Raw genomic sequence first — 124,150 nt, 5'->3', positions numbered from 1 at the left:
TTTTTCTTTGCTTTCGTTCATTAATTTCAAAAATTAAGATCAAATAAAATTATTGAGGATTGTTGATTTGAGTGTTGATATGCTCAAATTGTAATACCCTAATGGTATTAACAGTCTTGCAGTTGTAATACTCTACGGGTCGAATCCACAGAGACTCTAGTTCACACAATATATTTATTACTCTTTTAATTATGCTAAATCAAAATATTAAATTAAAAAAAATGCAAAACATAATTTAAAAGTATTGTAAATTCTCAGAAATTCTCAGAAATTTATGGAATATTAAATCAATCAAATAATTAGGATTCAAGCAATTAGAAATCAGATCTAAAACTCTAAACACACTTGTAAAATAAATCATTTCTCACTGCAAATATTATCTAAATTTAAAATCAGAAAATCCAAACCTCTTTGCAAAATTCAAAGTTAAAAAACACACTTATACCATGGTTAAAAATCACAAAACCATGATATATCAAGTTGTCCTCTTTAAATTATGATTAAACAATTTTAGTGGGGATTTTTTTTTGAAGTGCACAAATTACATAGTTATTTGTGTGATTAATCACATGAAAAAAATTAATGTTATTAATTTAATAAAACGACAAATGTAAGCAGTTTAATGCTATTAATTCAAACCAAAACAATAAACAATAAATAAATACTAGAATGTAATTTTGTAACATTTTCTACAAAATAATAAATTACAAATGAAAAACAATCAATGCTATTAAGTTTTTAAAAATTCAAGCAAAATTACTTTCTATAATATATATATTTTGGACAAACCAGTTTCTATATAAGATTTAGTTTACTCATTTGATATCGTTGATATCTAAATAGAAGTTATTTGTATGATTGGATGATACAATGAAAAAAAAAATCTAAATAGAAGTTATATTTCTGTAAATCGAAAGACTTACTACTGTATATAATTGTGTACTACTTCATAAATTCCTGACACCAATTTATGCAATATATATGAAAATATTAAGGTATCAACTACATATGGTGAATTGTGGATGACACCAATTTATGAGTCATTTTCTAATGTGTGCGGGAGCAGTACATCATCTCTGGTTTAACCACAAAATCTAAATTCATCTCTACTACATCATCATCCATCACCATATCCAAATTCAATTTTCAATACACTATCTGAACTATAATTTCCAATTCATTAATCCCATGGTTGACTTTCTTTAAAAGAGCAATCACGTTACGAAGATCTTTCTCCCGGTTCTTTTCAGAATTGATGCCAAAAAGCCATCCACTATTATATACACCATGGTTTGCTCCTCATGAGCCAGTTGTTCATGATGCTAACAACAATACCAATTTCCCCCCGATACCAAATTGTTGCATGCGTAGAGTGAACACGATTCATCCATCCTCGAGGTGTACTGAGCGGGGCGATAAGGATGTGCGTTTCTTGCTGGATCTTCAGGCGGACCGTCCAGAAACGTAGACGTTGACGTCATCTTCGACGGCGATGGAGGAGTTTTTCTCGTCGGAGTTCGCAAACTAAAAAAATTCAAATTTTGATTTCGATTTGGAAGTTTTCACAAATTAGGTTTACAGTGATTATTATTTATATATATATATATATTATACTAATTATATATTACCAGTGCATTACCAGAAAAAAAAAAAAAAAAAAACAAAATTACGGAATCTTCAATTAAATTCCATGTTTTTCAGTAATTTATTTCGTTTCATTAAAAGTAAAAAAAATAAACAATTTTTTTTTTTTAATTCATTATAATATAATGGAGTAAACTGTATTTTTCAATACACTATCGGGACTATATGGGGAAAATATAGTTGGGTAAATAATTTTCAATTTTCAATACACTTTATGAACTATAATTTCCAATTCATTATAACGGGGTAAACTATATTTTCAATATAATTGGGTAAACTGTATTTTTCTACACTATCTAAACTTTTTTGAATTAATACAATTTTTTTTTTATTGAGAAAATATTAATACAATAGTCCATTTTGATAGATATATTTTTTTTTTTGAAAAAAATATCTATGCAAAAAAAAAAAAGATCTTTGTGATATACTCAACTATATGCATGTTTCAAACACTAAAATATTTAACCAAGCTTTTCAAAGAAAAAAAGCGTTTAACACCAAATCTCTCTGACAAGATTATACAAAATAACCCAACTTGTCATGTTTTCGAACGCTTAAAATTAAACACCTATCTATAGATGTTAATTAAGGGCAGGCATGATTTATGCAAGTTATATATTAATTCTATGATCGATATATTAACTCACATGCATGATTTCATGAAGATGTGTGGGGATGTCAACTCTAGGTCTCTTTATCAAAGGGAAATGTCAACTTTAGGTGAGATTCCAACAACGGGGTCACTCCAATTGTATTATATGACAGTCGTTCACTACGAGCTGCGTTTTGAACCTAACAAACCAAGCAAAACGTAACACAATTAATTATTTTCATAACCTATATCATATATAGAGCACAAATAACTTGGTCAATCGTAATATGTGGCAAGCTTTTTTCAAAAAAATAAATTATAAAAAAACCGCAAATCTAATGGTAAAGGGTATTAGACTTTTATTCCCGTCTAGGTATTTAATTTCTAAACTTCAGAAATAAGTTAGTATAAAGTAAAAAAAAAATACATGGTTTTAAATTAAATTTAGGAGATTTTTAATAACAAATCATAATAAATTTCTGAAATTCACCCAAAAATAATCGAAAGATCTAAAAACTTCAACCTATGGAGATAACGTTTCCCTTAAGAACTAGCTTGTTGGGTGAGAGAGCTGACATATCTCTGAGACATCGATCAGTCTAGTATGTAATAGCAGCAACGCTGTAAGAGTAAGACCAACTTGCTCACTAATTTTATGATCCAAAAATAAATAAATAAAGCCTATTTATCGGGAGCAACTCATACGTGTCAAGTTTTAAATGGGTAATGAGAAAATAGAAAAGACAATTTTTTTTTTTTTTCCCACTTTCCTTCTCCTCTCTCTTTGCGACTCCCTCTCTCTCGACGGAACTGCGATTCACACACCTCAAATCCATAGTTTTCAATCGATTCATCCATAAGAAACTCGTTTTTAATCTCTGATTACTACTCTCTGTCGATGTAATTTGGATTCTCAGCTTCTGGGTTCCTCAAAAATCGAATTTTAGGGTTTTTTGAAGAACAATGTCGTCTTCTTCGGTGATTAAACCAGAAGACGTTCTGTGTTACATTCTTAGAGCATTCAACGATATCTGATTTTGTCATAGTTGTATATTACATTCTTGTAGCTAATTGAATAATATAGGAAATTCATGATAGGTAATATGAGTAAATAAGATAAGGATATCGATTTTGTATAACTCTGCTTCATACTCAGCTATATCCCCCACCTAATATTTGAGTTGATTGGATTAGTAGAAGCTGGTAATGATTTATATTACATTGAGGTTGAGAAGGCATCAAAATCAACTTGGGATCCGATTCTTGAGAAAGATGGGTTGGGGATAGAAATAAACGAAACAGTCGAACGTGTGTCTTCTGTCATCCAGTTTCTTAAGCTTTTGTTCTTATTTGTATCTGAGTATATAAGTTTAGGTTCTTAAGCTTTTTGTTTTCTCTATAATTGTTGTTGATCTCTTCTTATAAACATGACAACTAATATTTAAATCCATTTTTACATTTCTTTGTTGATAGGAACCTGTGAAGAGACATTTCATTTTTACTACATTCGCCTGAGGTGGTTGAGGCGAATGTGAAGCTTGTTTGCAAAAGCCCTGAAAAGCTCATGAGATCTCTTACATCAGTCAAGCAACTCTCTTTATGTTTATATGGTTCAATGGTAAACAGAAACACATGTTTTTTTGTGATGTGAATATTAACATGCTCTTAGATCGGATCGAATCTGTTGATTTTACTTCGACGGATGAAGATACCAAGTGATCATCTGATAATACATGAATGAATCCTTGACTTACAGTCCGACAGGTAACTTTTGCTGTTAAACTCTCGGAGTTTACCTCAAGTTTTAATGGTCTTTATCAGTCTAAACCATCTTTTCTCGTGTTTCTATAACAGGTAGCTGCAGGAGGTACTCACTCTGTTGTTCTAACCCGTGAAGGCTATGTGTGGACTTGTGGCCTCCCGGTGACATAATTTGGCACTGAAGAAGATGGGACTTTGTGGGCTTGGGGTAATAATGAATATGGACAACTTGGAAATGGAAATACCCAGCCGAGATCTCATCCTATTCCAGTACAAGGCCTTGATGATCTCACTTTGGTATGTGGTCTGAAATTTCTGGTTTAAGCACTCATATTGAAACCGATGCGTTCTGCTGTTTAAATTGTAAAGGCCTATGTTAAAGCTGCCGAGTGTCTACTATAGAAAATGCATGTGTTAGGTTGATATCGCTGTGGGCGAATAATGGCATTCGACAGCATTAACCAATGAAGGAGAGGTATTAGAACTTGTATCTAAAGTCTCACTTTTATATCATCTGGTTTCTTGATCGAGCCATGGCTGGGTTGTTTTTAAGCTTGAGATAGATCTTAACTGTAAAAATGATGTGACTTGGCTATATACAATCTTAGGTCTATGGTTGGGGAAGAGGAGAACATGGAAGGCTCGGGTTAGGTGAAAATGGCAGAGGTGACAGTAGCCAACCTAGTAGGCCGATTTGACTGGAGGGTAGAGGCTGGTCCAAAAGGGGGTTGAATCTGATCTTGCTGAAGCCATTGGTATCCATGTTTGCCGCAAGTTCCCTCTCATTGCGTTTCCATCTTCTGTTATGTAAAATGCTTTCTCTTCCACCTCGTTTTGTAACACTAATAAGAATAGTTGTAAGAATTGACGATGTTAACTATTCTTTTCCTTTTTATAATGTTTTACAATGATGTGTGTATTTTTAAGTTTGGTTTTTTCCTTACTCAATATATTTCAAAATTTTGTTTCTATATTATCATAATTAAATCTGAATGTGTCATAGTTTCTGTTTAACCTTTTTAGATCATGCAACAAGTCTACTAAATTTCAAACGTAGTGGTGTGTTACGACGATATGAAACAATATTTTTGTTTGTTTGACCGGTTGAAGTAAGCAACTGCATTTTGAATAGAAATAATAGAATCTAAATGAATGAGAATTAGAGGAATAAGCTACAGTTTTTTAAGGAACGAACATAAAAAGATTTTCAAACCGTTTCTTTAATTCGGACATTTTTTTTTTGTCAACGCAAATGGACAATATCTTTTTCAACATTTTAATAGAATTGAACAGAATTTTTGTAGGACTAAAAATACCAATTTTTCAAATTTAATAAACACATTTTGTTATATATGCTTTGCTTTCGTTCATTAAATTCAAAAATTAAGATCAAATAAAATTATTGAGGATTGTTGAATTTAGTGTCCTCTTTTAATTATGTTTAAACAAGTTTAGTGGGGTCTGATTTTTAATTTGAAGTGCACAAATGACATAGCTATTTGTGTGATTAGTCACATGAAAATATTTAAGGGCAATTGTCATGAAAATATTTAATGCTATTAATTTAATAAAACGTCAAATGTAAGCAGTTTTAATTCAAACCCAAACAATAAACAATAAATAAATAGAATGTAATTTTGTAACATTTTCTACAAAATAATACTGTAAATTTCAAGTGAAAAACAATCAATGCTATTAAGTTTTAAAATGTTTAAGCAAAATTATTAATATATATATATATATATATATATATATATATATTTGGAAAAATCAGTTTCTATATAAGATTTAGTTTCCTCATTTGATATTGTTGATTTCTAAATAAAAAATTATATTTCTTCTACTAGAAATACTTAGTACTGTATATAATTGTGTACTACTTCAGAAATTCTTTTTATAAAAACAGACTTTTATAATATTTTGTTTTTTCAAATGAAAATCTATATGATTTTTAGTTTATAATATCAACGATCATGTGTAAGAAAAATTGTTGCAATCTATGTGAAAATATTAAGGTATCAACTACATGGTGAATTGTGGATTTTTTACACCAATTTATGAGTCAATTTCTCATGTGTGCAGGAGGAGTACATCATCTTTGATTCAACCACAAAGTTGCAATCAAAGAGGGAACAACATTTTTGAGTACTCTGGAAGTATATTGTCCATACTATAGAAGCATATTGTCAATTATGATGTATGCCTTTGCGCCTCATGAGCGAGTTCTTCATGGTGGAAGCAACAGTACCAATCTCTGTCGGATACAAAGTTGTTGCATGCATAGAGTGAACATAAGTATTGTTGTCCTTCGTAAGCAGTTTGAGTTGGAGAGTTATTGTCTTGCTTTTGAATTAGACATCAATCTATTCTCTTCAAGACAAACCTTTCTTAAGCTAATCGATGATGTTGGTATGTAATTCCTCTCTTTAAACTGACTGATGTGTATAATTGGTAGTTTGAGTAGTATAAACACTGATGTGTATAATTGGTAGTTTGAGTAGGTATTGTGGCATAGATAGTATAAACACTGCAACTAGAGCATAGTATTAACTGTTGTAATATAAACATTGATGTGTATAATTGTAGTTTGAGTAGGTATTGTAGCATAGATAGTATAAACATTGTAAGTGGAGCATAGTAGTAATTGTTGTAGCATAACTACTGTTCCCAGGTGATGATGTCCTATGTGAAATTGCTGCTTCATTGGATGCTCGTATGAAGGACGCACAAGAGGAAGCATCGAGGAGGAAAGAAGAAAAGAAGAAGACATAGAGATGAGAGAAGAGTCTGTATTTGACTGTGTAGGGAGCAGGAGACTTTGTATTGTGTAGAGCCTAGTAGTGTATGTGTTTTTGTTTTCTTTTAAAACTGATTAGGAGACTCTGTGCCTAGTGTATGTGTTTTTTTTTTCCAAACTGATTACGGCCAATGTAGTAAACTCAGGGATTTGGTATTTTCAAACTGATAAAATACAATGTTTTCACATTCGTTCTCAGATGTCGAATGGTTAGTAGGACAATAAAGCAGAAGACACTTAAACATGTACTCAAACTAATGTCCTTTTCAGGAACTTGTTTGTAATTTGTGTGAATCTGTCAACAGGGAAGGTTTGATCCTTCATATATTCTTTCAGGCAGGTTTGCCTTGCCTGAGAACAGTGTCTATTAATAATTGCACATCCAGGGTAAGACCTCATGCAGTCAAAAGTTATTGGTCTCTTTCCTTCAATCCAATTGCTTACTGAGTTATTTTGGTTTTCAGATGCTTGGTAAAAAACGAGTCCTGGAAGAAAGCTAATGGCTCCTCTACAACAACTTCAGGTTTTGTTTACTCAAACATGATGTGGCAGGTTAGAGTAGTTGTGATGTTCCCCATTATAAAATTATTTTGATAGCTAGTTGCAGATGAGATGGATTACTTGATAGAGTATTTGTGATGTTCTCTCAACTGTAGGAATTTCTCCATCATTGTGTACCGTTTGAAGCATTATTCTGTTTAAGCTTTGATGAAGAATTTTGTAAGTTGAGTTTAGTCCTTTTAACTTATTATTTCCATTAATGCAGGCAACGCTTTGATTTTTACTTTCTATCCCTATATCTAAGGAGCACTTCCTTAGGATCCTGCAGGTGAGGCTTTGTGCTTTGTGGTAAGTCGACCTCAACTTTGTCATATATAAGATACCTTTGATTAGAGAGAGGAAATGGCTGATTAAAGTGATTAATAAACCTAGTTTAAATATGATGCAAGTACATAAGGATGAAGCTAAGTATATAAAGGAACCTATCGCCAATGTCCTTTCTTTGGTTTTTTTTTCTGTGGAGTTTGATCATGTATTGCATAAGATGAATGAGACAGAAATGTGCATTATATATTGACTCACATTGACTTGATTTCCAGGAGCGTCTAGAATCATTAGGTCCAGTTCCAGAGCATTAAGTGGTTAGTATTCTACTTTCTCCTTCACTCAGTCATCTCTATTTTTACACTTTTATGCAGTTAAAAAAAAGTAATACCACTAATCGGTTTAGCAACAAATTAAATAAAAAGAGGAAACGAGAAGGTCAGAAAAAATGGATCTGACAGTTTGATGAAACTCTTGGAAGCTTCCTAAGAGCATCGGTGATCCTCATGTACTTATTGTCGGCATCGTTTTCTTTCCGGCGACTCACCTTAACACCAACCTTGACAGTTTCAAGACATTTCAAATTTGCCAAGAAATGCCTCATCTGTTTCAACTCTCTGCAAGTACCTCGATACCCTGAAATATTTAGCACCTTCACTTGACATGTCGATAAACAGCATACACCCTCATCCATCTTCATCTTCTTCTTCGTCCTCCTCCTAGGGATGCAAGCGCAGGCATCTCCGCACATATCTGTAACTTGGTGGACAAGACCCTGAAAGCAAAAACCGAATACTCATGTAGCATACAATACAATATTAAAAAGTAAGCACAAGCCAATTCATCATGTGCAGTAAAGTAATAAATCTAGCAAAGAAACAGAAATAATTTTGGTGTGTGAAGATGATTGATACCTTGATGACTAAAGTCTCTAGGTTTGGAGAGTGGTTGAGGAGGAGTGGCACCACTTGCCAGCCTATATATTTGTCACTCTCAAAAGATAGAGTAAGGAGGTTGCGAAACACCGGCATTGTATCACAGCACAAGTGAAACACCTGGATTATAATGAGATATCGTGACAACCAAAACAAACATATGATCGAATAACACAAAATAAGACTTTAGAACTTTTCAAACTGAAACAATGAATAGAAGCTAGGAAGAAAACAAACTGACCTCAAGAGTATCAGAAGATAAGTGAAGGGTTTTAACATTGCTGATCCCTGCAACCAGATGGTTAACATCACCAAAAATATCCTCCTCTGTATCACCATCCTCATCACTGTCATCCACCTCTGTAAGTTGCTCCCAGGATCGAAGATCGAGTCTAGCTTCTTCAAGGGAACGCAAATCAACCACATCATAATTGAATAATTCGACGAAGCTTTGTTATAGACTAATATAATAATTTGCATCTTATCTTGTGAATACAAATTAAAAGAAGAACAACTGAATAATTAGACAAAGCTTCGTTAAAATTTTATAATTAATAAGTAACTCTTCCATATCTTATGTATCCACCATATATTTTATTTTTATTAAAGGGTTTTCTTACGTATCCACCATTTCTATGTGGATCTTTAAAGTATATCCATTTTTGTATGGCCAATTATTATCTTTACTAGATTAAGACCCGTGCTAGAGTACGGGGTTGAAGTTTTTTAATTTATATTGTAATTTCTATATAAATTATAATTTATATTGTAATTTTATTGTGAAACCATAGTCATTTTTTTTTAGGTATATGAATATGAGCGAATATGAGCGAGGTATTTTTTGTGAAAGGTGATTTGTATTATTTATATTGGCAGTTTTGAAGATTCTTCCGTGATTACAGTAACTTTCGTAGATTAAGATATTAGGAATCACGATTAATAAGGAAATATTCTGTTTATTGTTTTTGGAAATCAGTTCTGTTTATTGTTTTTGGAAATATATTCCGAAAATGAACAGTTTACATGGATTACACCTAACATATATCTTGTAGCAAATTAATATCAAATTTTTTATAATCCATTTGTAATCTACTATTAAAATTATATAATCTACAAATTTGAAGTTGTGTACTTTCCTTTTATTAAATAGGGGATTAGTTATTTTTGGAAAATATAACTTTTACAAAATCGAACTGATAGTTGGAAGATGAGTGAGGCGGCAGAGTGCTAGAGTCCAAGTCCACGGATTAGCACGAAACTCTCTGATGTAATTCAGATTGCTTCTTGTTGTTTCTTACAGAATCTAACAGTTACACAAACACAGACTTATATTTATTTCCCGACAAAAACAGAAACTCATCTCTTTCACTCACTCAACTAAACTTTAAGCAAAAAAAAACAAACCCTCAGGTACTTTTTATTTCCCACCTCTTCAACAACACAGAAGAGACTTTAATAAAAATTTACTGAACTCAGTCAAACATTGCTTCTTGTCTCCCCCCCCACCGTTTCCAAAGATTTTAATTTTTTTTTTTTTTTGTAAGTAAGTAAGAAAAAATAGAAACAAAAGAGCAAATACCGAGAACCGAATCTTCCATGTCATCTCAAAGGCATTTAATGATGTGCATCGAGTCTCACATGCTTATTTTTCTCCGAGGTGCTCAAAGATGTCTGTTCTCTTTTCTCTTCTTTCTTTTAGTTTGTTCTCATTTTAATTTTTAATTAAAGTAATTTAGAGAAAAATTATTAAGTTCTTCTTTCTTATGAATGAATCTATAATACGTTAGCAAGACGAACCACTTCCCAATGTGACAGTTCTAATTCTAAAATATATCTCTCCATTAGCACCTAGCTAAACTATTTATTCCTCCTCTAGAGTGGTCCTGTTAGCTTAGTCCTTTTTATTTTCTATATTTTCCTTTTTAGCAATAATGCAGAAAATACCCTTCCAGTAAATATATGTACCGATGTATGTACGTATAGATTTTATGATCGTACGTAAGCTCTCCACTCGGACTTTGAATAGTTTCAAATTGTTGTGGGTTAAATAAGTAGAAATACAAAGTTAGGTATTTTAATTTTAGATTTTAGTTTTCCAAAAATAAGAAATTTTATATGTCTTTACTATCTCTAAATAAAAAGCAAAATCATATACTGTATGAGTTATGACACTTCGAAAGTTACCGTGAAAACTTAGACAAAAGGGAAAAAAAAAATATAAAGTTATAAACACTGAAAATTCAGTTAAACAAATTCATCCATTGATGATGTTGGCAAGGATATTGAAATTTTGTCACAAAGCAATCATTCATTAGAAAATATCTGTTGATCATAAGTGTAGTATTCTTTTATATAATCATTCATTTTACTGATTAAGAATTTGACATTTAAACAGCTAAAAATAAATTAGTTGACTGTTGGTCTTGTAGCCTTATTAAGGGGTTGATTGTTATTTGGGCACTTAGTTTGAACCACTTTTAGATTAGTTCAAATATGTTGGCAAATCTTGAGATGCATACTATTTTTTAATAAAAGTTGATATCAATTTGGAGCGGCTAGAAGACAATTCTAGAGAAATCTGATGCATCATACATTAATTGTGGGGGCCTAACACATCCAAGTTGATAACTTTTTGTGAATAAACTTACTCATTAATTAATATATACAAAATTATGATATCAAGCGAATATGTTTGTAGAGATTATTGTGGGCGATGGTCACAAACTAGTCAAATGGTTTTTTCATGCATGTCCCCGCTATTTTGGGGTTAAAAACATTCCTTAGATGCACCACATGAATTTGATATATTATTAAGAATCATAACCACTTTCTAACACTATAGTTTCTAGGGTTATGGAGTATGTTTTTCTTGGTAGATGATATTTTCTATTTTAACTAAAAAGGTTTAGATTCTTGAATTAAGATAGTGATCAATTTAGGTTGGAGATCAAATTTTGTTGGACGTATATATTCTAGCCATCGCAAAGTTTATATATATAAGGGACAACTACAATATTTTGATATTAGTATATATTTTCTTCTAATCAAAAATGTAAAAAGTAAATTGATTAGTGAAAGATAAATAAGCTATGAGAGTAAAAGAGAGGAGTTTTACTTGGGAAACAGTGGTTAGAAAGCTTGGACTCATGTGGAATTCATTTAATGTGATGGTTGAAACTTTTCTTGAGGCTTTTATCAAAACCCCATTTATTTTAAGAATCTCTTCAGACATTAAGTAGGGTTTTCTAATTAGCCTTGTGTCGGATCTCGTTTTGTGGGTCTTGCATTAATTTCCTCTGGATTTATGTTGTTATTTTAATTATACTCACACAATGGACTCTCACTTAATCCCTCTCAAGATCAATAGTTAGAAAGTGATGCATGTATCTTCGATCTCCTTCATTAAGTATGAGTAATATTGTTGATGATTTATACTCGTCTTTCTTATAATTAACATTTTTGAAATATATTTTGTATTATGTCCTTTTAGTTTTGTTTATTTGAAAAGTTATTTACAACATTAACCTTTAAAAAATTTCTAAAACTAACATTACTACAGATTTTGTTTCCTAAATATTTTACATTTCATTCTAACTAAATAAATAACATCAATCAATATGGAAATAAAAATTATCATATATTTACCTACACATTCTGTTGTGTTTTGAAGATATTATATATCTGAATCTTTTGCAAACAAAGAAAACAACAATTTGATTCCTTTTTTTTTTCAAAACCTGTAAGTTTTGATTCTTAACGTAAGAAAAACTTCGATTGACATTTACTTAAATATTATAATTAACATATATAAACTTAATAAAATTTTTAATTTTTACAAATATGTAAAATTAAAAAAGTTTAAAATACTATATACAGTAAAACCTCTATAAATTAATACTCTATAAATTAATAAACACTATAAATTAATAAATTTTGCTTGTCCCAAGTTGGACCAGTGTAAAAAAATATCAAAATTTAATAAGATAATAAGATAATATTTTTTTTGAAAATTCTCATGTAAAATATGGTCTCAATAATATCATAAATTAATAATCATGTTAATATATATCTATACTAGTATTTTTGTAGCAGTTTTTGCTCAAAAATACTTTTTGGAAAGTTTTTACATTTAATGCATTGAATTTATTAGTTACCAAAATTTTTAAAATTAATTATTAGTAAGATTTAAAAAAATAAGGAAATCTTTCTACCTCATTCAAACATAAATATATGATTCCCTTTCATTTTTATTTGAATTTATATTTAAATTAGCTTGAATTATTCTATAATGCATTTAGTTAATAAAAATTGTGATTATTTACTGCATATGATGTAATACAAATTTTTAAAAACGGACATATATTACTCAATAGATAAATAAAAAAATACAAGTGCAATATCCCACATCGTCTAAGAAAATTTGGATAATAGTTCAGAGTCATACTATAAAAGAAACCAAAATGATTCATAATACAATTGAGTAGAAAGCTTGATTTATCAAGCATTCAAACTTAAAAAACTTTTATTTTGTTTATTCCGGTTCTTTATTTTAAAGATTTTTAAAAAGTTAAATATTATAAATATTTAAAACTTTTAAAAAGTTAAATACTATAAATATATATATATTTTAAAAAGTTAAACTTTATAAAATGTTAAAATATTAGTAATATTTAAATGTTTATGAAGTTTCAAATAAGTTTAAATATTATAAATATTTCAACTTTAAGAAAAAGTTAGAAAACCTTTAAAATATTAATAATATATTTAAACTTTTACGAAACTTCAAATATGAGAAATACTCAACCATTTTAAGAATTTCAAGTATTATAAATATTTAAACTTTATAAGAAACACCAATCTTATAAAATGTAAATGATTATAACCTTAATAAATAACATATCAACTCATTCTAATATTTATAATATAAAACAATAAATATTAAAAATAAGACTATATAGTGCGAGTTAAAATATCTCGGGACGGAGTTATATAGCGGAACAGGTTTTGTCGATATTTATATAAATTTAAAATATCATTAATTTGGTGTTAAATGGGTAAAAAATTATTTCATTATTTTGTAATCACTATCGGTATCCGAGAATAGACATATCTAATTAAATTGATTAATAAATATATATGTAAAAAATAAATTATATTGCAGTATTATATAGTTTAAACTTTAAACCATCAAACTAACAATTATTATATAATTATAACATATTTAATCAACAAATATAATTTATAATTTAAATGTTTTAGTTATAAATAGTTTGTCCCGCGGTATACCGCGGGTCCTAATCTAGTATATATATATATATATGTTGATATACATATGCTTTAAAATTTTTAATTTTCTTCTAAAACCCATATCTATAAATAATTATTATGTTGTAATTTCAAACTATAATGATAGAGAATATTTTATAACATGTCATAAATATAGCTAAGTTTTTTTAAAGTTTTCAATTTCTACATATGCACAATTTTCATTTTGATAGTTTTATAGATTATATGTAATTTATTATCAATAATTTTTTCTAAATATTACAAATTCAATTCTAAACTGATAACATCCTAAAGGCTAATCTTATTTTGCTAAAATTATCTCAATTAATAATTTTTAAAATTTAAACAATAAATTATATATATATATAAATTTATAATTATTAATTTATACTATAAAATAATTATTATTAATTAATAGATAAATTAATATCATTATAAATTAATAAAATATCATGATCCCAATATTATTAATTTATAGAGGTTTTACTGTAATGTAGTTATATAGTAGATGAGTTATATAGAGGACATGTTGGAATTAATAAAATATTACTAAATTTATGTTAATACGGGTTAAATCCTCATTTATTTATTTATCAACACTACTAATATTAGAATATTTGACATAAAATCAAGTTAATTTAACTAAGATTGTGTAAAATAATTAAGTCATTAGGAAAAATGTGACTTAATCACAACATATAAATTACTTATTATGTATTTAGATCCCTTATCTTTTGTTATAATAACTAAAAATCAAAATAGAATCTCAAACACTAAACAAAACAAACTAAATATGACAAACAAATGGTCATGAAGTGTATTGCAAGTTAAAAAAATAATATAAACATTTATCCGCACAATAATTGGAAAATTTAGTTATTACTCTATTTACAAGATATCTAATATTTAACAAATAGATATAACATAAATATAAATTATAATAAAAATTATCGCGGGTTAAAATCTAGTATAAATACAAAACTATATCAATATGGTAAACATATATGTTTGAGAACTACAGAATATGTGAACCAACCATGATAGTTTAGTGATCGACAAATCGTCATGTTAGTTAAGTCTACATATCAATTCTCATATTATAGTGTTGCATTGGCTATTGTACACGTGTTACGTATACTTTGATTAACATGTATTTTTGAAAAAAATCCTTATAACATAATCACGTAAGAGGTTAAAAAAAAAAAAAAAAAAAACATAATCACGTAAGTTTTTTTTTTTAACTCTATTGTAAAATAAAAATATATTGCTATTATAAGAAAATGTTTAGTTTGTATTTGCTCTAATCAAAATTGAATTTCCTTTTGTTGATGAAAATGAATAACATCAGTCGAATATTTTGTGTTTTAACTCAAATTTAAAGTTTTAGTTTATCAATTTAGATTAAACGTTGAAACTATTATTTGATGCCTATATTTCTATGTATCGTTTTATATACCTCAGAAAATAAAAGATAAGTGAACATGTATATTTAAAAGGATTCTATTAAAGAGCATCTAACCACAACGTTAAAATGCCGTTTCAAACAACAACAAGATTTATATATTAACCAACACAGTCTAATTTGTTTTTTTTTTTCATGACAAAAGTCTTAATGTTTTTGGTACGTAGATAGACAGAAGTCATATGGGGCTTGGCTAGAAAGTCGAAGAAAAAGTGCACAAATACTTGTTCTTCTTGGATTCAAAAAGGTTAGGTCTTTGAATACTGTGTAAAAGAAACTACATCTACAAGACTACAACTTTTGGACGTTAATTAGGTTATTTAGGTTGTTCACAACGATGTTCAACGTCTGTCTTATTGTGGATTTTAATGGATTAATTATTAGTCCATCATCTCCCTTAATATTTTATCACACCTCTAAACTTAACATCCATATTATTAACTATGTCATTCATTGTATGTTTTAACAAATTTCAAATTTGTAGTTACTCACACTTTTCACAACTTTTATTATCCATCACTTATATATTCTGAAAATTTATTCTCTCTATAAAATCTTACTTTCTACATGTATATCAATCTAAATTGATAAATCTAGCTACAATTAACCTTATAAATAAAGACTTCTCTACTTGGTGTATTTATCTGGAGACATTTAATCTTGTTTTCAAGCCAATGGTAAAAGCAAGACAACTTTTTGACTGCTATTGTGCAACAAAACCTATGTTTTACTAGAAATGTGTGAAGCCACACTCATTCGTTAATGCTAGATAAACATTAATGTGATTTTGTGGTGCCAAGAAAAAACCATTAGTCTGATATCTTCTTTAAGTTAAAGAATTGAGGCGTTTACCATGGTTTTTGTCTTACTTTGGTTTTAGTTAAATAAAACAAGGTTTATCAGCAAAGATAAGAGTTTGTGAATTTTTAAGTTTTGGCTCTCCGTAATCCGATAAAAACAAATGTTGCTTTTTACGCATCGAAGTCGCTGACCTAAGATGCTTCGCAGAGATTCTGTCCCGATTTTTAATATTTTTCTTTAAAATCGGGGGAGAAAATAATGATAACTATCCCAAAGTTCTTAATTCAGTCCCTCCTCTTGTTTAATTAATCAATGTCTTCCCATAAAAACTCGGGCCTAGCTCCCAACATTATTATTCTCATAATCACTTTACAAAAGATTAAAATAGTGTGAGAGTATGTATTAATTAATAAGGAAGTGTGTGTGAAGGAGAGATTGGTTGAAGTTTTGATGTGAATGTCTTTCAAGGCAACAAACATTCACGTTGGAGGCAATTTCTAAAGGAGTCTCGGTCCTAATTAGGGTTTCATGTCATTCTCACTTCCATAGTGTATTATCCTAACATTACCCACTCTCTCTCTCTTCTAAGTTTATTTCTTTTTCTTTTCATTTTTTTATTTTATTAAGTAATTGCCTAGCCAACTTTTTTGTTTCGTTTTTCTTTTTGTGTTAGGAAAAGTCAAATATAGGCCGCCATTTGAATGTTTGTTTTCAAAGCATGTAATATGACCAATTATGATTTTTAATAGTGTTAACTGGTAATTAGTGGATTGACGCATATCGTATACATACTTTAGTTGTTCTTCTCATTTCCGGCCTAAATATGATATCAAGTCAGCATAATTTAGTGATAAAATTAAAACTAAACCTATTATGTATGGTATTAGCGGTTTTTAATTTTACTTTGTTGTTAGTGTTGTAAATTCGAAAAAAATTGGATAAATTCTTAAAGCGTGAATAAGAAAAAGAGATATATATTTGAGGTGATTTTTTTAGTCTCTATGAATTATTTTTTATTGTGCAAATACAGTAACTTTAAACCCTAGCTAAGACTTTTTTTCAAAGCCGAATATAAAATATAGAATCTTTGTCATGATAACTCCAAAACTACGAAAGTTATTGTGGATGTTGGTTGAGATGATCTCAATCAGATGTGGTTAAGAAGGTGCTATAATCAAACTCTCAAGCATGAGCTAGTTCAGTGGTGATCTTAGTCAAGTAGAACCACGATTTGAAACCAACTGGTTTGGAGGTTGTTCACTATACAGTTAAGCTTGATCCAAGTTGTTAGAAAGTTGGAAAAAATTCTGTTGTTATGCTCTCTCTCTCTCACTTCCTTAAGCAAGCGATTCTCGAATTTGTAAGATCATCAAGTGAGTTCTTGTGTAAACCTACCTCTAAACATACACGATCATTTTGAATTTGTAAAATCATTTGCGTTAATTTTTTCGTGTTGCCCAAAGTTTCTAATTACACAACCTAATAAATATGTTTCTTTGTGACCACCCATCTCATTCTCCTCGACTTTTGTAATTTAAAAAAGAGAGAAGATTAAGATATCGAGAGACTAGAATACAAATAAATAAAGAAAGATAAGAGAGGTTAGTAATGGTACGACTGTCGTGTGTGTTAAAGAAAGAAGAGAAGAGTCAAAGGACAACGTGGGGAAACTTCTAATTATGCATCGGACGCCAACCTATCACGCGCCTTTGCGGTGCTCACTTCTACATCTTCTTCTTTTTTTTTCTCTCATAATTTAGTTTTACCATGTTAAAATGAGAGTTAAAATCTTCATTCTTAAGGTCAGAAACGTCATTGCCAACGTCTTTTCTGAGCCGTTAATGTGTGTACACACGTCCATATTATAGTCTGAATTCAGGATCTATACACTGTTATGACGCTGTACAAAAAAATTCGTGATTAGTTTCTCGACAGTATGCTGCCAAAAAAAAAAAAAAAAACTGTCGACGGTAGTGAACTAATAATCAATTAATTACTGAGGTTTTTGAGTTTTTAGACACCAAATTAGGTTAGATATACTCTTTCACCTTTATTTTATATGATGTTTAAAGTTGCGGAACATATATTAAAACTTCATTTAATTTTCTGTTTTCTCTATTTTAAAATATAACTTGTTAGTTATCATTAAAAAAATTTAACCAATTAGAAAAACAAACTGCAGAATTCTAAATGTTATAAACAATAGAATAACAATAAATTTTATATAAAGAATGAAAACATCATATAAATAGGTCCTATAAAATGAAACAAAACATTCTTTTTATTTAAACATCACTTATTATGAAACATACGGATCGAAGTAGTAAAGAAATAAATATTATAGAAGTAGATGAATTAGGGATTTATATAATGAAAACCTTAGATTAATTAACAATAAAGTAACAAGTTAATGTAATTGTAACGAGAAAAGCATTAATATGAGATAGTTACAGAGCATATTAGAGGAATTTTATGGCTAAAAGGAAATACAATATAACTTGTCGTAAGAAGAATATGAAAACTACATGGATTTATATATAGGTAGTGTTTTCATATTCAAGTTAAATAAAAATATATATACCATTTAAGTTAAGACGTTAAAAGAAAAAAAAAACATTTAAAGTTAGAATTAAATGAACACATGTGAACACCAACCTCGCTCTCTCTAGAAGAAAGCCTTCAAAAACCTATTATAAATACACACCTCTCACAACTCTCTCCCTTTAACTCTAAGCTTTTCTTTCTTCCTTCTCTATTCTCAAAGGACAAGAGAACTCCATACTTAGTAACTTGTAAGAATTCCAACTCCTGTTATTGGTGTGATCCTGATCATAGTAGAATATGGCCGGTCCGGGATCATCGCCATGTGCTTCGTGTAAGCTTCTTCGACGACGCTGTGCAAAAGATTGCATCTTTGCTCCTTATTTTCCTCCTGACGATCCTCACAAATTTGCCATTGTTCATAAGGTCTTCGGAGCAAGTAACGTTAGCAAAATGTTGCAGGTTCATCTCTTTCCCATTTCCCCATAACTATATTCTATTTTGGTTATCTTGTTTCGTTGAAAGCTTTAAACATTTTGCATATGCTTCTTTAGTTGTCCCCTCTCTCTTCCAAAACATTCAGTGTGTGTTTGGTCAAATACCAAACTTCTTTAATACATATAAATATATTTTACTCCAACAACCCTTATTAACTTAATTTGATATTATTCTGAATTGGTTGGTTAATTAATTATGCTTGAAAAAAACTATATAAACATATATGAATTTATATATGCTACCTAGAATCTTATATATATAAAAAATGGTTACATGGTTTATGTAAATTTTCACAGGAGCTACCGGTTCATCAAAGAGCTGACGCGGTGAATAGCCTGGTTTTCGAAGCAAACGCACGAGTTAGAGATCCGGTATACGGATGCGTAGGAGCAATCTCCTACTTACAAAACCAAGTCTCGCAGCTTCAGATGCAACTAGCAGTGGCTCAAGCCGAGATTCTTTGCATTCAGATGCAAAATGAGCCAACCTTACAGTCTCATCATCATGTTCTTGAACTAGACCAAGACCACAAGGCTCTCTTGCTACAAAACAACAACAACAACATCAATAACTGCAGCAACAACAACAACAACAACAATAACAACTTAGGTTATGCCATGTCTTCTGGGCAGTTCAACTCTAACTTTGCATCTCCAAGCAGCATAATGCAAATGCAGATGCAAATGCAAATCCAAGACCCTCTTAAGCAAGAATCTCTTTGGACTTAGTTTATTAATTTCCTTTGGTTAAAAAACTCAGTGAAGTTTCGACAAGTTTACTTCTTGGCTATGTTGAAAAAGAGAATATGGGAACAGGTTTCGTGTAAGGAAAGTAGTATAAGTCAAAAGGTTAAATGCATGCATGTGATGGTGATGAGATGTAGTTAGAGAAGCTTTAGGATTAGAGATCTGTTTTTTTTTTTTTTCTTCCTTTTTTTCTCTTAATTTGGTTTCTCACTTCCAAAATTTTCTTTCCCCCATCGTTTGAACAGTGAAAATTAGATCTAATTCCAATCCAAATTTTAATTTATTTTAAGTCTCCAAGAAATTGCTCTACCAAGTACCGACTACACTTTTTTCTCAAGCAAACCGACTCAAAACTTTGTCGCGTTCAAATTAAGAGGAATTTACAATATGGTTTTTAAGGATTAGTTTAAGAATAGACTAAAGTCTCAGATATGAAATATCTTTATTAAACTTATGTTAATTAAAGTCCTACACATGCAAAAGCAACACTATACTTTTTCGAGAATCAACTTTACTAATACTAAAAATGTTGATTTTGTTTCTACTTGCGATAAACTGAAGTTGAAATCGAAGTAATAATAAAAACCTCAAGTTGCAATCTACATTTTATTCAAAAAGGGAAATCTACATGATTCAACCTTTACGATTTGACTCTCAATAGATTTATTCGACCGACTTGATTTGATTAATCATAAGCTACACGTTAGAACATAAAGTCGCCTCTACTGTTGCTTTTGTACTAATCCATATATATATATATATATATATATATTTTAATTAATCAAAATTAAATTAGAAAAAAGAGGAGGTGGTGGTGTTGAATTTGATTATGTTATCTATTGCTAGTGTTCATGTGATCAGTAGTCGAAATAAAATTATCAAAATCCTCCCTGTCGTCGCTGTCGACATGGGAAAGAATCTAATGGCTAAAAATAATCGATCATGTTCTTTCAAATTGCAATTATATAAAATTTTCAAATACCTTTAACTTGTTTTTGACGATCGTACCAAGCCAGTGAACTTATAACTGTCATAATCATATAATGTATATGATATAATTATTGAGATAATACTCTATCTTTAACTTTACGCGTAACAACTTTTTAGTTAGTTTGTTGAAAAGCTCTCTCTTAAGGTTTATAGTATACTAGAAACTAGTAAGTTAGACGCATGTATACATCTAACTAGTTACACGTAGACGTGCATGTGCTCCATCCACGTGCGCAAATTTATTTTCTTGGCCATGTGTGAACTAATTTTTCTTTATGCCGAACATAAGTTAATTTTAACAAGAAGCTGAGAGGGTGATCAGACAAAATTATATGATTACAATGGCAGAAAAATTAAGGTTTTACAAAGAAATCCAAATTGTTGCCTTTACTTAATTTATGCACAACACTCAACGAACTTTCCCGTTGGTGCGCTAACGCATTCTGGCTCTGAAGTAATAAGTAAAGAAACAAAATTATATTTTCACATAAGCGATTTTTAAATTGTTTACATGACAGAAGCATGTTAATTAATAATTAACTTAAGTTTGTGATTATATTAGAGAACCTAAAATCTTAATGTAAAAAACCTGCTGGACAGAATGTGGTACCTACCTAGAGATCCTAGACCATTAAAAAATACAAATCGCCTATGGAAAACATATACTATCAGCTATAAAAATCGCCTGACGTAGTCTTTTTCAAAAAAATAGACAGTAAACTCTTTCTTATTTAGTAAATACTAAATTTAATTTAATTCATCTTCTCATCTGAACATGCATGAATGCAAATACAACATGCCGGGGACGAGTACTTACGGGGAGGACATACCACAACATCATTGAAGAAATTATATCTGAGTGTCGTCGACCATGGTCCCCTTCCCAAATTAGAGTTTAAAAGAGAAAAAGGAAAAAAGATAATGCAGCAAACCCATCGATGGGACGAGATATATATAGAGGCCCATTACTATATAGTGTTTGCCTTTGTTTAGTCTGAGAAAGAACAATTTAACAATTATGGCTTCGGATTTGGTAATTGGTGACTTTCACATTTTAAACAATGTTTGGACAAGTGGACCACCTCCATTGTTTTGACATGATGAGTTTAATATACCCGGACTAAAACAAGGACGAGCCCAATTTCATTTTGGGGTCTGAGTGTCTGACACTTATCTTCGTTAAACCAAAGTTTTAAAAAACGGATCAAACCGGTAGGTTGATCAGTTTGACCAAGAACCATCTCTTTTTCATAGTCCGGGTTGAGTCAAAATCTTAAAAGTGATAAATCTTGGGTTTACAAAATTTAAGTTTAACTAGTTAGAGTTTGTTTTTTCTAGTTTACTGGTATTTTCTCATTTTAATAGAATCTCTTTATATGTTGTTCACCTTGACGCTATCCCTAAGCATTACAGTCCGAGTGTCCGACTCCACTTGTTGATAATCGAGTAAAAGATCCCGTGTGCTCTATCGACAAAAAAAGAAGAAGAAAACCTTTCTTTGTTTATCTACACATAATTAAAGGTTTACAAAAAATGATTCAATCATTAGTTTAAATATTTAAATATTATAAAAATGACCATAATATACCAAAACAAACGATTATAGTGAAGAATTAAAATCAATGCAATTATAAAATATGTATGTTTTCATTTGTGTAACAATAGTGTTTTTTTTTTTTTTTTTTGAAAAACTCGGTCCGACCAGTTATATACGACTCCAACCAGTCATCACTAAACTATACTACAATACCAAATCGGTGTTCGGTAGCCAAATCTTCCCCGACACACAAAACAAAAATTGTCTGCCTTTTGTAGGATAGAAAAATCGAATTTTAATTTGTAACCACTTATGCCTTTAAAAAAAGTTGCATGCCGTATACGGCAGACCAAATGACCAAACATTTGACCACCTTTTTTTGTATTATGTTACATCACGACTCGTCCCACCGTAGATATAGTAGAGCGAGTCTTCACTTCCTCAGACACACCCACACGAACCAGAATCATACACTTCTCACCCTATGGATCCAACTGAATCATCACCAAACCAATTCCGCCATGTGGTGGCCATGCCTTATCCTGGTCGAGGCCACATCAACCCAATGATGAACCTCTGCAAACGCCTCGTCCGTCGATACCCTGACCTCCACGTTACTTTCGTCGTCACTGAAGAATGGCTCGGGTTCATCGGATCCGACCAGAAACCCGACCGGATCCACTTCGCAACTCTCCCGAATCTCATCCCCTCCGAGCTCGTCCGTGCCAATGACTTCATAAGCTTCATAGATGCCGTCTACACAATATTAGAGGAGCCGTTCGAGAAGCTTCTTGACCGACTCAATTCGCCGCCTCCGAGTGCAATCATCGCCGACACTTACTGTATTTGGGCAGTACGTGTCGGAAAGAAAAGGAATATTCCGGTGGTTTCTCTCTGGACCATGTCGGCCACGATTCTCTCCTTCTTTCTTCACTTTGATCTACTCATAAGTCACGGCCATGCTCTGACCGAACCATCAGGTAAACATCACTGAATTAGCTATCTAACTTTAACAGTTCCATTTTCTAGACTTAGTATTTACTGCTATTATATATGGACTCTTGTTGAATCTTGGTTTGTGCTATAACTTAAAGGGGATGAAGTTCTTGATTATGTCCCCGGTTTATCTCCGACAAAACTCCGGGATTTGCCGCCGATATTTGAGGGTTACAGCCACGTACTCTTCAAGAAAGCTAAGTTGTGTTTTGATGAGCTCCCTGGAGCTAAGTGTCTTCTCTTCACTACTGCTTGTGAACTTGAACCTAAAGCCATTGAGGCTTTCACCTCCAAGCTCGATATCCCGGTTTATGCTATCGGTCCTTCAATACCATTTGAAGAACTATGCGTTGGGAATGAAGGTAGTGATCCTGATTATATCCGGTGGCTTGATGAGCAACCAGAAGGTTCTGTGATTTATATATCTCAAGGGAGTTTTCTTTCGGTCTCTGAAGTTCAGATGGATGAGATAGTTGAAGGAGTGAGAGAGAGTGGAGTTCGGTTTCTATGGGTGGCTCGTGGGGGAGAGTCGAAGCTGAAGGAGGCTTTTGAAGGTAGCTCAGGTGTAGTGGTGAGCTGGTGCGATCAGCTGCGTGTGCTGTGTCACAAAGCTGTTGGTGGGTTTTGGACGCATTGCGGGTTTAACTCAACATTGGAAGGGATATATTCGGGTACACCGATGCTGGCGTTTCCGCTGTTTTGGGATCAGCTTCTGAACGCAAAGATGATTGTTGAGGACTGGAGAGTCGGAATGAGGATCGAGAGGAAGGAGGAGAAGTTGTTGATAGGGAGAGAGGAGATCAAGGAAGTAGTGAAGAGGTTTATGGATAGAGAGAGTGAAGAAGGGAAGGAGATGAGAAGAAGGGTTTGTGACCTCAGTGACATCAGTCGAGGAGCTGTTGCGGAAAGCGGTTCGTCTGTTTCTAACATCGACGCTTTCGTTAGGAATATTACCAATACAAATTAAGGCTCAATGAGCTTTTTGTTGTTCGGCACATTGTTGTTACAATTAATAGTTATAAATCTTGTTATGTCTTATTGAAGTTAGGATTCGAGACTTCGAGTAATAAAGAGATACACACTAAAAACTAGGACGGTTGAATAAGATTCCACATGTTTTTTTTATCAGTAACAAACTTTTGTGATGTCGAAACAAGAGCAGAATGGTCAAGTTTTGTTGATTATTTGTAGGTATGACATGAAAAACTGCAGTATTGACATTTAACAAAGACCAAATAAAAAAAGTGCAATATTGACGATAATTTCTCATACTTGTTGTCTCGTGATTCACTGCAAAGAATGAACGAAGCCTTTGCCATTGTACTGTGCGATATAACTTTGAAGACCACAACGCAAAAGAAAGAGCAACCCTTTGAAATTGCTACTTTTGCGATACAAACTTATAAATTACTAGAAGTAGACTCGCGTGATGCGCGAGATAACTTTATATTAATTTTAACATATTTTAGATTTAATAAAATATTTAAAGTTTTATATTTTGTGTTTTGATAAATTATTATGTTTGTTATTTGTTTTGTTTTTAAATAAATATTCTTAGTCACTTAAATGAATTACTATTGATTAGTTAAGCATTAAACTGAATTTTTTTAGTTAATATGAAATGTTACTTTAAAATATTTAGTTTGTATCCCATAATTTATAGAGCTCTTCCTGTTTTGATGCACAATCAAGACGTACAAATATTTTTTATGTTGGGAAAAATAACATTGATTACATATAAAATAAAATACGGCTTAGCATGGACATTATGTGTTAGTTTGTCCGCTTTTAATATAATGTATAAAACATCAATATCTTCTAAAACCAGACACCTCCAAGAAGAGCGAGGCAGTAGCTTGAATTTATCGAATAACCTCTTCTTGAGCCGAAACTCATGCTCTTCCTTCATTCTCTGTGTAATTAATTTTATTAATTAGATAACTAATGCAATTGAGATTAGCTTAGGGTGATCTTTGGATCTTTCGACTTGCACACATGATCAAATCCATTGCCTTGCTCTGTTTGCGGGTAAAACTGAATTTGAAAGAATTGCATGGCTTTGGAAACCCATATAATGAGATATATATCACTTAGACGTCCAAATCTTCCTCGACCCTAAACCCTAAACTATCGCAAAACCTTTCTCATCCGAAGTCATAACCTATAAATAAAATAAAAAACTATGGAAATGGTTATCAGAAAGAAAGTTAATAAATACATACAAACACAATTGTAATATTAAGGAACAAATTTAAAGTGTAATAGTATTTGAAACAGTTTAAGAACATAAATTTACACATTATGTTTGGGTTTATTAGGTTCCAGTTTTTTTTAGGGTATAGTTTATGTTATGAAGTATGTGTTTTATGAAAAAAAACTCTGAAATATTTCATTTTTAAAAATGGCAAAAATAGCAAAACTGAAAATTATTGAGACAAATGGCAAAAACAAAAGATTTGGCTCAATAAATGGCATTTTATGTAAGAATCCCTTTATCAAATGGATCAAAAGAAAACCAAATTACAATATTGATATACAAAATAGGCATTAGAAACAACATTTACCAACATTTACAAGTGAGAATGTGTTATGTGCCTAAGACCTTCTTCATCTAATTCTTTCTAATAAATAACCATGTTCACTTCTATATATGCTCCAAAATTTTGACTCAACTTATTTATTTTTATTTTTTTGGTCAACCAAACATTAAATTAGAAAATTTTGACTAAACTTATTTATTTTAAAACCTACAAATGTCACATAAAGAAAAGGTTAAATATTACAAAATGTAGAAAATTATGAGAGGTAGAATATGATGTTTGATGAAGATTTTGTCTAGCTATTTATAGATAAATTTGTAGTAGTATGAGAGGTTTTCCAGTTTTTTTTGGGTCAAACATCATGCGAGTTATGGTTACATTTCAAAGAATAAATATAACAAAGGTTTTGTCTGTTTTTTTTTTTTTTTTGGTAAAACACAAATTGTATTGCAGTTAATACATTAAAGTGTATTCATATGATGAAAGATTTGTTTTTAAATTTTTTCAAACATCATGGGAGTTACATTTTAAAAAACTAATATGCAATAAATTGTGTTAATGATTACTATTAAAGAAAAATAAAATATCAGATTGTTTTATATCTTTAAATTATTTTAGAACAAATTGATTTGATCTTTTGGCACAAAAACTGTGAAACAAATATTATGATTTTTTGTCAACAAATAATTAATATAATATTATAATATTTGTATAGCTTGAAATTAGTAAAGAATTTAATAACCATCACATTATATTGATCCATAATTATGATATTATTATTTAATTCTTTAATTATTGGAAATATATATTGTCCAAAATTGTATTATTAATTTTAAATTTTTCTTATTTGCAAAATTATAATGTTATGGTAATTATATAAAATATTACCAAAAGGACATTATTTGCACATGATTAATATTTATATATAATTACTAAAAGGACATTGCATATATAAATGTCATTATATTTTTTTAGTACAGAAATATCATTTAAACTTAGTGAATATGAAAAATAATGTATGTAATTTGAGAAAAATAAATTAAAAAAAAATAATAATTGAGAAGTAAAGACATGTGTCGAAAATATAATCTGCCAAATGTCGTCGTGTTATGCAAAGTTAGGAGAAAACCTTCTCATATTATATAAGACTAGGCGGAAACCTTGGACGCAGTGATGAATAAACTTTTGGAAAACTACATAAGATGGTACAAATTCTTGGGTCTAAAGCACGAAAGATGGTAAGGCTCCTCCTCCTTGTAATTACAGATCCCTTGTGCCTAGCTATTCCATCAAGTCATATTCTCTTGTTGCCACTTGTAGGTCACCGCATGTTGAAGAAGAGATGAACCCAAGACGGAAACTGAACTACATTGGACTGTATCTTTTATTATGGGGAGAAGCTGCAAACCTAAGATTCATCCCGGAATGTATGTGCTACATATTTCACCATGTATAGCTTCGGTTTAATTTTTTTCTAAAATAAAATCTATGTTGATTTAATGTTATGGTATTTGTATAAAATATTACCAAAAGGACATTATTTGCACATGATTAGTATTTATATCTAATTACTAAAAGGACATTGCATATATAAATGTCAATATATTTTTTAGTACAGAAATATCATTTAAACTTAGTGAATATGAAAAATAATGTATGTAATTTGAGAAAAATGAATTAAAAGAATTTAATAATTGAGAAGTGAAGACAGGTTTAGAGTATATACTCTGCCAAATGTCGTCGTGTTATGCAAAGTTAGGAGAAAACCTTCTCATATTATATAAGATTTGTCTACACGCTGCACCAAATAAATTGTTACGAGACTAGAAAAAAACAATTTTACTTATCAGTTTTTTTCGTTTTAGTAATCCTCTATATATTAATAGAGAAGCACATTCTTGAAAAAGTTGATTTGTCGCCGCCAGAGAGCTCGAGACACATTTAGCTATTTAGCATTATTTAGATTTATTATTTACAACTATATGCCATTGTGTTTTTGAAAAAAAAAAATAAATATGTTATTTTTGAAAACTTTATCACATAACTTTATTAATGTTAATTAAGTTTAAGCTTTAAATATATTTTATATACTAGAGAAAATGATTTATTGAAATGCATTTGTAACCCACACGGATCTCACAAATTTAAGCGGGATGGATGCAAAGACATTTTGCGGCTCAAAATATTAAACCTGTTGCGGGATGGCTTAGCGGACGGATTTGACCGGGTTAACAAATTTATTTAAATTATCTGGTTCATGTAATTTTAGTTTTTTACGATTTTTATCTGATTTGATAGTTCGAGCTTATGATAAAAATCTAATGATCACTAATTCGGTTCACATTCTATCCAGATCTGTCATCATGTCAATTCAAAATTTATGGCGAAATAATTATTATTTTAAAATTTCATAAATTTGATGAATTCAAATTAATATAAGTTTAAATATTATACTAAATAAATATATTCATAAATATAATAACTCAAACAAATATTTCACTACGTGCAACAGCACGGGTTATTACTTAGTTATATTATATTGGTGAACGTAGTCGCCCATGAAGAAAGAACATGATCGTAAACCAAATGTTGCTCACACGATCGACATTATCACAAAGCACAATTCTCCGTCAATTTTGATGATTTTATCTATCAGATTTGTTTTTGTTTATCAAACCGTAGATTCCATGAATGTAATAATCGATCCGAACTTATTTTTTTTTTTTTTTTTTTTTTTTTTTTTTTTTTTTTAAAGGGGATATCGGTATATTGAAAATTGTAAGAGAGTACAATAGTAGGCTCAATGACAGCTCAAGCACGATCTAAACAGTTGACCAGAAACAAAGGAGGGTTAAAAAGACTGGAAATTTGCGAACCAGAGGTAGAGAAAGTGTTCTTCAGAGGGAGTGTTTGATCTTGCAGATTTGTCGAGGGCAATCAATTTTCTCCTAAGAAGTAGCTGGATTTCTTTTTTCATCCTATCCGTGGAGCGAAAGTCAGTAGAATGAATTCTTGCGTTCCTCTCTGACCAGATGAAATAAACTAGGGCATGGAACAGAAGCTTGCAAATCACATTGAGTCTCCCATTTGTTGTAGGTCTCTTTATCCAGGAGAGGAATCCATTGTAAGAGCTTGGCAGTTGAGGGAGAAGATGCGCAAAGAAATCAAACCATAAGACCTTGGAGTAAGAGCATTGGAAGTATAGGTGATCCCTTGACTCTGTCCCAGCAAGACAGAGGAGACAAGAATCAGGAACTTGCAGATTCCAGCTTCTCATTCTGTCTCTTGTTGTAAGTCTGTTTAGAGTTGTTAACCAGACCATGAAAGCCATTTTTGGTATGCGCTCCTTGAACCAAACCTGAGTGTGCCACTGAACTTGAGAACCAACAGGGTGGAGATGATTCCATGTTCTCCTTGATGAAAAATTACCATGAGTTTGATCCGATGTTAGTTTCCAAGCAAAAACATCGTCTCCAAGAGTTGAGTTAGGAGTTGTTTTGTCCTGTAAACAGGATCTGAGCAATTGTAGTTGAGCATTCCTTCCACGAGAAATGGTCCATTCACCATTCCTTGAAGCTCCAGCAACTGTTGAAAGAATTCCAATACCAGAAACGCGAGGACCATTCTCTCCAATAATTTCGATCAACGGTCCTAACCCTGTCCAGTTATCATGCCAGAAGAGAGTATTGTTACCCGATTCAATGTGCGAGTGAATAAAGGGTCTTGCAAGAGCCCTTAGCTTCACCAATCTCCTCCATATCCAGCTTCCAACTGTTCTAAAGTCAGCAGTCCAGAAGCATCTACCTCTTATAAGATGCTTCTTAACCCAAGAAACCCACAGCGAACCAGCTTGAGAAAAGAGTAGCCAGATGAGCTTCAACCCGAAGACTTTATTCCAGTCTGCCAATCTCTTCAGACCAAGACCCCCCGTCGATTTAGGGGAACAGACAACCTCCCAGGAAACCTTAGCTCCTCTAGCACTGTCCGCTACACCCTTCCATAAGAAGGCAGAGCAAAGTCTCTCCAACTGCTCCAGGCACTTTGATGGAAGTAAGAACACTGAAGACCAAAAATTAATAGTGCTATTGATCACCGATTGCAGAAGTTGAAGCCGACCAGCAAAGGATAGATGTCGATGAGTCCAGCCAGATATTCTCAATTTTACTCTTTCAATTAAAGGCTGATAATCCGAGTCAGAGAGCTTTTTTGTAATGAGAGGAACCCCAAGATATCGAACAGGCAGAGAGCCATGCGTTAGGTTTAGTCTTGAGGCTAGAGACCGGATGACATTCCTGTTATCACCATCAAGAAAAAGACAAGATTTAGCCAGATTGATACCCAGTCCCGATGCTAGCTTGAACTGCTCCAAAATTCCCAAGATTCCAACCAATGATGATTCAGACCCATCAAAGAAGACTAAGAGATCATCAGCAAAGCTCAAATGAGTGATCAGAGGATCTGTGCACTGGGGATGAGGATTAATCCTTCCCTGAGCTACAGCCATGTCCAATTGTTTCGATAAGATATCCATGACCAAGGTAAACAGAGGCGCAGATATGGAGTCCCCCTGTCTCAGGCCTTTTTTGCCCGGGAAGTAGCCTATTAGTTCACCATTGAGTGCAACAGAGAAGGAGGGAGTAGTGTAGCAGGTTACCAACCAATTGATGAAGGTAGAGGGCAGTTCAAATGCTTTTAGTATGTTGGTGAGAAAAACCCAATCCACATTATCGAAAGCCTTAGATATGTCAATTTGTAGACAACCTCGAGTTATTGGCCCTGGTTTGTGAAAGTCATTGACTAACTCTGAAGCCAATAGGACGTTTTCACAAAGCAATCTTCCTCTTATGAACGCAACCTGATTCCTTTGCACCGCCTGGTCCGTGAACAATTTTAATCTCCTTGCCAGAATCCTTGAAATAATCTTGTAGATGGTGTTGCAACAGGAGACAGGTCTGAAATCCCCTAGCTTTTCAGCCACTGTAATTTTTGGTATGAGAGCAATTATCGTTGCATTTACTTGCTTTAAGAGCTTCCCAGTGATAAAAAACTCCTTGACTGCTTCCAAAACAATCGGTCCAACCGTTCCCCAATCATTTATGAAGAAGTCTGCAGTAAAGCCATCAGGCCCGGGAGCCTTGTTTCTCGGGAGAGAGAAGAGACTTGAAGTTATCTCCTCTGGTGAAGGAATCAGCTGAAGAGAAGCTGCCAGCTCCGCACTACACCTGAACTGGGTTAAACTCTGTATGTCAGCAATTGTCAATGGTTGCACTGTGGTGTTCCTGGTTCCAAGAAGCTTTTGGTAAAATCCAGTTATCAGATCCTTAAGGTGATCTATCTGAGTGATTCTATCCCCCTGGTCATTGAGCAGACCAGTAATCTTGTTCCTGATCTGATGAGCTTTGACAGAGTTGTGGAAGAATTTGGTATTAGAGTCGCCTTCAGTATACCATCTTATCCTTGACTTCTGCTTAAGAAACGATTCCTCAGCTGAGGATAAGAATAACCACTTCTTCTTCATAAGCTTTTCCTCTTGAAATAGAGACTGAGTCGGGTTGGTAAGAATTTGAGACTGGATTCTCATTAGTGCTTCTTGAGCTTCTGCTGTACGGGCTTGGATGTTACTGAAAGCTGTTCTGTTGAGGGCCTTGCAACTCAACTTAACCTCCTTAAGCTTCTGACATAGCCTAGACATTGCGGAGCCAATATGATCTTGCCCATTCCACGCATTCTGTATAAGAGAAGGATAATCAGGGTGACTTGTGAAATAGTTGTAGAACTTAAAAGGTACTTTCCTTCTCTGCCTATCATTCGAGTGAGAAACCAACATAGGAGAATGATCAGAACCACAGGGGGCATCATAAAACACATTGGAGTGGGGATACGAATTTATCCAAGATTCATTTATAAGACACCGATCCAGCTTCCTAGTTATGGGATTCTCCTCTTGATTGTTGTACCAAGTATGATTTGCACCTGAACCAGCCAACTCCAGAAGATCGCAGCTGTCTATGCAATCTTGGAATTCTGCCATTCCAGCCAAAGGTAGTGGATAAGGATGTAGAGAATAATGATCCTGCGCTCTAAGAATCTGATTAAAGTCGCCGAGAATCAACCAAGGGTGGTTCCGCTGAGCACCATACTGATAAATCTCCTCCAAGTCAGACCAAAGCTCGCGCCTAGCCACCATACAGTTTCTCGCATAAACGAAAGAAACAGTACAGGAAAGATTCGTAGATGGATCAAAAACCCCACAAGTAATGACCTGATCCGTCTTTTTGAAGATGATAACATTCAAAGAGGGTTGCCAAATGAGCCAAATCCTACCATTAGGAGCAGTAGAAGAGTAGTTGCTGACTGACCTCCAACCTGGAAAAGTGTGTGCCAAAATATGGTCCGCATTCTGTTCCTGGACCCTAGTTTCCAAAATACCTCCTATAAGAGGCCTATGCGACAAAACCCAACTCTTAAGTTGATGCTGCCTTGAGGATGAGTTGAAACCCCTTGTATTATAGCAAAAAATCTTCATCATCATAGAAGGTGGACAAAAGGCTGTGAAAGCAGAGCTTTCAAGCATTATGATGGGGACGACCCTTGGCAGAGTGCCGTCCACTTATAGAGCTACCTACATTCTTCCCCGACTTAACTTGCTTAGAGGAACCTTTCCGAGATTTTGGATCCACTGGATGAGCATTCCCAGCCAACATAGGTTGAGTTCGTGAGGACGAAGGATTACCTCCCCCATCCTCCCCAGAATTTGCCTTTGTTCCAGTAACCAAAATCATCACTTCTGTCCTCTTCGCATCCAGGTGGACCACCTCTCTACTCTTCTTATCTGGGCCAGCATCTTTTAGACGAGTTTCCGTTAAGGGAGAGCTAACCTTCTCTCCAGAATTAACATCTCCCATCTTATTTGGGGAACGAGAACGTCGAGTAACCACTGTCCATTCACTCCTAGGATCAGTGGCTGGAGAGTCCAGGTAGCGATGAGTGGCCTTGGGAGCCGGTTGAGAAGGCGGTGCATTTGGAGCTGAAGAAGTGGATGATACTCCTCCCTTCGGTGCTGTTTCTTTCAAGAGTTGAGCTGGTTTGATTGAAAGTTCAGCTGAAGTGGTTGATGATTTGTTGGAGGAGATGGGCGGAGCTACAGGACAACGGTGATAAAGGTGACCAAACTCACCACAGAAGTCGCATTTTGGTGGGAGCCGAGGGTATTCAACCCAAATTCGGACCTCATTCCCCGCATCGTCCTCAACCAACACAGATTGGGGTAGCACCTTCTTGAGTAGGATTTCTACCTTAATCCTGGTATCGGAAGCTAGAGGGGGAAGCTGGTGTTTCTCTGTATGAAGTGGTTCCCCTATGCCAGATGCAATCGTACTTAAACCCGGTAAGGAATACAGCTGTGGAGGGACATCCTTGAGTATAACCCAAATCGGTAATGACACGAGCTTCACCGGGCTAAGAGTTGCTGTTGGAGACCAAGCTGTGGCTGTGAAGAGACAGTTACCCGCTTGCCAACACCCAACCTCAAGAACCCATTTACGAGTAGCTTCAGATGGTATGTAGATAAGAACCGTACCGTTTGGTAGGCAACGGATACTAATGCGACCATCCTTCCCCCATATAGGGTTCAGGTCAACAAATATCTTTCCAGCCGGTGGAGGATTTCCATGAAAATGAGCTACAATATGCTCCTTCCATGTATCGGCCGCTTTGAGTATGACAGAAGCTGGAGCACGTACACGCGGAGTACCATCTTCGGTAAAGGTAGGTTGAGTGGCTTTGTTTAGGTTCCTGAGCGAGGGATCAAAACGCTGGGCCCATTGTAGCTGAGTATCATCAATTATCGGAGGCGAAATCTCCTCTACTTGTGAAACAATTGCTGGAGTGGATTTTATCTGAACGGCTGCTTCATCCCCTGCCTGAGGTAAAGCAGAATCAGATCGACTCTCTTGAGGTGGAGCAACAACAGATTCGGCCCTTTTAACAAGGGTGGAAGAGGAACTCTCGATTCGTTGGGCTAGATCTGGAGTAGGAATTGTAGAATCTTCAAGTCCTGAATCTGAAATTGGAAGGTTGACAACGTCAGACCCTAGATCTGGGTCGGGGGGATCTGGGTTCACCATCGGTACACTGGTATATGGAAGAAAGGAAGAGGAGGGAGGAAGAAGAAATTCTCGCCGGAGGCGTGAGGCCACCGGACGGTTAGAACAATTGAAATCGCACTTTATCTCACTTTATCGCACTTTCTCTCTCTCACTTTAACGAACTTAGAATCTTAACCTTTGATTATTTAAAAGATAGCGTAGACTAAACACACAATGAAGAATCATATAAAAGGCCATATTGGTTGTATAAGGAATAATGTTAGATATTTGGTGCTAATTAAGTTTTACTAAGCGCAACCAAACTATACACTGAACACAATAAGCCTGTAACGAACTAGTCAAATATTGTCAAATAAAAATCAACATCTTTTTCCTACGGCGATGTTCCCATAACCACTTAACTTTATATTTTCTAAAATCAGGAGAATCTTATAAACTAATTGATCCGTTGTGTTAAACAAAATTAAACACATATGAAAAATATATATATATATATATATATATATATATATATATATATATATATATATATATATATACTACAAATAGGCTCGCGCGATGCGCTTTAATACAGTATATATGATTATTAAATACAATGTGAAATTTTAAATATATTACTACATATTCTATCTTTTTAAATTAGTCTTTTATAAATTAATTTGGTTTCAATTTTTACTACAAAAGTATGAATTTTTTTTTTGTTTTAATTGGTTTGATCAGTGGTTTTATTTTTAGGTTATATGGTATATGCTTTCATTAGGAAATATATTATATGTTAAAACTAAAAGTTGGAAGAAATATATTTTTGTAACAATGTGAATTATTTTTTTAAAAGCAATCTATACACCGTAAAAACTATAAATAAAATGAAGCATATAAAAAATGTTGAATTTAAGATTAGTGAGAAAGACATATTTCACAAATATAGAGCACCAAATGTTGCATTGGCGTGCAAAGTTAGAAAAAACATTCTCATATTATATAAGATATATTTAAGAAACATAAATAAAATTTTCGTTTGTCACATTAATACTTTGAACCAAAGATTTATCATAGCTAAAAGAATCATCAATCGACGGGTATGTTTTGTTCTGCTAATTAATTGTGTCGATACAATTCAAGCAAAGAATATGAGAACATATTAAAAAAGAATGAAGGTTGCAATAAGAGAATCTGACTACTTTCCAAACAAACAACTTAGCACGTCCTCTAATGTATTTGAAAGTGCCACACACGAACCCAAGTTGAGAAGATAATATAACATTTAATTAGAGACGAAAAAACTATATAAAGGTGTTCATTTTCAAGTATACATCATAACCAAAAGAAAGACATAAAAGAGCAGTAATGGGTGTGAAGAGATCCTCAAGAACAATGGGCTTAGGGCATTGCATGGTCTATGTTGTGGTCCTCAGTGCCATTGCGGCTACAGTGACATCATACCCTTACTCATCCCCCCAAACACCACAATACAATTCTCCAACCCATGAACACAAATCACCTTATCCACCTAAAAAGTATTCCCCACACTACTCAGCATCACCGCCACCGTCACCACAATATAGAAGACAAGGTCCTAAGTACACGCCACATCCAAAACCTTATGTTTCCAGCTCCCCACCACCATCTTACTATTCTCCTTCTCCTAAGATCACTTACAAATCACCACCTTCATCATACGTTTATAGCTCTCCACCCCCTCCACCTTATTACTCTCCTTCCCCAAAGGTTGACTACAAATCCCCACCCCCACCATACGTCTACAACTCACCACCTCCGCCATACTACACTCCTTCCCCAAAGGTAGACTACAAATCCCCACCACCGCCATACGTCTACAGCTCACCACCTCCACCATACTACTCTCCTTCGCCAAAGGTGGACTATAAATCTCCACCGCTGCCATACGTCTACAGCTCACCCCCTCCACCATGATACTCTCCTTCTCCTAAGGTAGACTACAAAACTCCACCCCTGCCATACGTCTACAGCTCACCACCTCCGCCATACTACTCTCCTTCCCCAAAGGTTCAGTACAAATCCCCACCCCCGCCATACGTCTACAGCTCACCACCTCCGCCATACTACTCTCCTTCCCCAAAGGTAGACTACAAATCCCCACCACCACCATACGTTTATAGCTCACCACCTCCGCCATACTACTCTCCTTCTCCAAAGGTTGACTACAAATCCCCACCACCACCATACGTCTATAGCTCACCACCTCCTCCATACTACTCTCCTTCCCCAAAGGTAGACTACAAATCCCCACCACCGCCATACGTCTACAACTCACCACCTCCACTATACTACTCTCCTTCGCCAAAGGTGAACTACAAATCCCCACCCCCGCCATACGTCTACAGCTCACCACCTCCGCCATACTACTCTCCTTCCCCAAAAGTTGACTACAAATCTCCACCCCCGCCATACGTCTACAGATCACCACCTCCGCCATACTACTCTCCTTCCCCAAAGGTTGAGTACAAATCTCCACCCCCACCATACGTTTACAGCTCACCACCTCCAACATACTACACTCCTTCCCCAAAGGTAGACTACAAATCTCCACCACCACCATACGTCTATAGTTCACCACCTCCGCCATACTACTCTCCTTCTCCAAAGGTTGAGTACAAATCACCACCCCCGCCATACATCTACAGCTCACCACCTCCGCCATACTACACTCCTTCCCCAAAGGTAGACTACAAATCCCCACCACCACCATACGTCTATAGCTCACCACCTCCGCCATACTACTCTCCTTCTCCAAAGGTTGACTACAAATCCCCACCACCGCCATACGTCTATAGCTCACCGCCTCCGCCATACTACTCTCCTTCTCCAAAAGTGGACTACAAATCCCCACCACCGCCATACGTATATAGCTCACCACCTCCTCCATACTACTTTCCTTCCCCAAAGGTAGACTACAAATCCCCACCACCGCCATATGTCTATAGCTCACCACCTCCACCATATTACTTTCCTTCTCCAAAGGTTGACTATAAATCTCCACCACCGCCATACGTCTATAGCTCACCACCTCCACCATACTACTCTCCCTCTCCAAAAGTGACATATAAATCTCCTCCACCCCCATCTGCCTACAAGACACCCTACTATTGATTTTGAATTGTTTCATTAACAAGAAACATGATTGAAGTCATTCTTTTAACATGATTTTTTGTTTTCTTTGAGTCTTCTTATTTTGTTCCTATGTCCAACTATCTCTTGTTAAACTTTTCTATTTTATTAATAAAAATTCGTTCTTTCTAAATGCACTTCTTGTATGTTATTTGTTCGAATTAGTGTTAAAATTTCTAATACATTGATTTTACTATCTAATGGATTAAAAATATTTGGGCTAGGTTATGGATGAAACCATTAACTATTTGTTGTATATATGAAATTTCTTTAGTTATTTTTTTTGAAGCAAATATTGTTCTTTAATTAAAATAGAATTGAAACTTATACCAGTCCATGTAGTCATGTACAGTACGTCAAACCTCTATAAATTAATAATGTTGAGACCAAGACATTTTAAATTTATAGTGATATTAATTTATCTATAAATTAATAATTATTATTTTACATTGTAAATGAATAATTATTTATTTATAGATATATTTTTAATTGTTTAAATTTTTAAAAATTATAAATTAAGACAATTTTAACAAAATAAAATTAAACTTTCGGATGTTGTAAATTTTATGGTTTAGGAATTGAAGTTGTAATATTTATAAAAAAATTATTGACAATAAATTACAAATACTGTAGACAAAATGACTTATACACATGACATACATAAATTCAAATTTATGAATAATAATATCAATTCTCCTATTTTAATAATCTGTCAAATTATCAAATTATAAATGATGCATATCTAAAATATAAAAACTTTAAAATTTAACTATTTTTATGATATGTTATAAAATATTTTAGAGATATCATTATATATAGTTTGTTTGATAAAAAAAGATATCATTATAGTTTGAAAATACAACATTACAATTGTTCTATGGAAACGAGCTTTACGAGAAATATATATTATTATATCAGTATATGTATGTAAATTTACATGATTATTAATTTATGATATTATTAGGACCATATTTTGCATGGGGATTTCAAAAAAAATATTATCTTATTATCTTATCGAATTTTGTTTATTTTTACACTAGCCCGACTTGGGACCAGCATAATTTATTAATTTATAGTGCTTATTAATTTATAGAGTATTAATTTATAGAGATTTTATTGTACCAATAAAGACATATTTCTTACTATTCGCGAAATATACAAACATCTTTTTTCAACTAAATTATTTTTGTCAACTTTTTCCAACTAGATTATATTGTTATTATGTTAATATGTTTAATTGTTAATCAACCATTTAAAAAAATAAAATGGTAAATAAAGAGGTTGAAAAGGGTAAGAAGAATTTTTTTTCAATTAATCTCTATAATACACCTTCACAGAGCTGACACATTTTTTTTTTTGTTTTTGTCCGTTTTTCACGTGTTATGTTACTCCTTGATTGGTGGTGAATGGACGACGAATGATAATAAATATATCTTCGTCCTTCATATTTTGTTGGGAATATCCTGGAATCAGTTGTACTTTAATCTAATTAAATTTATAATGTCGAGATTTAAAACCATTGTTGGGTTAAAATATATTATTTTGTTAATATAATATATAAAAAAAAAATATATATATAAGACATTTGCCGTTAAAAAAAAAAAATATATATATATATATAAGACATATGTGATATTTAGAGATACATATGTATGTTGTTGAGGTGGGATTAGAATAATAATCCAATTTGAAGTTGGGTTTACTAAAAAAAGCCAACGTAATTTCATTTAAAGGGTCAACGGTTTCTTAAACAGTTAAACCTAATTGGACTTTGGTTTGCATAAACCTAATATAATACATATAGCCGCAACAAATCATGAGAAGTACACCAGTCACTACAAGTTTCTGAAAACGGTTAAAACAGCATATGTGAGATAGTCAGAGCTACACAACTACTTATGTAATCAATCATTTGATCACGTTTGTTATAAAAGTCTCTGCATCTTCTCAATCAGTCACTCACAGTAACCAGATTCACTCATTTCACATCCAATGAATCCAATCAAACCTCAGCCACTCGGACTCCGCCACGTGGTGGCAATGCCTTGGCCAGGAAGAGGCCACATCAACCCAATGTTAAACCTCTGCAAACGCCTCGTCCGGCGAGACCCGAACCTCATCGTCACAGTCGTCGTCACAGAAGAATGGCTCGGGTTCATTGGATCCGACCCGAAACCTAACCGGGTCCACTTCGCCACTCTCCCAAATCTCATCCCTTCCGAGCTCGTCCGGGCCAACGACTTCATCGGCTTCGTCAACGCCGTCCTCACCAGATTAGAGGAGCCCTTCGAGCGGCTTCTTGACCGTCTCAGCTCTCCACCTCCTAACGCAATCATCGCCGACACTTACATCATTTGGGCAGTTCGTGTCGGCGCAAAAAGGAATATTCCGGTGGCTTCTTTCTGGACCACGTCCGCCACAATTCTCTCTCTCTTCATTCACTCCGATCTTCTCGCAAGCCACGGCCACTTCCCGGTAGAACCATCAGGTATATATACTCTGTTTCAGATAGCAAAGTTAAGATTTTTGTTTCAGGTATACTCTGTTTCTGATATACTCTGTTTCAATAGAAAAGTTCATATTTTTGTTAGATAAAAATCGTAAAGTTCAATCCTTTTAAAACATAACTACTGATTCTTAATATGGGTTTGTTTTCAGAATCAAAACTTGACGAGATCGTTGATTACATCCCGGGTTTGTCTCCGACGCGAATCCGTGATTTGCAGATCTCTCACGGCTATTGTCATGAGGTCTTCAATGCATTCAAAAAGTCTTTCGGTGAGCTATCCAAAGCTAAGTACCTTCTCTTCCCTTCTGCATATGAGCTCGAACCAAAAGCCATCGACTTTTTCACTTCCAAGTTTGACTTCCCTGTTTACGCCACTGGTCCGTTAATACCCTTTGAAGAACTATCCGTTGGAAATGAGGACAAGGAACTTGATTACATTGAATGGCTTGACGAGCAACCAGAAAGCTCTGTGCTTTATATATCTCAAGGGAGTTTTCTTTCGGTCTCTGAAGCTCAGATGGAGGAGATAGTGGTAGGTGTGAGAGAGAGTGGAGTCCGGTTTCTTTGGGTAGCTCGTGGGGGCGAGTTGAAGCTTAAAGAGTCTCTTAAAGGTAGCTCGGGTGTTGTGGTGAGCTGGTGCGATCAGCTGCGTGTGCTGTGTCATGTGGCGGTAGGCGGGTTTTGGACGCATTGCGGGTTTAACTCGACATTGGAAGGGATATATTCGGGTGTACCAATGCTTGCGTTTCCTGTTTTTTGGGATCAGTTTCTGAACGCGAAGATGATTGTTGACGAGTGGATGGTCGGAATGAGGATCGAGAGGAAGAAGAAGACAGAGGTGTTGATAGTGAGTGATGAGATCAAGGAATTGGTAATAAGGTTTATGGATGGAAAGAGTGAAGATGGGAAAGAGATGAGAAAAAGGGTATGTGATCTCAGTGAGATATGTCGAGGTGCTGTTGCAGAAAGTGGTTCTTCTGATGCTGACATCGACGCTTTCGTTAAAGATATTACCAAGATCGTTTGAATTCTGCTGTTAACGATTAGGGGCTATTAGTATTTGTATGAGTTTGTTAAAGATTCAAATTTAAGATTGTTTGTAGAACTCTTATTTGTAAGTTTATTTCTTAGACTCTTTGGTAGAAACTGAACTGTGAGGAGACATATATGGTTTGCCATCTTGCTTAAACGTCAACATGCATTGTTTTCATTCAAGTTTAATTTAAATTGATCATTCAGTTTATGCATTTTTCTTTTCTGTCTTAATATCAGTGTTCGTTAGTTACACGATAAGTTGTCGCAAATGTAACACCCAAATATATTGACGTTGTGGAGTTTTTGATGATTTACTTAGAAGGGTGATATTAATTTGTACCATCAATAATAGATTAATAAAATCTGTAACCTTCATAATGTCATAATTAGTTCTCTCTATTGGGTTGGCATAGGGGAAAAAAACAGAATAGTCCCTATAAGCCTAAAATTTATTTGTGTGGCACACAATAAAACATACCACAATAGATTTTGTAGAAAGATCTACGACACCAATAAATTAATAGTAACTTAACCTTGTACTGAAATCATCTAGGATAACAATGTTAGCATTTTATAGTTGGTATGATACAATTTTAACGCGGTAACATAGATGTTAGCAAATAGAAAATGCACATCATCGAAAGTATAAAGTAACATATAGGTTCAATCCAATTTGTAAATAAATACCTCTTTAGAAACGACGGGAGCATTGGCCGAGGTGAACTTTCAAGTTAGTTGGTAATAACCATATTAGCGGTTTTTGTCCAATGCAATGTTAAGTATATATTTATTAAGTGATACCACAATATTGTTCTCAATATGTTGGCCTAAAACAGTCACTGAGAGAGTCTAGTAACGTCGAATCCAGAGAGAAGTAAATTATTTACAGATTTCAAGTATCTTGACATTACCTTATAATTCATTTGTTACCTGATAAATAAGAAGATATCCACATACTAATTAATTTAACTATTCTTAACAATTTGTCTTCCTACATGCTGCAAACTATTCTCTCACGCAAGAAAGATGGAAGCTGCAAGGTACTTAATTTGTTATCACACACCTTTCATTATTTAGTTAATTAGTTTGATATCGGCTTACAATTTGAATCCATGACATTGGATGACCCCGTGATTTTTTTAAAAAACACTCCCATATTCGGTTAACATTCACTCATCCAAGTACTACTATACGTTATTAATCTATATGGAATAATTTCTTTAATTAAAATAGAAATATATATATTTAAAAACAAAACGAACAGCGATATTGTTCAGGACCAAATTGATTTGAGCTATCTGAATAACTTTAGTTTTGTTTTAGTAACATTACATACTACCAGTGATTCAACTCTTTCAGTATTTTCAAACATCTAATTGATACCAAATTGAGGTGAGTTAGCAGAATAACTCTTGTTTTATTTTATAAAATTTTAACAGACTAATCACGCAACAGTATAACATTTGAATTTAATTTTGGGTAGTAGTTTTTGCGGAAAAAAAACTAAAAAAAATATATCAACTGTTTAGTAAACTGACAACCCAAATCTAAAGCCAAAATTCGTTGTCTGTTGCATGCACGAGTTTTATAGAGGTATACAAATACAAGTAAAAAATGATAGTACAGTGCTCATGCAACAATGCAAGGATGTGTCAGTTAATTTCAGAGTCTTTTGAGGGTACTTCTTCTATATACCCTTTTAGAATCCTTATCTTACATCTAATGTTTATTGGCAAAATCACATTTTAAACTTTCAAAATGTTAGTAAATAATAGTTTAAACCTCTAGAAAATTTCACTAACACTATAACCCAAAAAAATATTTGTACTATTGTTATTTTGTTAATCAACCAATTTAATAAACCTGGAGATCAACTTTTCCAGCTATATTGTTATTATGCTAATCAACAATCTATATATAATAGCAAATCCACTTTTTTTTTGTCAACTTTTAATCCAACGGATGAGATTAGTTCCACTTTTAATTCAACGGTTTAAAATTATTAATCATGTCTTTTTGTCGCACCCCTATCTTTCAAAAATCACACCTCTTAATTTTTGCATCTCTTTGTTGTACCTCATGGTTTCAAAAATCACATCTATAAATTTTAACACCTTTTTATTTCACACTGCTATGTGTTACACCTCTTTGTTTTACCTCCATATTTCACATCTATTAATTTTTACACCTTTACATTTCACACCTTTATGTCTTACATCTCTTTGTTTATTATATATAAACTTTGATTGACTATATAAACAAGTTTCTAAAATTTTTTTTCTGAGTACTAAATAAGGTCAACTTTAATCTAACAGATGAGATTGTTTTTATTATCTCATCTAAAGATTTAAAATTATTAATGATCCCAATAGTTGTAAGTTTTTTTCTTCCAATAATTGTGTTTCTTCGTCGTACCCCCATCCTTTAAAAATCGCACATATTAAACCCTTTGTTAATGATCTCAAAATGGCAATGTTTCGGTCTAACAATTGTGTTTCTTCGTTGCAACCCCAGCTTTCCATGTTGGCACCTGTTAGTTTTCACACCCTTTTGTTTTACACCTCTTTGTTTATATAAAGTTGCAATATTTTGATCCAACAATTGTGTTTCTTCGTTGTACCCCTAGCTTTCAATGGTGGCACTTGTTAGTTGTTTCACCTTTTTGTTTCATACCTCTTTGTTTTCACACTCTTTGTTTTTATATATCTACAGATTTTTATGGATTTTGAAAAGAGTTTTTGTTCTTTGAGTATTATTAATGATCTCTCACCCTTTGTTAATGATCTCAAAGTTGCAAAGTTTTGGTCCAACAATTGTGTTTCTTCGTTGCACCCCTAGCTTTCCATGTTGGCACCCGTTAGTTTTCACACCCTTTTGTTTTACACCTCTTTGTGTATATAAAGTTGCAATGTTTTGATCCAACAATTGTGTTTCCTCGTTATACCCCTAGCTTTCAATGGTTGCACTTTGTTTTCGCACTTTTTTGTTTCACACCTCTTTGTTTTCACACTCTTTGTTTTTATATATATACAGTTTTTTATAGACTTTGAAAAGAGTTTTTGTTCTTTGAGTATTATTAATGATCTCACCCTTTGTTAATGATCTCAAAGTTTTAAAGTTTTGGTCCAACAATTGTATTTCTTCGTTGCACCTCCAGCTTTCCATGTTGGCACCCGTTAGTTTTCACACCCTTTTGTTTTACACCTCTTTGTTTATATAAAGTTGCAATATTTTGATCCAACAATTGTGTTTCTTCGTTGTACCCCTAGCTTTCAATGGTTGCACTTGTTAGTTTTCGCACCTTTTTGTTTCACACCTCTTTGTTATCACACTCTTTGTTTTTATATATATACAGATTTTTATGGACTTTGAAAAGAGTTTTTATTCTTTTAGTATTACTAATGATCCCACCCTTTGTTAATGATCTCAAAGTTGCAAAGTTTTGGTCCAACAATTATGTTTCTTCGTTGCACCCCCAGCTTTCCATGTTGGCACCCGTTAGTTTTCACACCCTTTTGTTTTACACCTCTTTGTTTATATAAAGTTGCAATGTTTTGATCCAACAATTGTGTTTCTTCGTTGTACCTCCAGCTTTCAATGGTTGCACTTGTTAGTTTTCGCACCTTTTTGTTTCACACCTCTTTGTTTTCACACTCTTTGTTTTTATATATATACAAATTTTTATGGACTTTGAAAAGAGTTTTGTTCTTTTAGTATTACTAATGATTTCACCCTTTGTTAATTATCTCAAAGTTGCAAAGTTTTGGTCCAACAATTGGTGTTTCTTCGTTGCACCCCCAACTTTCCATGTTGGCACCTGTTAGTTTTCACACTCTTTTGTTTTACACCTCTTTGTTTATATAAAGTTGCAATGTTTTGATCCAACAATTGTGTTTCTTCGTTGTGCCCCTAGCTTTCAATGGTTGCACTTGTTAGTTTTCGCACCTTTTTGTTTCACACCATTTTGTTTCACACCTCTTTGTTTTCACACTCTTTGTTTTTATATATATACAGATTTTTATGGACTTTGAAAATAGTTTTTGTTATTTGAGTATGATTAATGATCTCACCCTTTATTGATGATCTCAAAAGTTGTAAAGTTTCGGTCCAACAATTGTTTTTCTTCGTTGCACCTCCAGCTTTCTATGTTGGCACCCGTTAGATTTCACACCCTTTTGTTTTACACCTCTTTGTTTATATAAAATTGCAGTGTTTTGATCCAACAATTGTGTTTCTTCGTCGTACCCTTTGATTTCAATGTTTGCACTTGTTAGTTTTTGCATCTTTTTGTTTCACACATTTTTGTTTCACATGTCTTTATTTTCATATTTTTGCATCTTTTCGTCTTAACCTCGTTCATACAGAAAACAAACAATCTGCTTAGGAATTGAATTTGGGGAAAATGACACCCGCAAAAGAGAAAAACTAACGTGTGACACAACCAATCAATCAAAGCCAGGAAAAAGATGCTCATTACACTTGAATCAACCAAAGATGGAAGCCCCAAGTTCATTCCTTTTGAGACAAACTGTAGAATTTAAAGGAATCTAGGCAGACAAGTCCAAACAGAAGTTCTACTTGCATCACTCAAATTCTTATACGAAGATAATGAATTCACACAGAAAGAGAAAACACCATCCCAAACACAAGCATTTAAACCACCATCAAAAGCATATGAGCGTAGGATTTTTTTAAAAAAAAACCACAATCACAAGCATATAACAAGGCGAAATAATGTTGAAGACTCCCCAATGATGAGCTCATACTAGAACAATCTTAAAAGACACCAATACATTCAATACAAAAAACTACATTAGTACACATATCCATATTGAAAAGGACAAAAAACAAGTACAAACCCATATCTTATATAACAAGAGAAAGTTTTTCTCAACTTCTGCTTAGAACATGACACCTGGCTTATTATATAACTGACACATGTCCTCTCTTAGTTTTAAAGACCATTGTTTTTAAGTTTTCATATTAGGCTTGACAAAATAAGACCAATTACAAGCCCAACAAATATAATTGACAGCCCTTACACCCATCAGGAGTATACGAATCAAACGACGTCGAATTCACCTGTACTCACCTTCTCACAACCATCCTTCACAGCAGCTACCACCTCCGATGTACCTTCACAGATCTCATAATCATTGGGTTTCTTTGGTTTAATTCTCCTACCCCACCTCCAAATTCTAAATCATTTCCGATTTAATGTCTGTGTCAAGATCTTGAACACCTATTTAAAGTTCCGAACAGTATGTAACATTAATCCTGTCCAAAATCGTTTCCAAATTGTTTGGAATCAAATTTAAATTTTTTTAAAAAGGGGTTTAGATCTGCACTACCAATTAGAATCATATGAACCATTATTATGATTACATTATTTGTATTACTTATTACAATCTTTAAGGTAATTAAAGACAATATGTAACATTAATCATGTCCAAAATCGTTTTCAATTTGTTTGGAATCAAATTTAATTTTTTTTTAAAAAGGGGTTTAGATCTGCACTACCAATTAGAATCATATGAACCATTATTATGATTATGTTATTTGTATTACTCATTACAATCTTTAAGGTAATTAAAGAATTCCATTGAAGTATATCCTTCATTTTCATCTTTACGTTTACCACCCAATTATAATGTAATGAAACTAATACCAAACACCTATGATTTCATGGTCATTAACATTTCTTTCCAATCCCTGATTACTCTTCCTCAACCATTGCATTAAGTTTTCTTTTTAAATAACAACCTTTGACGACACTAACCTTCTCTCTCACAGCATGGGTAAAACTAAAACAATACCGCCCTACTCTACCCTTTATTCAACCTCCAACGAAACACACAACACTGGTATCAATAAGATTGTTGTTCGGGTCATCCATATTTGGGAAGTTTGAGACTTTCGAAGAAACTATATCTTACTTATTGTTCCTTATGAAAATGTCTCCTTCCTGATGAAAATGTATAGTATCTCTATTATTGTTCCTCTTGACCCCTGATTTACCTCCATTTTAACATATTCATTTTGCCTTTGTTTCAGGATTGTGCTATACAAGCTTCAGTCCTTCCTAATCGTGTGCCTAAGTTTCAAGATCAATTGGTTAAAGGCCAATTTTACAACATCAATGATTTGATGTTGACGCATCCTCCAACCGTTATCGTCGCACCAAACAAAAGTGGAGAATTGTTTTCACGGAGAAAACGTCTTTGGAGACTGTTAAAAAACGACAATGCTCTATTGGTTTTGATTATTTTAGGTTCTCTACTTTTTCAGACTTGCTTAGACAAGGGTGAGGAGCTTCCAGGTAACAACCTATTTTGCACTGTTCGTATATCTGGTATACTAGCTTCCACTTTGTTCTTTAGTATATGATTTCTATCTACATTTACCCACTCACCAGATGTTGTTGGTAAAATGTCCTCATCTCGAACATCTGAAAACAAAGATCAAAACCACCCTTCGAAGACAAATTTCAATTTAACACTGACTTTGCATTTTAGAAAGGTTAGCTTACATTTCTATCAAAATATCAGTTTCAATGTTTAGTCATAAATTTATATTCTAATCTCTTATTTCTCTTCATCTAAAATTCTATATTGTCCCAAAAATTTTAAATGGCCAAATTCTGCTACTATAATGGCTGACTGGCTGGTTCCTTAATATGTATATTTCATGTGTCTGTATTCTTACTCAAATTATTGGTATGATTCGAGGAAAATTCTAATGTCTCTGAAGCATTTTTCCTTTAGATCACGTAAATGATTTGCTCATTGCACAATTTATTTTTAAATCCCATTATCACCTTTAAAATCCCAATAAATTAGATTACATTTATATCAAAAAAATCAAATTCAATGTATAGTCATAAATTTATATTCCTATCTCTTATTTCTCTTTATATAAAATTCTAAATTATCCTGATTTTAAACCGCCAAATTCTGCTACTATAATGGTTGACTGGCTGGTTCCTTAATATGTATATTTCATGTAATTTTATTCTATTTCGTACTCAAATTATTGTTATGATTCGAGGAAAGTTCTAATGTCTCTGAAGCATTTTTCCTTTAGATCACGTAAATGATTTGCTCATTGCACAATTCATTTTTAAATGAAAATGGAGGATTTAAGATCTCAGACAAGGAACTGAAGTTTATGCAAAAATGTAAAGTAGTAGTCGGGACTGGTGGTTAGGTGGAGGAGAAAACCTTTACGGAATGACCAAACAATCAAATAAAATATTTAGTTACTCTTATTTTCTCCTTTAAGCTTTTTTCCTATTGCCATATTTCTCCTTTAAGCTTTTTTCCTATTGCCATATTGAATAAGCTGTAATAACATTTTCTGTTTTATCTCAACGAGTTTAAAAGGTTAATTACGGTATGGAGACGTCATGAGCCTACATGCATGTACACTACGACGTATTCATAAAGTCAAAACAATGTAACTTAGTCTAAGATATATATCACACAACGGTATAGTTGTGTTAGAAAATGGTTTTTTTGAGTTTAAAATTTAATTATACATTCTTTTATTTATATATTATTCTAACTTGGATATTTGTTAAAATTACTACGGATAAGGAGACCTAAAGCTTAAAATAGATGATCAGATCTCTATTATATATATGTCAAAGGAAGACATTAGAGAAACAACGTTAGACGAGGTGATTTGTAATTGATTTTTAGTTAACTTGTGATATGGGACTTAAATTTCAACTTTCGCTTATGTCTTTACATAACAACTAAATAAAGATGATGAAGATTTGCCTTAAACAATGTCAAAGTGGATAAAATCACCAAAATGTAATCTTTATTTTATTTTGTTTTTGGTTTAAAGCCACTGAATAGGCTTTGAAGTTTGAAGGATTCATATCATTTTCCGTCTTTGTGTTGACAGGATAAAATAGGTGTTTTTTTATGTTAGAGGTTACCAACAATTAAAAGGAAAATAAACTACACATTATCTGAATCTGAGGATGACAAATGTGCAACATTAAGAAATATAATATTTATTTTATATCTCCAAACTTCCATCATCTTTAATAAAAAATTATTCATGGGATAAATTCAAAACTCAAAAATGATGGTAGATCTCGGCTATTTCTGTAAGGCCACAACGGAAACAATGTTCAAACAAGTTATTAAGTGACATGTATTAATATGACTATATGAGTCTATTTTCTATAATTTTTAGTTGACAAATTACATCTTGACCCAACAGAAAATACAAAGTCGATGATCATTTGCCCGTACAGCTTACATCAAACATGTTACTATTCTCGAAGTTGTTTAAATATTGATTGACCATTTTAATGTTAAATATCATTTCAATGTTTACAAATACATTGCATAAATCATATATTTTGTAATCACAAAATTCGCCAAGAATGTATTGCAATGTGGTTACATCGCAAAACAACATTTCCTAGATGAGAATCAGTCTAAGTTTTTAAACATTTCGTCATTCAAAAAAGTAAACATGATTAATAAAGTCCAATATACATGAGGGTGTAGTTTAATAACTTTTCTTTTTTTGTCGCCAACTGTTTTCATTAAATATCTTAAAAGGATTACATGGTGAATAGGATCCTAATTACAAGATATAAAAGCCCAATTAACCCAAAAGTATTATAAGCAGATAAACAAAATGAATGGGTCAATAAGGGACACGTGTATAACATGTGTTTGCGTGCACGTTGAAGGGGAATTGCGACGACCGACTCATGTCACTGCCACCGCCTCTCCGCCGGAGCTGAAATTCCGACCATAACCAAATTTCTGGCAAGTATAGCACTTTGTCCACAATATGGTCTATCAAATTTCAGCTTGTAACTCTGAAATTCACCAAATCTTTTTGCACCTTTCTCCGAGTATGACAGAAACAGAAAAACTTGAATTTTCTGATTTGTTAAGCCCCGGAATACACGAGAAGGTGAGATGTCAGATCAGTCGCAAAACACGCTCTCTGAATCCGTTCTTCACCAGCCACCGAATTCTTTTCTTCACGATTCACAAACCCAAGGAGAAACGGTCATCCATAGCCGATCTAACGGCCCCAATAAGTTATGAGGATTTACACCCCTCATGAATGGAATCGAGCAATCCGACGATCCAGAAGCTCCATCCACTACTCGGCTTTGCCTCTTTAAACCATAAGGAGATCTATGAGGTTCTGCAAAAAGAAGAGAAAACTAAAGAAATAACCACCAAAGCTATGATACACTCACACTTAGGCGAGATAAATAACCGGACTTAGCCGAAGATAAAAAGCCGACGATAAGTTTCGTCGAAAAATGAGAACGAAAGCTTTCTCTCTCTGAAAGATTTGAGAGAGAGAGAGAGAAGAGAGAGAAAGCGTTCCAAAGAGGGGATGTAGTTTAATTACTTAAGATACATACTCTTCCCAAAAATTAATATTATTTTTATCAATAAAAAAAAAACCAATTAAGAAAACAAAATACAGAAAGATGAAAATCTAACAGAAAAAGAAATTGCCAATAGAACAAATATGAAAATAAGCTCGTGCGTAGCACGGGACAACTCTTAGTATATATATATATAAGAACTTATGATCATCTTTCATCTGACTGCTAATAGACTGCAAAGGATCAGAATCAAGTGATGGATGAAGATATCCAGCTGGAAGACACACAGAAGAGAAATAATAACAAAAATGAAACATACCAATTTAGATCATTACTTGCGGCAACCAATAAGGAAATCAAAGCTTAAAAAATACCCAATAAACATATAACAATCAGAAGAAAATTACAGATAGACAAAGGCGTCAAGACAAATAAACCCTAAAAGATGGAAGCCCCAAGTTCAGCCATGTTGAGACAACTAGTAGACTTGAAAGGAATCTAGGCAAAAAATTCTAAGCAGAAATTCTACTTGCATCATTCAAATTCACATAGAAAGAGAAAAGAAATCAGACAGAGAAAAAGAGTAAAGGGGAAGAAAAAATGACCATACATTGCATTGCTTATGTTATGTACGTTTACGTGTGAATTGAATTTGCGGAGAATCTGCGATATATAATCATCCGTTTACTTGCCATTGTAAATCCAATCTTTGATTTCGTAAAATCCTCTTAATTATAGTCAACAAGATGTGACACCATTACCATATACAAATTAGTTTAATTGATTCCGTGTCTAAAGGATTTACAATACAATCACGAAAACCTTAATAATTCAGAGGGGTCATAATAATCTAACGGTTGAGAACTAGAAGAAAACAATGAAAGCAAGAGGACTATTCGCCTCTTTCAAAACGAATAGTCGAGATTATTTTACACTTTTATGAAAGTAAAAGTGTAAAACAAAATGTATGGTCTTTCCCGAAACAAAATGAACGGTCTTTCCCGAAACAGTACTTCTCTATAATCTAAAAGACACAACCCTGCTGAGTTGCCTCTTTTCAGAATTTATATATATTTATCAATGAACTCTTTAAATTTTTGTCCTCCTCTGTTGTTCATTCTACGGTTTCGCATGTTGAAAATATTTGAAAGACTGAAACTAAAAATCAAAACGGTTCAAAAGTGATCTGATCAAAACGGTGCAACGTTGCCTAATTTCGCCTCCATGTATTATTTTGTCGCCAGCACAGAATCTTACCATCGCTACTCATTTCGATCGCCTCTAGGATGATCCCTGTTCTGTATTATATTCTCTGCTTATCTTCTTGTGAAGTCTTGCTTTGTCTCTTCTTCATATACCAAGTGAGTTCTGTTTCAAAAAACATCGTTTAATTGACTGTAAAATATAGCCACTGTTTAATAGATTTGTTGGTTCTTGAGTTATACAATTCGTGTGTGACTTTGTATGATAGTTTTTGTTCTGTTTTAGAATCCCTGATTTGGTACCCCATTCACTCATCACTGCTGATCTGGGTTCGATCTCTGATTCTCCTTTTCGTGTATACGTGGTGTAGTTATGACTTTATTTCTTTGATTGAGTAAACATACGATGCTTATTTTATACGTACTTTCAGCAGCATGCCGTTAATAAAAAAGAGATGAAATTTCATAACATCAATACAATAAAAGTTGAAGGTGTTTCTCTCCAAAACTGACACATCAGCTTTTGTATTGAATTATAGCTTGACACATCAGTTAAAATCAACAACCAATGAAAACTTTTGAATTAATACAGCTAAGATTTCTAAACCAGTTAAAAAACTATGTGCCACATCACATGGTCTTTTACTTCATAAACCCTCAGTGACTGAATCATCACTCAAGCATCGATTCTCGCTTCAGAACCGTAAGCAAAATCGGAAACGTCTGGAACCGCACAGAATCGCGGTGGAATTGCGCTTCCTAAGAAGCAGAGTTTGGAATCGCAGAGGAAGCGACGGTTCTCATTGGGAAGCGCACAAGTTGTGAATCGGAACCGTCCAAAGATTTAAGAAAGCATTTGTCAATGATTAAAATCTGTTCCATAGTTTAATTCCAAGTAGATTCGTAAATTATTATGAAACCTAGAGTTTGAATTTAAAAAAAAAAAAAAAAAAAAGTCTATCAAGCAGGTGTGGCGAACTGCAAGAAAATACGAAGAAGAAGAAGCAATTAGGTTTTTCAATTCACACTTGGCTTTCTGCTTTTCAATTTTATAATTTTAATATTTAAGAAAATAAAAGAGATAACCAATGATAGAGATTTGCGTGAACAGCTTTTTCCTTTTTCTCTCTCTATATATTATCTTATCTTTTATGTTACTAATGTGATTATCTGTCATATATAATAAAATAGAATTCATTTTATAACCAAGTTTTTTGTTTAGATTTTGGATACCAATATGATTTAATTGTTTATTTTAGAATTATATCTCAAAAATAATTTAAAATTTCAGCATAGTTTAGATATTGGTATATACTATATACATATCAAATATCTTAATATATTTTATTTGAATAATTTAACATATTAATAATGAAATACTTAAATTTGAGATATTTAAAATAATTTATAATATATATACATACATATATAATTATATATTAGTGGATCCAACACGCACCCGCTTCCTAATTTTTATTAAAAAGTCAATTCTACGCTTCTAAAAGAAATTCCATTTCTTTTTAGAAATCTCTATACAAAACAAATAACTCATACCAAAACATAAACATATCTACTTTTCTATAAGAAAAAGTTAAGCTAAGAAATTATTTAAATATTTATAATGATAAATATATATATATTCATTGGTAAATATAAGTAACTCATGATGGAACTACGTCGACCGCATGGTCCAAGAAATATCCAGTTTTTTATGAACCAAACTTTAAAAACATTGTTTATAATAATAAATAAGATTTTTACTTCTTTCTTAAAGTAAAATAAAATTTGCAATAGAAGAAGATAGAAAACAAAAGATTCATGTTGTTTTTTTTCCTAAGAGGGAGATTTATCTTTCAAATGTCACTAAATGGTAACATTATATATAAATATTGCATAAAGTATACAAAAAAATTTTAGCAAAAACAAACTACTAAATTCTATAATCCTTTTAAAATCTCAATTTTATTTATCTTAAAAGAAAAATTAATTTATAAACATATCACGCAGCCTAACGCGGGTCTTACCTAGTTTATTTAAAAGCTTTAGCGTTTAGGTTGGGTTCATTCCCGGTGGTTGTGGAGGAAGGTTTGAACGTTTGCTGACCAAGGGCTTTTCCATCTTCAATGTTTGTGATTCTTCCTTTATGTGAGTCTTCGTTGATATATATTAAAAGGCCCGTTGACGTGTGAGTCTTCCTTTATGTCTGTGATTCATCCTTATCGTTGGTGGTCATTTGTAAATACAATTCTGTTAATTTTTAAAAATTGAACGTATATTTTTAAAAATTGCAACAGTGGCGATGGCGAAAGGAACGTACGTTGTTCTCTTTTATGTTACTCTTACCTCTTCTGTCTCTCTTAATTATTTTCCAATGTAACAATTAAACTCACCAGTAATCCTTTGACTTGTACATTCTGATAGAAATGTAATTCTTAAAATTATATGGAAACCTACAGATGGGTGTCACTTTCATTCCGACAGATGGAGAACTATATTGGTTAGTCCTTGAATGGGGATCAATTCATCATACCCTCTGAGTTAGTCGCTTAGTCCACTAATTGTCGTAAAGGCATGTTAATATATAAACCATATGTTGATTTTCTGTGGAACTGATATTATTAACCATCATTATAATGTACTATTTAGATTGACTTTGATGAATTAGTTCATTTGCTGATTACAACCTCATTTTTGTTTGGATTTGATACGGACTGAGTTTTTTTTAGTTAGATCATCAGTGTTTCTGCTATTCATCATTTTCATATGCAGTATTATCGACTTTTAATCGCTCATGTCATAGACAGTAGACCTGATGTTGTTATCAACCCGTTTGATATGGTATAGCAGCTTTGCTTCGAAAAGTTTTTATTCTAATCAACAACTTTTTTTTTTATCTTTCTTAAGTTAATAAACAATGATTCTTCGCTTTCAAAACAAAAACTTCTTCATACAAGGGGTCATGAATCTGTTTAATGAAGGGAGGAGATTTCTCTGTTTCCAAACATAAAGAGTATTAAGTTTTTTGTTGGAAAAAAGACATACATACTGGAAAGATTTTAATTTGGCGGTGGTCACGTTTGGGAAGTCAACACGCACCCACATCACCAAAACTATCCACCTCCATATACTACTACAGTTTGTCACTAACATTTGCACCGTTTGAGTCATGATTTCGATTTCTTTATTATCATATTGTATTCCTATATGGTATAGAACAGCTCTACATGATCAAATCTAAGGTATAATAAAATAATTAAAAAATATTGGCCAGTTATTACAAAAATAAAATAAAATATATGAAATAATTAACAGATGTTTAGTCATTTTATATGTTTGTGTTGTAACTATAAAATGATAGTATGATTCTTTATATTATAAATATTATGGGTGTTATCTAAACATGCTAAGGCCAAACTTGTAAACACAAACACATATGTTACCTGCAAAACAAACCGGTAGTTGGCAACATTAACAGGCCCTACAAGAACATTCTCGAGAAGCTGATCATAAATCTCATCTTCTGCGGAGCCTACATAGATCAGTTTCCATTCCAAATCTGTACCAAAAGCAAAGCTGAGGTCTAAGTACTGAACAAACCTAATGTTATCATAGCTTTACACCATACATTACAAACAATCATACAAAACACTAATCAAAGGCGAGACCTTTGTGCAAATTGATCAATCCCAACTAATAAGACATCATGACTTCTACAAGTACACCCAAAATCCCAAAGTTTCAATCTTTATATTGGTATCACAAATCATAATCAAGCATGAATCTGATACAGAAATAAGGGTAGATCACAATCAGTAAGAAGAATACTAAAACCCTCGATTTACAAAACCAAGCAAAATCATCAATTTTTCAAATTCTGGGGAAGAAAAGGAGAAACTTTTTACCGTCTTTGACAGAGTTCAAACACTCGTAAGAGGGAACTTGGCCGATGAAGCCGAGATAGTTTTCCTGAACGCCGAATCTGTGAGTAAATCAATTGAATTTTTGCGGTCTCTAGATGAATCGGTTTTGATTCGCTGTTTCGATCGACAGAGAAGAGAGAGAGACGGTCGAGGAAGAAAGAGAGAAGAAAATGGAGAAAAAAAAATTCTTTTTTATATTTACGCATCAATGAATCAAGAATATGCCACGTAGCGTTGCTACTACCGTTCCTTAATTCCTTCCCAGGGAATCGATTCTCTTCTTAATCGACTAAAAAAATGTTTTTTATTAAATTTTTGGACCCCAATTATAAGAGAAACCATGAGAGAACTCCCCAGTAATGATGCTCTAACTCCCCTACCCTTCACGGTGAGAGGGAGAGTAGTCAGAGAAGCATGTATGTAACTGAATAGGTGTTTCAAACGAACAAGTCTTTCAGAAAGTCCGTCGCGGGTCCAGTACAATCACGATGAATCATTTGATTAGATGGGAAAGTACGTACGTATTTTGAATAATTGGAAATGGTTTATCTGTTATGAATTATAATGAGCATTAGCTATATATTGCCTTTGGCATTGTTTATGTTCTTTTAGGTTTATAGTTTAAAAATTGTAACAGTGTTGTTTTAGAAACGTTGTTGTATATTTTTCTGTATTTGGCAGATAAAAATTCATGTCACTGGTAACTTAACAAGTAATGTTGCTTTCTATGCGTTGTGGTTTGGTTACTACCCTAATTGTGTCTACACATAATTTCTGTTGCAGCATATGCATCTTCAAATTATGTACAAAGTGGAGAATATATAGGGAAATTTAGGCGAAAGCGTCAATTTCATCATTTTAAAATTTGTAACTTCGAAATATAAAGGTGACCAAGAAATAAGTTTGCATAAAGTACCCTAGAGTACCATCATTCCTTTTGACTTCTATATAAAAAATAAATAACTGGTGAGCATCTTAAAATTTAAGTGAACATATTTCATACATCATTTTATATATATGTATATATATATATATTCCTCTTAATTGATGAAATACATATGTATTTAGATTTTATTTTTGCTTTACTGAAAAAAGATATTTGTAATAAATACATATGTATAATGGTAATTTGGATTTTAATTTTAACGTATAAGAGATTTATTAGTTGGACCACAAACATAACTATCATGGCATTGTATTGGCAATATGCTCGATTGAGTATATATACGCCTACATAGTATATATATTATAACATCAATTGTAAGTGCTTATGAATTACTCTTCTATTTATGGCTCAAAAAAATTTAAAAAACCCATAATATAGTGAAATAATCAGAGAATTGCTTCTTCCGGAAGGAGCCGAAGCAACCCAGAAGTAACGCATACGTGTCAGGTTTAGATTGGTTGTAGGGTAAATATATATTAAAAAAAATCATTTTCTTCTTTTTTTTCTTTCCCGACCTTTCTCTTTTTTCTCTTTCGATGTTAACGACGATGGATTCGCCGATTCACCAACCATGATGAATTTTTTTGGGTATTAAACTACACATATTTAGTCTTTAAACTTCTAAAAAAGTAGATGAGGTATTTTTGGGTTTTATTAAAGAATACCCAATCTAAGTGTTTAAAAATGACAATACATTTTCATATATGTATCATAATTAAATTAAATTATAGAACCATTACTTTATATTTTTCACCATTAGAGAAATGTAGAAATAATGATTATTACGAACCCAATCTGTAAGAAATATTCAACGTCGCTATCCGATAGATAATTTGAATGAGATGGTTGCAATGAAAAGCCAGTAGTACCGGCCATGGCCACTGAATCGGACAACACGTACACTGTACTTTGATGAATATGAAAGGGCATTAGTTCTTTTTTTTTTTTTCCGGTAATTATGAATAGTGATTGCTTCAATTCTCTAATTAAGTTTGCAAACGTGCCAATCATCAATTCTTTTACGTTTTGGAGCATGTTCGTTATTTGTGTTTCGTCTACCCTGTTTATTGTTTATTTTTGTGATCGGCTTTTGATATGTAATTTTTTGTGTGGTTTGTTGTAATTGAAGTGTCATTCTCGTGTATTTCGTCTAGCCATTTTTAGTTTTGTTTTTATTTATGTGTTTCGTTTAGCGGTAATGCTTCACAGTTAGAATAATTTCTTTATGTGTTTCGTCTAAAAATCGTTTGGCTTTTGGCAGTTAGGTAATTTTTGTGCGTTAAGACTAGCGATCATCGTGACATCGTTGGGTGGTTTTGTCGTGTGTGTGTGTGCTTCAGCTAGAGCGCTCGTTTAATGTCCGTCCGCTTTAATCATTTTTGTGTGTTTCCGTCTTTCGTTTGTCATGTATATTTTATGCATGCGACACATTCAAACCCTACACATACATCTATATGTATATGCATGCATGCGACACATTCGCACCCTATACATAGATCTATATTTTATGCATGTGACGCACCCTACACATTATATTACGCATCATAATTCATACATTCACACCCTATATACATACATCTTTTCATAAGAAAATCATATGTTGCATTTACATACACAGTCGAATTTAACTTGAAAAGGCTGGCCAACAGAAGATGTGAAGCTCTCGGACAAACACAGTCACTTTGCATACACCCTCTGCAAATCAAAATCAACCTTCATTACATTTTTTTTTTAATTTCCGCTTGTCAACAAAGGATGTACGTACGGTACTAAAAATCCAGCAAAAAAGAAAACACTAAAACTATTCTTTCTTTGTTTTCTCACAAAAATTATAAACCCATTTTACGCTTCTTTAGACAGAACATATATATAGACGTAAAAAACAGAATATAATTGATTTCACATAATTGAAGTCAAGACTCGAGAAATAGGAACCTCTCTCTCTTTTCTCTCTCTCAAATCCTTTAGAGAGAGAGAGAGAGTTCTTTGTTCTTCTTTTTTAGCCGTCCGGTTTCTATTCTAGCACCCGTTTCGTCAGCTATCGGCTTATTTAGCGGTGGTTGGATGGCTTTGGTCTAGCATCGATCGGTTCTCGCGATGATGGCTAGCTTTAGTTTATCTCCGGCGCTGTCCGGGTCCTATCACGGTAACTTTGTTGCCGTTGATTGTTATCTTTTCCGTTTTAGTTGGGTTTTTGGTATGGCGTCTCCGGCATCAGTAGCGGAGATTGTCGGCTGTCCTTCCAGCAACTTCTGGTTCATGTAACAGAGTTTGGCTGGCTCTCCGTCCGGCAGTTTCTGGTTCTTTTAACAGGACTTGGCCGGCTCTCCGTCGGGCAGCTTCCGGTTCACTTAACAGAAGTTGGTCGGCTTATGTTACGGCTATACCGTTGCCGTATTTTAGTTTTTGTTATTCCGGTGTGTCCAACTTTGGGTTTCTGATGTCGGTAAGGTGGTTATGGTGATATTTGGCATGAAGATAAAATAGAAAAGTCTAGAGAAAAAGAGCAAGCAAAGTTATGCATTTAAGTAGGCCATGTCCGCCTGACTTCGGTTTTTCCAATTTAGCGATGGGGAGATCTTCATCTGTTTAGAAATCAGATGTAGATGCGGTGGTATTTGATACCAAGAGACAGAAATATGGTGGAATTGAAGTTGTTGGGTTTTGCTTGGCGGTTTTACTGGTACAAAATTTCCTCTAGATCTCATTTCAGATTAAAATTTCTTCACTGATTCATGATGAAGTCAAGATGTCTACGAATTGGATAAATGTTTTTCTCGGGTGAATTCACTTCGGTTTACTGATGGTTGGATATTTCTCCGACGTCAATCACTGGTGGTCGGAATCTTCTTCCAGAGCGAATCCAAAGAGTCATCATTGAGTGAAGGATATGCTTACACGTGGCTTGAATGTTGTGTGGGATGCACGTGTTTAAGTTACTCATGCTATCATCGGTTGACCTTATCTCTCCTCTGGGACACCTATGTGTTTTAATAAGGCCAGTTGTTTCTTTACTTTGGGCCAATAGTTTTTTAGTTGGGTCGTAATTCTTAGTACTCGAACTTTGACTTGTTTTGTGGTTATTTTCCTTCAAGCTTTAGGATCTCAGTGATTGAGGGTCTTGCAGAAGTTTCGGGTGAATTGGATTGCACTCATGTCTTCACCGGGTCGCACATTAAGTGTAAAGGTTCCTGGGATGGGGGTTAAATGAGAGATTCAGTTTTTCCCCTCTTAGTCTTTTATTTTGTGTTGGAATTATTTGCTGGATGTTCTCTTTCTTTGAGTCCCTTGTTAGTTTGATCTGTTGCTTCAAATGTTCCGTTTAAAGCAGCCAAGGTTATAGTTCTAAGTCTGAACCAGAACTTGAAAGATCATGAAGATGTTTACTTTTGAGCAGATGAAAAGGAGATTATCAATCTTTGTTGGATAATCCAATATTGTAATGTTCATTAGCATATCGAATTCTGTAAGTGGAGTTTTCCACTGTTGTAACCTTTGCAACACTTATGTTATATATGAAAGCAAAACACTTATGGGAAAAATATGACCGAGACATGCCTTTAGGGAACTAAGTCAAGACTCAAGATAGCATGCTATATAATTAACGACACACATATATGTAATTGTAAATCAGTTTATTAAAGACGTGTATTATATCCTTAAAAAAACCGTTTATTAGATAGATTCACTTCACATCACTAGCTATAGTCAAGACAACAAGATATTTAAATGGATTTTGATAACATAGCCTTTGAAATTTTGGTTGAACTTCATAAAAAAAATGTTTGGAAGATTACGAACAGGGTAATTAACAGAGACTAATAACAATAATCTTTTAATGATAAACAAACTAGACTATTTTACCGGTGCCTTTGAATTTGCTTTTCTCTCGGATGTTGAAATATATATAAAGATAAGTTGAGTTGAGAAACGACAGAACAAAGAGAATGATAAACAGAGGGTATTTGACATTTGTAAATAAACCGACTAAGCGGATTCAGATTTCTGTCCTAAGAAAGAGTATTTATAGACTCCAGTATTTAAATATTTCAACAAAAATATTATAATTCAAACGGTCCAAATATGTTACCGTTTTCAAATTTTCCTACTCTCAGGTCAAATCAAAACGTTTTTAAACTGGAAAATCAAGTTAACAATTAATTCGTTTTTACTATATAATTCAAATATTAAAAATGTTAACTGTTTTACAAGTTTAATACTTTTTCTACCCTGAAGTCAAATCAAAAAGGTTGGAACAATTTGGGAAATCATAAGCACCAGCTCTCAAGATAATTTTTTTTTATTTCTATCAAGATAACTCTTTTACTAATTCTAATAGAAAGTTTTGTTACTACTAATAGTCACGTAATAGTAATATTCGAACACCGAAGATCCTCCACCTTGTTCGTAGTGTTATTGATACCTACATTTTTATATCATATATATATTTCATAATCAAATTTGAAATAGTCCGTACACTGTCTTTAGGACTGAAAGACGATTTAAGAAAAAAACATCCACTAATCACAAGAACACTAGAAGTGATACACACTTATCGCTAACCTCCAAGTCTGCTCGAAACCTCAGTGAGCTTTGTGTCCTCTGTTCATAACTCTAATCTGATGCACACTGTAGCGTAAATCTGAGGTTATGTGTGTGTTTCAGGTGGATAGAGTTAAGGAGCCAAATTAGACAATGGGGATGAGATGATATTATCGGCCATTGCTTCTGATCGAAAAAATTTAAGCGCTGCCAATTTTCTGGCTAATTCGTTATTAAGTATAAAAGGTTTTAATCGATCTTGTAATAACCGGTTTGATACTTTTTGATAGTTGGACAGTAAAATTATTTGTCTTTCAATGCCTCCTGATGACTCTTTTCTTTCCCTTATTTACTCATTGTGTAAATATATAGATTTACCTGAGAGCAGATGCCAAGACTCCTTCAAGCACCAAAGAGAACGGTGTAGTACCTACAAAACGCACAACATTAGGTATTTGTCTTATGGCGCGATGTTACTTTAAAAGAAATATCTGCTTCTTACCTTGCTTCGGTTCGACCATAGTGGTCCAGCAAGACCCCACTGTGAGCATCAACATTTGGTGACGGGTTCTATAACAAGCCATCATAGCATTTGCAAGTATATTCAAATTCGAAATGATCGGCAAAGGAGTTCGCAAGCCTTGTCATACTTTCAACGTAATCCATTACATGAAACGATCCCCCTGTTATACTAGAAATGATAGAGATACTACCTTTCCAAGCTCGGTGAGAACAGGGTCGCACAGCTTCGTAAAGCTTTGACCCCTACAGAGTAGGAAAGATTTGTAAGCCACTGGACATTGATAGAATTTTGAGAGCACAACAGAATAGAAAGAAAAAAAAAAAAAAAAATACCAGCTGGAAAAGAGGGTCATCAGGTAAATGCTTCAAGGCAAACTCTCTTTGCCATACATATCTTGGATCAGTTTTGCGCAGAACACCGTGTCCATATCCTGGAACAACCTGCAGACAAATCATGACGAGGTCAACAGTGAGACTGGTGTTCATTTTCGCATGCTCCATTTGTTTAAAACTTTCATCAGTCATGTACAGGTAGAGGAATTGTGTGTTTTTACCTTGCTATTGTTTAATGTCTTCCAAACAGATTAACTGCTCTTTCAATATGTTTTCTCCACATTCCTTCGCAGCTTCCTGTTGCAACAAAACAAATAAGAGTCTAAGAATTTGTTCTCACCAACTAATCATTGTATTATATAACTATCACACGCTACCTACATAATAATAGACAAAAACAACAACAAAAAACTCATGAAGCTCTGACGTAGATTGAAGACTTAAACAAATTTCCACCTCCAAGATTACTATAGCAAAAATAAAACAGTAGAAAAACAAACATATCATGGCGGCAGATTTTTTTAAGTCTTGAAAAAACAACAATAAACACAAGAAGCTTGTTTTAGGAGAAATTAATACAGATCTATGGATAGTGATGTAAAGAAGCCTCATGAGCTCTTTCATCTTTTCATCACCAAATCCCAACATGTGGGAAAACAAATTTGCACCATAATCCAAAGATGTATCTGAGGGGATGGAATCACCATTCTTGTACATCCTGAAATGATTGAATGGAAAGTTAAATACAAAAATAGAAGTTAAGAGTACACTATCAATACCGAAAACTCAGAAGCTACAAGAAACATGTAAAAAAATTACCTCCGATAAACATACGCAGCTACAACAGGAACACGAGCAATCAGGTTGAGACAATCCTCATATGTTGGCTCCTAGAACCTGGACAAAACGATTTTTTTGTTATGATACCAGCTACTATGAAACACTATCAATAACTAAACCAGAAACTTGAAAAGCACACTTTGACTTGTGAAATCCATTCTCATATGCCTTTTGGAACTCTTTTGGCACTTGGATATAAGGAAACGAAAATTAGCATTCCGCTGAAAATTGAAAAAAGAAGAAAAGAAGCTTTAACCCATCTCACAACAAAAACAAGTATACGAGTAAAGAGAACCAGTACATAATTGTATCATACAAACCTTTGGCCGTCTGAACGAACAATGCTGACCAGTGACCACGACGTGTGAGAGTTGTCCATGATGCATCATCAAGCACAAGAAAATAAACTTGAACCTGCAATGCAAAAGATAAAACGAGCATTGAGATGAAAGAGAAAGAAAGTCAGAAAAAGAGAGAGAGAGAATAAAAAAGGGAATTACCCATTCAATGCAACACCTGAGAGCACACAAAATGAACGTCTCTTTATCAGTCAAACATTGGCCTTGCTTCAATCGGAGAGACCACGATTGAGCTTCCCTGCAACAAAAAAAAAACAACAGAACACACAAGAAATCTTACCTGTTTGAGAGTGAGTGAATATATAACCCGTTGAGAGAAAGAGAGAGAACTAAACCAAAACGAAGGGAGCCAAGAAATCTTACCTGTTTCCAAGGTGATTTTGTTACCTTTCTGCTAGAGCATCTTTTCCTACAAGCTGCACGCAAAAACACAATGAATTTATTACAGATAGAATTATGTGCTAAGACTGTGTTCTTCTATAACTCAAGCCAAGATTACATGCCAAGACTATCCTTCAAAACCTTAAAAATGTATATCGCTGAGACAATAGTCACGATATTGATACATATACAAGGATAAGTGACACGTACCTCTCTGGCCTTTGTCTTGATGTTGATGAAATCTGGATCCAACTTCTCATAGAAAGTTTCCAATGCCTGAAGAATAAGAAAAAACAACTTTTATATACAAGAACTCGAGACAGGGAAACCAAGACAGGTAAAAAAACATAAATAATGCTTATACGAGCCTGCGGCAGTTGTGAAACCAAACACCATCTAGTTTATCTCAATCGAGACATCGTGGAGCATCTCTCTCATCTGAATGTATGTGAACACAGCAAGAACATCTAGGAAACACAAGAAACAGAGGACCAACAATAGCCCCTATTAGATAAAGCAACCGCTAGGAAAAAAGACTTATGGATGCAAGGTAACCTGAAAGTTAAACTCTGAAATCATTCGCAGTCTCAAAATGCTTTCTCTCCGAACCTCCCGCACTGTAAAAGAGGGACATAGATGTTTTCACTTATATAGAAAAAAAGAAAAAAATCGGTTGAGAGGAAGAACACTACCTGAAGATTTAGTGCAGAGAGATCTATCAAAACCATCACCCACCGATCAAAGCATCCTCCAAATTCTAAAATGACAGAGAGTTAAAAATCGCATGAACATAATAACAAAGATTTTAAGGGATTCAGTCTAGAAACCAAACCATAGAAGAATAACATGAATAGGAGTGACAACTGACAGGGATCAGTCAAAGCCATCACCGATCAATCGTAAGATCCTCCTCCACAAATCTAAACCAACAAGAAGAAAACAACAAGTAATTAATTAGTAACATGTATCTAGAAATCAAAGTGAAAATCAAAAGCAAATAGAGATGGAGAAGAAGGAACCCGTGAGCCTGAAGACGTAATGGATAAGAAGGTGATGATCAGATAATAATTCGCTTCCAAAAGACCTGCAAGACGAAAAACAAAAATGTAAGGTAAAAAAACAGAAGAAAAAGAAGTAAAAGATGTGTTAAGAGGAAGAACAAAACCCCTGAAGAGTGAAGACGTAGCACAGAGAAGAAGCATGTCATCAAAGCCAACAATGATTGATAAAAACGTCACCCAAAACCTGGAAAAAAAACACAGAACAACAAGTTAGAAACACCAAACCCTAGAAAAGAACAAGCAAGTTAAAATCTAATGATCGATTCAAGGAAAACCAAATAAATATTAAAGGGGAAAACGTTAACAGCCTGAAAAGGCAAAAGTTGCACAACCACCACCTGTGATCCCCCAGGCTTTGGACGAGTGAAGTTGCCAAAGATCCCGTAAAACCAACACCAAAGAACCGGATAATCCTAAAACACAAGATAAAGGAAGTTAGATCCAATCCAGGATTTTCAATCTATTACTATCAACCAACAACAACGATGGTGGAGTGAGCAATGAGACCAAATTATATGAGAAGATGTAAAAGAGAAAAAAAGCTAACCTATGGTGGTTTAGGGAGAGCTTAAGAACCCCACGGAGTTGCAAAGTTTCACCTATTAGAGGACATGTAACCTCTCCATGTTTACATTCTCCGCTCTAGTGGCAGTCCAAGAACCCGGTCCCATATCAGCTGAAACGAGAAAGAGAAAACAGCATCACAAAGATGAATGTGGTTTTTTTCAAAGAGAATTGTCAATAGCGCAAAAGTATGTCTGTGGATGTACCTGTGATCAGATGACAGACTCCTTGAGACAGCCAAAAAGCAGTGTAGTATCTACATTTGAAAGAAAGGCCACTATATTAATTATAACCAAGATTTAGTAAAACAAAGGCCTAGGGTTAGTAATTGACAGCTGCAGAAGAGAAGAAAGCATCAGAACAATAGAGAAAGAGAGAAAGTAGAAACTTAAACCTGCACAGCGGTAAGTGGAATGTCACCACATGAAATAGCAGCTACATCATTACTTATGAGAGCGGCATTTTTTTGCAAGAGTCCTTGTTAACCTAGCAATAAAAAGGAAGTCGACTATTAGGAGTTATACCAAAGTGGGATGAGAAAGTAGACAATTTCATTATGATAGGATGGATACAAGAAAACACACGATTTAACGTTAGTGTTCCAGTTTTACCGCTGCAAATAATGGTGGCAGATCGCATTATCTCACAAGCAGATAGCCTCCACACCTGCAAATCAACCTTTAGTCATACTATATAGTAGAAAGGATAAAAGAGTCAAATAGGAAACACGAAAACACACGAATGTGATCTCTCCAGTCATCAAGGGCAAGGGAGTGGCCAGATATTAAAACTCCATCTGCAGGAACCTAAAGATAAATTATTAATTTCGATTAGACACATGGGAGTATATATGGACAAAAACAAAATGAAAAGGAGAGAATAAAGCACCCACTTGATTGCCAATGTTCAGAGGTATGACATCACCCACCACAATGTCATAGATTAAAATTTCCACTCATCTTCAACCTCTTGTCACCTGTGCAGCAATCAACACAAGAGTAGTCATCATCATGAATGGTATAGCAGGGCAATGCTGCTATATCACAGTACAATCTGCAGCATAGCCATGATAAGCCACCCTTCCATAGTATTGAAAAACTGAAACAACTATAAAAATCGCCAAGAGGATTCTAATTTGAGCTCAAGTGAAACAAACAACTATCAAAAACAGAAAAAAAAAAATGGAACCTTGGCCTTTGAGTTTGCTCTGCAAGCAACCTCCTTCCTCGAGTCCACCAGTCAACAGAACAAGCATCTGGGCTCTTCAGTGTTTACTAGGCTCCTTGGGCGACTTCAATGGCCAACATGCACCTACCAGAAAGAGACATGTGAAAACAGATCATACATTGTCGGATCCATAAGAAAAGAAAAACAGATGAAAGATTCTAAGAAACAAACCTTGTTAGTTTTTAATGGAGCAACAATCATATAATGGAGAGGCGAAATCCTCCTTCTTGGCTGGCCAAGAGATAAGCGGCAGCTTTGAATGGCTTCAAGGCATGAATCTCATCAAACATCCATGGAAATATCACCTATATAAAACAAAGATTCCAAAATTGTTAGAAGCAGGGTGAACCAATCATCCAAGCACCAAGCTATGAGCAATTAACAATCTAATTAAAAAATACTCGAAACCTGTACCACTCCAGTGAAGAGTAAATGCTGAACTTTTTTGAGTCCTCTTCACTTGGCTCCTTGTGTATCCTCCATGGCCAACATGCACCTACGAGAAAGGGAAATGATATTACAAAGGGCACAATGTCGGATCCATAAGAAAGGAAAAACAGAGAATAAGTTTGGCTAGGAAAACAAGTAGAGAAGCAAAGTATGAGATTAGAAAGACGTTGAGGGAAAGAAACATAAAAACCTGTAAGATAGAAAACAAAGAATAAAAATAGAACCTTGGCCTTTGAGTTTGGCTCTGCAGCCTCCTACCTCGAGTCCACCAGCCAACAGAACAAACATCTGGGCTCTTCACTTGGCTCCTTGTGTATCCTCCATGGCCAACATGCACCTACGAGAAAGAGACATGTTATTACAAAGGGCACATTGTCGGATCCATAAGAAAACAAAACGAAAAGCAAAGTTGGAAGGCAAACCATGGAGGAGAGAGAGAGAAGCTGAGTTGCTGGTAGAGGAAGCAAGAAGGTGTGATCAAGAACATGTAGCAGTCACCTTAGTTATGGCTTCATGTCGGATCCGTTTTTGTGCCTCTGAATCTACTTGGTCCTCCAAAAAAGTCTGAGTCATTGCCCTTCAGATTGGAACACGAACACGAACACCACACACACCTGTTTCACGCAAAAGAAGAAAAAAAAAAAGAAACAAGACCATTAATTAAGATTTGTATATACCTTTTTAATGAGTTTGAATGATGTTGTTACTTACAGTTAGAAACGCCAGGCGACTGACAAGAAAAAAGCAGAGTCGAATAAACCATCGTCCGTCCGGGTAGGAACACAGGAACACACCACCTGTTTCGTTTCACCCAAAAGAAAGAAAGAAACCCCATTAAAGAGCAAAAACTCCTGTTTCGTTTAACTTTAATAAAGAAAAAGCGGAATATGAAACACAAAAGACCAATTTGGTCACGGGTTCTTCACCTATAACAAGCCATCATAGCATTTGCAAGTATATTCAAATGCGAAATGATCGGCAAAGGAGTTCGCAAGCCTTGTCATACTTTCAACGTAATCCATTACATGAAACGATCCCCCTGTTATACTAGAAATGATAGAGATACTACCTTTCTAAGCTCGGTGAGAACATGGTGGCACAACTTCGTAAAGCTTTTGACACCTACAGAGTAGAAAATATTTGTAAGCCACTGGACATTGATAGAACTTTGAGAGCACAACAGAATAGAAAGAAAAAAAAAAGTATCAGCTGCAAAAGAGGGTCATCAGGTAAATGCTTCAAGGCAAACTCTCTTTGCCGTTGGATCAGTTTTGCGCGGAACACCGTGTCCATATCCTGGAACAACCTGCAGACAAATCATGACGAGGTCAATACAACATTAACTAGCAGAGGCGGGGGGGGGGGGGGGGGGGGGGGGGGGGAACTCTTATGGTGGTGTTAGTTACTAGAAGCTATGAGACTTGTAGACCAAACTTTGAGGTTATTAAAATGACGACTCAGAACAAAATTTTAATTCATTTTCGCATGCTCCATTTGTCTGAAACTTTCATCAGTCATGTACAGGTAGAGGAACTGTGTGTTTTTACCTAGCTATTGTTTAATGTCTTCCAAACATAATAACTGCTCTTTCAATATGTTTTCTCCACATTCCTTCACAGCTGATTTGATCCCAACGAACTTCCTGTTGCAACAAGAAAAATAAGAGTCTAAGAATTTGTTTCTACCAACTTTATCATTGTACCATAAAATTATCACACGCCACCTCCACAATAGACGAAAACAACAACAAATAACTCAAGAAGCTCTGACGTAGATTGAAGACTTGAACATATATTCACGATATAGACATTTCCACCTTCATAATTACTAAAGCAAAATTAAAACAGTAGAAAAACAAAGATATCATGTCATGCCGGCAAATATTTTAAGTCTTAAAAACAACAACAATAAACGCAAAAAGCTTGTTTTAGGAGAAATTAATACAGACCTGTGGATAGTGATGTACAGCCTCATGAGCTCTTTCATCTTTTCATCACCAAATCCAACAAGTGGGAAAAAAGTTTGCACCATGATCCAAAGATGTATCTGAGGGGATGGAATCACCATTCTTGTACATCCTGCAATGATTGAGTGGAAAGTTAAATACAAAAATAGAAGTAAAGAGTACACTATCAGTATCGAAAACTCAGAAGCTACAAGAAACATGAAAAAGATTACAGAAATATATACTCTTCACTAATCTCCGATAACATACGCAGCTACAACAGGAACACGAGCAATCAGGTTGAGACAATCCTCATATGTTGGCTCCTAGAACCTGGACAAAAAGAATTTTGTTATGATACCAGCTACTATGAAACGCTGTCAATAACTAAACCAGAAACTTGAAAAGCACACTTTGATATTGATATAAGGTAAAGAAAATTAGCATTCCGCTAAAAATTGAAAAAAGAAGAAAAGAAGCTTTAACCCATCTCACAACAAGAACAAGCAAAACAAGTATACGAGTAAAGAGAACCACACAATTGTATCATACAAACCTTTGGCCGTCTACACGAACAATGCTGACTAGTGACCACGACGTGTGACAGAGTTGTCCATGATGCATCATCAAGCACAAGAAAATAAACTTGAAGCTGCAATGCAAATGATAAAACGAGCATTGAGATAAAAGAGAAAGAGAAAGTCAGACAAAGAGTTATGTGCAACGAATTTATTACAGATATTGAATACACAAACTAGTTTTAAAAAAGGGACAAAGTACTCTTGAGTCTTACAGTTGCAAGGGTTTTTGACTCTTGTATGAGAGAAGGCTCTCAAGAAGTGGCTTGGTGTGAGTTAAGCATTGCAGCACTGAAGCTATGAAACAAGTATTGCCTGAAGGTGTTAAGCCTTTTGTATGAGAGGAAAAGATATACGAACAAACTCGTTTGTAATAAATCTTTCACCAGCGAAGCGAAGTGAAGAAGCCAAACTTGCAAATTTATACCTCTCGCTGGTCTCCGAAGACCAGTGAACAAATTTCTTCATTTTGCCGGTAGTATAAACCATCTCCAGAAAAGCTTGTTTAGCTCCATCACGTCCAGCTGCAATAATTAAGCATAAGTGTGTTTCCACATATTCCATCAAAAAGGGAAACAAGAAGATTAGCATACGATAACACTAACCAACATCATATCAAATTCACAGAGGTTTTGGGCTTGCAGGAAACTGAAGCTGAAGATGGAGATGCTACGGTTCTCTACATAAACAAGGAACAACAAAGGAAAAATTCAGTGAAGCAATCAATCCTAATACATAAACATATAACTTTAGAATCTACCAACATCACAGTCACCTTCAACATTTAAGGATAAAAAACAAAAAGAGAAAGAAGCAAGACAAACCTTATTCTCCGGACATTCCAACGCCTAACATATGAACACCATTAATGCCAGAAACAAGCAAAACTTACATTAATAGATCAAGTCTGGTATTCAGAGAAGTCAATTTACATAGCTTCAACCATCCCGTGCAATTAATCCTTAGATCAGAGCATGATTCGCTTGCAAATTAAAACACACCTGCAAAACTAAGAAAGAAACGTAAGGTAAAAATAAAAAATAGAAGAAGAAGTAAAAGACGTGTTAAGAGGAAGAACAAACCCTCTAAAGACACAACACAGAGAAGAAGCGTGTCAATCAAAGCCATCATGAATTGATATAAGCATCATCCAAAACCTGAAATAACAAAGTAGGAATCATGTTATTAGGAAGAAAAAAACAACAAAAACAAAGTGAATATTCATAAACAAAATACTAATAGAGATGCGCTTAGAGCAAAGAACCCATGAGAACGCCTGAGGTAGATCAGTCAAAGTTGGTAAAAACATCATCCAAAACCTGAAATAACAAAACGGCAAGTAATATTCAGAAACAAATAATAGAGATACGTTTAGAGCAAAAAGGTTTATGGATGCGAGGTAACCTGAAAGTTAAACTCAGAAAGCATAGGCACTCCCACAATGCTTTCTCTTGGAACCTCCCACACTGTAATCACGGTGCTTGGACTACATGCATCAAAGAGAGAACTGGAAAACATCCAATCAAAAGGACCAAATCATGTTTGAAAAGTCCATGATAGCACAGTCCAAAACTCAGGAAGCAAAAATTCAAAATCTAGTTCATAAAAAACAAAGAAAGAGATAGCAAAGGGAAATAGAACAAGAACCTGAATAAACCACATGTCGAGCCTTGTGCATCAAAGGAGCCAGACTTAGTAGCAGACCTAAGAGACATACAAAAAGAAGCAAATAGCGATATCGATCAAAGCATCATCCACCAGAATATACAACAACAGAAGGACAAAAAAACAATATATAAATTCAAACCGTAGGGGGAGCAAGGATCGGATCATAGACTCTCTTTCCCAAAACACCTGCAAGACGAAGAAACTTACTTACTTTACTTAGGCAAACCAAAAAAACAAAAAAAAAAAAGCAGAGACGCATTAAGAAGAAGAATTGAATTGATAGAGACCAAACCCAAGAAGAGGGGGGAGTGATGATGATCGGATCATAGATTCCCCTCCCAAAACAACCTGCAAGACAAAAAAAAAAAAAAATCAGGGACGCGTAAGGAAGAAGAATAACAGAGCGAGAGCGATCAAATCAATAATAGCATAATCCACCAGGAAACTTATCTACAACAACATACACAAGGACAAGTTATAAATCAAACCGTCTACGGAAGTGTGAAAATTCAGAAGCAGGAGCGAGCGATGATGATTCGCTTCCAAAAAACCACCCTGGAGCGAGAGGTAAAAAATATGAACATCATAAAAAGCAATTGAGAGGGAGAGACCAAACCCTGGACGAATTCACAACTCAATAGATGATAGGATCGGTTTAAAACCAAAATCAGAGACAGCGTTGGGGGTTTAGAAGAATGTCACTCACGGCACCGCACCATCAGCGTCACAAAGAACAACAACAACAGAAAAAAAAAATAGAACAAGAAGGAGAAGATATGAATAGTGATGTGGTTTTTACTCGCAGTAGAGAGAGCGTTACCTAAAAATAAAAAGTGTAACATTTAGTTATTTATAAATAACGTATATATATACTGCCAGTAAATAACATTGCAATGCCACCTAATGGAGCTGGAGTCTTTTGTGATGGTCTTCTTCTATACCTTGACGTTGTAGAGGAAACTGAAGCCGAAGATGGAGATGCTACGTACTGTTGATGCCTTAACAAATTTTAGTGAAGCAATCAAACCTAATACATAAACATATCACTTAAAAATCTACCAACATCACAGTCATCTTCCACATTTAGGAACAAAAAATAAGAGAAAGAAGCAAGGCAAATACCTTATTACCGGACACTCCAACACCTAATATATAAACACCAATGCTGCCAGAAACAATCAAAACATACATTAATAGATCAAGTATTGTACTCAGAGAAGTCAACTTACATAGCTACAACCATCTCGTGCAACTAATCCTTAGATCAGATAATAATTCGCTTGCAAACACACACTTGCAAAAAACGAAGAAAGAAGTAAAATACGTGTTAAGAGGAAGAACAAAACCCCTGAAGACATAGCAGAGAGGAGAAGCGTGTCCATCAAAGCCATCATTGATCGATAAAAGTATCATCCAAAACCTGAAATAAGCTGACGATGCTTCTCTCTTATAGAACTTTGAATATCTGTAACAAAAGACGGGGTCTTAGGCTAAAAGCCAACAAAAAGAAACCAAATCATGTTTGTAAAGTCCCTCATGGCACAGTCCAAAACTCACAAAGCCAACATTCAAAATCCAAAAATCCAGTACTTGATGAAAACAGTTAGATAGGTGACATATATTTTGGAGCTCCAACTTAACAGACCTGAATAAACCACACTGTAATCCGGTTGCCTCTAAGATCTGCATCAAAGAGGGACATAGATGTTTTTCACTTGTATAGAAGGAAAAAGAAACAATCGGTTAAGAGAGGAAGAACACTACCTGAAGATTTAGTGCAGAAGACAATAACGATCTATCAAAACCATCACCCACCGATCAAAGCATCCTCCAAAATCTAATATAACAGAGCAAAGAGAGGTAAAAATCGCATGAAAACATAATAAGAAAGGCTTTTAAGGGATTCAGTTTAGAAACCATACCCTAGAAGAATAACATGAATAGGAGTGACAACTGACAGGGATCAGTCGAAGCCATCACCAATCAACCGATCCTCCTCCACAAATCTAAACCAACAAGAAAAAAACAACAAGTAATTAGTAACATGTAACTAGAAAAAAACCACCAAATAAATGTGAAAAGTGAAAATTCAGAAGCAAATAGAGATGCGTTCAGAGCAAGGAACCCATCACAACGCCTGAAGACGTAATTAGATCATACGCACTCCCACAATGCTTCTCTCAGAACCTCCCACATTGTAATCCCCGTGCCTATAAGATCTGCATCAAAGAAAGATAGAGATGTTTTTCACTTAAAAAGATTAAAAAAAAAATCAGTTGAGAGGAAGAACACTACCTAAAGATATAGTGCAGAGAAGACAAAACCATCCATCAAAACCATCACTCATCGATAAAAGGAAGAGGAAGAGCAAAACCCCTGAACACGTATCACATACAAGAAGCATGTCCATCATTGATTGTTAAAAACGTCACCCAAAACCTGGAAAAAAAAAACAGAACAACAAGTTAGAAACACCAAACCCTAGAAAAGAACAAGCAAGTTAAAATCCAATGATCGATTCAAAGAAAACCAAATAAATATTAAAGGGGAAAACGTTAACAGCCTGAAAAGGCAAAAGTTGCATAACCACCACCTGTGATCCCCCAGGCTTTGGACGAGTGAAGTTGCCAAAGATCCCGTAAAACCAACACCAAAGAACCGGATAATCCTAAAACACAAGATAAAGGAAGTTAGATCCAATCCAGGATTTTCAATCTATTGCTATCAACCAACAACAACGATGGTGGAGTGAGCAATGAGACCAAATTATATGAGAAGATGTAAAAAAGAAAAAAAGCTAACCTATGGTGGTTTAGACAGAGCTTAAGAACCCCCCGAAGTTGCAAAGTTTCACCTATTAGAGGACATGTAACCTCTCCATGTTTACAATCTCCGCTCTAGTGGCAGTCCAAGAGCCCGGTCCCATATCAGCTGAAACGAGAAAGAGAAAACAGCATCACAAAGATGAATGTGGTTTTTTTCAAAGAGAATTGTCAATAGCGCAAAAGTATGTCTGTGGATGTACCTGTGATCAAATGACAGACTCCTTGAGACAGCCAAAGAGCAGTGTAGTATCTACATTTGAAAGAAAGGCCACTATATTAATTATAACCAAGATTTAGTAAAACAAAGGCCTAGGGTTAGTAATTGACAGCTGCAGAAGAGAAGAAAGCATCAGAACAATAGAGAAAGAGAGAAAGTAGAAACTCAAACCTGCACAGCGGTAAGTGGAATGTCACCACATGAAATAGCAGCTACATCATTACTTATGATAGCGGCATTTTTTTGCAAGAGTCCTTATTAACCTAGCAAGAAAAAGGAAGTCGACTATTAGGAGTTATACCAAAGTGGGACGAGAAAGTAGACAATTTCATTATGATAGGATGGATACAAGAAAACACACGATTTAACGTTAGTGTTCCAGTTTTACCGCTGCAAATAATGGTGGCAGATCCCATTTTCTCACAAGCAGATAGCCTCCACACCTGCAAATCAACCTTTAGTCATACTATATAGTAGAAATGATAAAAGAGTCAAATAGGAAATACGAAAACACACGATTGTGCTCTCTCCAGTCATCAAGGGGCAAGAGAGTGGCCAGATATTAAAACTCCATCTGCAGGAACCTAAAGATAAATTATTAATTTCGATTAGACACATGGGAGTATATATGGACAAAAACAAAATGAAAAGGAGAGAATAAAGCACCCACTTGATTGCCAATGTTCAGAGGTATGACATCACCCACCACAATGTCATAGATTGAAATTTCCACTCGTCTTCAACCTCTTGTCACCTGTGCAGCAATCAACACAAGAGTAGTCATCATCATGAATGGTATAGCAGGGCTATGCTGCTAAATCACAGTACAATCTGCAGCATAGCCATGATAAGCCACCCTTCCATAGTATTGAAAAAGTGAAACAACTATAAAAACCGCCAAGAGGATTCTAATTTGAGCTCAAGTGAAACAGACAACTATCAAAAACAGAAAAAAAAATGGAACCTTGGCCTTTGAGTTTGCTCTGCAAGCAACCTCCTTCCTCGAGTCCACCAGTCAACAGAACAAGCATCTGGGCTCTTCAGTGTTTTGCTCCTTGGGCGACTTCAATGGCCAACATGCACCTACCAGAAAGAGACATGTGAAAACAGATCATACATTGTCGGATCCATAAGAAAAGAAAAACAGATGAAAGATTCTAAGAAACAAACCTTGTTAGTTTTTAGTGTAGCAGCAATCATATAATGGAGAGGCGAAATCCTCCTTCTTGGCTGGCCAAGAGATAAGCGGCAGCTTTGAATGGCTTCAAGGCATGAATCTCATCAAACATCCATGGAAATATCACCTATATAAAACAAAGATTCCAAAATTGTTAGAAGCAGGGTGAACCAATCATCCAAGCACCAAGCTATGAGCAATTAACAATATAATTAAAAAATACTCGAAACCTGTACCTCTCCAGTGAAGAGTAAATGCTGAATTTTTTTGAGTGCTCTTCACTTGGCTCCTTGTGTATCCTCCATGGCCAACATGCACCTACGAGAAAGAGAAATGATATTACAAAGGGCACAATGTCGGATCCATAAGAAAGGAAAAACAGAGAATAAGTTTGGCTAGGAAAACAAGTAGAGAAGCAAAGTATGAGATTAGAAAGACGTTGAGGGAAAGAAAAATAAAAACCTGTAAGATAGAAAACAAAGAATAAAAATAGAACCTTGGCGTTTGAGTGTGGCTCTGCAGCCTCCTACCTCGAGTCCACCAGCCAACAGAACAAACAGCTGGGCTCTTCACTTGGCTCCTTGTGTATCCTCCATGGCCAACATGCACCTACGAGAAAGAGACATGTTATTACAAAGGGCACATTGTCGGATCCATAAGAAAACAAAACGAAAAGCAAAGTTGGAAGGCAAACCATGGAGGAGAGAGAGAGAAGCTGAGTTGCTGGTAGAGGAAGCAAGAAGGTGTGATCAAGAACATGTAGCAGTCACCTTAGTTATGGCTTCATGTCGGATCCGTTTTTATGCTCTGAATCTACTTGGTCCTCCAAAAAAGTTTGAGTCATTGCCCTTCAGATTGGAACACGAACACGAACACCACACACACCTGTTTCACGCAAAAGAAGAAAAAAAAAAGAAACAAGACCATTAATTAAGATTTGTATATACCTTTTTAATGAGTTTGAATGATGTTGTTACTTACAGTTAGAAACGCCAGGCGACTGACAAGAAAAAAGCAGAGTCGAATAAACCATCGTCCGTCCGGGTAGGAACACAGGAACACACCACCTGTTTCGTTTCACCCAAAAGAAAGAAAGAAACCCCATTAAAGAGCAAAAACTCCTGTTTCGTTTAACTTTAATAAAGAAAAAGCGGAATATGAAACACAAAAGACCAATTTGGTCACGGGTTCTTCACCTATAACAAGCCATCATAGCATTTGCAAGTATATTCAAATGCGAAATGATCGGCAAAGGAGTTCGCAAGCCTTGTCATACTTTCAACGTAATCCATTACATGAAACGATCCCCCTGTTATACTAGAAATGATAGAGATACTACCTTTCTAAGCTCGGTGAGAACATGGTGGCACAACTTCGTAAAGCTTTTGACACCTACAGAGTAGAAAATATTTGTAAGCCACTGGACATTGATAGAACTTTGAAAGCACAAAAGAATAGAAAGAAGAAAAAAAAAAGTACCAGCTGCAAAAGAGGGTCATCAGGTAAATGCTTCAAGGCAAACTCTCTTTGCCCTTGGATCAGTTTTGCGCGGAACACCGTGTCCATATCCTGGAACAACCTGCAGACAAATCATGACGAGGTCAATACAACATTAACTAGAAGAGGGGGGGGGGGGGGGGGGGGGGGGGAACTCTTATGGCGGTGTTAGTTACTAGAAGCTATGAGACTAGTAAAGAGAACCACACAATTGTATCATACAAACCTTTGGCCGTCTGAACAACAATGCTGACTAGTGACCACGACGTGTGACAGAGTTGTCCATGATGCATCATCAAGCACAAGAAAATAAACTTGAAGCTGCAATGCAAAAGATAAAACGAGCATTGAGATAAAAGAGAAAGAGAGAGTCAGACAAAGAGTTATGTGCAACGAATTTATTACAGATATTGAATACACAAACTAGTTTAAAAAAAGGGAAAAAGTACTCTTGAGTCTTACAGTTGCAAGGGGTTTTGACTCTTGTATGAGAGAAGGATCTCAAGAAGTGGCTTGATGTGAGTTAAGCATTGCAGCACTGAAGCTTTGAAACAAGTATTGCCTGAAGGTGTTAAGCCTTTTGTATGAGAGGAAAAGATATACGAACAAACTCGTTTGTAATAAATCTTTCACCAGCGAAGCGAAGTGAAGAAGCCAAACTTGCAAATTTATACCTCTCGCTGGTCTCCGAAGACCAGTGAACAAATTTCTTCATTTTGCCGGTAGTATAAACCATCTCCAGAAAAGCTTGTTTAGCTCCATCACGTCCAGCTGCAATAATTAAGCATAAGTGTGTTTCCACATATTCCATCAAAAAGGGAAACAAGAAGATTAGCATACGATAACACTAACCAACATCATATCAAATTCACAGAGGTTTTGGGCTTGCAGGAAACTGAAGCTGAAGATGGAGATGCTACGGTTCTCTACATAAACAAGGAACAACAAAGGAAAAATTCAGTGAAGCAATCAATCCTAATACGTAAACATATAACTTTAGAATCTACCAACATCACAGTCACCTTCAACATTTAAGGATAAAAAACAAAAAGAGAAAGAAGCAAGACAAACCTTATCCTCCGGACATTCCAACGCCTAACATATGAACACCATTAATGCCAGAAACAAGCAAAACATACATTAATAGATCAAGTCTGGTATTTAGAGAAGTCAACTTACATAGCTTCAACCAGCCCGTGCAATTAATCCTTAGATCAGAGCATGATTCGCTTGCAAATTAAAACACACCTGCAAAACTAAGAAAGAAACGTAAGGTAAAAATAAAAAATAGATGAACAACACAGAGAAGAAGCGTGTCAATCAAAGCCATCATTGATTGATATAAGCATCATCCAAAACCTGAAATAACAAAGTAGGAATCATGTTATTAGGAAGAAAAAAACAACAAAAACAAAGTGAATATTCATAAACAAAATACTAATAGAGATGCGCTTAGAGCAAAGAACCCATGAGAACGCCTGAGGTAGATCAGTCAAAGTTGGTAAAAGCATCATCCAAAACCTGAAATAACAAACGGCAAGTAATATTCAGAAACAAATAATAGAGATACGTTTAGAGCAAAAAGGTTTATGGATGCGAGGTAACCTGAAAGTTAAACTCAGAAAGCATAGGCACCCCCACAATGCTTTCTCTTGGAACCTCCCACACTGTAATCTCGGTGCTTGGACTATCTGCATCAAAGAGAGACCTGGAAAACATCCAATCAAAAGGACCAAATCATGTTTGAAAAGTCCATGATAGCAATGTCCAAAACTCAGGAAGCAAAAATTCAAAATCTAGTTCATAAAAAACAAAGAAAGAGATAGCAAAGGGAAATAGAACAAGAACCTGAATAAACCACATGTCGAGCCTTGTGCATCAATGGAGCCCAGACTTAGTAGCAGACCTGAGAGACATACAAAAAGAAGCAAATAGCGATATCGATCAAAGCATCATCCACCAGAATATACAACAACAGAAGGACAAAAAAATAAATACAATATATAAATTCAAACCGTAGGAGGGGTGGGGGTGTTGAGTGAAAACTCAGAAGCGGGGGAGCAAGGATCGGTTCATAGACGCTCTCTCTCCCAAAACACCTGCAAGACGAAGAAACTTACTTAGGCGAACCAAAACAAAAAAACAGAGACGCATTAAGAAGAAGAAGAATTCAATTGAAAGATAGAGACCAAACCCAAGAAGAGGGTGAACGATGATGATCGGATCATAGATTCCCCTCCCAAAACAACCTGCAAGACAATCACATACGCGTAAGGAAGAAGAATAACAGAGCGAGAGCGATCAATAATAGCATAATCCACCAGGAATCTTATCTACAACAACATACACAAGGACATGTTAAATAAATCAAACCGTCTAAGGAAGTGTGAAAATTCAGAAGCAGGAGCGAGCGATGATGATTCGCTTCCAAAAAACCACCTGCAAGAGGACGAATAAACTTACTTAATTAGAGATTAAGAAGAAGAATAAACAAACAGAGGGAGCGAGAGGTAAAAATATGAACATAATAGAAAAACAATTGAGAGGAAGAGACCAAACCCTAGACGAATTCACAACTCAGTTGATGATCGGATCGGTTCAATACCAAAATCAGAGACACCGTCGGGGGTTTAGAAGAATGTCACTCACGGCACCGCACCATCAGCGTCACCAAGAACAACAACAACAACAAATATAGAACAAAAAGAAGAAGAGATGAATAGTGATGTGGTTTTTACTCGCAGTAGAGAGAGCGTTACCTAAAAAAAATAAAAAGTGTAACATTAGTTATTTATAAATAACGTATATATACTGCGAGTAAATAACATTGCAATGCCACCTAATGGAGCTGGAGTCTTTTGTGATGGTCTTCTTCTATACCTTAACGTTGTAGAGGAAACTGAAGCCGAAGATGGAGATGCTACGTAGTACGTACTGTTCTTTATCTACATAAACAAGGATCAAAAAGAGGATTTTAATATACAATTAATGCCTTAACAAATTTTAGTGAAGCAATCAATCCTAATACATAAACATATCACTTAAAAATCTACCAACATCACAGTCATTATCCACATTTATGATAAAAATAAAATAAATAAGAGAAAGAAGCAAGGCAAATACCTTGTTACCCGACACTCCAACACCTAAAATATGAACACCAATGCTGCCAGAAACAAACAAAATAGACATTAATAGATCAAGTGTTGTATTCAGTTTAGTCAACTTACATAGCTACAACCATCCCGTGCAACTAATCCTTAGATCAGATCATAATTCGCTTGCAAATTAAAACACACCTGCAAAAAACGAAGAAAGAAGTAAAAGACGTGTTAAGAGGAAGAACAAAACCCCTGAAGACATAGCAGAGAGGAGAAGCGTGTCCATCAAACCCATCACTGATCGATAAAAGTATCATCCAAAACCTGAAATAACCTGATGATGCTTTTCTATTATAGAACTTTGAATATCTGTAACAAAAGACAGGGTCCTAGGCTAAAAGCCTAGATGCCAGTGTCACTAGGAAGATGAACATGACCCTCATGGCACAGTCCAAAACTCACAAAGCCAAAATTCAAAATCCAGTACTTAATGAAAACAATTAGATAGCTGACATGCATATACCAAGGGGAAAGAGAACAATAACCTGAATAAAAAAACATGTCCAGCCTTGTGCACACTGATCACAAACCAAAAACTGGGAATAGAGAACTTGTGGAGAAGACAAGAAAAGAAAAGAAAAGGTGATCGTTCGTTTATCAAATTCTAATAATGTCGTTATTGTTTGGGTCATCATCAACCCTAAGGCTAAGCAACGCAGAAGTTTGTTTACCTCTGTGATTGCTTCGGTAGGAGTAACTTGTTATTTCCTGAGGCTTGCTCTATTGATGTTGTAGCTACTGGTTCTAACACGGCACTTTATCCTGCAATAAAGAATGGTTAAAAGAAGTAGTTGAACTTAAACAATAGTGATGGATGATTTGAAACAAAACCTTGAGGAGTTTTTCTTTTTCTTCTTCTTCTTAGGCGTTTGCTCATGGTCTAATTCATGCATTGGTAGAGCTAGCTAGCAGCTATGTTTGTGACACTCCTTTCCCTGCAATTAGTGAGACAATCAATCAACACACGAAATTTAGAAAAACCATCCTCACTTGCATCATATCTGAATTAATCAAGAAAAAAGAAGATGAAATTAAGTTGCATAACCGGAATTAAGCTCAAACAAACGTCAAAGTAACAACCATTAAAAAGCATAACCTGTGATCCCGACGCTTTGGCCAAAGATGCCGTAAACCCCCACACCAAGAACCGGAGATCCTGAAACACCAGATAAAAAAAAGAAGTTAGACCAAACCAACAAGTCAGAACGATGGTGAAGAGAGGAATGAGACCAAATTATATGCGAAGATGTATAAAAAGAAAACCTCTGGTATAGAGAGGAGCTTAAGTAAGAGCCCGATTGAAGAAGGCTCCTTGGACATTACTTGACTGCAGTGTTTGGCTCAGAACCTGAGAGAGAGAAAGAACAATGGAGAAGAGAAGAGGATTTGGCCATAAAATAGAGGTCTGAGAACAAACCCTGCCGAGTAAGATAGATACTCCGAAGTGACACGTACCTGGACAATTTCATCAAGATCGTCTTTTTCCTCTGCAAAACCTCTCTCGCCTTTGTCCTAATGATGTTGATGAAATTTCGATCGAACTTCTCATAGAACGAATTCAATGCCTGAAGAAAAAAGAAAAAAAGGAACTTGTTATATACTTTGAGAGAGTAAACCAAGACAGGTTTGAACTGAGAATACGTAAGCATACCGTTGAATACTTTGAGTATGAAATCAACCAATCGACAGAGGGAGAATGTTTTCTCTGGGCAAGCTTTTTGTCCAAACCTCAGAAGACCTGCAGAAGAAAAGAAAAAGAAAAACAATGCTAATACGAGTCTGCGGCAGTTCTAAAACCAAACACCATCTGGTTTATCTCAATCGAGATATATGAATATGTACATCTACAATGGAAGATAGGGAAGCAGACATAACTACCTGCATAATACGAAGGGTTGCAGAAGTCACATGATCTGAAAAGTCTCCTCCAGGAGGTGAAACGCCAAAAAAAACATGGCCATATCCTGGAACGACCTGCACGACAAATGTTTATTAAAAATTTCCTAGCAACATTCACAAGCAACGCCAAAAATCAAAACATAATCCCAAGCTTTTATTCACAAATTGGACAATGATTCAAGTTATGGCCTGTCGTGGTTAGCATGCAATACAAATTACAAACAGTCTATTACTCTCAGCTGTCATTTCAGAGCATCTAAGCTTTCGAAAAGGATAAGCAGAGCATACTTTTGTTTACCTTGCCACTGTTTAACGTTTTCCATATATAATATTTTTGCTGTGCCTGACTGATAACAGCTTTCCCACAACCAGAATCACCAGGGATGGAACCAAGAACAGAAGTGAAAAGGGATAACACACTGACAACAGGAAATGAAAGCAATCAACAACACACATCTTTAATTGACTATCACTGTTTAGAAGAAAAGAAAATTGAGTAATTACCTGCCCAGCAAGTAGAGGAGTATCGGCAGCAAGCTTTGATGCAACTGGCCTAGGCGTACGTACAGGCCAGCTCTGACATGTTATCAACCAAACCAATTTAATAAGTGAATCAAAATTAAGACCAAATGAACACTTAAATAGAGAGACATATATAGTCAAACACAACACATTACCAATATTGATAGGGACAGAAACACCCCCGAGGGATGTACACATCACCGGATATTCACGCAATAGTCTTCAAAAGCCTCCTGTGAGATATGAAACAAAATACTCATCATAAGCCAGCCACAGTCTGTCGTTCGTAATGGTAAAACGAATCATAAACGTCAAAACTTTATGTCTGGCAAGAATATAAATCCAAACTTTATAACTTTCATGTCAAAAACATGTTAAATCAATAAATCATAAAGTCAAGAGAACGAACAAACAAACATTGGATCGTGGCAGAATCTCCTTCAAGATAAGCATCCTCAGAAGAAGATCAAAGGCATCCTCCTTCAAGATAAACTGAGACATAAGAGAACAAAGGTTAACTTGTGGTTGTAATGAAGACGGATGGTAATACAAAGATGTCGCACAGAAGAAGAAACCTTAAAAAGATGACAGACCAAAGGTAAGATTTTATCACATCAGTCCTCCTATCTGCATCAAAGAGAAATACATTTTCGTTAAAAAGACATATTGAATACCAAAAAAATAGTTAAAAAAAAGACAAAGTTTAAGAACAAACTGGTGTAGGAAAGAATCTGTGGATCATCAATCTCTCATCTGAAAATGTGAGTACAAAGGACCAACATTAGCCAATATTGAACCGATAGGCAAAAAGGTGTAAAGATGTGAGGTAACCTGAAAGTTAAAACTCAGAAATCAAACACAGTAATCCTGGTTCCTCATGATCTGCAACAAAGAGAGACAGAGATGTGTTTTCACTTCTATAGAAAGAAGAAAAAGAAAAAAAAAATCGGTAAAAGAGGAAGAATACTAGGACCTGAAGATGTAGACAAGAGAAGAGAAAAAAGATCCATCAAATAAAAGCATCACCAATTCGATCAGTGATGGAATGACTACGAGAGTGTCAATAAGAAGAGAGGGTACCTTGAAGGAAAACCTAGAATTCCAACCAGCAAAACCACGAACAAGGATGTCAGGCTGTGGATATGCAATCAAAACACGCAGATAAAGGTAACAACATTATGAAGATAATGAAATCACAAAGAGAAATAGTTTGACATCATAAAATTAAGGCTAAATCAGACATACCTATATCAATGTGGTGATGACACTAGGAGAACAGGAAGAACCAACACCATATTATCAATTCCACTTCAAATCATGTCAATACAACAACAAAATTCCCATTTAATCAAATTGCAAACTGTTTTCAAATTTAATAATACGAAGAAGCACTGATCATTAGCAAAACTTAAAGCAACACAAAGAAACAGATAACTAACCCGAGATAAGTATGGCGTTAACTTTAACAACGGCAGGCTGAGAATAAATAGCAATGGAGAAAGCCACCTTCAAAGCAGAAACACGAAGCAAGTCAGTGAGGATTTATTGAGCTATAATGCAACAACACCAAAAGAAAAACCAATTCGCCAAAATAACATCTGATCAAAGCGCATCAGCAATCTGAAATTGGAAGACCTTGCCACATCGAATGAATTCATTACCTGCCATAATGGAATCAATGCAATCCACAAGTCATTAACAAGAATACAAGTAAGATCAATAGATAGTGAGACCATCATCATAAAACATACCTCTATATCAATGTGGTGTGACGGTAGGAGAACAGGAACAACCAGCACCATTATCAAAATTCCACTTCATATCCCAGTTAATTGCAAATTGTTTTTTTTTTTTTAAATTATAAATAAAAATTCCCAGTTCAGCAAATTGTTTTAAAAAATAAGTAATATGAAGGGAAACACTGAAACAAATCTCAAAGCAACACAAATGAACAGATAATAAAATTCGTCAATCAAATCAGTAGAACCAGTTTATTATGTTGTTACCTTAATTAAGCAAGCACGTTGGCGACGATTGTGTTCTGAATCATCAACGAGAGAGAGAAAGAGTCAAATAAATCAATCAAAGCTAATAATTAAAAGCGAATCAGTAGAGATTAAGAAGAATAAGGTACTGCTCTTTATCAACACCAAAAGCTCAGATCCTCACTCCTCTCTCCTCTCTTCCGTTTTGAAAAAAAAGGGATGGAAGAAGACGATGCTCCAAAAGAAAACGACGACGTCTCAATTAATGGACCCTATGGGTCGCCAACAAACACCAAAAGCCCCAATTCGCAGAATTTCCAAAACGCCATCGTTTCAGGCCTCAACGATCATCTTCGTCGTCATCATTCACGACCCAAGGGAAAAAAAAAAAAAAAAAACAGAGCAGATGTTAGAGTTAGCGCTGAATGATGAAGTGAACACAAACAAACAACAAGGGTTAGGAAGATTCGGTGACCTTGATCTGGATCTAGGGTTTTTCGAGTTGTTGAATGATATCTGTTGTAATCTGTGTATATTAAAAATATATATATATCATCATCAAGGGTTACCTATCGTTATGTCTTCTATAATGAACACAAACAACAACGGAGAGAGAGAGAGAGAGAGAGAGAGAGAGAGAGAGAGAGAGAGAGAAATCAATGAAAGATTTAAATTAAAAGCTTTACCAATTTTGTTCTTTCTTGGGCCTCTCTTCTCTGCGACTGCGACTTTGTTCAGGTTTGCTCTTCCGTCGCCCCATTATAACATCATCGATTGATAAAAGCCTGGAAAATAATTAAACAGAAACAACAAGTTAGGAACCAAACCCTAGAAAAGAATTAAAATCCAATGATCGATTCAAAGAAAAACATCAGAGAGACTAGTTTAGATGAATGTAACCACCAACGAAACAGACCGAGCGAGAAGATAGTGTATTAGAGAGAGAGAGAGAGAGGAACAAAACCCTTGAAGACGTAATCATAGAGAAGAAGCGTGCGCGTCCATATCAAAAGTGAACCGTTAGAGAGATTCATGTAAAGTTTTTCTTTTTTTCTTTTTTTTGTTTGGTAAATTTCTAAAGTGACCGTTAGAGAGAGATTCATGTAAAGTTTTTTTCTTTTTCTTGGTCTCACTAACGGTTCACATACGATCTCTTCTCCAACGGTCAGAAAACACTAACACGATTGAGGACGCGATATCGAGCAAAGGCTTCTTATTTTTTTTTCGAATATACATAATTTCCTTTTTTTCTTCTATTTTGCTTCTTTTTTTTTTTGCCAACTGCTATGCTACTGCTCGATTCATTCATTTTTCCTTCTTTTTTTTTGTTCTTTTCTTTCATTCAACTTAAATGTATTCATTGGTCAGTGAAACTAAACCGGAAATAAATTATACGTTTGCTAGAAAATCAACGCAAACCAAATTAAACCAGTACTACTCATACACTCGAAAATAAAGCTAATATTAAATCTAGCATCTCTTTTCATTCACTTCGATCGTCTAATTTCTCACCAAAATAAAATATTAAAAAGCTCGAATCATCGTTTCATGTTTGTTTCGATCCTCTTTGCATTTTAATTGAGCCATGAAAGCAACATGAATAGGAATATGAAGAAGACGAAGAAGGAGAACGAAGACAAAGGATTGTGAATATATGTGGAGGATTCTAAGTTATCGGCTTTACAAATCCCATCCCACAAATTCTAATCTTTGGATATATGGTTCCTCTTCGACTCCTCTTATTCGATCATCACTCCCGCGTTTCTCTCCTTCCTTTTCATCTCCCATCTCTGCGGCAACTACCAAGTCATTCGACCGACCTGCATGAACCAAATCAATGTCGTCTTAAGTTTTTCTTTGTCAACAATTTATTTATTTGATATTAATATGATCTATTATTTAACTCCGTATAAAAGGTAGAATACACAGATTTGCGTGGTTTTATATATTGTTATGGTTTAAGACTGTAACATTCATAAATTTCCACGTTTCTTTGCTAAACATTTGGTACTTGCACCACAAGTTATCTTCCATTTGTCTAGAGTTTTAGGTTTCATATCAAACCGAGTAAACAGATTACGGTTCTCGGGTCGCGTAAAGAAATAACCGGTACATTGTAACAGCTTGTTACAATGATAGCTAGAATCGATGAACAAAGAGATTTGTGAAATAGATTTCTTAATTATTTCTTAATCGTAACAAATTTTAAACTTATATACCAAAGGTTACGGCTAAACCTGAAATATATTCTAATTAACTTAACCAAAGGATCAAACCAGCTTGTCTAATAGTGTTTCCACATAAAATCTATATATATATATATATATATATATATATATATATTTTGAATTTATTAGGAAACTAAGTGATTATGGAGTTCAATTTTGGTCAACGTACACATTAATGATTTGTAATTTTGACACTGCCTTTGCTCAGTTCTGAAACCTTTTTGTAAATTCTTCAGAGTCTACCCATATGATTCCCTCTGTTTGTTTTTAAAGAAGGATCTCACACAAAAGTTGTAGAGAGACGACACAAACGGATTGGGCCAGCTACTATAGAAGACTCATTCTCTTCTCTTAATGCAGGCAATATAAATCAACAGATTGCAGAAGATCCACAAAGGAAAGAGGAATGAAAACCTGAATAAACAATACATGTCTAGATTCTGCATCAGAAAAGCTCAGACTTAAAGATGGTCAATGCAAAAAACTACTTTAGTAGACACATCCATCATAAATAAGACAGAAAAATACAGTGCCAACTGCCAACCCATTTTAAAAGGAAGTAGACTGCAAAGGATGAGAGTAAAGAGTGATTCATGGAAAATACAATAAGACATACAGAGGAGAATAATAACAAAAAGGAAACAATACCAATTGAGAACAATCCTTGAGGAAACTAGTGAGGAACACAAAGCTTACTTCTCTTAAATTAATACCAGTGAACTATAACAAAAAAAAATAAAAAATAACCAAGAATCAAACCCCACGAAAAAGCAGTTCATGAAACCTAAATCAACCAAAGATGAAAAATCCAGCATATGAGAGTAAGATAAAATACAAACATAGAGAAGCAACCTCACTAGTTATTAGTTAACAACTGTCATGAGACAGACGAAGACTAGCCTCCCATGCATCCTCAATATACCTATAAAGGACGGGAGTAATTCACATAAGAAAAAACCCACGTCACAAGCATATGAGAGTATGATCAAACACTAAACAGAGCTGTAGCTAAGACAACCAGAGATAAAGGGGAAAGAAACTAGTTAGTAATCTGACATTCAAATGAAAGGTGATCTTAAACCACAGGTCTAGCCTTAAGCAGACCTACAAGACATATAAACATTCAATACAAAATTACTAACAGAGTACAAAGTATAATAAAATTTAAGATCTAAATCAAAATTTTCACAAACCCTAATAAGGAAACAGAGAGAAATAAGAAACCGGCAAAGAGGTAACATGGAACGCCGAGAGATCAAAGATCAACTGAGACAGAATATAACAGAGGTAATTGTAAAAATGCTAAAAAAATCCTGAAATTATTTTTATTTAAACGTTTAATACCCAATGGTTTTGGATTGGAATAAAAATACACCAAATAATAAAGATGTGTTATATAAAACCCAAAATAATTAGTTTTGTTATTTTCATACCCACGATTTTTCAATAAATGAAAAATCAAAATTCTAATTTTACCCCTGGTTATCTAATTAATTATTAATTTTATATAAAAAATCTTGGTTTTCTGTTAACCATATCAAACCGAGTTAACCGGTATTTAATTACTCTTAAAACCGTTTCTTCAACCTTCCGCTATCGGGTTGGATATTTTTTGATCAAGATGGAGCAGACTCGATCGGGGAACAATTCTGGGCGAGTTGTTGTGTTCATTTTTATTTTTTGGATCATACAAAGAAGAAGAAATCGGTGATGGGTGAGATTTGCGGGATTATTCAGTAGCAAGAGTTTCATCGGAGTTAGAAGGTGAAGAAGTTTCAAGCTTCGTTTGGCTCTCTTCCATGGCGTAAGATGATTCACCTCCTCAAAGTTTGTATCTTTTTTAACATCTGATCAAAGGAGGGTTTGGGGTTTTGGATTTGATTTCTGAGTGTTAAAGTTTCAATCTTATTTTTTTAAAGTTGAAAAATTTGGGTTTAGATGGTGTGAACGGGTTTATAGGGTTTGATTAGTTGGATGGCTACTCGATCTAATTCTGGGTTCGAGTCTTTGAGTTCTATAAAGAGCCATCATGCTTTTAATTACCAAACTAACAACTCTTCGAATCCTCTTGATTTAGTTTCTGGTTCCAAGCTTGATACTTCCATGGTTTTTTTTCGAGTTTATGGAATTTCCGATTTCTTCTTCTTTGTATGATCCAAAAAAATAAAAATGAACACAACAACTCGCCCAGAATTGTTCCCCGATCGAGTCTGCTCCATCTTGATCAAAAAATTACCAACCCGATAGCGGAAGGTTGAAGAAACGGTTTTAAAAGTAATTAAATACCGGTTAACTCGGTTTGATATGGTTAACAGAAAACCGAGATTTTTTAATATAAAATTAATAATTAATTAGATAACCAGGGATAAAATTAGAATTTTGATTTTGTTGAAAAATCGTGGGTATGAAAATAACAAAACTAATTATTTTGGGTTTTATATAACACATTTTTATTATTTGGTGTATTATTATTCCAATCCAAAACCATTGGGTATTAAACGTCCAAATAAAAATAACTTCGAGTTTTTTTTAGCATTTTTCCCATTGTTAATATAACAGGAAGTTGTGTTATTCGGGGAAAAAAAAATGATAGGCGAGAAGATAGATTCAACTCAACATAAAAATCCCATTGCCTCCACAATCTGTATCTTCGTTCACATTTTTTTCACCCCTTTATATTTTACACCTTTATATTTACACCTCTTTGTTTATTATATATAAACTTTTATGAAATACAAAAACAAATCTCGAATTTATTGTTTTCTAAGTATTTTTTAAACTTACAAGTTAATAAATAAAATCATAGATTTATATGTTTATAATTATAGCAAACTCACTTTTAGGGGTCAATTTAAATATAACGGATGAGATTATTTTTATTATCTCATCTAACTGTTTAGATTTGTTAATTATCTTAAAAGTTGCAATATATATTTTGATCCAACAATTGTGTTTCTTCCTCGTACACCCAGCTTTCAATATTCACATTTGTTAGTTTTCGCACATTTTTGTATTACACATCTTTGTTTATATATATATATATATATATATATAAATGTATTTTTTTTATGGACCTTGAAAAAAGTTTTTGTCATTTGACTATTGTTTAATACCTCAAAATTTAAAAATTCTGAGTATTATTTTCTTTCAATTTATTAATCAACATTAATTCACTCATCTTTGTTAAAAATTTTGGATTGTTTTATTTATTGATTCATTCATCTAACTTTTGTTTGGTGTCGTTTTCCATCTAATTGTATTGATCATCTCTTTCAAGTATTAATTTAGGTAATTAATTGTGATTTCTAATTTTTCTTAGATTTATCTTTTTAACCAATTTAGTTGGTTGCAGTTGCGGGAGCTCTTTCTCCCTAATTCTCTTATTATTTTTTATAAATTTGGATAGAATAATAATTCAAATTTGATTCTATGTGAATATCTTTTAAAATTAATTATCTGAGTATGATTCAGCAAACCTAACTTTATATATCTTTAATATTATTTTCTTATTATTACTGAATCGATTTTTTATTTATATATATATAACAAATATTTTATTTAACTAATTTGGTTAATTCATCTTAGTTATTATTTCTGACTTTTATATTATACAATTAAAAATTACTAAAAAAATTTCACTCTAAATATAAAATTAACAATGTTAATCATTTCAAATTTTCACTTTCATCCTAGTTTTCAACAAAAGTAAATGGTAAATGAAAGGAGAGAAAACATCCAAAAACGTAAGAAAAATATCTAGACACAGTCACATTATAGAGCTGACACATTTTTGGTTTTTTCTTCAAAAGAGTACACCCGTTACTTCAAGTTTCTGAAAACGTTCAAAACAGCAGATTTGATATTAGCTACAAACTAATTGAAAAAGCAATAAGACAACAGATGTTATAAAAGCTGGTTTTATTCAGACATATATATCCTATGCATCTTCTCAGACTCGGTTACATTAACCAGAATCACTCATTTCACATATTCCTATGGATCTAATCAAACCTCAGCCACTCGAACTCCGCCACGTGGTGGCCATGCCTTGGCCAGGAAGAGGCCACATTAACCCAATGTTAAACCTTTGCAAACGCCTCGTCCGGCGAGACCCAAACCTCATCGTCACATTCGTCGTCACAGAAGAATGGCTCGGGTTCATTGGATCCGACCCGAAACCTAACCGGATCCACTTCGCCACTCTCCCAAATCTCATCCCTTCCGCACTCGTCCGGGCCAACGACTTCATCAGCTTCGTCGACGCCGTCTTCACCAGATTAGAGGAGCCCTTCGAGCAGCTACTTGACCGTCTCAGCTCTCCACCTCCTAACGCAATCATCGCAGACACTCACATCATTTGGGCAGTGCGTGTCGGCACAAAAAGGAACATTCCGGTGGCTTCTTTCTGGACCACGTCCGCCACGATTCTCTCTCTCTTCATTCACTCAGATCTTCTCGCAAGTCACGGCCATTTCCCGGTAGAACCATCAGGTATATATACTCTGTTTCAGATAGCAAAGTTCATATTTTTGTTTCAGGTATACTCTGTTTCAGATAGAAAAGTTTACATTTTTTGTTAGATAGAAATCGTAAAGTTCAATCCTTTTTAGACATAATTCTTGATTCTTGAATCTTTAATTGTTTGTAGAATCAAAACTTGAGGAGATCGTTGATTACATCCCGGGTTTGTCTCCGACGCGAATCCGTGATTTGCAGATCTCTCACGGCTATTGTCATGAGATCTTCAATGCATTCAAAAAGTCTTTCGGTGAGCTCTCCAAAGCCAAGTACCTTCTCTTCCCTTCTGCATATGAGCTCGAACCAAAAGCCATCGACTTTTTCACTTCCAAGTTTGATTTCCCTGTTTACGCCACTGGTCCGTTAGTACCCTTTGAAGATATATCCGTTGGAAATGATGGCACCAAACCCGATTACATTCAACGGCTTGACGAGCAACCAGAAAGCTCTGTGCTTTATATATCTCAGGGGAGTTTTCTTTCGGTCTCTCAAGCTCAGATGGAGGAGATAGTGGTAGGTGTGAGAGAGATTGGAGTCCGGTTTCTTTGGGTAGCTCGTGAGAGTGAGTTGAAGCTTAAGGAGTCTCTTAAAGGTAGCTCGGGTTTTGTGGTGAGCTGGTGCCATCAGCTGCGTGTGCTTTGTCACAAAGCTGTAGGCGGGTTTTGGACGCATTGCGGGTTTAACTCGACATTGGAAGGGATATATTCGGGTGTACCAATGCTTGCGTTTCCTGTTTCTTGGGATCAGTTTCTGAACGCTAAGTTAATTGTTGACGAGTGGAGGGTCGGAATGAGGATCGAGAGGAAGAAGACAGAGCTGCTGATAGTGAGTGATGAGATCAAGGAATTGGTAATAAGGTTTATGGATGGAGAGAGTGAAGATGGGAAAGAGATGAGAAAAAGGGTTTGTGATCTCAGTGAGATATGTCGAGGTGCGGTTGCAGAAAGTGGTTCTTCTGATACTGACATCGACGCTTTCATTAAAGATATTACCAAGATCGTTTGAGTTCTATTGTGAACGATTAGGGTCTAAGTTTGTTAAATATTCAAATTTAAGATTGTTTGTAGAACTGTGTTATTTGTAATTTTATTTCATTCATTTTGTGCATTTTCGTTTCGTCTTTATATTAGTGTTCCGTGTTCGTTTGTTTTACGTTAAATAAAATATAAAAGCATAAAGCTGTTGGCTTTGTTTTTTATTTTTTCTGAAGTTAGGCAGAGCCCTGAGCACTATCTCTATTACACCAACCAACATGTCTACTACCTTTTAGCATTGTCTCGACTCATGCGGATGATCTATTCACACGCATTTTCATTACAACAACAAGGAATGACACAACCGTTCAGTTCTATCCTTATTTTGATTCGTATACGCTCTATTCGAACGGAATCCTAAATATTAGAGAAAAGAGTTTCTTCATGATCCTATTTATACTAAATTTATCTAGTTTGAACGTTAAAGTCTTTAGTCATTACTACTCTTTCTTTCAATTGTTGTTCCAATTATCATCTCATTTTGTAATATATATTATAAAATCTAAAAATCATACATCTGACAGAAAAATAAAGAACCTAAAACTTTTTTTTTGTTGTTGTTATTTGTGGAGGACAGACAATTATTTTGTTTCCAGAACATATTTGAGTTATTGACTATAGAAGCTTAAATTAGTTTTAACTTCAGTTTTTTTTTTTAATTTCCCTCTCTCTTTTAGTGAAATTCAAATATTCTTTTTTACTTATTTATTTTAGGATATTATCTTGCTTCGAATATTCATATCCATAATATTTTGTATTAGGATCCGATAATGGTAAACACTAAACAGGCTAAAAAGGAAGTTTAAGACAAAAGAATATTTATTACTTGGCGAACGGGTGTGTGTTTAAAAGCCCACAAGACAAGACAGAGGTGTTCCTCCTTGTCCTATATGTCTTTAGTTAAACCGCCGCTCCTCTCTCTGGTCGGAGAAATCTCCAGATTTGGTATTTCTCCAACCTTCTCGGAACCCTAATTTAACAACCTCCTCCTTCCCCCTTCTTCAGATTCATCTTCTACCCTCCCTAAAAGCTCAAACCTTTCAATCCTAAAAAACAATGGCGACAGAAGCCACAACTGCATCCAAATTCCCAGAATCCGATCTCCGTCCAATCCCACAACCACCAGATTTTCATCCAGCAATCGTCGTTCCAGCTCAAAACACAGCTCTCCGATTCTGGCAGCTCATGGTCGCAGGTTCAATCGCTGGCTCTGTTGAACACATGGCTATGTTTCCAGTAGATACAGTCAAAACCCATATGCAAGCTCTCCGTTCATGTCCCATCAAACCAGTCGGTTTACGTCAAGCTTTCCGTTCAATTATCAAAACCGATGGTCCATCTGCTTTGTACAGAGGTATTTGGGCAATGGGGCTTGGTGCTGGACCAGCTCACGCTGTTTATTTCTCATTCTATGAAGTCTCCAAGAAGTTTTTATCTGGTGGGAACCCTAATAACTCTGCTGCACACGCCATCTCGGGTGTTTTCGCTACTATATCGAGTGATGCTGTGTTTACTCCAATGGATATGGTTAAGCAGAGGTTACAGATTGGGAATGGGACTTATAAGGGAGTTTGGGATTGTATTAGTAGGGTAATGCGTGAGGAAGGGTTTGGTGCTTTTTATGCTTCGTATAGAACTACTGTGTTGATGAATGCTCCGTTTACTGCTGTTCACTTCACTACTTATGAGGCGGTTAAGAAGGGATTGAGGGAGATGTTGCCTGAACACGCTGGTGGTGAAGAGGATGAGGAAGGTTGGTTGGTTTATGCTACTGCTGGAGCTGCTGCTGGTGGGTTAGCGGCTGTTGTAACTACTCCGCTTGATGTTGTTAAGACGCAATTGCAGTGTCAGGTGAGTTGAAATTTCTAAAGCTATTGACTTTGCGTTATCTGATAATAGCCAATGTGATTATTGATAAACACATAGGTGTATACTAGATGCTTGATTGCATTACACATAGTTACTTTGTGATCATGTAACTCAACAACTGGACTAGGATTAGGTTCTTTAGATTAACTTGTTTTGATTTTCGTGGTTTATGCTTTTGTCTACTTAATGTTTGACAATCACATAGTGTTTGGCTGTGGTTATTGTGTAGTTTATATCTTTCTGGTTTGAAATTTGTCTAAGTTTATGAGGTAGGAAAACTATCTAGTCGTGTTGAGCTGTAAGTGTCCTCGGTGTAAAAGTGGCATAGCTTTAACTAATTCTGGTTTGAAACTGGCGACTAAAGGTGTAGAATTTGTGGCATAAAATTTACTTAATTTAGGGGATATGTTCCTAATTGTGTGATATCAGTTTTGACTTAAATGATGAAGAGAGATCAATAAAATGTCAGCTCTAAGCTTAGAATCTTTGGCAATACACTTTCTTGGATATTTTTAAAAACATTTCTCTGGTTATGTATTTCAGGGTGTGTGTGGTTGTGATCGTTTCAAGACCAGTTCAATAAGCGATGTGTTCCGAACAATTGTGAAGAAAGACGGTTATCGAGGACTAGCCAGAGGATGGCTACCAAGAATGCTATTCCACGCTCCAGCAGCTGCTATCTGCTGGTCCACTTATGAAACAGTCAAATCCTTCTTTGGAGATCTCAATGGTGAATCAAACGTAGCTTGAAAAGGGACACAAACATGCATTCGGCTTATTTGCTTGCCTGATTCAGGTGATTGATTCTTCATAGAGCTACTGGTTTGTTAGTGTTAACACTAGCTCTTAGAGAGATCTCTGTTTGTATAATGATTCGTTTTTACTTAATAATGTTGTCAGATTAGAGTTGCACAACCCAAGGCCTTTTTTCAGATTTGCATTGGCAGAGAAGTTTTGTATTTTTATTTGTTTTTGTGACAATATACTATAAAGAGATAGATGAGCTTAAAGAGTATTCACAAGGATGAATTATATTTTTGAAAACACTTTCTTATTGAGAGAAAGGGACAAGTTTCTACAAGGACTTGTACAAAAAGAATAAAGAGAAATTCACATAAACTTTCTCATGAACAGAGTGACTCATGAGCTAACAACTTTGGCAACGATCACAGTGACATCATCAAGCTTCCCTCCTGCAATTTTCAGAACCAAAGATCAACTCAGAAACTACCCATTGTTTAGCATATCATGCTTCAACATTGTTGTTTATTTACCTGTAAGCTTCTTTCCTAGTGCCTTCTTCCAGAGAGGAACATCAAACCCCTATTATGACAAAACGCATATACATGAATTTTAGATACATGTTAAAAATTCATTCTTAGATCAAGTTAAATCTTACCTTGGCTCTTGCTTCTAATGCATATGGAGATTCAAACTCTGTATCTCTTGAATGGCTACTCGCCACTTCAGCTAATAACCTCGCTGTTAATAGTTGAAGCAAAACAAACCATGTCACTTCTAAACTTCAGATTAGATATCAAGAGAGATGGTCTATACATACATGATTCAGCAACATCAGCATGCTTGGTCACAATCGAAACGATCTCATGGTCAAACACATTATCGAAAAGCCCATCTGAACCCATCACGATCACGTCTCCCTTCTGTACTTCCACTATGCTAAACTGCTTGAATTGCAAAAGCATATTACAGAGAGGTACAATACATAACAAAAATCATGAAGAGTTGGTAAAGATTTATATACCGATGCATCTAGATAAGTTTGAGCAGATCCCTCAGAGCTAAGTTGGTAAGGACAGTCAAAATAGTGCTCTTGTGGAGTAGTGGCAAAAATAATCTGACCTGAAAATGAGAATAAGGCAATCTCTTTGTCAAAGGCTGAACCTGAAAGAATCTAAGCATTTCAGGTTACAGAAGGATAAGAGAAGGAACAAAAAACCTTCACGAAGAAGTTTAAGTCCACAGTCCCCTACATTGCCTATTTTGAGAATTCCCACCTCCTCAAGCATAGCTAGAATACTGCTTCACCAATAACCTCGACATCAAGCTATCCAAAAAGGGACAAAAACCAACCTTGAATAACAATTAGGACAAAATCATTCAAAACCTCACATTGTGGCAGAACCTCTGGAGGTAGTTGCGGTATGAGCTTTGTCAATGAGAAAACCAGGATCATATCTGACCTGTTCCAATTCAAGAAAATCAAAAGATAAAACTAAACTAATACTTGCAGTGAGATTTAAAATCTTACATCTTCATCATCAACTAGACGAGAAGCATTAGCCATAAGTTCTTTAGAGAACAAGGAAGGATCAACATCTTGTTCAGCCCAACTGAGACAAAAAGACACAAACTTTAACAAAGATGAGATAAACCCAGAAACAAACTCAACTCAAAGTTACCATAAGCAATCCAAAGCTTACCCGGAGACACCATCTGCAACAGCCATGACTCCTCCTCTATAACTACTCACAAAGAAAGCATCTTCACCACCTTTCTCTACCTATTCCGACACTAAAGGTCGATTTTTAATTGCATAAACCTTCTCTAAGCAAATCCTAATTCATTACATCCATTGAAGAAGACAACAGAGAGTTGATGTACCTTATCTGGATGTGGGATTGCGTGAGTTCCGATAGATAAAGAGAGTTCGGGCCTAAATGAAATATGCAAACATATTTGGACAAATGAGTCCTCAGTTTCGAGCAAAGTAATGAACTTTCAGCAAACTTAGCCAAGGGAAAGAAAGAGCCAGACCGAAGTGGTTGGATTTCTGATGGAGCACAGAGACAGAGGAAGTTACGAGTTGAGTTTGGAAGGTTGGTGTGTGAGAGACGAAGCGATGGTCGTGCCTGAGGAACCATCATTCTCGTCATTGGAATCGCCATTTCCTCCGACTTCTTGCTCTCTCTCTCTCTCTCTCTCTTTTCAATCCTGTGGTTGTGACTTGTGTGAAATTGTGAATGTTGTCAGAATAAAAGGCTATAATAAAATTATCAGAAGAGATAGAAGCAACAAGCACCAGTGGTTTAGTGGTAGAATAGTACCCTGCCACGGTACAGACCCGGGTTCGATTCCCGGCTGGTGCATTTGAGCTGTGATGATATTGGTTTAAGCGTTGGTTGGGTCCTTCGCACTCTCCTGAACTTTCAGTTGAGATTTGCCATACCTCTGAGCTCTTTTTTTTCCTTTTTTTAATAGATCAAAATACATTTTATGTTCTAACTTTTTATTAGTAAGATTTATATGATTAATTTTCTGCCATTTAAATTAATATTAAAATTTGGTTGAAATATTTATAATAAATCAAGTCTAATCAAGAATAATGCAAACCACAATGATTTATCTACCTTAATTATGATATTTTCTATGAAATATATATACAAAATCATAATTCAGTAACACAACTTCACTAAAAAAAAATATAACACTCCATCAACTATATTAAAAATCAAATAAACTTAATGAATTATAATATAAAATCACTAAAATTATATATACAAATAAAAGAAAAAGTTGTCTTGTGATGTACCACGGGCTAAATCCTAATATATATGTACAATCAGATTAAACTTTTTTTTTTTTGTGTTTGAAAAGCCTTAAGTTGCAAAACTGTATGTTTATTTTATTTTTATTTTAAGTTAACTGACTTCTTAACTTTGAAAGTTTGAATTGTCCCATTCAAATTTTTGTTCAACCACATTTCTCGAGAAGAATATATTGAATGATAATCTATCCAATTTTATGCAACTTAATATTTCCAACCTATTCAATTTTTTGCAACCATTTGTAGCCTTGAATATTGTTCAACTTTTTTTTTCAACTAACATTTTTCAACCATTCAGCTATAATGTTTAATTTTCACCCATATGGGTGCAAATGGTTGCAAAGTTTAAAATCTCAAAAAGTTGAAAAAAACTTATGCTGCAAATGGTTGCATAAAGTTAAAAAAATGAGTTGAACAAAATTGAGTTGGAAAATATTCAACCCATTCATCTCCAAAATAGTGGTTGAACAAGTTGAACATTTTTGCTGTAGGATTAGTTTATTTTTTCAACTTTTTAGGTTGAATGGGTTGAATAGATTTTTCCAACTTCTTCAACTTCTTCCAATCAAATGGTGAAACTTGGTTGAATAATTTTTTTCAACTCCTTCAACCTTTTTAATTGTGCAACCATTTGCACCCTTATTCAACCGATTTTCACCATTTGAGTTGAAAAGGTTGAAAAATTATTCAAATACCATTTGCATATGGATGAAAATTAAACAAATTATAAAGAAAAAGTGTTCATTTTGTTCAATGATTACAAATAAAATAGTTTTTTGTTTTATTTCAAATCACCTTGATCATTTTCAATCTATATTAATTTTCTATATAGTGATTAATATTTGATTCTCCTTTTTAGATATTCTGTTATTTTTAAAATCACCATTTCAAATTTAGAAAAGTTAAATAATACATAATTTTTTACTAATTAATTATCATATTATGTTTATAAATAATAATATGGAGTGTATCTTTCTTATTTTTTTAAGCGTTATTATATTATGTTTATAAATGATAATATGTACTGAATTTTTCTTATTTTCTTAACCGTTATTGTGAATTGATACTCTAGAATTAACATTAACAAATACATTCTCAAGCTTTAAATGTGTTCTTTTTCTTTAAAGATAATTACTTTTTATTATGAGTAAAATCTTTAAACTTTAGTTTATTATTTCAAAAAAAAAAAAAATCACTTTTTTATTCTACTAAACAATTGTAACTCTTTAAAATGAATGTTGTAGTGTTAGATATATGATAAATTTATTTTTCCTATTTCTATTTATCTAAAAATATTTACACATTATATGTTAAGATAGAATTATCTAATTTTATATTTATCTAATCTGTATTCATACTTTTCATATGTTTGTGTTGTATCTTTTTATATTTTGTTTTTTAATATTTTTTTCTAAATTATTGGCTTCATTTAATGAAAGATAACAATATAAAGTCTAAAATTAATTTTACTTCTAATGTTTTGTTTTAGCAATAAATGTGATGACATAGCTGCTAATGTGGAAACCCTAGATAAAGAGAGGGCTCTCTAATTATTTTGTTTTGTGCATGTTCTATGTTTTTAAAACCCACAATAAAAATTGTGATTTCTTCGGCTACGGACAGAGTTAAAATTGACAGATATAGATTGGTAGGATAGAATGAGAGTGTGACACATTTGCATTTGCACAAGCTTGAGAAGACATCAATCTCATCTCTATTTTTGTTCTCTTTTTTTTCATATATATTTTACCGGTTAGCCCCGTTATTAAATATCAAATATTGGTAACACCCCCCAATTAGTAACATTTAAAAGTGAGATTCAGCACTCGTATATATATCTCTCCTTTTTGATTTGGTTAGCCATCTACAGCACTTCGCTCCTAGATTCAGCACTCAACGGATCATTATTTTTTACACCCCAACTAGTAACGTTTAAAAGTGTGTCATGTGATGTTAATTTTGTTGGTTATTATAGATTGTGACTGCAAAGCAAATAATAAACAACAACAAAGTATGAGCGATAGCCACAAGTTCCAGTTGGGAACAATTGGTGCTTTGAGTTGATCCGTTGTGTCTTTTGTCTCGATCATGATCTGCAACAAAACGCTTATTAGCACCCTTGGTTTCACATTTGGTAATTAAGCTATTACCACTACGGCACTACTACTACTTTGAGTAAAGTTACATGCATTTTAACCTCATAGTTTTACCGAAATTTCTCACTGGCTTACAGCAACCACACTGACGAGCTGGCATCTTTTAGTCGCATTTTAGATACATATACATATTTTACCAATTTAGATACATTTTTATATACAAAATGTAGATCAGTGTAACTCCATACACCATCATTTCACAGTAAGTTTTGGGAAAGAGGAGGGAACACAGCTTTTTGTTGATCAAATTTATATGTACATATTTGTCCACCTTTGTCTTTTATAGATTTTCTTGTATTGAAAAGGCCTTTTTGTGTCCAAATTGAGTGAATTTAATTATATTAATATACTTATCCCCTGTTACAGCATCAAAGCACCAGTGGTCTAGTGGTAGAATAGTACCCTGCCACGGTACAGACCCGGGTTCGATTCCCGGCTGGTGCATTTGAGCTGTGATGAAATTGGTTTAAGCGTTGGTTGGGTCCTTCGCATTCTCCCGAACTTTCGGTTGATATACGCCACACCTCTGAGCTCTTTGTTTTTTTTTCCTTTTCTTGTTCCCCCTCTGAGCTCTAAAGACAAAGAGGTAACCTTCTGGAACAAACTGTAAAATAAACATGAAAAGTGAACCTTATCAACATACTGATTCTTTTTCAAGGATGAACAAGTGGTTAATTACAAGTTACTCACCATTGCTTCCATTCCATAGGCCATTGGCCTCTAAGAAAAAAAACTTAATCTTGCACAACATCATCATTAACAAAGAGCATCACGAACCTGTACGTACACATTTTATTCCTTAAGAAAAAGGGTGTGCATTTCTGAAAAAAGTAATTGTTTGAGAAGCCTCTTTAAAAGTAATACTTGGCACCCGTGGTTTAGTTGTAGAATAGAACCCTGCCACAGTTAAAAAACGGGTTTAGCGGTGGCTTCACATTATTCTGACTTCTCGGATGTGTTGCCTCTTGACTGAGATCTTTTTTTTCTTTTTTTCTTTTTTGATAAAGTTTTAGGAGTTTATATTCTCGGAGGAAGTTTTAGGATTTTCTTCAAAAACAAAATAGATTTTTCTATTTCGTAAAATAGTTGAGTGAGGCAATGAGGTTGCGCAAAGGGACAACTTTTAGTTACATTCATCAATGTCTTACACCACATATATATGAAAAAATATTGCTACAAAACATGATAACACGGACTTAGATGAGTTTCTCATTAGACGATATATATCTTGGATTACTTATTGATCCTCTAGTAAAAGGCTTTTCTTGTCAATGGTTCTTTTTCCAATGCTATTTGTATTGAAATTCATGTAGTGTCAATGATCCTCTAGTAAGATCTTGCCGTTTTGGTGAATGACCAAAAAAAATGGATGACAAATTTAGTAAATAGTAACCGCTAATGTCTTTTAATAAAGGAAAGGTTACAAAATTCGACATGTAGAAATTAATTTCCATCTTGTATCATTTGGAACCGGGTGAAAGTGAAATTACCATCCAATAATCCATAATTACAATTACAAACAAGTTCACATGACTAGCAAAACCTTCAAAAAGAAATATGCTCGAACTCGCATTTGAGATGTTAGTTTTAAGTTTCAACGTATAAATAAATAAATGTTACCATTTTAAATAATAAGCACCAGTGGTCTAGTGGTAGAATTATCCTTTGCTAAGCATAGGTCCCGTGTTCGATTCCCGGCTAGGTGCATGAACATGTGAGCTATGATGAAAGTAAATTGAGCTGTGGTGATGAATCTTCGGATGTGATATAAACCTCGCTTTAACCTGAGCTCACTCTTTTCTTTTTATTCTTATTTTTTTTTGTCAACAATTCTTATAACTTCATAGTAGATGATGTCCCCCTGAATCAAAGTGCAACAAAACCCAAAAAAACAGTATTATATAACACAAACTTGGGATTGCCACTCTCTTCAACTGAAACTAAAAAGATATCTCTCTCAATACATATATCATGTAAAGTTTCAAATAAATATTCCATACAAAACTTTGAATTCTCAAACTACTGAAGCACCAGTACATAAATTTTAGATTAACTTATTATTAGTGATTCTCAACTGAATTACAAAACGCTAGGCAGAGTCTTAAGCACTGATATTTTCAACGCTGGCGCTTTTATCTACTCTCTTGAATATCCCTGCAATTACCTGGTGTTTGAAAATGCCACAAAACACACACAACTTAGAAGAAAGAAGAATAAACATCAATCTACAACGGAGAAGATTACGAGGCTAGAAAAAATACCTTTCCAGGTCCCAATTCATAGCTGCTTTGAAGTCCTTTGGATAAGAGAGTCTTTACTGTTGTCTCCCATTGGACTGGAGATGTCACCTGCGGTTACAAACATATGAATTTTTGCTTCATCTTTGCGTGCCAACAAAAAAGAGGAATACATAGCTTTACTGAGTATTGGTTTCTTACCTGGCGTGCAAGTATCTTCTTAATCATGTCTGGATCTGCATGAGGCTGTGCATCGACATTCGAGATCACTGGGATCCTCGGACTTCTAATCTCCGTTGCTGCCAATGCAGCTTCTAATCTCGAGACTGCTGGCTCCATAAAACTAGTGTGGAAAGCACCTGCAACAGCTAAACGCACCTACAGAACAAGGTGCCAACAATCATGTTTCTTATATAGCATAAGGAAGACGGCAAAACATAGGATAAGGGAATGAGAGAGAGCGGATACCGTCATTCGAGCCTTGAATGACTTAGCTTTGGCTTCAACAGCTTCAATTCCCTTAAGACCTCCAGATACTGCGTAGTTACCCTGTATGCAAACCATAATATGGAATGTGAAGATGATTTTATACAAGTTTTGAATATAAAAGATTCATAGAGGACATATATATACCGGACATAAGTAATTTGCAATCTGAACTTTGTCAGCTTCATCTACTTCTTGATTTGCTGCATCACACAACTGCTGAACCTTTTCTGAGTCCAACCCTATGATACTAACCATGGCACTCTTAGCAGCATCTGCAGCAGCCTGAAAAGGCATTTTATCAAAAACTTTGTCAATGCAGCTATTCGAAGTTCGAATGGTAAAATAAGATCACTGTGAATTTCAGCCGTCACAACATCAACCTAAACTTAATCGATGAAGAATATACAGAGAAGCTTTCAATCTTACCTGCATGGCTTCTCCTCTAAGTTTTACAAGCTTCAGCCCGTCCTCGAAGCTTGAGAATAAAAGCAGTAACAGAGAAAAGAACAAAAGTACTTTAGGTGATGATGCACATAGGTAAAAGGGAACAAAGTACAGTAACATGTGGTCTTACAATGATATCTGAAAGTCCGAGATTTGGAACCACTATCATTCTATTAACTAGCAAATGGATAAACTAAGACGTAACCTAAGAAAACAGTTCTCATTCTATCACAAAAAGCCCAATATGTTTTGTGTTAACTTATCCTAATCTCGGTATCTTTAACTCCCCTGAGTTGTATTATTAACTAACCTGAAGGCTCCAGCAAAAGCCAGAGCAGTATACTCTCCCAAACTGAGACCACAAGTCACATCAACCGAGTTAATTATTTGCTCTCCGCCTTCACGAACACGGAGCAATTCAACTGCTGCTAAACTTGTGACATAAATAGCAGGCTGGAAAAATGATAGACCAAGAACTTAGAAACCATACCAAATCGTACATACTGTACATGAATTTCATAAACTACTAAAAGGAAATATCACATAAAAAAATTAAGTTCTGCTTGATATAGGGTGACACTAACAAGAAAGTAGATCATAAATCCTAACTTGTCCGGTTGTCCCTAACCAAATGTTGCAAAGACTGAGAGATATGGAAGAGAAAGATACCTGGCTTATGACCGTGGAATCAAGCTTCTCTTTTGGTCCACTAACACAAATGTCCAGAAGATCATACCTGAAAGCCACCATTTAGTTTATTCATTCACACTAAGTGAACAAAAAACAAACAAAAAGGTTCCAACTTTTTAACAATAAGGAACGTACCCTAAGATATCATTAGCTTTCTTATACAACTCTCCAGCTGCTGCAACACTCTGAGCCTCTTTTCCCATTCCTACGGCTTGAGCTCCCTGAGATTTACCAAACTCATCACAAATTCTGAGGGATTGCAAAATAGCTATATGGTCAGAGCCCTACACTATAATTACAATCAAATCAACCTGTAAACTGTGAAACCAGAACCAAAAAATTCAAAAGTGGCAAACTTTTCAATCTGGGCACTTCGAAATGTTCTAAATTGAGGCGAAATCAATAAACTTTCTTATATCAGAATCCACATTATCACTGTTCAGATAGATAACATTGCGCTACGAATCAATCCAAGTCCAGTAATCGGAAAAATTAGAGACAAAGTTACCTGACCGGGAAATAGAAACGCGGTGGTGGGTTTGTAATCGGCGAACAGAGAGTCGTGAACAGTAGTAGTCTGAGATCCAGCGGAGACGCTCATTGAAACCCTAGATCGGCTGAGATTCTTGGCGGGGAAGCAAAAGGAGGCATTTTTAGAGCAGGAGAGATTGTTAAGAGAAACGGAAGGGAGGAGCAAGGAAGAGGAAGCGGCGGTGGCCATAGCGGAGAGAGGGGTGCGCAGGATAAGAGAATTAGCAGGAGAGGTGCGTAAGATAGTAGTAAGGTGAAGCAGTGAGTGCATTCAGAGAAGGGAACAGTTGTAATAATCCTTTTAAAACAAGAAAAAAGCTTCAGCGGAGTTAACGAAGATGATGATGATAGTAGTAGATGGAGGAAGTTGAGTATCAGACCAACCGTTTTTTTTCTTTCCCTTAGATAAAAAAAAAAAATAATAATAAATAAACTTTACAGGATTTTTTTTTTATCCCATTTGTGGAGATGATTGGAGTATAAACTAGGGTTGTGTAAGAATAATGTGTGTGTTTGTTCACTTTGGTGTTTCAACAATTCTGTATTGTGTTTTCACCGATACCACTTGTGTCTTATTGTTTGTATATATCGACTTGTGTTTCAAAATAATATAAAGAGATCGATTGGTGGTGGTGTTTGGATCATTGGGATTATGTCATTGCCTTTTTGTAATTTTTATATTCTCACAATTCATGGTATGTCTACAACAACTGCAACGACGTTATTTACTTATTTTGTTTCGAATTATTTTCTCGTAAACTTGAGGAGTGGATATGTTGCTATTGTTTGGGAAAGTCAGCTAGAAGAGGATGATGATCGAAGAACACAGCTTTATTTGGTAAACTTATAATAGGAAAAATCCAAAACACTCTCTCTATTACGAGGAAAATAACAAAAGTACAAAGGTTGAACCACTTTCAATAGAGCAGTTCACCATCTTTAACATATCAAATTATCAATTACCCACAAAGCCTTTTTCATTAATGAAAAAAAATTATAACAAAACAAGATCCAACGGTAGAGGATTTTTATTAGCATCTTGGAAGATCCAACGGTGGAGCCTGAACTGATTGCAACCGTCCACGACCGTTCTCAACTAGGAAAACCATAGCCAGACCCCATCCCAAATGTGAATCAATGTGACAATGCATAAACCATGCTCCTGCATTACACCAAATTATATGTCAAATTTTGTTTTTCACTTTTTCAGTCAATAAGATCACTTAAGCTTTGATAAGTAGAAAATATCAAATGATCTAACCTGGATTATCAGCGACGAACCGGATTGCTACCCAACCACCTGGTGGTGTCCCAATGGTGTTCCTCTCTGGTGGGTCAAATAGGTTAAACCTAGCCGGGTCTGTTCTCGGGTTGAAATTACCAAAACCTGACCCAACAACGTAGAATTGGTATCCGTGTAGATGCATGGGATGATTCTCAGGCGTGACTATGCTAGTGTCTTGTAACACAATCTGAACATTAGCTCTGTATTTAAGCTTGTATGCTTTGGTTCCTTTTATTGGCTGCCATAGCGCGCGGCTAACGTTACCGGTGTAATCGAATTGCACCGGTGGAACAGGCGGGAAATCAGTAGTGAAGATTCCGGGCATGCCTTGGTAGTAAGCTTGCATGACGGAGTTCCTACGTGGTAGAACAAAAGACATGTTGTTTATGCTGGCCGCGAATCGTGTCCCGTTAGGACCCTGGCAACGTGGACTGTTTGGGTTGGCGCAGTTGATTAGTCCCAACCCGACGGTGAAAAAGAGGTTCTCGTCGATTTGTTGTGGTACTGGAGCTCGTTTCCAGTACCGGAGACGGTTGGTGAAAGCTGTTGCGGTTGCGGTGTCGTTGAACCCGGGAAGAACAGGGAAAACCGGAGCCATCTGACCACGACCACGACCACGTCCACGTCTTGTTGGAGCGTTGACGTACTGTAAGATGGCAGTCGTGGTTGTGTTGTCGAACGGAGCGTTTGCGCTGTTGTAGGCTCGAGCTGCCATGTAGTAACGGCCAGGTCGTTGGTTTGCAGTGATGAGGACGTTAGTGGTTTGACCAGGACCGAGCATGATGACATTTGTGGTGAATGGTTTTGTATAGGCGGAATCAGTTTCAACGACTGTGAGCTGGTGGTTGGCGACTGAGAAGAAGAGCTCTTGGTTCATACCAGCGTTGATGACTCGAAGCTGAACAGTCTCGCCAGGGAAAATTGGAAAACGCATGGTCCCAGCCCGGGAACAGCGGTAAAGATCCCCTGGTTGACCATTAATTGTGTAAGCATCAGAGACATTAGCTGCTGCTCCCGTGAACTGTGCTTGCCTCAAAACGTCCATTGGGTTTCTATCCCACCATTCCCCTAATTTTCATTACAAGTATTTAGCATTAGACGTGACTATAAAAAGAACAAAAAAATGCAATTTGAAGTGGTTAGAAGTTATAAAATCTTGCCAAGAAGAATTGGGATGTCACGTTTAGGCATAACGAAGGGATAAGGAGAACCGAGACGAGGGTAAATAATGAGAGCACCATAGACGGTGGCTCTTAGCCAGCGGCTATGAGCGTGCCACCAAAGTGTACCCTCTTGGTCCTCGATTGTGAATTTGTAAGTATAGCTTTGTCCTGGACGGATAGGACACTGTGTTATGTACTCAGGACCATCAGCCCATGGATTCCGCATCTGTCTAAGTCCATGCCTGTTCCATAAACAGAGTATTAAAACAGAGCAGAACGTGACAAAACATATGTGAATATGTTTGTTAAATATGATGTTCAAATCTATTAAATTACCAGTGGATACTAATGTTGTAACGGGCTCTGTTGATAACAGTGATTGCGACAGAGTCACCGTTCCTGACCTCGAGCGTTGGACCAGGGAACTGACCGTTCACAGTGATACTTTGGTGAGTTCTGCACAGCCTCGTCACTGGTCTCGGCGCAATCTAAAGTCATCGTCGATTACACATTTACATTAATCACATTCGTTCGTGAAAACATACCAAAAAGCTTTGATGTAACATGAGTAGCTTAGCTTACCACGAATTGACGGACGTGATGTTCAGCGGAAGCGAGGAATGCGAAGTAGGCTAGAAGGGCAATGCATGATACAAAGGAGAGTCGTGGAAGAGACTCCATTGTTGCTTCACTGTGAAGAAGCTTTGTGTTGGAGATTTTGTGATGTGAGTTGAGAGAAAGAGGTAAAGAAGGGTATTTATACACCACTAAAGCGGGAAACAACATACTGTAGCTTTCGTGAATTCGTTAGCAATTAGGATGAATTATTATTATATTAAAGTGGAAACTAATATTAGGTTTATAGAGTCAGCGGGAGGGAGAAAAATGAAAATAGTTTACAATGGGTTAAGTTGATTTGGTGCACCCACTTGACTAGTTTGGTACTAGGATCCTCTCTTTACTTGATTATAAATCATAATGATCAAAATTATCAAAGATTCTTTAAAAATGATTTTTGATTAACTAATTTGTTTTATTAATTAGGAGGATCTATTGAATTTCTTACTAATATAATATTATTATTTTTACTGCACTTTAGTGTTATAAAATTTTCATTAGTCAATCTCTTAAATAATTTTAGTTTAGTTTAATATTTGTAATGTAGTTTAACCTAAATACCTTCTAATATTTTATCTTAAATTAGAAGGTTTGTAATTAATATCTGTTAAATCATATCAAATAACATTTGAAAATATATTCAATTTCATTAATTAGTTTTGTTTTTTGTTGTTAGCTTAGTAACATGTTGTGTTTCAAAAAAAAAAAAAAAAAAAAAAGCTTAGTAACATGTATGTTCACATTCGTATTTTCTCATTAAATATTCACGTTCACGTTCTTAATTAGCGTACGTTCCCATTCTTAAGTAGCATACGTTTATGTTGTGTTGTCACCTTCAAGTAGGTTTTTAGAGTTATTGTTGACTTTAATAATTACTTTGTAAAGACGGAAATTAATATTGTGGCCGGGGTCTCATTAACGGCTAATCACATTTAATAATTTCGTCAAATAGGAAAGCTACGTAAAATATGTAAATCACGTTCTCTTGTCACTCTCGTATGTGCATGTATAGCTCAACTATTGAACGTCATCTAAATCTTGCGACTCGTATCCAAGTCTTTTATACTCATTAGTTTCATACTACATTTTATTTTGTTGTTCTTTCAAGAATTGATCCCCGTAGCTAGCTCTTACTAATTATAATGTTCTATAAAATAATGTATAACAGTATAAGGTTGCCTATGCTTAGGCGCTAATCAGTGGCGGATCTAGCCAATCTTCACATCAGGTGCAAAAACTGTAAAAATGGTAGTGAGGTGGAGATTGAACACCTGACCTCATTATTAATATGGTGCATTCTTACCAATAAGCCATTTTAACCTTAGTAACTTCTATTCATTTTAAAGGTTTTTATATTTCCATATGGTGCATATGCACCACCCTTCACCAAGGTAGATCCGCCCCTGGCGCTAATCGTGAAACGTCCCTAGATCAACTGAGATTGTCTTCTAGACATTAAAATCAGATGATTTTGTTATTGAATTTAGATGGTCTCAAGCGACTCGAGATAACCATTATTAATCATTTAACCCAAAAAGTTATTCGTCTGATCTCGTTTTATTTTGTGCGTAGAATACAGATTTTTTTTTTTTTTGGTATGTGTTAATTGCATACGTACATGACTACAAAACCTAATGAGCGCAGCATATAGCGCTTGCAATTGAAAATCACTCAATGAAAATAATAATGTGAAGATAGAAAAAATGGAAGGAAGTGGTTCGATAGGAGTTGAAATATGTGGTATGGATTTGGTATAGAACTCTATAACTAAGAAACTACCTAATCTTTATTTTTAAATAAAATGTTAGTTGATCTTTTAAGTCGCTCCATAGGCCATGGTCTCACATACACCCTCAATTCTATATATATCCCAATTCGTTTATAAAAGATACATATGTATGTAGATTATTTTGCTTAGCAAAAAAAAAAGATACATATGTATGTAGATATTTATCGACGCCTTAATTTGAAACCTCGTATTGTAATATATACAAAACCCCTACACGTAAACGATATATAAACCCGTCGATGTGCACTGCGAGATATTTGCAACGTTGAAAAAAAGCCGATGGATTTAGCGACAATAAAGCTACTAACTTGTACTAAGTACTAACTAGTATGACTTATTTCATTATTTTTATATTAACAATGTAATTATCATTTTCAATATTTAAGTCAATGTGTGAATTGGGAGGAAGCAGGTTTAAGTGCTTTAACTAACTTTAACAGATCTGATATCCTCGAATTGAAAAAAAAAAACCCATTAGCTTACTTAACGCACACCCAACAAAGTACATCACGTATTAAATTAGGTTGCCTGTAAATTGACATATTTGGTAATAAACTACTAATGCGAATAAGAATCATGTGGCTTTTATCTCGTTTTGATTATTTTTCTTATGGTTCACTTTTTAAAACGTTATAGTTTATACGTAAAAATAATTCATATAGAAGATTTTTGATTATAATGGAAAACGGGAGCTCAACTTTCACAAACAATTGAGCTCCACACTACAATTTTTACTCTTACTATGAGAGATTAGTCGGTCAGTAATTAACTTTCAGGATTTTCACAATTAAATGAATATCAAAAATAAAAATTTTAATAGTCACAACATTGCTATTTTCTTAACTCATGATCAACTTTTGTTTTTTTTTAATGGCTAATTAACTCATACATTTATTTGGGTAACATAGAAAAACTATAAGAATAGTCCATTATAAATCACCCATTAGATCCATAGGGGTAGGGCCATAAACTTGTATGGTGGCTCATTACCTAAAATACATTGTTTAGTTGATTAATTTCGTAAATCATAGTGATTTAAGCCCAAAGCAGCTCTTGAATCTGAGCATTTATTAAGTTCCCTAGGTATGTGTAAGCCGCCTCGGAGGGATGGATGGAGTCCCAAAACAAATGATCCGAATGATTGGGACAAGTACGTGAAAAGGAATTGCACAAGAAGCTCAATTCCATGTATCCTGTTCCACAACATCCTTTCTTCGTCTCCTTGAACCCTGTTTTCGTTTGTACGACGACGAATGTAAATTGCGTACGTTACTTAATCATAATTAGATGACTTGTGGAACAAGAAAGAAGGATATGTACCGTATTTGCTAGGGTTTTGGATCATGTCCATCACAGGGTCGTAGACGTTGGCGTAAAGGAACTTGCTTCCTGGTAGAGACGCTTCGATCTCAGGCAGTTTCTTTGCTAGTTTCTGATTGTACAAAACCGAGTCTTTGTTCTCTTGTTCCATACAACATCTCATGATGTTTCTCATTTTCATGGTCATTTGGATGGGTAAACATCCCATCGGGGGCAGCCCACCGACCAGAAAATTACGGCAACCTAAACTATAAAGCTCCTGCAAACAGGATTAATAGATTCAAGAGTCAGCACGACATATATATAAAATAAAATAGCTCAAAAAAATAAACTGACTCAGACTACCTAGAGAAACAAAATATATGAGATTTTTACCCGGACAAAACCGTCAAGCCTCTTGAGGACAAACTCTTGGTAACTATAGATAGTAGGATACTGGAGACGCCTTGTGGGGATATCGTAAAAGTTCAAGATGAAATCATTAGGTCCTGCGCTAATGACCACTAAAGCGTTGCTAACAATTTCCATAGCTTTCTTGTCTCCTACGATACCTTTGAGACGAGAAATGTAATTCTTGAACATGCTTGGTTGTTGTGAGACCGGGATCGCATGACTGGAGAGCGAGGTTCCGTCATCATAGCCAGCGCCGGCGGATGCGAAACAGACTCCAGTGACAATGTCTTGGTCGGAGATGTTTGGTTGTAGAAACGGAGGAACGAACTCTTTGATGTTGAGTTTGGTGGAGAGTACGTCAGAGATTAGCTTTCCGTTTGAGAATCTTCCATTAGCTTCGTGGCCGGGAAGATCAACGCCGTAAGGAAGATGTTTAGCTTTGAAAATGGCTTGTGGGTTGTAGTTGTTGTTGCCTGTATCTGCAGTAGAGTCGCCGAATATTAGAATCGCCGAGAAAAGCGGCTGTGTTGTGGCGTTTGCAGCCGCATTGCAAGACACGAGTAGTGTTACGACAAAGAAGAGACCAAACGCTATGGGTTTATTAGATATAAACATTGTGTTGGAGTTTTCTTTAGTGTTGAAATTTGTTTGTGATGCCGTTTTAAAGAGATCTTGAAAGTGATGTTCTGTTGGAGTCACTTAATTTTTGTACTAGCTTTCTGATTTTATCAGTGTTTGTTTCCTTAAAACAAATGGATACAAATAGAAGCTTTGAATATAATGGTCTAATATATTATCGAGATTGCACAAACAAAGATAACAAATCGGAAACAATTGCCTATATATTTTTTGTAATCTGAAACAATTATACCTCTATCCAAACGAGGGTTTTACTATTTTTTATATTAGTCCGATCCACTTTAAATTTATTTAAAACTATAATGAAATTCATTAAAATTTGGTCTTGAATCAATACAATAAAAACTGAATGTGTTACTCTCCAATGTTGACACCTCAGCTTTTTAGTTGAAGGAGGAGTTGACACATCAGTTAAAACAGTTAGCCAATCAAATTATAAGGATTAATACAGCTCAATATTTTTGTCCAATCCACATCATTCCTTCTGATTTCTGTTATGGGTCCAGCCCAGTTACAATAATGTCGAAGAAAAACAGTAAAAGAACCCAAGTTAACCTGTGTATGGCAACTGAGGAAAGTGACGATTAAGGGACACAAGGTTACGTATTATTTGTAATCTAACATCATTTTTGACAGTTTATTTTATTCTAAATAACAATCCGCACTATGTGCAGAATAAAATAGTTAATAAATAATTTTACTGTAATTTATATATACAGAATCTATAATATTTATCGGTAAAATTATAATTTGGAATATAAAATTTATTTGTGTAGTATATATATTTTTTGTTTTATTTGAATATATAAAATTCTTGTATAATAATTAAGATTTAACTTATGGAAATTATTATAATATGGATTTTATATTATCTCACCATATGAATCAAAAGTTCTTAAAATTTTGTGGAAATGTAAGTAAGTAATGCAATTAAGTTATAAAGAAAATAAAAGAATTAAATTTTGGTTGTCATTTAAAAAAAAATATACAATGGTATGTAAATAGAAATACTATTAAAAGCTGATGACAAATAAATAAATCATTTCTCGAGCTTTGTGAGCTCAACATGTCAGTATTTTTTTGTTTTTGTGAGAAAACTTATATATATAAGGGATATGAACCAAACTAGAGTAATCTCTCAAGTGTGATTAGAGGATAAACTCTCTTTCTAAAGCGTACATAAACTAGAGTAAGTTAGTTACGTATTATCAAACAAAATTGTTTATGCATTTACTATTTCATTCCTTTTCACAGTGATGATTGCAGTGTTTGAATTTTGGCGTGTGATAACAAAGGTTCCTTGCCTCTCAAGATTTACATATAAGAACACCAGTGACAAATTAAACAATGTTTAAGATCGAAAACCAAATGTTTTTATTTAAGAAAACTAAATCATCTATAACTTTAAAAATAACATTGACAATTAACATAATCCTTATAAATGTTGTATACAGTTTAACATAAGTATAATATTTAAATAATAACACAAAACCAAACTAAAGTAAAAATATGTCTACTTACTTTGACATATGTGGACTTGTTATAAAAAAGAACAGGTAATTTACAAAAGAAAACAAACCAAAAATAATGTAACAACAACACAAACTATATAAACTTAGATGATTAAATTTGTAAACTACAAAAAATACACTACAACATAACACGACATTAATATATCTCCAACTAGGTTAAGTCTCGTGCAACGCACGAGATTATTACATTAATTTATTTTTTGGTTAAAAGTTTTTAGGACTAAATTAATTTTTAAAATTTTTTTTCGAGAGACTTTTCAATTTGAAGATCATACCAAAAAAGTCTATTTGTATCGAGAAACTTTGTTTTTTTGGTTAAAATTCATTAAGGTTTTGGAATTTTTTTATTTGTATTCATTAACTATATAGTTAATTTTAAATGATCAGCTTATCCTTTTCTAAATTATGAACAATTTAAAAAACCTTTTTAAAAGTTTAAATTATTATATTATTAATGTTTTTATTGAATTTTAAATTGTATTATAGTTAATACTATTTGTATTTTATAATTAGGACATGTTATTTTGTGATGTAACCAAAATGCAATACATTTACTGTGAAATTTGTGATTGCAAAATAGAGTGTTGATATTTTGAATTCCTCGTAGATCCTGAAGACAAATTGAACATTATCCTTCTTTATATTGGGTGGCTTGCCTTTATGTTATTTCTAGGTCTTATATTACAATTTCCACATCAAATGTTCTTGTTGCATTTGGATTGTTATTCGCTTTCAAAGAAGACGTTGAGTGGTTGTGGGTTGGCTGGTCCAAATAATAGGATTGATGCATGTATAAAATCTGTCAAATTATTCATGAAATGTAATATAAAAATTTGTTATGTTTCTGAAATGTGGATTGTGTAGCTGATGTTGTTTTTTTATCGGTATTTGAGCATTATATTAAAGTGTGAGTTTAGGAGGAAATCTTTGGTAATTTATTTTGGAGATAAGAATAAGGTATGACTTCAATTAAGCATAGATGCCATTAGAGAAAACTTTTTAATTTTAAAATCTAAGATAGTTGCATGTAAGTTGCAAGAGGTTGATTTTGAAAATGTTTGTTTTAGGGACAATAGAGATGTATCTTAAAAGAAATTGTAAGATACATATCATATAGTATCTAAAGTTAAAATTTAGAATTAAGCTTTTCTAATAATATTAATTTTTTTTTTGACACATACAACAATAACAGCCAACCAAAAAAAAACTCAAAAATGTATAATATTTAAGAAAGAGTGAAAGATAATGAGAAAATGAGTATTCAAAGGATGGGAAGTCATGGGAGTTACAATTTAGAAACAAAAAGTATGAGAGTTAATTCTAATTTATTGTGTGTTGAATAAAATTGAGTGGAGAAATAAAGTTAATGCAATTTTATTTTATTTCAGTTTTAATATTAAAGTGTGAGTTAAATGTATATAATTAAATTTGTTTTATTTATGCTTTGATTGAACTTTCTTTTATTTTATTTTAGTTTTATATTAAAGTGTGAGTTAAGTTTATATTATTAAAAGTGTTTTATGTATAGTTCAATTGGAAATAATTTTATCAATTTTATAGTAAAGTGTGAGTTAAATTTATATGATTGAATGTATTTATTTGTGGTTTCATTAGAAATAGGTTTTTAGTTTCATATGACAAAATGTGTTTTATTTATGGTTTAATTGGAAATATTTTTTTATTTTATTTCAGTTGTAATATTAAAGTGTGAGTTAGATGTATGTGATTAAATGTGTTTTATTTATTGTTTTGATTGAACCTTTTTAGCTTTATATTAAAGGGTGAGTTAAATTTAAATGATTGAATGTGTTTTATTTGTGGTTTAATTGGAAATGTTTTTTTAAGTTTTATATTAAATTGTGAGTTAAATGTATAAGATAAAATGTGTTTTACTTATGGTTTAATTGAAATTTTGTTTTTAGGTTTATATTAAAGTTTAATTTTAAAGTGTATGATTAAATGTCTTATTTTTGGATTAATTGAAATATATTTTTTTAGGTTTACATTTAAAGTGTGAGTTATATTTATTTGATTAAATATTTATTATTGGTAGTTTAGTTGAATTTTTGGTGAATAATGGAAAAGTGTGGAAGAAAGTTTTAGGAGGTATGCTATTTTATTATATAAGAAAGTTTAATTTTAAAGTGTATGATTAAATGTCTGATTAATTGAAAATATATATTTTAGCTTTATATTTAAAGTGTGAGTTATATGTATTTAATTAAATATGTTTTATTGGTAATTTAGTTAAAATTGTGGTGAATAAGTTTTTTTGGACAGATGTCAGTTTTACAGTAGCCATATGTCAAGCTATGGAAGAATGGAGATGTCGAGATTCCCTTCGACTCGGCTGATTCGAAATCTCGTGGAATTGAACAGATAAAGGAGAAGGGGTGGGAAAGAGAGAGAGGCGAGGAAGAGGAGAAGTCGGAACTCAGAGATTCCGTCGGTTTTTTTTTGAGAAGTCAACAAAATTCTGTGGCCCATTAATTAATGATTTACAGCCTATTATCAATTGGCTTAAACATGAGATAAAATATTATTAAAAAAACAGAGGATTTAGAAGTGCCACGTGGCAGATAAATAGAGCTTCTTAGAGGGTGTAACCCTACTTTATTATATTAGATAATAATAGGAGAAAAAAACATAGCATATAGTAGAGTTAAACCAATTATACGAGTAAATGATTGTAATAACAAATACTACGGAGTTACAAACATTGTAGGTTTTTTCGGTTTATTCTATATCTTTTAAAGTTGTGTAAACCATAATTTTCATGATTAATATAATTTCAAAAAATTAAAAATCATACTTTGAATATCAAATGTATTTCAAAATGTATAGAATAACATCCCGCGGCACCGCGCGGGTCTAACCTAGTGGCTTTTAAAGTTGAAAGATGCACAACATATACTAGATTCAGAACACAACGTGAACATAACGTATCATGAATGAAATGTCAAGTAATGTAACATGTTGACTTTAACGACTAACTATGATCTTCGATAACTCAGGGAATTTGGGGGCATTAATTTTTATTTCGAACCACGTTATATATAATTTTGTAAAATTATATGTTACAAAATATTATGGGCTGTGTCAACATATTATTAGGGCCCAAACGACAATAATATATCTGTATGTGTTTTTCCAAAGGGTATGGGCAAAAAGGAAAGTGAAATTAACGTAAGAACAATAGGAAACGGTTGGCAGTACTTACCAAAAAAATAGGAAACGGTTGGCAGTTGGAACCCATAATGAGATTATGAAATGACACCAATCGAATGAAAAGATCTGGTGAACTCGAGTTACACTTACACACATAATAAATATAGCTTCCCTATTCTTATCATCTTGACATCTTGTACATGTTTAAAATAGTCTGTATTTATGGACTATATATATATATATAATGATAGACTACAATCATATCACTGTTTTGATGTAAATTGTTAAGATACGGTTTTGTTGTAGCGAAAACATTCTTTTAGTCAAATAAAGCAATTAATATTACCCTAGTAGTACACTATATAAGAAGAATGTAGATGATTGGTGTTATGTGTTACATCTTCACAAAATCTCTCAAAATTGTCATTTCGGATTTTCCTATAACGTCAACTTTGCTAGTTTTAAGATAGAGCAACGTGCACCACTAAATCACATAAAACAAAAAGGATCTTACTCACGGGATACAAATCCAAATCAACGCGTATTTATCGACTGGAGATATCTCTAATATCTAAGATAAAGTCTTTATGTTATTCCCTTACTTTGTCGTTATACCATCAGGTTCTTCCCCCTTAGCCTTAAGCTATATGCTAATCTTTTTAATTGTAAAATTCAACGTGATTCCAGTTCAGCTTTATTGATGTTATTTCGTTTTCCAACAATTTTTAAAATTACCATAGCTAATTTGTTGTAGTTCGAACATCTATCGTCATCATGAATTAATTACAATTTAGGATCCGAATGTTATTAGTTTTGGTAAGCTCTATCTGTACTGCTCTATACTTTAGTATAAAATTCTCATATACAGTATCTTATCCCCTATATATTAATATAAAAGCACTCTCAAGAAAACACAAGTCGTTAGAGAGCTCGAGACACCAATGAATTTATTGTCTTCATTTTTATGGATATTTAGTTATTTACACATAATTGCTATTGAATGATTAGGGAATATTCCTTTACAAATAATTACAAAAATCAAACATTTCAATTTTAAAATTTATTTTAATCATTTTTATAACATATTAAATTATTAAAATATAAAATAATTAGATCTATAATAAAATAATTGCTATTTATATACTAAAAAAATTGATTACTATGCACATATACAAAGTTTCTAAAATAAAATTATCACAATGATCATTATTATAGGAAATTGACTTATTTAAGACCATTGGTATAATATTTCACGGGTGAAACATATTTACACAAAATAAATAATTTTTTTAAAATAAAATTTTTTGCATAGATTGAACATATATTTTCACATATATTTAGTTGATACATAATAGTTTGATCTAAACATATTCTCACAGGTTATATCTTTTTTTTTTACGGAAACAAATTTTATCCTAGAAAATAACTTTACTCATAACTCTAATTTTATATGCATAGATTTATTCTGTACATAGTATGGGTTGTTACCTAGTTAATTTTTATGATTACATTACATCATTTAAATATGTGAGTGTGGCCTGACCCGGCTCTTAAAAAAGCAGGACTCGAATCTAGATGTTTAAGCTCGAAAGAGTTGGATGTCTCTTTCTTGACCTGTTTGCTCGAGTTTTTTTAGCCTTACTCCAACTAGGACTAGGTTGTCCCCGAAAATTATGAATATTGACATCGTTTTAAAAGAAAACTATAATGATTTTTTTGGAACCAAATATGCGATATAAAATATAAGTTGGATCATTTGGGTCGAACCGAAGCAAACTCAAATATATGCGAATTTTGCGTTTTAGGATTACACATTTACACCTAACTAACCCGATTCATGCATATTTCTACCTAGCATCGACTCAACTTAATATAGGGTCTAAAACAACTTTTGGCAAAAAACAAAAAGAAAAAAAACAACTTCTGTCCTGAATTTTTTGTTGGGGAAATTGGCTATGAGAGTTTGAACTAGAGCTAACCAATCTTGGAAGGCTCGAACCGGGCCTGCCTATACCAGTAGTAATCAATAATCACATGTCAACTAAAAGTCTTGTCGAAACCAAGCGACATTTCATAACTAATAGTCTAATTGCAACAACTCGTTTGTAATTCAGAATAAAGTTTGCAAATTTCCCAAGAATTTTCTTTCTAAGAACAAATATCACTCTCCTTACGTAATATATAACTTGGGATGGTTCACCAACACAGCTCAAAATCTTTCATAAATAAAATGTAAAACTGAAGTTTGTAACTGGAGCTTGAAACTAGACTTTGATTCATTGCACCATTTGACCATAAAATGACAGCTATATATCGTTTCTTTATTTTCGATTCCGGCTTTGTGACTATATAATAATACGGACAAGCAACCTCAATAAACTAATCGTTTCAATTCTTCTTAGGAAATAATATTATTTTCACTAACCTATGTTAAACTCAAACTTTTGCGATATAATGTTGTTCTAACTTCTAAGATTTAAATATATTAAAGATGAAGATCAAGATGACTGCCCGTGAACGAGTAAGTTATTTAAAAATGTTGAAGAAAATTATTTACAGTTGGACTTTGTAATGGAACTCTTTTTTTCTTTTTACTTTTAACGCGTACAGAAATTTAAAAATTTATCCTGTAGAATATCATTATACTGTCAGCCGTAGTATAATATATTAAATTCAATCAACTGATTCCTACGTTAGAATATTATTCAGATTCTAATATAGAATATTGTTTGCTTGCATAAAGCTGATACAAAAGTAACAAACAAAAAAAAGTCTCCCTCAGTTCTGTCTTTGAACGATTATTTAACCTTTTTGTCACTAACCTCATTCAACTACATAATTAATTATGTGGTTTATGATCCACCGTGGATACATGTGTTGTCCAATTGAGGGAAAAGACAGACTTGACTCACGTTCTTCAATTAATTGATCGTCTTGTAATTCCATACTTAAATTAAGTTTCAATCATAATTATAAACAACAAAAAGAAAAAAAGAAAAAAAATCGTGTGGTGCGCACGAGGTTTATTGTTTGATAGTAGATAAATAAATAAAATCATTTGTTTCATAAGGGCATCTCCAACCCATCTCTATATTTGCTTTTTAACTCTATTTTAGAGTAAAATCTACTCCAACTCATCTCTATTTCCACCTCTATAATAGAGATCTCTATTTTTTTCCTCTATAATAGAGTTGAACTTTTTAATTTATAAAATGGTCCTTGAACTTTTAACACTTTTATATTTATGATCAAAATAAATAAATTATATATTTAATGGTCCTTAAACTTTTAACACTTTTATTATTTTATATGATGCACTGTATTTCTTTTAATAAATGTGATATTTAAATGATATTTATGAATGTTAAAATTTTTAATAATATCATAATTTTATGAAAGTTTTACAAATACTAAAATAAATGGGTTAGTTTGCAACTTTTATAAGTAAAAGGTATTAATAATAAAATAAAAAAAGAATCTCTATGAAATATTCTTTTTTAGAGGAAAAAATAGAGGTATCTATTGGAGCAAAAGTCACCTCTATTATAGAGTTCCTCTATTTTAGAAGTAAAAATAGGGAAAACCATTGAAGATGGTCTAATGAATCAACTTCAGCGCCGCTTGTACGCAATAGTCGGTGCCACAAACCTCCGTGCTACGAAGCTTCCTCTTACGTACTTGATATATTTATTTTATTAGGGCATTAATCATTTGATGAATATATGGGTTTTACCAAAACCTTATGCATCATTAATTTCATACCCATTCAAGGGGAAGTTTAAGGCCTCGAGAGTCTCGAGAGTCCATAATTAATTGATTAACGTCATCCTGAAAATGGGAGAATCATAATCTATAGCTAGATTCCTACTCGTACAATTGGTACATGCATTACTTTTGTATCTGATTTTAACAGCGTCATAATTAACATCGAATATAACATAGTACTAATGTACTATCGGTACAGTTTCAGTCTTAAACTTTTGTCTTTTCCAGTGAGAGACATGTGATAATAAACTTTTAAAAAATAATAATAATAGTATAGAAAATGAGGACAAAATACTGTTTTCTCTTAGATTCGTCAATCAATTCGACTATTAATGATGTTAATGTCATAGATAGTTTTCTGTACTATCATCTACTTAAACTATAGTTATAAATATGTCTTCTAATGAATGTTATAGGCTTATAACTAGTTGGTGTTCCATCGAAATTTTGGTTAGAACTCCAGTTATATATATATATATTTATATATGTAGTAATATAATCAGTTTGTTCAAAAAAAAATGTAGTAATATAATCAACGTTAATTTTTTTTCTAGTTTACCAAACATTCATTTCTTTATAAAGTTCGGAATCTTATCTGTTCTGTTATGTTTGAAGATAACATACAGGAAAAGGCAAAAACATCAGTTAACGTATCTGATTTTGGATCATTATAATTTATTTTCTAATGACGTTATTTAATTATACATGGATCTCCTTTTGGTATCATAACCCGAACGTAACGGAAGCTCTGACCAAACAGCTCCTTAACTGTTTCCCGTAGTAATTTATAATTTATTAGTACCATGTTAGATAAGTGTAAGAGCCTTTAGAGGTAATTAGGTACAAATAGGGTACATACGGTTTAAATTCTGATTAAGAACTAAAAAGTATATATATATATATATATATGTGTCAATTAGCAGAAAGGTACCAGAAGAATGCAAACAATGTAATCAAGTACCCACTACCCAAATTTAATTTGTACTTTGGCTACCTTCAGATGTTTTTAGTAGCATATATTGGCGTCCAAAATTCGTTTAGATTTCGAATAAACTAAGAAAAATAATAAATAAAGAGATATTTTAAACTTATCGATGTTATACATAGGTTAACAACTTTGTATAGGTATATGCCGTATATGTCACATAGGTTTGTTGTATCTTTTTTTTTTTGATCAAACAGGTTTGTTGTATCTAGTATTAAATAATCTGTGGTTTTTTTTTTATCTGAAAACTTATCAACTTTACAAAAACCACTTTAGTTTCAAAAAAAAAAAATAGTGTAGTATTTACACATTTTTGCCTCTACATTCATTTAGGAGAAATTTAATTATGTAGTAGTTTTCACGTAAAAAAAAAAAAATCTTCTTTTTGGTATCCATTACAAAACTTTATTATAACGTCAAAATTGTTTGAATATACAAAAATTGTAGGACGGTCCAAAAATATTTATTAAGCAATTTTCTAACTGGATAATGCATCTACATTCAAAATAAGAGTTGTGTCATATTATTAGTTTGGTGCAAAACGGATAATTCTAAATTGCTATTTCTTTCTGATTAGTTTTAAAACTAATCATATTACATAATATATCCATTTCATCAATCAAATCATTATCTGTTATAGTTGTTAGAAATTAAAATTATTAGACAGGTAGATTTCTAGACCAAAAAAAATAATAGGTATTGACCAAACAATGGATATCTTTAATCGTTAAAAGTAGATAAATTGAGTAGGATAACAGAAATAAAATAGTTTGTATAATGAGCACTATCATATGGATTAAGAAGGACTGCTTAAGTTAATCAGAATCAGAAGCAAGGGCGTTTTAGTAATTAAAACATCTGAAGGGAATTTAGTCCAAAGTGCCACTTTTGAAACTAAACTATTATGAAATGCCATATTGTATATTTTCTTTTACTAAATGCCACTTTCACATGTTTTGGTATAGGAGTTAATGACCAAAACCTTTAAAGAAAAAACAAGAAATGTACATCAGTGGCAAACTCGTAAATAAAGAAATGTCGACAAAAGATTGCGAAGATGGATCCACCCGGAGGCGAATCAACGCCTGCATAATCATCTTATCTATGATATTAGTTCCAGCCGTCGTATTCCTAGTTGTGTGGTTCATTATACTCAAGCCAACTTCGCCAAGCTTCATCCTCAAAGACGTCACCGTGGTGGCCTTCAACCTCTCTGAACCAAACAACTTCCTAGACCACCTCACTTCGAAATTCGAGATCATTATCGCGTGTGGAAAATGATGAAAATAATCAATAATAACAAATGATGAAAATAGTTGCATCACTTGTTAAAATTAACACAAAATTTTAGAGTAACCACTTCAATAATTATATATAAAATATATTTATTAATTATTTAATTTAATATAATATAGTGTAGTATTTACACATTTTTGGCTTTTACATTCATTTAGAAGAAATTTGTTTATGGAGTAGTTTTCACGTAAAAGAAAAAAAAATTTCTTTTTTTGGTATCGATTACAAAACCTTATTATAACGTCAAAATTGTTTGAATATACAAAAGTTGTAGGACAGTCCGAAAATATTTATTAAGCAATTTTCTAATTGGATAATGCATCTACATTCAAAATAAGAGTTGTGTCATATTATTAGTTTGGTGCAAAACGGATAATTCTAAATTACTATTACTTTCTGATTGGTTTTAAAACTAATCATATTACATAATTTATCCATTTCATCAATCAAATCATTATTTGTTATAGTTGTTAGAAATTAAAATTATTAGACAGGCAGATTTCTAGACCAAAAATAGGTATTGACCAAAAAATGGATATCTTTTATGTTAAAAGTAGATTAATTGAGTAAAATAACAGAAATAAAATAGTTTTGTCTAATGAGCACTATATTAACTTAATAAGGATTATGGAGGGCTGCTTAAGTTAATCACAATCAGAAGCAAGGGCGTTTTAGTAATTAAAACATCCGCATACATTTGGTCAAGCTCTCTTTAATCGTTTTTGTTCACTCTCTCTATATATATATACATAACCACGACTTGTCCACAAAAACAACACACAACAACAACAACAACAACAAAGAACAAACTTATAAAATTTTCTCTTTTTTTCTTGTTAAAGAAAAACGTAAAAAAATCTGTGTTACAAAAACGAAGATATGGGAAACAGTTTACGATGTTGTTTGGCTTGTGTACTTCCATGTGGAGCTTTAGATTTGATCAGAATCGTTCATCTAAACGGCCACGTCGACGAGATCACTCGTCCGATGACCGCCGGTGAGGTCCTTCAGGCGAATCCTAACCATGTCTTGAGCAAACCTTGTTCTCAAGGAGTTGTACGTAAGATCTTGATCTTGTCCCCTGAATCTGAGCTTAAGCGTGGAAGCATCTATTTTCTTATCCCGGATACTTCTTTGCCGGAGAAGAAGAAGACAAAGAAGAGAAAAGATCTCCACCGCCAGAAAAACAGCCAAAACAGTGATCATATGAGTGGTAACAAGGATCTTGATACCGTAACACCAAAACATAAGGATGATCTTGATGGTCATTGTTTGACGTTGTGTGAGAAATATTTAGAAGATGTTATGTTGTCGGAGAAGATGAGTTCCACCGGTAAAGAGAATCGTCACCGTCGGAGACATAGCCGGTCGGCGTCAGTTTCCACGTGGCGGCCTCACCTCGATAGCATCACTGAGGATCTTAATTAGTAGTTTTTTTTTTTTCACTCTTTGTTAATTAATTCTGTCTCTATTTTCTTAATTTTTTTTCTTTTGAATCCGGAAATCGGATTTTTATTTAACATCCCCGGGAAGAAAATTTTCGAATATTTTTATTTATTATGAAGTTAAAAACAAAACTATGTAATGTACTCATGTGGATAAGATCTATGTTAAATTTGTGATCTAGTCTCGGAATGTGGCAGTGAGGACAAGAGATTCTAATTAAGTTAAGATCATATGAGCAATAATAATAAATAATAAAACTTGTAAGCATATGTAAATTGGATCTTATAGGACAGGAATCGAACTGTAGTACAATTAGGAACAAAGGTCCAAAATTCAAAAGTAAAATTTATGTATAACTGAACCAAATAGGTATGAATATATATAAAAACTCGTATGTTGGTAAATACTAATTTACTAATTGATCAATATTTGGGCCAAGATCAAGTGAATAATAATAGTTCAGATGTCAAGTAATAATGCGATGACTTCCAATGAAACTGTAAGTCATTATAATATATCATAAGAATCTATTTAGCATAAGAAGAACTGCATGTTCAACTGTAATGCAACGTACTTAGACTTGTTTAAGACTTTTAAGTTTCGGTGGTTAAATATAATAAGCAATTTTGATTATTTATTGGGTAATAATGCGAACTCGAGACGGCAGATTAATTAAGGGTCCAAAGAAAGAGTGTCGAGACGTCAGGGCAATCATGTAAGGTCGTCACATGCAGATGTACCCCATGTAGGTGGACCAATCGTAAAGTCTGGAGCTGAAAAAACAAACCCATATGTCTGTTCAAATAATATAAAAAAAAACTTTCAATCATATAAAGAGCAAATAAAGTTAATGCAATTTACTATATATGGACAAATAATATAAAGGCCTCAATGATTATCCATGAAGGAACCGATAACAAAGACTCTATTTATTATAAATATACAGTACTTTATACTAGTGTTATTGATGTGCTACTGCTACACCATCCATATGTAAATTCGTTAGAATACATATTGTATGTATAATTTTTTTT

At 34.1% G+C, this 124,150-nt stretch overlaps 10 protein-coding genes, 3 long non-coding RNA genes, 5 other non-coding genes and 2 pseudogenes across 30 annotated transcripts; 14 read left to right on the top strand and 6 right to left on the bottom strand.

The window, feature by feature from the left end:
* The first annotated feature begins 2,943 nt into the window (after positions 1-2,943).
* Positions 2,944-4,905, top strand: LOC104786658 (uncharacterized). 3 transcript variants are annotated; one of them, XR_015556771.1, is made up of 5 exons: positions 2,944-3,136; positions 3,710-4,000; positions 4,091-4,294; positions 4,367-4,472; positions 4,606-4,905. It is a non-coding gene; the product is annotated as an uncharacterized LOC104786658 (transcript). The 3 variants fall into 3 exon arrangements; XR_015556773.1 differs by having other exon boundaries at positions 2,957-3,136; positions 4,416-4,472; XR_015556772.1 differs by having other exon boundaries at positions 2,998-3,136; positions 4,400-4,472.
* Positions 4,906-7,844: 2,939 nt separating this feature from the next.
* LOC104789178 (F-box/LRR-repeat protein At2g29930 pseudogene) lies at positions 7,845-9,005 on the bottom strand (annotated as a pseudogene). Its single transcript, XR_015598058.1, has 3 exons — positions 8,796-9,005; positions 8,534-8,674; positions 7,845-8,394 (listed from the first exon to the last, which is right to left on the bottom strand). The product of XR_015598058.1 is annotated as an F-box/LRR-repeat protein At2g29930 pseudogene (transcript).
* Positions 9,006-18,824: 9,819 nt separating this feature from the next.
* On the top strand, positions 18,825-20,189 carry LOC104786657 (LOB domain-containing protein 12). The gene is made up of 2 exons (XM_010512102.3): positions 18,825-19,106; positions 19,439-20,189. Exons 1-2 carry the CDS (start codon positions 18,945-18,947, stop codon positions 19,868-19,870), a joined length of 594 nt encoding a protein of 197 aa, XP_010510404.2. The 5' UTR covers positions 18,825-18,944; the 3' UTR covers positions 19,871-20,189.
* Positions 20,190-22,705: 2,516 nt separating this feature from the next.
* On the top strand, positions 22,706-24,499 carry LOC104786656 (UDP-glycosyltransferase 87A2). Its single transcript, XM_010512101.3, has 2 exons — positions 22,706-23,395; positions 23,510-24,499. Exons 1-2 carry the CDS (start codon positions 22,900-22,902, stop codon positions 24,376-24,378), a joined length of 1,365 nt encoding a protein of 454 aa, XP_010510403.2. The 5' UTR covers positions 22,706-22,899; the 3' UTR covers positions 24,379-24,499.
* Positions 24,500-26,761: 2,262 nt separating this feature from the next.
* LOC147943661 (uncharacterized) lies at positions 26,762-27,645 on the top strand. The gene is made up of 2 exons (XR_015598035.1): positions 26,762-27,189; positions 27,272-27,645. It is a non-coding gene; the product is annotated as an uncharacterized LOC147943661 (long non-coding RNA).
* A 7,720-nt stretch (positions 27,646-35,365) lies between these two features.
* LOC104786655 (uncharacterized) lies at positions 35,366-37,342 on the top strand (annotated as a pseudogene).
* Positions 37,343-38,888: 1,546 nt separating this feature from the next.
* LOC104786654 (UDP-glycosyltransferase 87A1) lies at positions 38,889-40,965 on the top strand. The gene is made up of 2 exons (XM_010512099.3): positions 38,889-39,697; positions 39,868-40,965. Exons 1-2 carry the CDS (start codon positions 39,202-39,204, stop codon positions 40,743-40,745), a joined length of 1,374 nt encoding a protein of 457 aa, XP_010510401.2. The 5' UTR covers positions 38,889-39,201; the 3' UTR covers positions 40,746-40,965.
* A 17,038-nt stretch (positions 40,966-58,003) lies between these two features.
* On the top strand, positions 58,004-59,742 carry LOC147943660 (uncharacterized). Its single transcript, XR_015556767.1, has 2 exons — positions 58,004-58,883; positions 59,057-59,742. It is a non-coding gene; the product is annotated as an uncharacterized LOC147943660 (long non-coding RNA).
* A 22,035-nt stretch (positions 59,743-81,777) lies between these two features.
* LOC147943659 (uncharacterized) lies at positions 81,778-84,361 on the bottom strand. 8 transcript variants are annotated; one of them, XR_015556760.1, is made up of 13 exons: positions 84,103-84,217; positions 83,975-84,009; positions 83,720-83,783; positions 83,408-83,474; positions 83,214-83,276; positions 83,049-83,102; positions 82,800-82,850; positions 82,684-82,721; positions 82,544-82,595; positions 82,386-82,460; positions 82,124-82,201; positions 81,951-82,022; positions 81,778-81,865 (listed from the first exon to the last, which is right to left on the bottom strand). It is a non-coding gene; the product is annotated as an uncharacterized LOC147943659 (long non-coding RNA). The 8 variants fall into 8 exon arrangements; XR_015556765.1 differs by having other exon boundaries at positions 83,214-83,235; XR_015556761.1 differs by having other exon boundaries at positions 84,119-84,158.
* A 5,660-nt stretch (positions 84,362-90,021) lies between these two features.
* On the top strand, positions 90,022-91,897 carry LOC104786646 (UDP-glycosyltransferase 87A1). Its single transcript, XM_010512096.3, has 2 exons — positions 90,022-90,672; positions 90,830-91,897. Exons 1-2 carry the CDS (start codon positions 90,177-90,179, stop codon positions 91,702-91,704), a joined length of 1,371 nt encoding a protein of 456 aa, XP_010510398.1. The 5' UTR covers positions 90,022-90,176; the 3' UTR covers positions 91,705-91,897.
* Positions 91,898-92,554: 657 nt separating this feature from the next.
* LOC104786645 (uncharacterized) lies at positions 92,555-94,646 on the top strand. Of its 2 annotated transcripts, XM_087449997.1 has the most exons (3): positions 92,562-93,584; positions 94,146-94,398; positions 94,503-94,646. In XM_087449997.1, the coding sequence occupies exons 1-2, from the start codon at positions 92,790-92,792 to the stop codon at positions 94,350-94,352; spliced, it is 1,002 nt and encodes a 333-aa protein (XP_087306123.1). In that variant the 5' UTR covers positions 92,562-92,789; the 3' UTR covers positions 94,353-94,398; positions 94,503-94,646. The 2 variants fall into 2 exon arrangements, with proteins under 2 accessions (XP_010510397.2, XP_087306123.1); XM_010512095.3 differs by having other exon boundaries at positions 92,555-93,584; positions 94,146-94,646.
* LOC104786644 (putative protein phosphatase 2C 26) lies at positions 94,637-96,766 on the bottom strand. 2 transcript variants are annotated; one of them, XM_010512093.2, is made up of 11 exons: positions 96,381-96,766; positions 96,228-96,279; positions 96,047-96,126; positions 95,875-95,956; positions 95,736-95,806; positions 95,563-95,642; positions 95,368-95,465; positions 95,164-95,287; positions 95,002-95,084; positions 94,877-94,925; positions 94,637-94,795 (listed from the first exon to the last, which is right to left on the bottom strand). In XM_010512093.2, the coding sequence occupies exons 1-11, from the start codon at positions 96,509-96,511 to the stop codon at positions 94,743-94,745; spliced, it is 903 nt and encodes a 300-aa protein (XP_010510395.2). In that variant the 5' UTR covers positions 96,512-96,766; the 3' UTR covers positions 94,637-94,742. The 2 variants fall into 2 exon arrangements, with proteins under 2 accessions (XP_010510395.2, XP_010510396.1); XM_010512094.3 differs by having other exon boundaries at positions 96,047-96,137; positions 96,381-96,599.
* Positions 96,642-96,712, top strand: TRNAG-GCC (transfer RNA glycine (anticodon GCC)). The gene has a single exon. It is a non-coding gene; the product is annotated as a tRNA-Gly (tRNA).
* On the top strand, positions 96,716-96,802 carry LOC147943658 (small nucleolar RNA snoR114). Its single transcript, XR_015558808.1, has one exon. It is a non-coding gene; the product is annotated as a small nucleolar RNA snoR114 (small nucleolar RNA).
* Positions 96,803-99,699: 2,897 nt separating this feature from the next.
* Positions 99,700-99,770, top strand: TRNAG-GCC (transfer RNA glycine (anticodon GCC)). Its single transcript has one exon. It is a non-coding gene; the product is annotated as a tRNA-Gly (tRNA).
* A 3-nt stretch (positions 99,771-99,773) lies between these two features.
* LOC147943657 (small nucleolar RNA snoR114) lies at positions 99,774-99,860 on the top strand. The gene has a single exon (XR_015558811.1). It is a non-coding gene; the product is annotated as a small nucleolar RNA snoR114 (small nucleolar RNA).
* Positions 99,861-101,261: 1,401 nt separating this feature from the next.
* LOC104786643 (uncharacterized) lies at positions 101,262-104,300 on the bottom strand. The gene is made up of 10 exons (XM_010512092.3): positions 103,695-104,300; positions 103,322-103,407; positions 103,166-103,232; positions 102,807-102,949; positions 102,479-102,527; positions 102,197-102,334; positions 102,032-102,112; positions 101,765-101,941; positions 101,588-101,674; positions 101,262-101,490 (listed from the first exon to the last, which is right to left on the bottom strand). The coding sequence occupies exons 1-10, from the start codon at positions 103,986-103,988 to the stop codon at positions 101,428-101,430; spliced, it is 1,185 nt and encodes a 394-aa protein (XP_010510394.1). The 5' UTR covers positions 103,989-104,300; the 3' UTR covers positions 101,262-101,427.
* Positions 104,301-104,530: 230 nt separating this feature from the next.
* LOC104786642 (laccase-3-like) lies at positions 104,531-106,965 on the bottom strand. The gene is made up of 5 exons (XM_087449996.1): positions 106,748-106,965; positions 106,502-106,653; positions 106,163-106,407; positions 104,979-106,070; positions 104,531-104,879 (listed from the first exon to the last, which is right to left on the bottom strand). The coding sequence occupies exons 1-5, from the start codon at positions 106,949-106,951 to the stop codon at positions 104,749-104,751; spliced, it is 1,824 nt and encodes a 607-aa protein (XP_087306122.1). The 5' UTR covers positions 106,952-106,965; the 3' UTR covers positions 104,531-104,748.
* Positions 106,966-109,389: 2,424 nt separating this feature from the next.
* Positions 109,390-110,959, bottom strand: LOC104786641 (GDSL esterase/lipase At2g30220-like). The gene is made up of 3 exons (XM_087452749.1): positions 110,268-110,959; positions 109,893-110,151; positions 109,390-109,801 (listed from the first exon to the last, which is right to left on the bottom strand). Exons 1-3 carry the CDS (start codon positions 110,898-110,900, stop codon positions 109,608-109,610), a joined length of 1,086 nt encoding a protein of 361 aa, XP_087308875.1. The 5' UTR covers positions 110,901-110,959; the 3' UTR covers positions 109,390-109,607.
* An 11,473-nt stretch (positions 110,960-122,432) lies between these two features.
* On the top strand, positions 122,433-123,305 carry LOC104786640 (uncharacterized). The gene has a single exon (XM_010512088.2). The coding sequence runs from the start codon at positions 122,550-122,552 to the stop codon at positions 123,096-123,098; it is 549 nt and encodes a 182-aa protein (XP_010510390.2). The 5' UTR covers positions 122,433-122,549; the 3' UTR covers positions 123,099-123,305.
* Positions 123,306-124,150: the final 845 nt, after the last annotated feature.

Source organism: Camelina sativa, chromosome 5 (assembly GCF_030686135.1).
Source record: "Camelina sativa cultivar CO46 ecotype springtype chromosome 5, ASM3068613v1".
NCBI lineage: Eukaryota > Viridiplantae > Streptophyta > Magnoliopsida > Brassicales > Brassicaceae > Camelina > Camelina sativa.
The sequence above is the reverse complement of the archived record's forward strand: the minus strand, read 5'-3'. Positions and strand labels throughout refer to the sequence as shown.

What these genes read in the sequence shown, in the direction of transcription:
- LOC104786657 (XM_010512102.3), top strand. Translation starts at nt 18,945, where the DNA reads ATGGCCGGTCCGGGATCATCGCCATGTGCTTCGTGTAAGCTTCTTCGA. An exon ending in ACGTTAGCAAAATGTTGCAG is followed by an intron (nt 19,107 to 19,438) that starts GTTCATCTCTTT and finishes AAATTTTCACAG; the next exon opens with GAGCTACCGGTTCATCAAAG.
- LOC104786656 (XM_010512101.3), top strand. Translation starts at nt 22,900, where the DNA reads ATGGATCCAACTGAATCATCACCAAACCAATTCCGCCATGTGGTGGCC. An exon ending in TGCTCTGACCGAACCATCAG is followed by an intron (nt 23,396 to 23,509) that starts GTAAACATCACT and finishes TATAACTTAAAG; the next exon opens with GGGATGAAGTTCTTGATTAT.
- LOC104786654 (XM_010512099.3), top strand. Translation starts at nt 39,202, where the DNA reads ATGAATCCAATCAAACCTCAGCCACTCGGACTCCGCCACGTGGTGGCA. An exon ending in CTTCCCGGTAGAACCATCAG is followed by an intron (nt 39,698 to 39,867) that starts GTATATATACTC and finishes GTTTGTTTTCAG; the next exon opens with AATCAAAACTTGACGAGATC.
- LOC104786646 (XM_010512096.3), top strand. Translation starts at nt 90,177, where the DNA reads ATGGATCTAATCAAACCTCAGCCACTCGAACTCCGCCACGTGGTGGCC. An exon ending in TTTCCCGGTAGAACCATCAG is followed by an intron (nt 90,673 to 90,829) that starts GTATATATACTC and finishes AATTGTTTGTAG; the next exon opens with AATCAAAACTTGAGGAGATC.
- LOC104786645 (XM_010512095.3), top strand. Translation starts at nt 92,790, where the DNA reads ATGGCGACAGAAGCCACAACTGCATCCAAATTCCCAGAATCCGATCTC. An exon ending in AGACGCAATTGCAGTGTCAG is followed by an intron (nt 93,585 to 94,145) that starts GTGAGTTGAAAT and finishes TATGTATTTCAG; the next exon opens with GGTGTGTGTGGTTGTGATCG.
- LOC104786644 (XM_010512093.2), bottom strand. Translation starts at nt 96,511, where the DNA reads ATGGCGATTCCAATGACGAGAATGATGGTTCCTCAGGCACGACCATCG. An exon ending in TCAGAAATCCAACCACTTCG is followed by an intron (nt 96,280 to 96,380) that starts GTCTGGCTCTTT and finishes TATTTCATTTAG; the next exon opens with GCCCGAACTCTCTTTATCTA. An exon ending in CAATCCCACATCCAGATAAG is followed by an intron (nt 96,127 to 96,227) that starts GTACATCAACTC and finishes GTGTCGGAATAG; the next exon opens with GTAGAGAAAGGTGGTGAAGA.
- LOC104786643 (XM_010512092.3), bottom strand. Translation starts at nt 103,988, where the DNA reads ATGCACTCACTGCTTCACCTTACTACTATCTTACGCACCTCTCCTGCT. An exon ending in CGTTTCTATTTCCCGGTCAG is followed by an intron (nt 103,408 to 103,694) that starts GTAACTTTGTCT and finishes GGTAAATCTCAG; the next exon opens with GGAGCTCAAGCCGTAGGAAT. An exon ending in TTGCAAATTACTTATGTCCG is followed by an intron (nt 102,113 to 102,196) that starts GTATATATATGT and finishes GTTTGCATACAG; the next exon opens with GGTAACTACGCAGTATCTGG.
- LOC104786642 (XM_087449996.1), bottom strand. Translation starts at nt 106,951, where the DNA reads ATGTTGTTTCCCGCTTTAGTGGTGTATAAATACCCTTCTTTACCTCTT. An exon ending in ATCACGTCCGTCAATTCGTG is followed by an intron (nt 106,654 to 106,747) that starts GTAAGCTAAGCT and finishes CGATGACTTTAG; the next exon opens with ATTGCGCCGAGACCAGTGAC. An exon ending in GTTCGTCGCTGATAATCCAG is followed by an intron (nt 104,880 to 104,978) that starts GTTAGATCATTT and finishes GGTGTAATGCAG; the next exon opens with GAGCATGGTTTATGCATTGT.
- LOC104786641 (XM_087452749.1), bottom strand. Translation starts at nt 110,900, where the DNA reads ATGTTTATATCTAATAAACCCATAGCGTTTGGTCTCTTCTTTGTCGTA. An exon ending in GGCTTGACGGTTTTGTCCGG is followed by an intron (nt 110,152 to 110,267) that starts GTAAAAATCTCA and finishes TCCTGTTTGCAG; the next exon opens with GAGCTTTATAGTTTAGGTTG. An exon ending in CCAAAACCCTAGCAAATACG is followed by an intron (nt 109,802 to 109,892) that starts GTACATATCCTT and finishes AAACGAAAACAG; the next exon opens with GGTTCAAGGAGACGAAGAAA.
- LOC104786640 (XM_010512088.2), top strand. Translation starts at nt 122,550, where the DNA reads ATGGGAAACAGTTTACGATGTTGTTTGGCTTGTGTACTTCCATGTGGA.